This window comes from Manis pentadactyla, chromosome 8 (assembly GCF_030020395.1).
Source record: "Manis pentadactyla isolate mManPen7 chromosome 8, mManPen7.hap1, whole genome shotgun sequence".
NCBI lineage: Eukaryota > Metazoa > Chordata > Mammalia > Pholidota > Manidae > Manis > Manis pentadactyla.
This window is the reverse complement of record NC_080026.1, coordinates 139,618,369-139,739,119: the sequence shown is the minus strand read 5'-3', so window position 1 is coordinate 139,739,119 and position 120,751 is coordinate 139,618,369. Positions and strand designations below refer to the sequence as shown.

Here is a 120,751-nt window from a genome sequence, read left to right as displayed (position 1 = left end):
CTCTGAGGCCACAGTGACCAAACCAAGCTGGGCTGGGGGAGCCCTGGTGATGTGGCGGGACCACCAGGACGGACCGTCCTGGGGAGGCTGCCCGGGCCAGCACAGCTTCCTGAGAAGCCCAGTTCAAAGATAAGCCCCAAGAACACAGCTGACAACACTCCCTGGCCACCAAGAATGGACGCCAGGACGAGGCCTGAGCACCCAGTGCTGTGAGGCATGGCGCCATCCCCGACCCTTCCCTGCTTGTCTTCCTGGTGCCTGCGATCAGCCTGCCCTTAGGCAGACACCCCTGCTGGGAACCGGCCAGCCAGCACTTCTGGAAGGTTCTTGACAGCCCTGAGGGTCTGCTCTGCCTTGGAATCAGGGCTGTGGCCATGGCCGCCCCTTCTCCTGCCACCTACAGGAGGTGTGAGCTTGCCACCCCCGCTCCCATGCCTCCCCAGTGCCATGGTGCTCCCACGCCCCACTGGGGTTCCCTGGGCCCTCGGTCAGAATGTGGGAGGTGGCCTCCCTGCCGAACCCTCTCCCTCAGCATCCAGCCGACCCTCTGGCTGTCTCTGACCTGCAGGCCTGGGCTGGGGTACAGTCCCCAGGCTGCTGCCCTGACAGTGAGAGCCTCACCCCTATGCAGACCCGGCCCTGCCCCTTCCCTGACCTGGGCCCAGCAGAGGCGTCCCTGTAGGGGTCTGGAGAACCAGCTTCATAGCCAGCACAAAACCAGGGTCCGGCCGGCAGAATGCCCTAGGGGCTCGCTCATAAGGCACTCTTGGGGGAGGGCCGACGGGACAGAAAGGTCGGGGCTGTCCACACGCCAGCAGCTACAGCCCAGAGGCCTTTAATGGACCCAGTTCACACGGGGCTGGGGAAGGCATGCGGGTTCTGGCTACAGCTGCCCTCACCACGTGAAGCTGCCGCTCTCACTAGCTACAGGAATGCACGTTTGGTAATAAAAGGAATGCATCTCAGCTAAAAAGGAGCCTCAATTTCCCTGGAAATGAGCTACTAGGAAAGTGGAGGTTCAGTCCTCTGCTGGAAGCCACCCCGCGTGAGGTCCTGACGGGTCCCTGACGTCACAGTGGCTCTGCGGCAGGGCCTCCGTCCTGGGTCCGGCGAGGGGAGCAGACCGGCCGGGCCAGTGGGAGAGCTGGGGCCTTGGGTCAGGGACTCCGGCTGGGGAGGAAGAGGCAAATGCCCCAGCCTCTCGGCCCGGCTGGCTGTGGCCCCTGTCGGGCAGCGGCCCTGCCAAACGAGGCACCTAGCACCTGGGCTCCGGGCCCCCATGTCCAGCCTTGCCCTGGCAGAGAGACCTCCCCAAATTCTGCTCTCTCCTGAAGCGGGGGCTTCTCGAAACAGGACCTGGGACCCCAATAGGAGAGTATACGGGGAGGGGAAGGTAAGGCGCAGCACCTCTCAAAGTCAACAAAGGGGAAGCTAAGAGACGTGAGCGTCCCCACAGCTGCCCGCCTGGGACAGCCCAGCCCGCGCCATCCCTGCAGAGTTCTAGGACAGCGAGGTGATGTTGGAACGCCCACCAGGAGGCGCCATGATCTTCTGTGCTGTGCGTCTGGCTACGTGGTCGTCCGCCTGAGATCCTGCAGAAAAGTCGGGAGTGGGTGTGGGAGGGGCAGAAGCAGCCCGCTGTGTGCGAGGCCAGGACCGCGGAGCCGCCCGCCCCCCGCAGCCACACTACGGAGGCTCCCACCGCAGACCAGGAGACCCATGCCTGAGGTCGGCGATGGTAAGAACGGGAGGCCAGTGTTGGTGTCCAGCTAGGGACTGGAGGTCAAGGTTGACCCTCCAGGAGCCTGCCTGGGGAACGGAGCGCAGCTCCATCCTGCTTTGTGCCTTCTGTGGGGCACACCCGCCTTGCCCTCGAGACCCTGTAGTGACAGAGGGCTGTCTGTGGCTTTTAAGACGATGCTAATTTCAAAGGGGACCTGCCCTGGCCCTCTGTCCCGGCACATACCACCTCCCTGAGCAGGGGCGTGAGGGAGGACACCAAGCGGTGGGTTGACCCCTGCACGGTCCTGCTCTGGTTTGCAGGAGAACCCAGGATTCAGGGCTTCTGGAAGAATCTTGAGTCATGTAGCATGGTGGGGGGGCACAGCCAAGAGCCCCAGGGGAGGCCTGAAGCCCACGGCCTGTGCCCTGGGGCCCCCTGAGGACTCCAAAGCATCTGGGTGTCCCTGAGCACCCGTAGACCCTTCCCTACTGGCCTCACGATTTTGGCCGGCAGGGCTGGCTGGGGGCTGGGCATCCCCGCTCAGCCCTGGGCATAAGGTGACAGCCCTCACTCAGCACTGAGTCAAGGCGAGGGGCATCACGACTGTCCTGGAGCAGATGCTGCACAAGACAGGGCTTCCCTGGCCAGGCCTCGCTCCTCGGCCCCTCACAGGGCAAGGGGAAGTGCCCTTCGCCCTCTGCACACTGAGCAGCTCCCTCTGCGGGCAGGTGCGGCCAGGTGCGGGGCTGGGGGGCCTGCAGCCTCTCTGAGCTCCCCACCTGGGCACCTGCAGGACCCTGGCAATTGAGGCCCACTGGCTCCAGGGGGGCTTCCTGTCCCTCAGGATGCTGCAGCGGAGCCCCCAACCTGCCCGTGCCCCAGGCTCAACTCACCAGACAGGCTGAACCCCGACTGGTGCAGGTTGCGCACAGTGGGAATGGAACTCTTCCCAGGGCAGGACGGGCGGGCCTGGGCGCTGCCCCCTGGCTTGGCAGGCACCATCACCTCTTGGACCGGCCCGTCGTAGAGGCCGCGGGGCACTCCGTGGATCTCTGCCAGCTGCAGGGCCGAGGGGAGGCGTGAGGGAGCCGAGCCCACCCTGAAGCAGGGCGGGGCCTCCTGCCAGGACCCGGGCCTGCTCCGCTCTGTGCGCCCCCCTGCGAGGCTCAGGACGTCCGGGCTTCCCCGTGGGGGCCTCCGCCCTGTGTGTGTGGATACACACCTCCCTGTGCATGTACACACACCTCCCCACACACACATCCCTACGTGTGGGCATACACTTCCCTGCACACATACCCCCCCCATCCCTACACATGTGCATGCACACCTCCCTGCACACACGTGTGCAGACCTGCTTCCTTCACCCGAGGCTGGGTAGCTGTGCCGAGCTGGGGGCACTGCTCAGACAAGGGCAGCCCTGTGGAGAAGGCCCGCTTTTGGACTTGGAAGCCAGCCCTAACGTAGTCAGGCCTCCTCAGTACCCAGTGTCTGGTGGCCGGCAGAGCCCCTCTCCAACCCCAAGGAGGCCCTGAGAGGGAAGCCCTGAGTCCTGGCCTCCCTGACAACGGCCCCAAAGCCAGAGGCCTTTCCCAGTGGCCACAGTGGAGGGATGGTCCACAGACTGAAGCAGAACCTTCAGATGGTTTGTGCTTCCGGCTGGCACCTTCCTCTGGATCTGTGGCTTAGACAGCGGGGGGCGGGGGGCACCTGCCCATCAGATCCTGCCCTGGGGGTGGGGTCACTGTGGGGCCACTACAGGGAGACAGCAAGTGTAGGTCCGACCCCACACCCCTCACCCCGAGTGTGTGACCAGGAGCCCACGCCCTCCCTGTGCCTTGGCCGTGCCAGAGCTGGGTCTGCGATCTCAGAGCTGCCAAAGTGGTGCCTATCTGGGTGCCCGTAGGAGCCCCAGACCTCCACCCCTCAGGGCAAGTGTGGATGCCTAGTCTGGCCTGGACCCTGCCTCTCAGCCCCACCCAAACCCTGAGGGAGGGGTGGGTGTGTGGCCAAGGTCAGGCCAGAGCACAGCTGTGCCTGACAGCCCGCGGCAGTACCATGCGCCTTAGAGCTGATGCCACCTCTTCCCCTCGGAGGAGACGCGCTCCTCACTCTCAGTTCAGACAACATCCTTCCAGAAAACCGGAGGCACAGCTCGGATGAAGCAAACCAGTGTGTGCCCTAGTGTGTGCATGTGCAAGCCAGCTGGGCGTGCAGCGTGGGCCTGGGCAGACACCTGGGGCGTCCATCGGCTGCAGAGGGCAGCTTGGCAGAGGGCCGCGGGAAGGCAGCAGAGACAAGGGGGGCTTGCTGAACTCCAGTTCATAACGCTGCTGTGAAGACCACGCCCCTCACCTAGTCCCTGCACACCTGTTCCCGAGCAGCCTGGGCGGCTCTGCTGCGGTGCTGATGCTGGTTTACACAGGGAGGTGCCACCAGTGGTTTTTAATTAACCTCAGGTCCACACTTTCTATGCTGGATTATGTGGCTAATAAAAGCATGCAAAGCCACTACTACGGGCCTGGCTGCCAGGCACCCGGGTCACGCGAGGGCCCTCTCTCCTCCCCTGACTGTGGGGCAGGGGCAGGGCTGACCAGGGGAACCGGCGCTGTGCAGAGGAGGTCCCGGCCCCCGCGCCATGCCCACCCGACCCGAGCCTTACCCGGTTTCGGGCTTTTATCCTCTTGTAGACGAAGTCAGGGAACGTCTTCCGAGGGATGAAGCGGCCAGTCCCTGGGGTCACAAACATGTTCCCATCCTCCAGCACCACCCTGCCCTGACTGATGACCACCGAGGGTGCTCCTCGGCACTCGACGCCTTCCAAGATGTTGTACTCCACATTCTGGGGAGACAGGTCCGTGGGGCAGCGGCCCTGTGTGCTCCCAAGACACCCCGTGGGTTTGACCAGTGTTCCCAGAGGCCTGTCCTAGGACCTCTGACGAGGCACAGTGGACTCAGCCAGGCCAGAGCCCAGGGGGGACTGGCCGCACCCTACAGAGCCCTGTCCTGGGGCACGGTCCCTGGACAGGGCTGTGTGGATGGCCTCGCCCAGGGTTAAGCCCTCCTGTGAGGCGGGCAGGCACAGGGCACAAGGCTCCACAGCTGACATCCCGGCCACTCACCCTCAGGATGAGCAGGGCCTCTGCTCCCACCCAGAGTGCCAGTCCTGTGCTTGACCAGGGAGGCCGCCGGGGGCTCCCAGGACCCCTGCCCCATGGCACCCGACCCCAACTCAGGGACCAGGCTGCTTTTACCAGGTTGTGGCTCCTGGCAGAGATGATTTTCGTGGCCCTGGGGTTCCATATGACCAGGTCAGCATCAGAGCCCAGGGCCACTCGCCCCTTCCTTGGGTAAAGGTTGAAGATTTTGGCAGCATTCGTGCTGGTCACAGCCACAAACTGATTCTCATCCATTTTCCCTGAGGCCTGGGAACAAGGAGGCCCGGCTGAGGGGGACACGAGGCAGCACAGGCAGCGGGCAGGCCCAGAGCCGGGCCCCCAGGGCAGCGGGAATGGACAGGTCTGACCCTGTGCGCAAAAGCCTCGTCTCTTCTCACTCTGTGGGCAAATAACTGGTGAAGCCCCCAGGCTGTGGCCCTTAGAATGTGACGGTCTCCCTGCAGAGCCGGGGCCAGGGCCGGGCTCAGGAAGAGCCCAGGGCTGGAGGTGGGGGTGGGAGACGGGATGCCAGGCAGGGTGTTCCGAGGGACATGGAGTCAAAGGAACCTCAGCACCTGGGGACACGACTGACATCACAGAGGTAATTCCACAGGGACAGGGCCACCCTCCCTCCATCATGTAAGATGTCTTCCTGGTGGGACATTGGAATCAGGGAGGGCCGGGCTGCCCCCAAGCTGTGGGAGTCTCCCCTGGGTGGCAGGGAGGGGCCCCCAGCCCCACTGCCCCTCAGGGTGTGTTTGCTGGTACGGCGGCCTTCCTCTCTGGGCACCGGAGCCCCTCTGCAGCCCTGCCCCAGTGATGGCTGGTGCCCCGCGTCCTCACCACGCACTTCTCCCAGACCACAGACATGCGCTCCTCGACGCCGTTGGTGCCCTCGGGGATGAGGGTGAAGTTGTCCTTGCCGACAGCCTTCTGGGCAGTGGTGAAGGTGCAGTGGGCACTGCCAGTCACCTGGAGGTCCCCGCTAGAGCAAGCTGGGCTCAGTGGAGCCCAGAGGGGCCTGCCCTTCCTCAGCCCGCCAAGGCCCAGCCAGCTTTGCCTCCCACCCTGGCCAGCACGGCCCACGGGCTGGAGGTGTGTGAGAGGGGGGCTGGGCAGGGCTGGCACTGAGTGCAGGGGACCGGGGCAAGGACAGGGCAGTGCGGGGGCTCCAGGTGGGAGGTGCTGGCCAAGCCTCTGTGCCACGGAGGCCTGGGCTGCCAGCAGGCTGAGGCCATGGTGGGCACAGAGTACGCAAGCTGCCCTGGGCCAGCCCGAGCCGCCCCTTACCTGGACAGCAGGGAGGTGAGGTGGTCGGCAGTGGTGGGGTCCGGGCTGACGGGGGGTGATGTGACGAAGGCCGCAGCCTTGGCCCAGTTCTTGTCCCAGTAGTGGGAGCCATCTGTGCCCAGGCTGGCAGTGATGGGCTCCCCAAACACGACCACCCCTGCAACAGGCCCGGGAGGCGCCCTGCCGACCTATACGCCCCTGGGCCCTAGCAGGACGGAGGCCTCGGACTGTGCTGATGGCCCCCAACAATCCCTCCACCTCTCCACCTGGACAGCTCATCCCCCTCCCAGGGCTCCAGGCCCTGGGCAGGCATGACTGGCAGGGGCTCTGGGGGGACCTCTCCATACCTGCTCCCTCACGCCCCCCGCTGGGGCCCGCAGGCTGGAGGGAGACATGACTGGCTTGGTGCCCACCCCTGCCTGGCCATGGCCTGTCTGCACAGACCCCGGGTTCCCCTTTACCATTGCCCCCTCCAGCTGTGTTTTGAGGGCACAGGGCCCCCAGCCCTCAGGACATGCATCCCAGCTCCTAGACACATGAGGGGCCCAGCAAATTGCAATGTGTCCTCCTGGCGGGATCAGTGCGGTGAGGTTCACTAGCACCTGGGGTCAGGCTGCCCCAAACACACACACACACACACACGCTCAGAACACATTCACGCAGTCACTCAAAACACACTCATGCACTCAAATACACTCACGCTCCTGTGCAGGCTCACACGCACACCCCATGGTCATGGCATTCACATCTGTGCGCACAGGCCAGCAGCCCTGCTTTGCTCCGAGGCCCCCTCCTGAGCAGCTGCTGCTCCAACAGAGGGAGACTCCAAACCCACCAGACCTGGGTGGGGACCAGGGCCTGCCTTCCCAGCGGCTGCTGCTCAGGCCCCCAGCACCTGGCCCCAACACCAAGAGGCCGATTGGTGGCTTCCTCCCCATCAGGCCTGCCCTGCTGGGGCCTCAGGGTGGCCGGTGAGCTCCAGTCCAAGGCCATGACCGCTGGCCCCCACTGGTGCTCCCCAGGCATTGGGGTACAGGCCCCGCGCTCACCTCTGCGCTTGGCTTGGGCGACCACATCGGCTGCACCCTTGCTCATCACCTTGGTGACATACAGGGGACAGTTGGCTTGCTTGGCAACAGTCACAGCTCGATACACAGCCTCGGCCTCCACCTGGGGACAGGGACACTCAGGCCCTCCAGGGCCCTGGGGCCTTCTGGCCAGGGTGGCCTTGGGATGCCCACAGACCTCAGAGGTCCTAGGCCCAGAGGGGGTACCCACTGCAGGTGAGGAGCCCAGCCTTGGGCTTGGTGCCCATTCTCTGGGCTGAGCCACGCAGCCCCCGGGACCTGAACACGCTGCCTGCTCAGCCTCTGGTGACAGCCTTGGGGTGACCAGCGGTCATAGGGAAATGAGCCTGGCAGGGGCGCCCACTGAGTCACACCTCCCAGGTGACCCAAGTAGGGGCACAGCCCTGCCCGGCCGTGGAGCCCCAGAAAAAGGCAGCGGTCAGGGTGCAGTCGGGGCCGGGGTGCCCTGTCAGGGCACAGCTCCTACCTCCTCGGGGTGGCTGAGCACATGGCCCTCCGGGCCGGTGATGCCGAACTCCAGCAACCGCCTCTGCTCCTAAATAAACCGACGGGACACGATGCTGCATCCCGGCTGCAGCCCCAGCCCTGGGGAGCCTCAGCCTGGGTGTGAAGTCCATGGCCCAGGAGACCCTGCTCCCCGAAACGGGTCCTGACCCCCAGACCTCTCACATAAGCCTTGCTCACTAGGCAGAGTCCTGAGCCCTCGGACCCCCTGTGTGAGCCCTGGGCCCCCAGGCCGCTCAGAATCACCAACCACAGAGAACCCAGAATGGAGGAGAGGGGGCCCTGCAGGGGAGTGACTCCAGCTCCCTAACTGCAGGAGAGGGATGGGCCTGAGGGGGCCAGGGACTCACCAGAGATCCCAGGGTTCCTGACGAGGCCAAGGCAGCCCCCCAGCCCGGCCTGCCACACTGTTTCTCAGAGGGGCGCTTCTGGGGGTGTGATGGGGGCTCTGCAGTGAGGGTTGGGTGGAACGCATCTCCCAGAAGCACAGTGGCCCTTGGGGCTCTGTGCAGGGAGCTCCCCTTGTCAGGGACACAGACACCGAGTCTGTGTGGAAGGCGAGAGCAGCAGGATACCATCAACCCCCAAACCAGCCCCCCTCCACTGCCGAGGTGTCTCCCAGCACGCTCTGCCCACCGCCCTATCCTTAGCTTGACCCATGACGTTCTCCTGACGGTGTGGCCTCAGAGGCACATGCTGGCCCAAGGGCGGTGGGTGGGAACCTAGGAGCCCCGCAGGCCACACATCACCCCCTTCCTGCTGCCCTGGGGATGGGCAGAGCCCACCCTGCCCCAGGAAGTGCCCCCGTGGGTCTGGCTTGTCAGGGAGGTGGGCTGTGCATGTGGACCCTCCAGCCCACCGAGGAGCCCTGAACCTCCCAGGGGCTGCCTGGATGTGACTGGAGGGCCTGCCACTGACCCAACACCACACTCACTGGTCAGAAGGAACACAGGGTCCAGTCCCTAGAGGGGCCTCACTCCATGGCAGGGGCAGGGGGCAGGCACTGCAAAACCATCTTAGTCCCCCACAAAACGACATTACGGTTTGGGAAATTTTTTATCTGAAGTGTGATGATCACAGAAAACTCCGTGTGGTGGCCAAAAGCCCCCCAGGCTGCCCTGCCCCCCTGCTTGACCTCTGACCCTGAGCAAGCTTTTTACTGGAATCCGTTCAACATGCCCTGCTTTGGGGCTTCTGGGATTGAGTGCTCCTATGAGAGTCTGGGGCGCCCTCAGCCCCAGCCCCGCCCGCACCTCCTCCACGATGTCCCCATTCTCTGCGTGCACTTGGGCCACGGCTCCCAGGTCCCGGATGGTGCTGAAGATCTCGTACATCTGGGAAGAGAGATGTGCAGGCCGTGTGGGGCTGCGGCTCTGCCAGCAGCCCCAGCAGCTCCTGCCCACTCTGGCACCCGCCCTCACCTGGCTGTCGGTGCACTGACACCGGTCCTTGTACGCCATGAAGACCAGGAAAGAGTTCACACCTGGAGGAGAGAGGCAGGACCGGCTGACGCTCAGCCACCAGTGGTCGGATCCCCTGCGCAGCCGGGCTGGGGGAAGCCCCCTTCCCGGGTGCCTCAGCAGCTGGCACAGTGGCCCTGGGCACCGGCCTCACATATGCTCACCAGCAGGCCCGGAGTTGGCCCCAGCCGCGTTCTGGCAGCTCCTCACGCTCTGGGACCAGGAACCAATGGCTCCCCAGGGGCAAATGCAGGTGAGAACCCCACACGCCCCTCACATCCCCCACCCCCCAGCACCCCTGACAATGGAAAGGAGGGAGCCATGAGCTCTGAGCTGCCCGAGTTCTATAGGTTGTCTACAGCAGGGGGGCCGTCCAGCCCACCCCCGACCTGTGCAGCCTGAGTCACGCCCCACCAGGCCAGGCTCGCAGCACGTGCTCAGGGACACACCGTGCGTGACACAGGCAGACTTGGGGGCCTCGGCCAGGCAGGGCCCGACCAGGAGGAGAGTCCAGCTCTCCTGTTTTGGGGGCAGCCAGAGCTGTCCCACCTCCCCCAGGAATTGGGACCCGACTAGGGACACACCTGGGCCCGGAGGCAGCCCCCAGCTCCCCGCCACCCACACCCACCAGGCTCTCAGCCCCCTGCTCCTCACTTGTAGTCTCCCTGGCCTAAAAGTGCTGATGTGAGTTGCTGAGGCACATGGCAGGGAAAGTAGGTCACCCTGTGCCACAGGAGCCACCCCCCAGGTGACAACCTGCACAGGGTATCTCTGGAGGTTGCTGATCAGTGAGCAGGAAACGTCCCCAGACACAGGAGGCAGGTGGCCTTGGTCTAGACCCTTTGGAAGTAGAATGGACATTCTAATTCCAGTAACTCTTGCTCAACTTGCCCGGAGTCCCCGGCCTCCTGCTTTGGGGTCACAAGGACGCAGAGCACAGCATGGCGAGGGCCCGGGATGAGGGGCGCTTTCCCACCCAAGACCAGGGAGGCCCAGGCTCCCGCCCCCGCCCTTCCCGTGGCCCTCGCCTGGCCATGGGAGCCGCCACTCACCCTTGTCCTTGACCAGGGCCTCCAGCTCCTCCCGGGTGCCCTCGTGCCAGCGGGAGATGTCCACGTGCAGGGTGTAGTCACAGCAGGCCCCGCTGTCCGCGCGCTCCCGCCACCGCTCATAGGCCGCCAGCAGGCTCTCGCCCATGTCGGGGAACACGTGGTCCACTGTGGGGGCAGTGTGGTCAGCGGAGACCCCTACCCTGGTCAAGGGGAACCACTTGGCCTCCACGGGAAACTGGCTTCATGTTCCCGAGAGATCAGGAAGTGGGTTTAAGAAAAGCAGAGGAAAGGCCACGGGCACCTGAACTGGGGGCCGACATGGCTGTGAACCTGCCCATCGGTTCTGCCCAGAGGCATCTCCGGCCCCAGCCCTTCTCCACGCAGACCCCCAGGCTGGACGGTGGGCGAGGGCAGGAGGGGAGCACTGTTGTCTGTGGGGCTGGACCCGGGAGCCTGCCCAGAACGGTGGCTGGTTCCCTTGTGCTCAGGGATGGCCCACTTTGAACAGGCCACCCAATCCCCTGGGCAGCTGGGAGTCCCATGGCCACAGCACAGTCACCTCCCCACACGTATCAACCCTACGTCCAAGGTCCAAACACTGCTTAGCACCTCTCCTAGGCAGAAAAGCCCACCCACCCAGGGCTGTGGCAGACGCTGTCTTCTCAGCACGCCCCTCATTTGGAGTCTCTGCTCTCCCCAGCTCAGATCGCCAGACTGGACCCTATGGGAGTGGGTGCCTGTCCCGCCCTGTGGCCGTTCACAGATCCAGCCTGGGGCTTGACAGAGGCCTGTAGACTCTCCATCCTCACAGGGACACCCCACAGCTTAACTGCTGCCTTGGCACTGGCATGAGCAGGTGACATCCACGTGGAGGAGCCCTGGCCAGCCTGGGCCACCAGTGACAGCATGAGCAATAGCCTGATAGGACCCGTCCTCTCAGTCCAATGATGTGGACCGTCTTTGGTCCTTTTTGAGTAAACCACACTGCCCAAGATCCAGGCAATGGTTGAGCATCTCTGGTGACGTGCCCAGTGACCTCAGAGGGGCCCTTCCTGGTGGTGGCAGCAGTAGTAGCAGGCACAGTGTGCCTGGCACAACAAAGCAAATTAAGTGCACAACTCACTTAATCCTGGCAGCCTGCTGAGGGGTTCCTTACCCCCATTTCACAGATGAGGAGTGTGTGACTTCTGAGAGCTAACTGACTTGCTGGAAGTCACACAGCTGGAACAGGGGAGAGTACGGGTTCAACCAGGTTTGTTATACCAGGTCTGAACCAAGCAGAGATGTCTGAGCTCTGCACTGCTGTGCTGACGGCATTCAAGGCCACGAGGGGAGCAGCTGGACTTTGGGGGTCTTTTCCTGGCCCCACAAGCTTACAATGAGCAAGTTCATCTCACAGGCTGTTAAGTGGGGCTTCTCTGCTGGGCTCAGAGGTTTTTATGAGGGGGTATATGAACCGGAGCATGTTGGGATGGTTCTCATGGCTGGCACAGAGCCAGCACTGAAAAAATGTAACTCGGGGGGTTGTTGATGGATAATAGTATTTTTGTCATCTTTCTTCTAAAACCACAGCTTCCACCTTTAACTCTTCCTGACATGGACAAGAACTTCCCACAAACCAGGTTGCAGAGGTGTGAGGATTGGGACCAACATGTCTGTTTCAGGCAACACAACCCCCCTGCTTGTCCACAGCATTTGGCTTTTCCAAACCTAGTCCTTGGCTGGCTGCTAGCTTCCCAGGAAATAATAAATTACTGGGTACACATCCATTTGCGCCCATGGCATTCCACAGCTGGCCACGGCAAAGCAACTCAGAAACAGGGTTAACAAAAGAGCTGTCAAGGATGCTTAGACTGGGATATACAGGGGACGGGCTGAGGAGAACACCATCATGCGAAACTCCTTCTGTGACACCGAAGCCAGACGACCGAGGTCGGGGGCAGAGGCCGCCCCGCCTGGGGACACTCACATATCATGGTGGTCCCTCCCGCTAGGGCTGCCTTGGTCCCCTGGCAGAAGTCATCAGCTGGGGTCATGCCCAGGACGGGCATCTGCAGCCTCGTGTGCACATCAACTCCACCTGGCAGGACCATCAGGCCGTGGGCATCAATGGTTTTGATGCCCCCAGGGACGACAAGGTTTTCTCCTATTTGTCTGAAAGCAACAAAGAGAGATTTCACTGGTTATAAAGAGCCCAGGCCAGAATGTGAACAGGCTTCCTGGCAACATGGCGCAGCAGAAAGTGTGCACCTGGGCTCTTTGAGGAGAAGGACAGGGTGGCCAAGATTTAGCAGGACCACCCCCAGAGGTGGTCAGAGTAAGACTCCCCGTGCAGCAGCTCCAGGGCTCAAAATGGAGGACTTGGGCGGTGCACACTTACTGCACAGAGGCCCCCACTCGAGGGTCCCGCCCTCGAGTGTAAGCAGAGAAACTATAGGGGTGCTCAGTTCATCTTGATTAAGCACCTGCTGTGAGCCCCAGATCACCCTGAAGCTGTGGTGACACAAAGAGAAGTGGAGGCCACTGTCTTAATTTCTAGAGAGACTCTTATCCCTGAAGGCTGGGGCTGGAACTGTCTCCAATGATTTTGGACAAGAAAAAGTGTTTACATGGATTCCATCCAAAAGTAAACTCTCAGACAATGTGTGGTCAGCGTGTACCCACGTGATCCATGAAGACAGTTGAGGCAGGTACTTACTTTATCAAACCATCTTCCACATACAGATCAGCGTAAAAGGATTGGTCATCATTCACCACCTTCCCACCTTTGATCAGAAGGCGGTCACTCTATTGGAAACAAAAAACAGTATGTTTTCTCCAAGTTGAGTTACCCCAAACATACCTAAGACAACTTCTTACTCTGGATTATGATTGACACATTCAGGCATAAACTGCTCACAGAAAGAAACAGAAAGGCCTGCACCGCTGCCATCCCAACAGCAGGGCGGCCGGGGCCCAGAGGCAGCTGTGGCCCCCCGGGTGGCTCTTGCGGAACACACCCCGCGCCTCCTGTCGGCACTCTGGTGCGGCCAAAGGCCCAGGGACGGCTTTTCACTCCGCCAGGAAGTGCAGCGGTGAAATGGATCAGATGTACACACTTTATCACCTGATCCCTAAAGCCCAGGCTGGGGGAGCAGCTGACAGAGCCTGCAGTGCCCATGCCAGCCTGGGAGGCTGCCCCTCCTCTGCCACCACACTGAGAGGCTCTGGCTGGCGGCTGGGCTTCGGTCCACAGTGGCATGGCTGGGGCCTCCGTGCTGCTGGGATGTGGGGTCAGGGCAGCAGACAGGCCCCCCCCACCCCGGTCCCCGTCCCCAGGGGGCTGCCTCCAGGCGGAGGGAGACATCAATGATGACAGGTCACACAGGGCCAGCGCAGACTGTGACAGACAGAGCCCAGAGAGGGTGACCTGGCAGAGTGGGTAGGAGGAGGTGCAGCCCGCAGAGAACAGTGGAGGGAATCAGGAAGGAGCCGAGGGCGGGGTGACGCGGACAGGAGCGGACCTCACGGCCCTTCCCCTTCCCTCAACCGGGCGCCAAGGCCGAAGAGATGGGCACCTTTCCAGGGAGGCCACCTGCTGTGTGGTCACGAGGAACGCAGAGGGCTCCCGAGGTGACACGTGACTCGTTACACGTGAGCCTCATTATGTCATCTCTGGTCTTCCTGACATCTGTTTGGGATGAATTCTCAAGATCCTATTGATTAAAGGGAAAACTGCCATCCCTGCCTCCAAAAGGCCTGACAAGCCATGTCACAGGTTAAACTCAGCCGTGACACTGTCCTTAAGCAGCCTGGAGCTAAGAATGGTTTTACATTTTATATTGGTTAAAAAACATCAGAAGAATATTTCATGACTCACTCATACAAACTAAATGAAATTCGTATTTCAGTGTCCATAACTCAAGTTTTACGGGCAGTCTCGCTGTTCATTTCTGTACGGCCCCAAAGTCGGAGGCCTCTGCTGTCTGGCCCATCACAGAAGTTTGCTGACCCCTGGTCTACGGCGTGGTGCGTTCCCAGCTGCCTCGGCTTCCCCCCGGGGCCTGCTGGGGCGCACCGCCGGCTGCCCCTGGGCCCTGGACATCGCCCTGACGGGTCACCGCACCATGACCCGCTTTGCCCAGCTTCTGCAGCCGGCGCTTAGACCCCGCCTGCCATCCCCTGCGGCGTCCCCAGTTCAACGCCTGCGCCCCACCCGCAGCGGGGCACCTCACCCTCAGGCCAAAGGCAAGCCCGCCAGGAAGAGGAGGGTTCTGGGTAGGAAGAGCGCAGTGGCCTGGGTCCCGCGCTCACGCAGCCCCAGCGGGTTCCGGGCGCCGGAACCTTCCAGGGCTGGGACGGGCTGCGGGCTCCCCGGGATGAGCGTGGAGTCCCCCGGACCGGTCGCCTTCCTTCCGGCCCAGGATCACTCCCGCCCCCGGTCACCCCGGTGCCGGCCGCCGGCGGGCTTCCCGCGTTAGTCTTGAAGCGGGCGCCCTCCCGACAGGGGAGCGGAGGGGCTCCCTCCTCCCTCGGTGTCCCAGGAACCGGGCCGGCAGCCCCACAAGCCCTCCCGCCCTCCTGCTCAGGCCGAGTCCAGAGTTGGGTCTGAGACCCGCGGGCTCCCGCCCCCGCCTGCAGGGGCGGCTTTGTTTCCCGGCCGCGGGATGGACGCCCGGCTCCCGCACCGGTGCGTGTGCGGGGCGGGGGTGTCGCCCCCCGAGGGCCGGGGCCGCCGGGGTGCCGGGCGGCGCCAACTAGTAAGAGCTCGCCTCCACCGGGGTCTCCGAACCCCGGCTTCGCGGAGGGCTTCGGGGTGCCAGGGGCTCCGGGCCCCGCGGCCGGGCCGAGTTGCTTTGTCTCGGACAAAGAGCTCCCGGCGCGGTGGCGGCGCGGTCCGGGGGGCGGGGGGCCGGCGGCGCCGACAAAAGGCCGCGTCCGCCCGCCGACCCCTGGTCAGAGCGCCGCGACCCGGAGGCCTCCGCGCGGAGGGGGCACATCTGCGCTCCGATCTGAAGAGCGGCCTCTGCACCCCGCGCCTTCCTCGCGCGCAGAGCGGGTCCGGGGAAGCTGGCAGGGCCCGGGGCCCGAGCGCCCTGCTCCCCAAACGGGTCTGCGCGGCGCTCGCGGGACGCCCGGCCCTCGGCGGCGGGGGAAGGAGCTGGAAGGGAAGGGAAGGGCCGGGGCGTGCGTGGGGGCTGCAACCGGAGGGCGGGGGGCCCGGTGCGGGGCCGCGAGAAGCCGCCCCGGGAGGCGGGCACGGGGCGCGGGGTGACGCGCGGCCGGAGCGAGGCTCACCGTGATGCGGGGGATGCTCTTCTTGCCCTGGAAGGACATCCTGCTCCTCCCGCCGGCGCCGCCTCGGTCGGCCCGCGAGCCCGGCTCCGCGGGACAGGCCTCGGGGGTCCCGGCGGAGACGCGCGGAGCCCGGGCGTGTGCGTGGGGGCGCCGGGCGTCCGAGTGCGAGCGCGCCGGGACGCGCGGCTCCCGCCCCGCCCCGCCCCGGCCGCGGCCCCGCCCCTGCGCACAAGCCCCGCCCCGGCCGCGCTCAGAACCGCCCACTCCCCAGCCCCGGGCAAAATCGGCCGCCGCTGCACCGGGTCCCTGCGCCCCGGCCCCGCGTGCTGGGTGGGTGGGGGGGGGGGTGCGAAGGGCTGCGACAGGTGCTGGCCGGCGTGTGTGCGGAGTGTGCGTTCCGGGAGGGAGGGTGGGAGAAGCCCGGCAATGTCCTGCCCAGCTCGCTGCCCGCCGCCAGTTCCCTGGTGACCCGAGGCACCGAGGTCGCGGGGATTGAACCCAGGCACCCCACGCTCCGGAAGCCAGACTCCGTCGGGGAAGGTGCCTCCGACCGAAGCCGGGCTCCTCCGTCCGAACGCCGGGCTGGGATGGGGTGGGGGGACAGCCTCCTGCAAGGCTGCTCCACCGCCGGCCGCGAAGCCGGGGGCAGGAGGGCGGGCACAAGTCGGAGACACAGAGACGGAAAGAGACGGCGAGACCGAGAGACGCAGAGAGACGGCGACCCGGAGGCAGGACGCGCGAGATACCCAGAGACGGGCAGGAGCGGCGGAGCCCGCGGGCGGGGTTGCGCGGTGGCAGCGTGGAGATGCCCCAGGCCCAGACTGGCCGCGAGCGCCCAGGTGCCCTCAGAGAGGCTGGGGGCTCCGGGAAGAGGAGGAGCCCCCGGAAGGCTCCCGGCGTGGGTGTGCGGGGTTTCGGAGGGTCCGGGGCCCTCGCCCTTCAGCCACTACCTGCTGTGGGCCGGGAGCCATGCCGGGACGCTCTCGGCGACCCGCTGCGTCCTCGGGACCTTCTTGGCCGGCTTCGCCCGGCCCCTCCTGGCTGCCGCGTGCCATGTTGCGGGGCTGCCAAGCCCGAGGGTCCCGGCGGCCTCCCAGTGCGTCCAGCTGCAGCGTCTTGTTCTCAAAGGCGTCCTCCACGCAGCGGAAGACACCCTCGAGCTTGGGCCTGGCCCGGGGGCTGCCTGCACCCAGCGTCCCCAGTCGCGCGGGCAGAGGCTCTGCGGGCTGCTGCGGCCGGCGTGTGGCCATGGCGGGAGCCGGTGAGGGGCGACGGGTCCCGGAGCCTCCTGCTGCGGGGTCTGTGCGCTGCGTGTTGACGGGGCGCATCGGGGCCTGGCTCTCTCCGCCCCCCGGCCTGCCCCGCGGTCGGCGGCCGCCCGCGGGAGGGCTGGCGCTGTCCGCGCCCCGGGTGCTGAACGCGCCGGACCGGGCAGGAGGGCGTGCTTTCATCCGCCCTGGCGCACAGGAGGCGTGGGATGGGGAGCACGCACTGTCTAGCAGAACTCCGGTCTCATTTCTACGCTGCCCGGCAAGTAGGCTCTGACTCCGAAACGTTTGGCGAGTCGGGAGGGTCGGCGGGTACTCCCACGCAAGCTGCTCCTGACCTCCCTTAAGTCGAGTGCAAGGTTTTGGGGTGAGACACGGTAGAGACGCTCAGCCCGCCTGGGGTCACAGGGCGATGCTGTCACTCTGGAGTGCTCTTCAGAGATGAACTTTTAAGGAGAAGACACTCCAGCCTTGGCGATGTTGTGCAGCCAGCATTTCAAAGCCTGGGTTCAGACCGTGAGAGTCGCTGCCAGCTGCTGCGCATAGCGTGTCTGCAAAGCCGAATCACGTGCTTTCCCAGCCCCTGGGTCCACCCCTGGTTTCCACTTCCCCAGTGATCAGTAGCACCGCCTCTACTCACCTAAGTGACATTGTCTGTGGTAGAAATCTGTTGTCAAGTGTTCTAATTCACTCTCAGAAATTGTTTCTCTTTTCTAAATTATTTGTATTTTCTGGTTCTCACTTGATAAAAAGCTGCAGGAGGCCTTTCTATCTGGTGGCTGACCTCAGCTAGGTGCTGCCAGGCATCTCTGATTTCAGAGCCTGTCAGGCGATTTTCCATGATTTTAGGATGAGACTGCTGCTCAGATGCCTGGATCCTCCTCCCCGAAACCCGGGTTCCCTTTCTGGTGTGGAAAGGGGCCCTGCTGCTCCCAGAGCACGGGGGGCACAGAAGTGGCTGACACAGCTGGGAGGTCTGAGCTTTAATGCCTTGTAAAGAGGAGAACTATGCTATTCTAGGATTTAAGACAATTTTATTAAAACTGTACAGTAATTTACAAATGAGTAAAAATTCTCTGGTATATATCATAGGAATCACGATAGAAAAATATGTGTAAAATCTTGTAGTTGATCACCATACAAACCTATTTTAGGCCCATAAATACTGTTTAGCACTGAACAGAACATCACATTTTAGAATGTGGTTAGTAAGGAATTGCTTCAGACAACACAAACACTGGCTGGCATATTGCATGAGAAAACAAGCCCTAATTTCATTTTTGCATAAATGTGCAGTAAAGCTTTTTTAAAGTATACAGTAAACAAATAAATGATTTGATACATATACATACAACTTGATTTTCCTGAGCCTAAATGTAAATCCATTATTGTGTTAAAACACACAACCCAACTGAAGGTTTCAATGACAGAGTAATGGTCCACGTAGATTAACATCACAACAGCCCCAAACTCCCGCACGCCCTCGTTCCTGACTTCCAGCGTCGGTGTTCACAGGCCATGTAAGGCACTCCGGGTGTCCTGAGGGCTACAGGCCCCACGACGGCAGAGCACCTTGAGGAAGAGCCGTTGTCCTTCAGCACTGGAGCTCTGGGCCATGGGAGCGAGGTACACATGCATCCTGTGCCAACGAGGAAGCCGCACTTTACATGGATTTCTAGTTCAGACAAACGAAAACATTTGCGTTGTTTGGGGTATTGTGTACACACTGTGATTCTGTTGATAATTGTTATGCTGTACACAGGTCCATGTCTTGGTTACACAGTAAACATTTCTGGCAACATTTCAGGGTCCCACCTGTTGCTCCATCAGTGAGTGGTGCGTTTACACACAAATGTCCCCTGTTTGAAGAGTTTACATTTAGTAAAAGAGCCCACATACTTGCAAGAAATTCAATCCAATCCCCTAGTTTTGAATAAAATGTATATTCTAGAATTTAGACAATCATGTTATTTTAAAACACTTGAATTCTTCAGATGCTCACTAGACCAGCAGGAATCGGTGACAAATGCTCATATTTGCCTTTTTCTTTGGGGGGTGGGGATGGCAAAAGCCTGGTCCTGAAATGCTGGACTTTTAATCAGATGTAAAGGTGCCTATGGTACATGAGTAAAAAGTGGTTATCTAAAGAGAGGAGCTGACATCACAACCACTGCATTTTCAGGACACAGCGGGGTACGAATGCAGTTGCTACCTGGAATGTTATTCAAAAACATCCTTTGAGCCACTTCCCTTTCCTATGTGCACATCATTTACACATAAACAGTAACAATCCCGTAAGCATCGGTATGTATTTACATCCCTCTTTCCTGTGTAGCTCGCCTTGTCTTGGATCACAAAGCCATGGCTGAGTGTCTGGGGTGTGCAGGGAGGGTATACGGAGCACTCCAGGTGTGTACAACGTGCAAATCAAGATGATCCGGACAAACAGGAGGGGTGTGAACTTGGGTTTCAAATGCACAGCTTTAGCTCCTAAACAGCCACCCCACACAGCTGCTTTTCCTGAGCATGTACACATCAGGCAGGAGCTCTGTCAGAGGAGGGTGACCCATGGGTGGAGCTGGCAGCTGTGGGGTGTTCCTGAGCGCCCACATTGCACAGCCCATCAGGCTTCAACTGGGGAGTTCAGCCATAGCTCCGTGGTGGCTTTTATGAACACAAGACTATTCTTTGTCATTCGGTTCTGAGTTCAACAGAGGATCAGCCATTAGTATGAGACAAAACTATGCATGGAGGATCAAACAAGATTTCAGACTTTGGAGACAAACCCCACACCAGGCTCAGCCAGAGAGGCAGTGAGCTGACCCCAATATCTTCTGCCCAAATGACTAGGTAACCGTGGCTTTTATGACAACAGAAAGGATGGGTCCTTCTTGGACGGATGTTGATTGATAGTGCATTACCCAGCAGAGAGCCCACTTGTACTGGAGAAAAGCATGCCTGTCTGGTCCTATAAGCTCTCTCCCATTTCAACCTAGAGAATCAAGCCTGGTCAGGCCACCACTGTCGTCTCCAAGTTGAACATTTCTTCTGACACACATAAAATGAATCGGACAGTTCCAGACAGCACGGTTGTCCCTCCGCCTCCCCTCAGGAATGCAGCTTGCTGTTTTTTTATACATGTTACATTCTCACCTGCCTTCAGGTCTCACCACCCAGCACATCTACTCCTAGGTGCTTCAAAAAAGCTAAAATCCTGCATTTCACCTTCTGGTTAAGCACTTGCATGCACATACATCCCCTGTGCACATTCCACACTGAGCGTGACAGCCTGAGACCACCAAGGGTACCCGTCAACAGACACACCACCTCCAGCCCGTTAGCCAGGCTGGATTCCAGTGCCCGAGGGCCTTCCTGGGCTGTTGGCCAGAGCGCCCAGCAGAAATGGAAATCACACTTAAGAGTGGCTTCATCTGCATGCTGTTTCCTCTCTGAAAAAGAGTAAAGACAAAACCTTTATTTTAGCTGAGATGCCCGAGGCATGAGTGGGCAACACTCACGGTGGGGAAGGTCTAGAGAAACACCAGGGCAGGGGGCTGACCGAGCACAGGCTCACGCGGCAGTGGGGGCTGTGGCTCTAGCTAGTCACAATCTCATGTCTTGAGCCTCTGACCCAGGGATGCAAACAGCTTTTCCCAGGTGACCACAAGGCCACAGAGATGAGTCCATGTGCCCCATGAAGCATGTGCAGAAGTGGCTTTGGGCCTCCCTTGAAATGCCTGACCAGATGCCTTTGCTTCTAATTTCCGTTTATCCTCATTACTGAGAAACTCTTCCTTATGACCTTTTACATCCATAATGTTTGGAACAAGTAACGAAAGTGCTGATCGAATTCTTTTTGATGAGGAAAGTGAGCCTTGCCTCAGCCCTGGGGCAGCAGTGGGCTGAGAGGTGGTGAGGGGTGGAGGCCGGCCGGCCCTGGACTAGACACTCTGCAGGCTTCTGACCTCAGAGATTCTGGCCGAGGACTGTTTTGGGTTTTGGTTTGTTGACCTAACTTCTAAGTAGGAGGATATTCCCCCAAGTAGAATGAAACTAATGGCACAGAATCACACATGCTCCCATCAGCGCGCCACACAACACCCTGGAATCTCTGTGCACTTACAGCAGCACAGTGTTTTGTGCTTTTAATCTGACTCACTTCCAGGTAGGTTCTTGTCACATCACCCATTTCTAGAGGTGAAGGGACCAGCCAGGCCAGCCCTCTCCTTTTTGCAGATGGAAGAGTGGAAGCCCCAAGATGAAAAGGGGTTTGCCAAGGTCACACGTGGAGGCTGACGGGAGCCAGGGCCTGGCACCCACCCCCAACTCTCCTGCGCCCAGGCACCACCTCTCTGAATCAAGGCGATAATCACCTCGGGTTTGAACCACGCACTTGCAGATATGAACGCATATTATTGAAAAAAACGTGCAGAATTCTAAAACTTCACTCCCCCAATTGAAGGACATGACAAGGGTCTGTGGTCACTTGATCCCCTCTCCTGGACCCAACTTTGCTAATGCATTCTGTTCATTTCCACTGTCTCCAGAACTGATGACTTTCTGCCCTCATCTATGACTGTGGCACTCCACACACATGATCACACACATACAGAGGCACGCATGCACACACACAGAGGCACAGCAGTTCTGCCTCCAGGCTTCCTGAGCCCCTTCTGCCCTCAACCCCATCTCCTCTGGAGGACGTGATGCTTTCTGCCCTTCCCATTTCTGGCCACTGGCCCAACTTCGTGAATGTTCCTGCAGTCAGCCCAAGGTCTCATCCAAGTTGAAGCAGTGCAGGACACAGGACAGGCAAGTCTGTAACCATCTTGTAGGTTTGACCATGGTCTTGTGGCCCGGGGGCTCCTCAGTGCCCCACCCAGTGACTGGCCCAGAGAGGTCAGAGCCCCCCCAGCAACTCAGCCAAGAATGCCTCTGTGGGCAGGAACTGGGGTTGCTGTCTGCAGCAGGGCCTGCTTGCAAGGTTGGCCCTAGATGGCATCTGGGAACCTGGATTTTGGAACTTACCCTGGGTGATAAGACTGTGCTCATGGGCTGTCCTGGACTATTTATACAAACAATACCACTGATGGCAAACACCTGCTTCCTTCTGAGGGCCTGGCATTTTAGTGGGCAGGGGGTGCCCAGAGGGCTAACCCAAATAAAACCCTGAACTCTGAGTCCCAAAGGGAGGCAGAAACGCGATGTACATACACAGCTATAATGTGCTGCTGGGGAAGGACATGTCCTGTGCCATCCCCACGGGGGGAGAGAGTTTGGGAAACCTCATGGAGCCAGTGTATTCACTTATTTGGCTATTCATGTGGCAAATATTTATTTGAATGTGTATGAGGGCCAGGTCCCCCTTGAGTGTGTCCTGGGGGCCACAGAGAGCAAGCCAGAACACCGCTGCTGAGCAGCTCTTGCGAGAGGGGATGGTACCCTGATGGTGACGTGGGTGAGCATGGTGTGACGAGGTACCAGAGTGCGGATGAACACATGGCCGGGGTCCGTGCTGGAGGGAGGGCCCTGACCAGCTCGAGGCCCAGGGGCACAAACCATTGTCCTATGATGTGGCGATGTCCCAGTAAAGTGCACCCCAGAACCACAGCCTCACCTCTCCGTCTGGAGAGCAATTCTGGTTGTAGTGTGCACACTGGGCTGCATGAAGGGTGGGCGGCTAGGCACAGGGACAGGTGATGACCGAGGCCGTGGAGTGGCTCCTCCCACAAAAATGGGCCAGGGCCAGGCCTGAGGGCAGAGGGCGCCCACCTGGACGGCCACGAGTGGCAGTGGGGTGCTCTTGTTCGAGCATCCAGCCCGAGAGCCAGGAAGATGTCAGAGCAGCGTTAAAGCTGCAGAGGCAGGACTCCCTGCAGACACTGGCAAATGCCGTCATGCATATGCATCAGGAAATGGCATTCTGACTCCTGTCAAAATAGACCCTGAGGAACAGCCCCTGCCGTCTGTGTTTGTGTTGGGAATTCCCATCAGGATCTCGACTGCTGGGAAACACAAAGATGCTGGCAAAGAGACTGAGTGCCTTCCTGGGTCTGAGAAAGCCCACATGGATGGGAACCAACTGCATATGGTGAGTGCCGGGGGCCCCAGGCTGTGGCCTCCCTGCAGCTTCCAGAAACACCCAGGAGACAAGCAGACCCAGGTCCGCACACTGGGTGGGCCAGGGGATGTCTGGGTGGGCAAAAGCACGATTCCACAGACGCTTGGCCCGGGTGAGACCCTGCAGCCTGCATCTTTGCTCTCTGTCCCCGGACCCCCAGAGCGACCCACACAAGTATGTCCATCTACAGGGCAGTGAGAATGTGTAAGCCGTTTGTCAGGGAAACCGCAGCCAGACATCGTCCCACCACACAGAGGCAAGCGGCAACGATGGACCTGTGTGGGTTTTTCCCTGGGTAGAGGGCCCCCACCTCACCCATGCCCAGAAGGCTCCTGACTCCCTTGCCCACTGGCCAGGCCGAAGCCTCCAGAAGACCCTCCAGGCCATCCTGTCTCCGTCCACACTGCTGGTGTCACCTGGCTCTCGGGAGATGGGACTCCAGACTCAAAGCCAGCCACCTCCTCTGCAGGAAGCCAGGGCAGCCCCGAGGACCCTTGGCACCCAGCCCAGTGCCCTGGAGTGCCAGGGCAGGTGAAGTCTGGGCACCGAGGGGGGTGTTCAGGCGCAGGGCCCACACTGCCTGCTGGGAGCCCCTGGTGGCCACTACTCTGCCCCCTCCTCCAAGGAGCCAGAGCACCAGCCAGGAGCCGGCAGGACGGAGGCCCCCTGGGCAGGGAGTCCTGGGGCAGACTCTGCCAAGTGGAGAGGCTGAGGGCTGGGGATGGCCATGCCCGAGATACCCACCCAGAGAGAATGGAGGCAAGCACGGGTGGCAGGAGGCAGGGCGTGACCCGGGGAGCCAGCGTGGAGAAAGATGTCGGGGCAGGCTGGCAGGGGGGCTGCACCTCTGCTGGGAAGAGCGAGAGCATGCCAGTTCAGCAGGCTTGCTCAAAGGCAGGGGGCCAGGGGACTCGCAGGAGCACGGCCGTGGTGAAGACTGGGCACAAACTGGGTGCCTGAACCCCCACCTACACTCACTGTGCAGGGAAGCAGTTTGGTGCCAGACCCCGCCGCACTGCCCCGCACGGGGGAGCCCTGCGAGGTGCCCCTGCAGCCTCTATGGCCCCACCACTGGGCAGGCAGGTGAGGAGCTCTGCAGCTGCCCTTCCGGGGACCTCTCTGTCTCTTGCCACCAAGTGGCCCTGTGGAGCCCTGGCAGCCTTTGTGCATCCTGGCACCTGCTGCAGAGGGGTGGCACAAGGCTGCTCCAGGCTGTGTCCTGGTCCCACAGCCCCGGGGACCAGCAGGCTTAGTCCCAATGACGGGACACCTGCAGCATAGCCCCAGTCCAAACTGCTGAGCTCTTAGCAGCCCACGAGGGGCGCCTGAGGCTCTGGAGGGCATGGTAGCACCAAGCCGAGGGTGACAAGGATGCCTGGTACCACCCCAGGGACTGGGCCTCGCCCCTTCACCACCACTCAGCACAGGTGATGTAGGGCCTGTCCTCTGCCCCCCCCGGCCCCACCCCTCAGCCCCCAGCCCTGGTTACTGGAGGGGGGGATCCATTCCAGGAAGGGGTCCCACCGGGGGTCAGGGTAACGAGGTAATTCCAGAAGCTTCCAGTGCTCACAGCAGGGACGGTTGAGGCTACCAACTGCCTGGGCACGCCGGGCCCCACCATGCCCACATCAGCCCAGAAGCACCAGCACCAGGGCCAGGCTCTCCAGGTAACAGCCAGCAGCGTGTTCGGAAGCCAGCTCAGCTCATCTCTGTCCCTCCTGGTGAGAAGGCTGGCCGGCTCTCATACATGCACACACTGTCCATGCTGCACTGCGAATCCACTGCCCAGGCCCCCAGGCCTCTGCCTGCTCACACACGCCTGACCAAATGGACACACACACATGCACACGCCTGCTGCCTGCTCTCCGCTGGTTCCTGGGGCTGTTTCCTATGTGGGTCACAGCAGCTGCTCTCGCAGCCCTAGAAGGGGGTGTCCAGCTACCTTCTCTAACACCGATGTCTCTGATACTGGCATTCATATTAACGGGTTCATGGTCATGCTTGTGAAAAGACCCATTACCGCTGTAACCGAGATGGCCACATGAGAGACAGTAGCCGACTGCTGCCACTGTGAGCTACTGGCTGGAGAGAATGGGTGAGACGGCCCAGCAATGCTGGCGGGTAGGGGCGGGCGCTTCAGGCTGGTTAGTCGGTGTCTGTCTGAGAGTGTGTGCAAACCTCCCGGGACCACTGGAGAAAAGCCTCTGCTATAAGGTAAAAACAGAGGGATTGTAAACAAAGAGGGAAGCCACCCTGCTCCAAACCCGGCGGGAACTGGAAAACCGTCTGGCGGCATCTCCTAAGCTAAGCATTCGTGTTCAGATGACCCAGCCGGGCACCTGCAAGAAACTCCCACACCATGTTAGCAATGTTACGAGAAAGTTCAAGAGGCGCGGTTAGGAAAGGAGACCCAAATGTCCGTCAGAGGCGAGGTGAAATCCCACAGAGAAGTTGCAAACACGATAAATACCCACCACACACCGCACCAAGATATGGGTGACTCTCAGCACCGTGGTATTAAGGACAAATGTGTGTCCTAAATAGATGAAACATACGATGGCTTTTTAAGAAGACTTAGAAAACAATAATTATACCTTCTAGAAACTATGGGTCTGCCACAAAGCTCTATGCAGGGGCAGGTAATGGGAAGGGGTGTGAGTTAGAAGGCAGTGTACCCACAGATACCATAACAAACAAAGTAAGGAAGCAAGTCCTTCCCAGCCCAAGGGCAAGAGTGTGGTCTGCGCCAGTCTCGAGACAGACGCAATTCTGTGCACCCAGGAAACCAAGCTGAAGGAGGTCTGTGGTGAGGACCTGGTGGGGGAGGGAGCTGCCAGGCACCCACCTGCCGCCAGGGACCCTCAGGCCAGCCTATTCTGAAATGCAAATGCAGTGTGACCACTGTGGCCCTGTGCGAGAGCGGGACGGTGCACAGGCTGGTCGCCTGCCATCAGACAAGCGCACGTCTGCCCTCGGCCTCTGAGCCCCGCCTCTGACAGCTGGAGCCCAGGCTGGCAGCACCGCCCTGACGGGGCTGCTGCCCGGGGGAGCCTGCTGGAGCATCACAGGGTGCCTGGGCAGGGCCCCTTCGGCGGCATCTGGGAGCCCTGCCACCTCGCAGGCGCCCCACCCTGCTCCCAGGACAGGGGATACCCGGGAAGAGCAACCCCCCAGCTCAGCCACAGCTGCAGGGACAAGCAGCCTCAAAGAGCTCATTGTTCACACTTGGCTGAACCACCCACAGGAAACATAAACACCTCACCTTTTGTTCCTTTTTTAAAAAAGGTAAAACAATAGACACAAATTAAGAAGATTTCATTGGGTTCTGATGGGGACGTTAGAGACATTTTTAAATGGAGGCCGCTAGTCCACGTGTAGCCCTGCTCACCACCTGCGGACACGTTCTGAACAAGGGCAGTGGATCCCTGCCTTTCAGAGATGACCACACAGCCATCATGCGGGCCTGGGCCGCGGTGCGGCAGCAGCAACGGGTGCCCAGCTTAGGCGAGGGGCTGCTCCTTGGCACCCGGCGCTGCCCCGCCAAGAGCTGTGAATGTGGATGTGCTGACGGTTAGTCGCACACACCTTCAGCTTCCAGGCCATGCCGGGCAGGCCCTGGAGCCCCAGCCCTGTGCCCAGGAACCAGTGGAGACCATTTATGCTGGGCTCAGAGGATGCCGGCAAGCGGCACACTCTCTCCCTGCTTCCTCGTGTGCAGTGACACAGTCGGGGAGGACGCTTCCGCTGGGGTGGGACTTGCTTCAGCCAGGCAACAAGGATTTTAATCAAAACAAGGGGGAGTTCTTTACAATGGAGGCGGGAGGAGACAAGAGATGGATGAACCACACAGACAAAGTGTGCTTTAAACTGGCACCATATGCAAAAATTAATTCAAAATGGATCACAAAGATAAAATGTAAGACGTAAAGCCATGCTACGATTCTAGAACAAAACACAAGAGAAAATATTTGGGACTTTGAATTAGGCAAAGGTTTCTTAGGTCAAGCACCAAACACACAACCCATTTAAAAAAATGTTTATCAACTTTTTTTATCAACTAGACTCAATCAAACTTAAGAACTTCTTTTCAACAGATACTCTGTTCAAAAGACAAAAGAGAGACTTGGAGAAAAAGCTTTTGAATTATGTAGCTGATCAAAGTATATGTATCCAGAATATATACAGAAATTTTAAAACTCAGTAATAAGAAACAAGCAATCTAACTCTAAAACGGACAAAAGATTGGAACAGGCACTTCATCCAAGAAGATACATGGATAGAAAATCGCCACATGGAAAGATGTCCAACATCATAGGAGACATGCAAATTAAAACCAAAATAAAATATCGCCACATCCCTATCAGGATGGACACAAAAAAAGAACTGACCATATCAAGTGCTGACAAGGATGTGGAACAACAGGGATGCCCATATGTTGCTGGTGGGAAAGCAAAACATGCAGCCACCTTGGACAAAAGTTCCTTATAAAATTAAGTACTTGCCAATCCTAGGTATTTACCCAAGAGAAACAAAAACTTATATTTATACAAACACTTGTACATGAATATTTATAGTGGTTTTAGTCAAAGTTGCCCCAAATGGGAAACAAGCAGATGTCCTTCAACCAGAAGCTGGGTAAAGGGTAGCACATCCCTGTATCAGAAATGACTCAGGAATAAAAAGGAGCAAACCACAAAACAGGAGAGTCCTGTCACTAAGTGGGTAGAGCCAGACCCCAACTTAGGGGCTCAGAAATAGCAAAAACGACAGGAGGGAAACAGACTGGCGTTGCCAGGGTGTGGGGGTGAGGATGGGGCGACTGCAAAGGGCGGCAAGAGGGCTGTGATTGTGGCAGACACCTGTGTGTGTCAAAACCCAGAGAACTGTACATTACAAATAGTGAACTTGGCTGTGTGTGTAAATTTCTAAAAAATAAGTAGGTGTGGGAAAGCCCAAATGGACTCAACACTGTGGCAAACAAACCCCCTGGTAACTACACTGGGCAGGGGGAAGACCTAAACTTTCTAAAACAGTATTTTGTCTGCACATTAAAAGGCTGAAGATAAAAGAAACTGTATGGACGTGTACTCATTGGTGACTTTGTTTTGGAGGGTATGGGGTGAGCGAGCAGAAGCTGCTCATGGGCAAATAGGCACCCAGCACATACAGTGACAGCCAAGTCAGAAGGCAGAGGGAGGGAGGGGAGAGGCCGGGTGGACCACAGACTGTCGGCCTGGAATTGGATGTAGCTCTATGAACTCATGGTTTTATAAAGACGGTGCTAGAAATCTAGATGACAGGTAGGTAGGTAGATGGATTATCGATAGATTAGATAGATACTAGATAATAAACAGATGATAGATAGATGCAGAAATAAGCGAAGAGCCTGGGTGTGCATGCATAGCACCCAGACATGGATCTCTAAGCCTCTGCGGGGGTCTCTTGTATAATGTCACCCCAGCAGCAATGAACACACCCCTCACCCAGAGGTGCTGGTCCCTAAACACCATCCGCCAAAAGGGAGCGGAGCTCCTCAGGGGAAGAGGCTGGTTTCAGGCCTGGGGCAGGAAATTGTGAGGTGACTTTGAGCATCCTGTGATGATGCAAAGTAAAAAAGTGCTCAAAACACAGAAGGGAGCAGGTCAAAGTGACACAGGAGGAACCTGAAAGACGCTCAGTGGCATGAGCCACGGTGACTGAAGCAGGAAAATAAGTAATCAGCATTTTGGAGTCTAACCCATTGAATAAATTAAATATACACTGGTCCATACTGATTAAACAATTGGATAAATAAAGAATGAGAAAAGGGACAGGTTTCCTTTAGAGAAGAATTCTAATAAGATGGAAGGAACGTGGGGACTCGGAAACTGCCATGAGAAGGGCACAGTGATCACCGCTGCAGGGAAGAGCCGCCGGTGGTGCCCAAGTCAGCAGACCAAAGTTCAAGGAGAAAGAGGGCATCTGTGCTGGCCCGCAGCACCACCCCCCGGAGTATTTGCTAGTTACAAACAACACCTTGTCAGCAGGAGCCGGGCAGGTGCTGCCTTGACCAAGAGGCTGAGGCCAGCAGCCCGGCGGGCAGACCTGGGCTGTGGCGCATCTCACCCGACGCCCCAGCTAGGTTTACCTGCGACAGCATGGCTTGGTGCCAACTGCTTCTGCCTTTTCTCCTATTTTGCTAGCATTCAAGAGCTCTCTCCTTGGCCCCTGGGTGCCAGCAACTGGGTGGAGGGGAAAATGCAGTTCTCTGTGTGGCTCTGTGCCTGCAAACCTTCATGAGTGTCTGGTCCTGGGGCTGAGGCCACCAGGCAGCATGTCTCGGGTGGGCTGCTCCTCCCACCAGCCCGCAGCTGGGATGTGTACACGGTCCTGTCCCCGTGTGGACAGTGCCTGCTACCCTCCCCTCACCACCCCGGAGTGAGCAGCCTAGGGACAGGAGCTGGTCCGAGTCACCCTGGCACTGCAAAGGGCGGCAAGAGGGCTGTGATTGTGGCAGACACCTGTGTGTGTCAAAACCCAGAGAACTGTGACAAACAAACAGAGAGGCTCTGTCTGGACCTGGAGGTCACCAAGAGGGTGGGGGTGGGCCTGGATCCCCAGGGGCACTGTGCTGTCGGCGGACCACCCCCATGCCCACCCTCCTGCCCTAGGCCTCCTTTCTGGCCCTGGCTCCCCTCCATAGGTGACCTGCTCCTGGCCCTGGGGCACCACAGCTCTGGGGACACTGGGCAGCTTTCTGAGCCCTGGAAGGTCTACCCCGTCCCGTACTCTTCACGGCAGCCACAGAGCCACTGGCTGGCTCACCAGGAAAGGCCACCGGGAATGATGGGGATGGGGCCCAAACCACCCTGCCACCCACGGGGCCTTCTGGGCACGCTGGTCGCGCGTTCCCATCCAGCTGTGTGTGCTGTGATGTACCTTGCCACGGGGGACCTTTGAGCCAGGCTGTGACAGCAGATTGTCCTCACCAAGCAATCAGAAACACGGTGGCGGGGCATTCGGCACTTTCCAGAGCACCACACGGCTTGTGCCCGTTTGTGTAAAGGCCCAAGGGCTTCATCGCAGGTTCTCATGCAGGGTGACCCTGAGCACCAGGGACCACAGGCCTTGAAGGGGGTCTTTGGGCTGGAGCACCCCTGGGTGGCCCTGTGGTGCCTGAGGACTAGGGCGGGGCCGGGAGGGGCCCTGGCTTCTAGAGTGACCTTCCCTCCTGAAGCCTGTCCTGGGGCCCCCCAACAGCCGTCCCACTCGCCTCCTCAGGAAATGCCACCAGTCCCCCTCCGGGTAAGCGGTGGTGTGCGGCCCTCCTCCCGCTTCTGCTCGCCTTCTGCTCCCTCCCCTACAGGCAGGCACGCCCAGGGAGGGGCGGTCTGCTGTTCTGGAATGCTCCACAGCCAGCTGCGTGAGGAGCAGGCCGCTGTGTGGGGGGGCAGGCTGAGCGCTCTGGGGGGCTCCCACCATCCCACACCACAGACTGAAATAGAACCGCTCCCCGTGCCAAAGCCCCACCAGGCCCCCAGAAGCACCCTCACTCAAAGAATTCCACTTGGAAATAAATGGGAATGGGCTTTCCAGCTGCCGGACCCTGGGGCGGGTGGCCTGGCTGCTCAGCAGGCTGGGGACCTTCAGGAAGCCCCTGAGCTGGGGGTCAGATCAGAGAGATGAGTGCTCTAAAGGTACAGCGGCAGCCTTTCTGGGTTTGGAGTCCTGGGGGTAGTGGGACAGGGTGGGCAGCACAGGCCGGTGGGCCGCGGGGCTGGAGCCCAAGCTGGCAGAACAGCCACCACCCCTGGGAAGGTCCTCCCTGCGGGAGACGAGACCACCCTCCTGGCTCAGGGATGGCCCGTGGCTCACTCACCGGCGCCTCAGGGGGCCTTGGCTGGCCTGGGGGCAGTGTCCCGGGTGAGCAGGACGCCTCCCAGCTCAGCACATCCTGAACACCCCTCAGGGAGCAGAGGGCGGGCTACAGAGCCCCCACAGCCTGCAGGGAGTGACCAGCAGACTGAACCCACATCTCAGACGGAGAGCCTGGACTAAGCAGAGACAGATGAGGCAGAGCCCGACAGGCCAGGAGGAGGCGTGGCAGCCCCCCGGCAGCAGGGAGGCCCCCGTCCCCCAAGGGTGCAGCGCCTTACCTGCCCACCACCTGGCCGCCAGGCTCCCTCCTCTGGGACGCAGAACCACAGGCGCGCTGCCGTGCCCTCGCCCGGACATGGCCCCCCGAGTGTGAAGGCCAGAGCTCTGGATGGGCAGCACAGCCCCTCTCGGCATGCCTGCAGCTCTTGGCCTCCACACTGGCGTCGCTGGGTGCCTGGAGCCTCCACTGTGTCTGGGGCTATGCTGTCCGAGGTGGCCTCTGGCCTCCAGGGTCTCCAAGAAGGTGAGGCCCCTTTCTGGTGGGTCCCATCCTGCTCCTTAGTCTTCTATGGTCAGCCCCACGGTGCTCTGGCACAGCTCAGGTGGGGCAGAAGGCTGAGGGCTGACGGCACGGTACAGTGGGGCAGCCATGGTCAGTTCCATGAGTGGCAGCGTCGTGCACCAGGCAGGGCTGCGGGATGTGTGGTCCAGAAGCGCCCAGGACCCCGGTGAGGGTCACAGCGTCCTCACGGCCCACCCGAGGTGTCTTGGGGAACTGCCCTTGGGACGTCCAGAGGAACCACAGTTTCCCTGATGAAGGTCACCACCGTGGTCCAGCCTTCACTTTGCCATTCCGCAGGGTGCCTGTGCTGTTTCTGAGTCGCCCTCTGAGACAGGTGTATGGCTTGTACGGGGACCAAGCGTGAGGGTGGGCGGGCTGGGGGCTCCTGCACAGAAGCGCTCTCTGCACCTGCTCAGCAGGCACTCAGGCAGCCCTGCGACCAGGACCGGGAGGCTGCGCCCCAAGGAAGGACCCCAGGGTCCAGCAGCCAAGACCAGGCCTCCAACAGGAGGGCCCTGGCCAGAAAACTAGTCCTGATTCTGGCTCATCAGAGTGACTGTCCCCCACTCAGAGGTGCTCAGAGCCCCCCTTCTGCCTCTTCCTTAAAGGGGGGAGGTGTGCAGAGAGCAGGTCCTCCTGGGTCCTCAGGAATGAGGTGCAGTGTCTGGTCTCGCCGCCCAGCCACCTGCTGCTCTCTGGCCCGGCTGGAGGAAAGGGGTCTGGCTCCTCTGGCGGCTGGAGGGAAACAGACACAGGGCACAGGTCAGGGAGGTGGCTGAGGGGCGGGTGGCGGGGGGTAGGGGGGGTGAGCCCTGTGCTCCGGGGAGGGCCCTCTCGGGGCGCCCTCTGAAGGCGGGGCCGTGGGCCAGGCAGAACCACATGGCCACACTGCTTGGCCGCCCATCTGCTTTTGGAAGGTAGCAGTGGCCGCCAGGCCTTCGCAGTCTGACTCTGAAAGCTGCGGGGACACCCAGTTCTGTGTGACACGGCCACAGCCGTGAAGGAGCCGCGTGTCAGGGACGCTGGGCATTTCTGGCTGAATCTCCAACACAACCCCAGCTTATACTCGATGCTGCCGAAAAAGGGTGAGAAGACACGAAACGGCCTCGCCATACAGGCCCTGCTTCCTGCCAGGATGCTGCCGCGGCAGGGGACCTGGAGTTGCACACTCAGGCGTTCTGTGCACACTCGTCTCTCCTACTGGGCAGGACCCCTGGGAGGGGGATCCTCTGCTTTTTCCCTTGTGCCTTCTGACAGTGGAAGCCCCTCTGAACCTGGACCTGGGCAGAGGCCGAGGAATCTGAAGGCTGCCCCTGGCTTTGTGACTGCCCTTTGGAGCCCTGGGCACTGTCCCCCTGAGGCACCTCCTGCTCCCAGCAGCAGGCGGGCGGCACGGGGCCAGGCTGATCCCCAGGCAGCAGAGAGCCACCCTCGCCGGACAACTCCCACATCTGGATACTCACCATGTCAGAGAGCCCAGGCGAGCTATGACCACAGAATGAAAGCTAAGGAGAAAAATAAGAACAAAAATAGGAACTGAAAGGAAAGGGAGGGGAGAGAGAGAGAGAAGAGCATTGGTGGGGCGCCTGCCAGCGGCACACATGGTCACAAGCATGGTGGGTGTGGCGGCACAGGGGCAAGCAGTCGGCAAGGGTCGTGCTGGGAGGGTCCAAGGATGCCCAGGGCCCGAGGTAACCACGTGGCCACCACTGAGCGATGCACTCTGGGGGGCCTGGCACTGACCAGAGAGAGGCCAGGCTGTGGGCACAGGAGAGAAGCCACATGCCTAGTTTGTCCCCAGCACCTGTGAGGCTCTGCTGGTCTCCTTGCCTGCCCAGGACCCAACTTCCTTCTCTGGGGGTGGACTGGCCGCCTGGGCCTGTCTCTGGAGCCGATGGGGACAGCATTCAGAGGCCACTGGTGATGGTGGGAGCCTCGTGGAAAGACATTCCAGGGGCCGGGCAAACACCAGCACTTCCTGGCCATATCTGGTCTCAGCCCCATTAATAGTGATAAAGGGCAACCAGTATCCTGAAGAGATTTCACACGTGAAATCTTATTTTGGGGTAGGGGGTGGGAGGAGGGGATCAGGCCAGTGCAGACACAAGAGAGAATCTGGTGGGGGCGCAGTTGTCTAGAAGGGCAGAGCCTCAGCACCTAGGCTAGAAGAACAAGCCTCGAGTACTCGGTGCGAACAAACGCTGTCACTCTAAGATGCAAAAGGAAACATGTTCAGTTTGGGTTGGGGGAGAGACTGCGCCTGATGGGAGACTGGAGCCCCAAGAACAGGCCTCCCCATGCCTCGTGGTAGCTTTTCCACATGTTGCCTGTCTGTGGGGCAGGTGTCCCTTGTCACAGGCTGCACCCAGGTGGTTCTGGGGCTGGGCACAGGTGCCTGCTCTGTGAATTTGCAGCTCTTGTGGCCACTGCTTAGTGGGTGGTGGAAAAGTGCCCAGGGAAGGGGCAGGTTTGGTTGTGGACCAGCGGGTGGGCCCTGGGGAGGCCTGCCATGGGGAGGGACCCCTCTCTCCTCTGAGCACAGAGCCTCTGCTGGCTCTGCCTTGGGCCAGGGCTGGGACATGCAGCCCACAGGAGTCCACCCAAAGGCCAGCCTCCTGCTCGCCCTGGGAGGGACAAGGCAAGGAGGTGCATCCAACTGCTGCCTCACTCCATGCTCAGTGGGGAGCCAGGCATTTGGTGCAATCCAGCCCCCAGGCAGGACCAACCACAGGAACCTCGTCTGACTGCTGGAGATCACTGAAGCGTCCCTAAATCTCAGAAAAAGAGCTGCCCTAAAACAAGCAACCCCCCTGAGCCAGGGTTCTCTCTGGAAACACTCTGTGCACCCTGGTGTAGGAGTGTCACTCTGGACTGTCACAGTGAGTGGACAGAGCGCCCGTGACCCTATGCTCACAAAGCCAGGGGTCTAGAAAAGAGCCAGACAGCCCACCTGGACCCCAAACGAACTGCTTGCCAGCCCTGCAGTTTCCTAAACCTGAAAGTAATTGCATCAAGGACCAGAAATAAGGGATTCGCACCTGATGGCCGGCCTGCTTTCATGTGGAAAAGCCACAGTCTTTCAGGAACTTGATTTTAGGCCAACTGCTTGGTGAACTTGGAGGAACCATACGCTATAGCACAGCCGTCCCCCCAAGAGGGCCCTGATCCTGGCCCAGTGCACATGGCTGCAGCCGGGAGCTGGCTGGGGGACTCGGCACCTGTGAGGTGGCACTGCCGGGCCGCTGCAGGGGTGCGGCTCCCAGCGCCCGCCCCCGGCACCTGGTCCAGAGCTCACCCCGCCGACCTCGGACTGGGTGCCCTGCTCCTCTCCCGCGCCCGGAGGCCCTGCTGCCAGCGGCCTACCTGTGCCCCCAGGTTACCTTTTCCTCCAGTTCCTTGGCTTGCCGCCTCTGGGCTTCTAGTCTCTCTTCTAGCTCTTTGATTCTCTGCAGTGTTAAAAGGAGGAAAATCTTCAGTGACCAGAGTATTTGGGAATCAAGGAGACCAAGTGGGAAAAGGCCCTGCAGGCCTTACTCATTCCTCGGTGGACAGTCACGGACCAGGGGCCACGTGGGCACCGTGCGGGGCCAGGCGTCTCGGGCTGCCCCGTCTGCCGGACGCGGAGGAAGCCTCGGCTGGGGAGCGGAGTGGGCACATCGCCTCAGGCTCCCCTGGGGCCACAGTGGCAGAGGCCTGTCCTGTCCAGTCTGCCAGGGCCCCTCACCTCCTGTTAGTCCAGATTGGCCTGAGGTCCCAAAGTGCCCCAGAACCAGCCGGAGGTCCCAGGAGGCTGGTCGGGAGGGGCAGGGAGTCCAGCAGGAGGGTGAGCATGGAAGGGCATGGCCACGGGTGGCTTGGGCACTGGAGGGCGTGGTCACTGGGGGAGGGGTCCCTGGCGGGGCGTGGTCACTGGGGGCGTGGCCACTGGGGGGGCGCCTGACCCACCCTGCGCGTCGCGAAGCCACACCTGCGTCGCCCCCAGGCCCGCGCACCTGCTGCGCCAGCTGCAGCAGCTCCATGCGCTCCCGCAGGATCTGGGCGTCCCGCTCGCGCAGCTCGCTCATGACCTGGCGCTTCCATTGCTCCACGGCCGCCGTGAGCTCGGCGCGCTCCTCCTCCGACAGCAGCGCGGCCACCTTGGCCCCGGCCTCCTGCTGCAGCGCATCGTACAGCATGGCTTCCAGCTCCAGGATGCGCTGGGGGCGGGAGGGGCAGCGTCAGTCCCCCCTCGTCCCCAGGGGCCTGCCCCCGACGGGCCCCTGGGCGCCCCACAGGTTTCGGGGTTACACCATCTCCATGCCAGTCCACAGAGGGGCTGTGTTCCCCTGGAGCAGGTCACGCGCTGTTCCCTAGAGTGCAAACAGTCCAGGAGTAATTATTTCCAGAGCTTCATGTCCGAAAGATTTAAAAACGTGCAGAGAAACACCAGTGGCAGAATTCTCATTAACATCTGGGAAGCCGTGACCAGAGCGGGTCTGGGTGCAGCGAGCGAGCGGGCGGCGGCCCTGGGGGAGGGAACACGGGAGGGCCCCTCCTTCCCCGACAGCCTCGTCAACCCTGGGTCTGTGGGCCCGCAGCAGAGGGAAGGGGGGGCTGCAGGGGACAGAGGGGGGCACGTCCCTGACGTCACACCCCTCCCCAGCCAAAGCCAGCCGCTGTGCCACCCTCATCACTGCCTGTGGCGGGTGAATTGTGTCCCCAAAGACAAGCTATGTGAAGAAAGACGCAGGGACCGGGGCGACTTTGCCACAAGCCCAGGAGGGCCTGGAGCCCCCAGAGCGGTGGGAGGCGGGAAGGGCCCCGTCCTGGAGCCCCTGAGGAGCGGGCCGCCCCGCCTGATTTCAGACTTCCCCCCAGGCCGCGAGAGCTCCTCTCCGGCTCGGCCCCAGGCTGTGCACCCAGCCGCTGCCCTCGGGCTCCGTGGCCCCCACTCTCCCAGACGGTGAGCCCCGAGGATGCCCGCACCCACGGGTGCCTGGGGTGCGGCACATGGTTCAAGACTTCACCTCTACAGCGCCATTCGGTCCCCACGCCTTCTGTGAAGTACGGCCTGCATCAGCCCACTTCACGCATGAGGAGATGGAGGCATGGTGACGGGTCAAGGGCAGCTGGGCGGCTGGCATGGGACCCTGCTGGGGGTGGGCGTCCAGACCCTGCAAGGGTCCCAGGGCTCAGGCACCCACCCTGATAGGGAAAGATTTACAAGGACCGGGATCTCGCCCGGGTGGCTCCCCTCTGCCTCGCCCCCTCCTCAACACAAACAATAAGAAAACACTCCCTTGGTTTCCTGCTCAGCGGAGCCCTGAGCACCGGGTCCCAAGGTTCGCTCCCTAAACCCCCTCCCGCTCGCCTGCTCACTTGCTGTGCATGTGGGAATGTTATAGATACGGAAGCAGAAAGATATATATTGCTCCCTTTGCCTTTGTTTGGGGCTCAGACTTTTGGGAGATGACTCCCCTCTGAGCCCGCTGGGGTGAAATAAAGCCTCAACACTCCAAGATCTCCAAGTGCCACTTGGTTCTTCTGTCAGTGACCCAGTCCAGGTTTTTTTCAGTATTTTCCATAACAACCCCACCCCACAGAGGCTCCAACGCACAGAGGCCTGCTGCTGATCCCTGAACATGAGTGCCACCCTGCACCTCTGTGATCATACCCCTGATGCTTCCCTGCCTGGAGCTTCACAAACTCCTCTTCATCCTTCAAAGCCCACCTTTCCTGGCCTCCCTGCTCTGCCTGCAAGCCCCCCTTCCTTGGCAATCCTGCCCTTCCACTTTGTTGGTTAATTCTCCCTCCCACCAGGGCTGAGGGGTTTTGCATCCCCCACTGTGTGGTCCCAGCACAGCACCCCACTCATAAGTAGATAGCATGTGTTTACTGAGCAAACAAATAAATGAATGAAGGTAAAATACCCAGAGAGGCTTCTGATGCTTCTGAACTTTTGATATTTAACCTAATTGATGCCACTTATGGACTCAGGTAAATTTATGAAAAATTATGCCATTTATGAATCTGGTATGATGTCTCTCCCCATCTCACAGCAAGTGGGGAGCTGATGAGTGCCACCCTGGGAGCACAGTGCAGACTGGGGGTGCATCCTGGGCTTGTCAGTTCACAGAGTCGTTGAGGGGGCAGGAAGCAGCCCCGGGGTCACCAGTTCCCCCACAGGCCACCCAGCAGCCCCGGATCCCTCCCAGAGCACTCACTGCACACCACCTCACTGGGCCTGCCTCCCAGGAGGAGGCACAGAGGCAGGCTCTGCACTCCTTGCAAGAAAGGCCACAAGTCAGGGGCCATGGTGCCCAACGCAGTCTTGGGGAAGGACCTGGAGCCGCACAGACCCCACAAGAACTCCCGTGAGAAGCTGAGTGGGTGCTGGGTGGGGAGGGAAGGAAAGGGTTGGGGGGGTCTGTGGCTCCCCTCCCCTGCCTTCCAGAAATTCAATTCATGACTGACCACCATGGATCGGCATAAAACAGTATCTTTGCTCTAACTCAGCAGCCAAAATACACACCTTGGTGTAAACGCCTAAGGATTTAGTCATTTGAACACTTTTACAGCTTTTACCTCAGGGAATTTTGCTGATACAATCTTTGAAAAACCAAATTCTCAAACTACAGAACCCTATCTTCCCATCAAAAACATAACCTTTTCAGAAAAGAATGTTTCCTTTTCTTTGGGCAAAATCATTATGAAACTCCTTTTGGCTTAGCAGACATTTTAGGAAACGAAAAGAAAAACCTTTCGGACCTTACTTACATTTTGTTGTTCTTGACAGCCACACAATAAACTGTCCCCGGATGTCACAGCCAGCTCACCCTACGTCAGCTGCCACTTCTCAGAGCAAAAGGGCTTCAGGGTGTTCAAGGAAACTCCAGCATTTAAAGACAAACGGCTGCGTGTGGGCTTAGAACTGACATCACAATGGCTTCAAAAAGCCCGTGTCTGTCTGGGAGAGGCTGTCTGACCTCTGCACACAGGAGCACGAGCGGCACCTAGAAGATGGGCTCTGCGCACGGGCCTCTGCCCGGCTCCCAGGTCTGTGCCAGCTGCTCCCAAGAAAGCTGGCATCCCATGCAGGGACCATGCTTTCCCTTTCAAACCCCCAGCTGTGGCTCTTGGGCTCAAATCAAAGACGGTGTGAGACCTGGGCAGGCGCCTGAATGCCTGAGTCTCCCAGGGCAGGTGGGGCCGGTCTGCCACCTCCTGCTGGGCTCGTAAATGACAGGTGGAAAGCATAGGCTTAAAGAGCAAGTTGAGCAGACGCGGGTGGGTGGCAAGGCATGGGTCCTTGTTGGAACTGGAGGAAGGGGGCCCCCTGATAGCATCACCCAGGGAGGAGGTCTCCACAGTCATCACAGGCTGCGGGTGGAGCAGCCACGCTGCACCCCCAGGCAATGTGTTCTTTTAGCCTGTCTATTGCAGGCAGGTGGGTCTGTGTGTGTGTGCATGCGTGTGAGTGTGTGCATGTGCAAAGCCACCTCTGACATCATGTATGGTGTCCCATCTTCTCCGCACTGATGTCACATAATCAATTCCCCTTCTCGAGGAGTGTCTGGAGTGATGTCTAGTCCTGGGGGTGAGATGTCCCCTCCCTGTGCTGTCCATGTGGTCTGTGAGCACAGAGAGCACCCGAGTGGGGGCTCCAGGCTTCCTAGCTGCCCCATCTGCTGTGAGCACACCTCCCACCAGCCCCTGGGGCCCTGGATCTTGGCACGTGTTCTGGGGAGGCCCACCAGTGCTGGTACAGCTCCCTGAGACCACCCTCCTCTGCTGCCTTTTCTGTGACTGCTCCAGCAGGCATCAGGCAGCGACTGGCACCATCACCCCACAGAGGAAGCGGGGCCCTGCCCTGCCACCTGGGGCCCTGATGGGGTGACAGCAGCATCAAGCCCCTGGGTCAGAGCTGGGCAGTAACAGACAGCATTATGCCCCCTGCATACAACCTGTTCTATGACTCCAGGAGGTGGAAATTCCTACCTCCCTTTACCACAAGGGGCCAAGTCACTGGCCTCAGGCATCCCAGGGGTGGTGGTGTAAATTCCAGGGCACATGCCTGCTTTTAGCTAATTCTCAGGACGCCTCACTGGGCCACTGGACAGCTTCTCCTGAATAAGCACCATGACGCACTGACTTCAAGGATTTGCAGTCTAGGGCGAACTTAGAGGGACTGTCCTGCAAGGTGACATCAATTTACAGGTATCACTGCTTGTCAGAAAGGAAGTGTGGGCTTCCTCCTCCAGGAAGCCTCCCGGGGTATGCTCCCCAGTCCCCACTGTGCTAATCTGAAGGGCAATGAAGCAACAGAAAGGCTGAGTGAGGTTCAAATCAAAATCTCAGACCAATTTCAGTAAGGAGTGAGTCATAGTGACTGAGGGAAGTGTCCTCTCAGATCTTGGTGTTGACCCCGATGAGACACACACAGGTTTATCAGCAGGAGAAATTGTTTGCCATAGGAAGCAGATGTGCAAAGGAGGGGAACACCCTGCACTTCTCAGAATGGTTAGATGAATAAGGCAGGAGGCCCAGGAAGAGTAACGAGACAAGCATTCAACTGTGTTCAACTAATTTGTGAATGCGTTATTTTCCAACAGATTCTATTTTATCACCGTATTGCAAATGTCCATTTGAGCTCTGCTCAGGTGCCTGCAGTCACAGGGGAGCATTTGCTGGCAGGGCGGCAGGGTCTCCTTGGAGCTCACCGGCCAGAGGCCTCCGAGGGGCGGAGAGCAGAGCGGCCCACGCCACTCACACCAGGCCCGGGCTGCTCGCGGGCAGGCGCTGCCCGGGACCCGGAACAGCTCGGCCAGCTCCCGCCCACAGCCCCCGCCGGCTCGGCAGCCACGTTCCCCTCACCTTGTGAGCCTGGTCCAAGGACTGCTTCCTGTAGTCCAGCTCCTCATCCAGGTAGCCTTTCTGTTTACTAAACAGCTCCTGAAGCAAAACAGGACCCTCAGCCGCGGGCTCTGCTCCTTGCCGCCCTGCTGCGGGCCACGTGGCGCGCCACCCACCAACCTTCTCACTCTCCAGGTCAACCATCTTCTGCTGCAAGGCTGACTCTGTCTCTTCGATCTGCTGGAGCCACTGGACTCAAACAGAAAGAGCAGGAGAGCGTGATCCTCGGGCAGTCACACAGGCACCGAAGCCATCCTGCGTGCCCCCTGTTCCATGGGGACAGCCTAGCTGGGGGGCAGGGGCAGCAGACGCATCTAGAGCTCTGCAGGAGATGTGGGAGGGGTGCTGCACTCCCGCGACCCCACCCCCTGAGCCTCTAATCACCAGAACACCCTTTCTTTTTCCCGCTGCTGGCCTACTGGGCAGGTGATGCCTGTGGGATGGGACCAGAAGCAGGCTGGCAGCCCTGGGAGCAGGGAAGCTGGGGAGTGGGGAGCCCCAGTGAGCAGAATGGCCCCCAGAAGAGGGTCCTGGCAGGGAGAACAGAATGCACCACATCGAGCAGTCTCTGGGGGTAAACCGAGGCAGAGCTGGCCCTGGGGCAAAGGCCAGCTGAACCTGCCATTCGCAAACATGCGTGATGGGTGCTGTCTGACCTGCGCATGCACTGAACCTCCCAAGGACGACGCGATCAGCGGCCCCACCCAAGCTCCTGGCAGCCCACCACCACCACCAGCTCGCCTGCACAGCTGCCCTCACCTTTTCAGCCAACGTCAGCACGGTCCTGGCTTGTATGACAACCACTTGCTCCTCATTGGTGAGATTCTGCACCCAAAAGCAGAGTACACACATAGTCAGGGGTAGTGCCCTCTGGGGCAGCTGGGCTGACGGTGGGTATGTGGTGGGGCTGATGACAGAGCCAGAGCTGGGCTCACAGCTAAGGGTCACTTTTACTAAGATGCCCTCCCAGGAGTCTTGGGCACCTCTTTGTTTTGACCCTTGGACTGGGTGCATGCTCCATGTTGCCCCTCTGTCCTGTCACTGCTGGGACCCCGACATTCTAGGTTAGCCTGCTGGCAGAACAGGGGAAGGCAGTGCAGCGAGGGGGCTGGCAGCAAGGAATGCCTGCCCACTGCACCTGCCTGCATCTTTGTGTAAAGGCAGCTTTCTGCATCTGGAGTCTCAATTATTAGTAATTTAAAAACCACTTGTGTATGTAGAGCAGAGATCCAGTATTGGTGGCTATGACGTGGTCCCCATCCCTCCTGTTTTTGCCTTTTCCTGCGTGTTTTGCTCCTGCCCGGACAAGGAGCCCACGTGGGTGGTCCTTCCGGACAGGGTAAGTCTGACGTTGGGCTGATGTGCATCCTCAGAGGATGTGAGCACTTCACTCCCTGGGACCCTGGCCGCCCGCCCCGTCAGCACAGGTGGGAGCTGGGCTGCCCCACTGCCGGCCCCGATCTGTGGGACACCCAGAGGTGGGGCATGGGGAGAAGAGACTGGAGCAGGGAGGAGGCCCAGACCCCAGAACGTCCCTGACCAGGGTCAGGCCACTCAGAAAGCCCTGTCTGTGCCTCTCTCCCTCGGGCGGGTGAGCTCCCCCAGGCCAACGGTCTCTTGCAGCCGCACAGGCAGGGGCGATGACCGGCTGCTGTTGGGCAGAGGCAGGCTATGTCCCTGGGGGGCTGCAGCCCTGACTCTGAGTGGCACTAGGGCCAGGTGGGTGTCCCCAAACCCTGCTGCTCCTGGGAAACTGGCCAGGCTGCTCTTGCTGCTCTCCTCTTAGGGCAGGGCTGGCCCAATGGGGGGGACAGGGAGGGGGTCAGGCTGAGCAAGTGGCTTCAGGGGGACGGAGAGAACCTCCTGGGGTGTGGTTGGACCAGGCTGAAGGATCTGCAACGTCCCACTTGGTGATCAGCCTGACTGGGGTCCTCTTAGGCCCTCCAGGAGTTGACTGCATCCCAGGGCCCCAGCCTCAGCAATCTGCCATCTGCTCCGCCCTCACCGCCTGTGCTCCAGCGAGCCGTCCTGACCCTGGTGGCCTGTGCCTCAGCAGCTCAGGAGTAACGGTGATGGCGCTGCCTGGGAGGGGTGGTGGGGGTCCAGTAGGCACCCCCCAGCTTCTGACCCACTCCCAGGGCCCTGACCTGGAGGACACTGAGGTCTGGGGTTCAGGTGCCCGTGCGGCCAGTTTGGAGGCGCACCTTCCTGGGGTGTCTGGGCACAGCGGTCAGAGCACTGGCACAGCCTGGTTGTGGGGGTGATGGGCTGGCTGTCCCGTCACCTGCCTCACAAGCTGCAGCTGAGATGGAGCACAGGGTCTGGGCGCCGGGCACATGCAGCAGGGAGCTGCTCCCTGCCTTTGCTGCTCATTGCTTCCCAAGTGAAGGGCAGGCAGGAGAGAGGTGATTCCCATCAGCACAGCCCTGCACGCCTCACAGCTGCTGGGAAAACAACTGGCTCTGAGCATGTGTGAGTGAGAGGGTGTGTGAGTGAGAAACAGTGTGTGTGTGAGAAGGTATGTGTGTGAGAACGTGTGTGTGAGGATGTGCGTGTGAGGTGTATGTGCGTGACTGAGGTATGTATGTGTGAGAAGGTGAGTGTGTGTGGCAGTGTGTGTGTGAGCGAGGTGTGTGTGCACGCATGTGCTTGTTTTTTTCCTCCACCTATTTTGTGAAGTGCACTGATTCGACTGAGCACCTTGCTCCTTCTGGAGAGTAGTAGCCAGGACTGGGGTCAAGGGGCCTTCGGACCGCCTGTGGCCTGTGCACCTGTCAGCACACCTGCAGGGGAAGGTCTGGGCTGTGGGAGGGGCCGCCCTCCCACACAGGTGGGAAGTTCACGGGCAAAGGGCCTTCCAGATGCAGGATGATGGATGGAGGGCGGGTGGCAGACTGATGGATGAGGGATGGTGGAGGGAGGTGGGGGAGGGGTGTGGTCACTGCCCACTCAGTGGTTCGTATTCTTTGGCAAAGTTTCCTGTAGAAATTGGAACTCTGCCCTAAAGGAGATCTGCAGATTATTTATAGGCTCTGCCCTTCCCTCAAAACCAAGGAAGGGGGAACCCCTAAGGGTCTGGGGTGTCTAAGGTGCTCCAAGGAACTTCAGCCCCTCCCCACCATGGGCATGAGGGGGATGAGAGGGACCCCGACGCAGACCTCGTGGCTGGAAGTACCGACGCTGGAGGGAGCAGGCATGCCCGGGGCTCCCCCCGCAGGGCAGAGGCCCCGGGCCCACGCTCGCAGGCACCAGGCGCCACCCACACTCAGAACAACGGGAGGAAGGGACGGCGGCTTCTCCGCGATGCCAGGGGACTGTCCCAAGCGGCTCTGATGGTGGGGCAGGGCGGGACCCACGGTGGACGAGCGGCCCGAGGAGGCATGCACAGGTCGGGGCAGCGACGTACACTTACGGCGTTGTCCCCCAGGATGTCCAGCTTCTTCATCAGCTCTGTGACCGGGATGTCCTGCAGGCGAGACAAGGGGCGTGCTGGGGGGCGAGCACCGGCCCGGCCCGGTGGGGGCCACGTGGGGCGGACTTGGGCGGCGACTTACTGTCACGCCTTCGGCCTCGCAGCACGCTTGGAGGGGGCTCTTCCCGTCCGCGAAGGGGGCGCGGTGGAGGTTGATGGCGGGGGACTTCCTCTCCCTCTCCTAGGACACAGGCACAGGCTGGGGCGGGGCATCGCTCTCTCTCTCTCTCTCTCTCTCTCTCACACACACACACAGCAGCCACGCGGCCATCTGGTGCCCCAGGGGAGAGAAGGCAGGACCCTGAGGGGCAGCTCCATCTGGACTCAACCTACGTCCTCAGTGGGCAAGTGGGGACCCCGCTCCCCACACCTCAGGTGGGCAGGACAAGGGAAAGGCAAAAACAGGTGCAGAAAAGCCCAAGCAAAGCAAAGGCATAAAAGGCAGGTCATTCCTATGCACCAGGGTCATGACCTTGTCCCCAGGCAGCCTGAAGTTTGCCAGGATGGAAAGGAGGCCCAGAGCAGTGCTGGGGCAGCCAGCAAGGTGGACATCGGTCGGATGGCTTCCGCCCTCTCAGGTGGACCACACCTCCCAGCCCTGCCCTGAGGACCGGCTCTGTGTCCAGCTGGACCCTCCCCTGGGAGCCTTGCTCTCTGCCCTCCCCTAGGGGGCCAAGGTCACAGCACAGGGCGTGGGTCCCCAACAGCAGAGCACAGATACAGAAGGGCTCCCGGTCTCTGTGCGGCTGGCAGCTGTCCCCACGCAGGGGCTTATATGAGCAAGAAGCAGATGCCCGCCAGGCCGACGAGGCAGTCGGGCGTGTCCCCCTGCAGCACCGGGACAGCCTGGCGGGCACCATCTCACCCAGCCCCAGGGGTCTGGAAGCAGACTCGGGTGGGTGCCTTTGTTCTGACTTTGCTGCGGCCTCCGCAGTGGGGCTGGGGGACTCACGCTCACTGCGTAGCTGGCCCAGCCCCTCAGACAGAAGCCCCCTTTCCAGCTCTGCCTCGTGGGACCGTGTGCAGGACCTGGGCCAGGAGGCTGAGGGTGGCTGGCCCCACACCAGCTCCGGGCCCCTGCCGGCCGCCGCCTGGGGCCCCCCCCACGCCTCCCCGCCCTGCACGCCGGGCACCTGCCCGGGCCGCCCGCGCACCTCCAGCTCCAGGATGCGGAACTCCAGCAGCTCGTTCTGGTCTCTCGCATCCTGGGCCTCATGCTTCAGTCGAGCCTCTTCTGTCTCCATTTGTTTGATCTGTAAGATGACAGGCAGATGGAACACCAGAGGTCGTGTGAGGTAAACCCCCAAATTCCCGACGGCTGCTGGCTGACTGGGCCAGATCCCCACTCCAGCCTGCCTCCGGACGGATCCACCCTAGTGAGACGGTGGCCGTCTCCGCTCTCCAGATCAGGGTGGGGAGGCAGGGCTGGCGCAGCAAGCAGGGGCCGTGGAGCCGGGGAAGGAGGCTGGTGCCGGGCCCTGCCGTCTGAGCGGAAGGGGCCCACGAGGGCAGAGAGGGTCAGATGTCACCGTGGCCAGCACAGGGCTCCCTGGAGGCAGGACTGGCCCAGAGTCTGAGGGTTCGTAGTGGTCTGATGGAGGCTGTGCACCGCGGCTGCCTGGCCACCCTCCAGAAGGACTCACTAACTGAGACGCTATTCAAATGAATCAGCAACACGAAGCCCTGTGTGTGAGGCCCACGCCTGCCAGAAGTAATGGAGCCGTGGTGCATGGCCTCAGTGGCCTGTGAGCATAGGAAAATGCACTAGGAGGGAGACCCCTGTGGACACGCAGCTTGGCCCATGCCCCTGAACTGAATCTGGGGACCAAGGGGCCCGCTCTGATATGGGTGGGGGCGAGATGGACCCGGGAGCAGCAGCGTCCTCCGAGTGAGCAGAGGCAGTTGGGAGCTGGGTCTTCCCAGTGCCATGTGTTGCACTGCACAGCTGGGGCCACTGGGAGGCACCTGTGCGTGCCACTATCACCAAAGAGCACAGGCTTTAAGTGTGCACACAGGCATCTTTATGTGTGTGTGAGCATGTGTATGCACACAAGTGTTTAAATGTTTGTGCATGCACACGAGTGTTTGAGTGAAGAAAGTGCTTAAATATGTGTGAGGCACTTACCTGTACACACAGTGCCTGTGTACACATGAGTGTTTTGTGCACACACAAGCATTTATGTGTGTGAGTGTTATGTGTACAGGTGAGCATTTGTGTGCATATGAGTATTTTAGTGTGCGTGTAGTGTTGACATGTGTGTGATTTAAGCATGCATGTGTGTTTATGTGTATATATTCATGTTTAAATATGCATGTGGATGTTTACATGTACACACAGAATTTGTGTGAACACGAGTGTGTACATGTACCCAAGGTCACCATGCAGACAGCGGTCCTGACTTGCAATCTGTGTGAAGGGTCCCAGGAGGCCTGGAGGTGTTGCTCACCATTTAAGATGTGAATGGCGCCCGAAGCATAGCCCCATGCAGGCCATGCCGTGAAGCGTGGGCTGGTTACTGAGGGGGCACGACTAGCCTGTGGCTGAGGGGCTGGACTGGAGGCTGAGGGTCCCATGGAGGCTTGTTGTGGCAGGCACCTGAGGCTGTGGGCACGTGGCTGGCCTGGCTCCTCTCTAGAAGGGCTGTGCTGGCTGAGGGAGGCATGGCCTTCCCTGCCTGTCCTCTGCCCACAGACGAGGCCAGCTGCTGGTGGGGAAGGGCCCCCAGGGGCACCTTCACCGAGGCATGATGACAGGGCTCCAGAGTGGGCTGTGCAGCCCCAGCGGCTTTTCTGCCTCTGGACATGGAGTCGTGCTCACCTTCTGCCTCATTCTACGCAAACTATTTCTGCAGTTCTAGGGCTCTACCCCACCCGGGATGCTCCCAGAGTGCCCAGAGTCACCTGCAGCCTGAAGTCGTCAGTGCTGTGAGTCCCCTTAGTGTGGCCCAGAGAAAGGGCTGCCCCAGGGGAGGTGGTAGTGGGGGAGACATCCCGAATGGACAGCCCCCGAGGGACAAGGGAACGTGGGGTGGCTCCTGGCAGACGCCCGGCCACCAACGAGAACAGCCCAGCTGTGTGCTGGGTTTCCTGACCCAGCCTACATCAGTTAAAATCTCCCTGCCAGCAAATCCCCTGCTGGGGAGTGAGGGCCACACAGACAGCAGCATTTTGGGGCCTCCTAAAAGCCCCAAAGTTGTGTGGAAGCCAGGAGAGCCCACAGCTGGGCCCATGGTCAGGCGACACTGGTTAAGTCAGAAACGTACTCACAGGTGCTTGGTGGTGATACACCGAGGCCCAGCCTCCTGGGGGCTCTCAGTGATCTCTTCCCAGGGAGCCAATGGCTTTAAAATGACCATTGTTACGAGAAGCAGTCCCCGGGTCAACAAGGCTTCGGAATGGGGTGATTCCAGTGGTTTTTGAAAGTGCAGCTTTTCAAAGTCCTTCTAACCGTCACCACCCACTGAACCATCTGCACAAAACGTGGTGGAGAAGCAGCCGCGGACGCAGGGCTTTCCCAGACCCCAGGAGGACCTGGGCCGCCCCTGGGACAGAGAAGCACAGCAGGACCATGGGCCAAGGGGACCTCTGCTGGAGCCCAGCCCGCCCAGGCCCCTGGACCCCCACACTGCCGCTCGGGGCGCACCTTTTCTACCAGCTCTTGATTTCTTCGATACAGGGCTTGCTTCTCTTCGATCCACTTCATATCCTGGAAGACGGAATTGAAATGGAAAAATAGATGCCCTGCAGGATCAAAGCTAGAGCCAATGTGTAAGTCACACTTCAACAGAGCAGGAGGACTGACTCCACACGACTCCACACCCAGCTTCCAGATAACCCCTGAGAATAGTTTGTGCCGCGCAGCTAATGGGAACCCAGGATCGCCCTGTGTCCTTGGAGGGTCCTGGGCAGAGCTGGAGGAGGCAGCCCTGCTTCAGAAGGACCCACAGAAGCCCACGAGGTATGAGGCACGTGGTCCCAAGTGGATGTCACAGGTCCAGGGAACCCTGGCACGGAGCCAGCAAGAGCCTGGGGTCTCAGGCAGGCAGGGAGCGGATGGTCGCTCAGGAAGTGTCCTGTCCACTCCACACTCGGGACATGCGGGCAGAGGCAGGCGTCTGTGCTCTGGGGAGAGATGTGTGGGCCCTCCCGCCAGCCCTCCGCTCCATCCCGAAGCCCTGTACCCGACTGAGCCAGGAGTCGGGGGCTTCGTCCCAAGTTTCTTCTTGGCAAAGTCATTGGCCACCTTCCTTCAAGTCTGTAAGATTTGTTCTTCAAATGAAAGGAAGCTCCTCCTCCTGCTGGTCCTCCTGCTCCACCTGCTCCCCGCTTCCAGACAAGCCCGTCACAGGCTTTGCTCTCTGGCTTAAACACTGGCTACACAAGATGGGGCTCAGGAATGTCACTCACAAAGTTCAGGGTCCATGAAGGCAGCGCCCAGAACAGCTCCTGGGTGCCATTCCCACAGGGCTGAGAGCCTGGTGGGCCTGGGGGATGCGGTGGGCGGGCTGGGGCGCAAGTAGTCCTGTGTATTTCAGGCAAACCCACAGCCCCATAGCACTGACCTCTGGGCTCCCGAGGGTGTCAGACACAGGCCCTGGGGGCCGCTCAGGCCCTCTTCTGGCCCGTCCATCCAGCCATGCCCCCAGTGGTGAGCACATGGAGGACTCTGTGGGTCTGCACTGGCCATGGAGGGGAGCCAGGCGCTCCAGGCAGACCCTCCTGACTCTATGTAAACGTCCACTGGTTTGTCTTGGGTCTGCCTGCAGCTGCACCAGCCAGGAGGTTGGGGTGCCCAGGCCTCGTGGCCACTGGGGATGGATGCCTTACCCCAGGGTTTGAAGAACCCAGAGGTGATGGCTGGTGGTCAGAGGGGCGAGGGAACTGACTGACAAGCCCCAGGGACCTGAATCCTGCCCTGAGGCAAGGGACTGACTGGACTGACCCAGATCGGGTCCAGTGGTCGGGCAGCTGTGGAATTCCTTTAGATCCACACCCTGCCACTTTCTGAGTTTTTACTGAGGTAGGACACACAGTGAGGTGTGCCTAGGTGCCAGTCTTCAGTGTGAGCCAAGCACAGACCCACAGAGCACCCCCTTCATCCCGGGAGACCTGCAGCCCCAAGGGCCACACCCCTAGGGACCCTCCGTGGGTGACAGACTGCCGGCCCTCACTGCAGCTCCCTGGGACCCCAGGCCACGCACCCACCTGCCCCTGCTCGGCCAGGGCCTTCTCCAGGTCGTCCATGCGCGTCTGCGCCCTCTGCACTTCTACTTGGAGCTGCTCACGGGTCTGTGGGGCGGGAGGAGAGACACATCAAATTTTCTCTAAAAGCCGGACACGCCCATGTGATGCGATCTTCAGAGGACTCTCGGCCTCTTGGCTCAGCGGACGGAGGAGTGGCCGTTCCCTGCTTGGCAAGGAGCTCTCTGCATGCCAGGGAGGACTCTGAGGCTTATCTGAGGCAAGGGACACGACTCAGATTACACAGGATGATCCTTTGGTTCCTTGTGAGCAATTATTGTGAGCAATTCCCTGTTTTTAGGATGAACAACTGATGAGGATGATTGAGTCCCATTGGGTCTGACCAGAGGGGGTTTATTTTGGCCTCTTGGAGGGACAGTGACAGCGACAAATGCAGATGGGCTTGAGTGACTTGTCCTGACACACTTGCACACACACACCTGCACACACCCAATGCACACACTGACCCCCCCACACCCCACACACGCACTCACACCTCCCACACGCCTGCACACACCCACAGACACACCCCACACACCTGCATACTCCCTGCACACACCTACCACACACCCAACACACACACCGATCCCCTGCACACACTCACACACACTGACGCCCCCCACACACACCTGCACACTCCACAAACACCTGCAAGCACTCCATGCACAACTACACACATCATCACGCCTACCTGTGCAGACCCCACACACACCTGCACACCCCCCACCTTGAAGACACCCCTCTGACAGCCGGGTCACTTCCCCCTTTCCTCACCTCTCACTTTCCCTTAGTGCTCCCCGAAGGGCCTGTTTCTGTTCAGCAGACCAGCCCTCAGGGCCCGGCTGTGTACCTGGGCCACTTCCAGGGGGTCCCAGCCACCCTCCCTGAGCCACTTTGCTCTCCTGGGGTCCAAGCCACAGGGCACTTTACCCGATGGTGCTCCCACTCCCCTGGGAACAGTGCTCAGAGCAAACGGATGAGGGCGTGTGGGCCAGACTCAGGGTCTGGGGCCTCTTGCCTCGAGGAGGGCAGGGCACACCCAGCCTGGCCCAGGACCCCTCTTGGGGTCCCATCAGTGGGCCTGGCTCTCCCTGTATTCTCTGCCCCGATGGGCTCTTCTCCCTGAGGGGCCAGCAGGGAGGGCTCTCCGCCAGCTCACCCTGAGTTCTGACAGGAGTGAGGCCTAGGCTTTGCTGACACTGTCCCCTGTCCCCAGGGGCCACGCTCCACCAGCCAGGCTGTCACAGAGCCGTTTGGCAATGTGCTCTTGCCCCCCAGTGGCTGGAGGAGCACAGCCAACTCCCAGGCCCCAGGAAAGCCCTACTCTCCCTGGGGACGTGGCCTGTCTCCCTGTGGCGGATGCTGCCTATCTCCCGTAGCTGCTCCTGCTGGGAGCCGGGCGCGGGGCTCAGGGTAGGGCAGGGCGCACCCGGGCTCTGCAGCCCAGTGGCCAGGAGGAGGCACCCGTCAGCCTGCGTCCCGCCCAGTGGGAGAGATGTGAGCACCGGTCCCAGGCGTCCAGGGAGGCAGGGACAGGAGGGCCACTGGCTTCTCAGCAGGGCCTGCCTGGCAAGGCACAGGGTGAAAGCGGGCATGGCGTTCAAGCTCAGCGTTTGCTGGATGAGTGAATCATCTCAGCGGGCTTCGTATCTTGAGCTCCTCTGCTGATCCTCATCTCTGAGCCTCGGGTCTGGAAGAGCTTCCCCAGGGCACCGCTGGCAGGTTTGTAAGGAAGGTGACTTCACCTTATAGGTGCTGCAGGCCCCATGCCCACCAGTCACGCCCCCAGGGACAAAAGGGGTCTCTGGAGCACCATCACTGGTGCCAGCGCCTGGCGCTGCTCTGGCAGGTCACACCCACGGCAGACAGCCTTCCCTAACACGGGTCCTTAATCCTGGGGAGCTTCCCTGGGTGACTGTGGGGCAGAAGGGCCTGGCCCCGGGAGGTGACGCAATGGGAGCGCCCCTGCCCAGCCCTGGCCAAGTGGGCAGAGCCCAGCGGGAGCTGGAACCCGGTGGAGTAGAAGTCAGTTAGACCTTAACTTCTCGCTCTGCGTCCAGCGTCCCTCCGACCTGCTCCTGCAGCAAAGCGTAGGCTCTCTGCAGGGCCTGGTACTCCATGGTGAGCTGTCGGAACCTCAGCTCCGTCTCCTCCTTGGCCACACCCTGCAGAGGCACCCGAGACACAGCTTGAGTGCTCTGGCCTCTTGGGGACCCCGAGGCATGAGCCCAGAGCTGGGCCCCACCTGCCATCCAGGCAGCCCCAACCTGGGAGCCTCCATTCCTGGCTCCCCGAGGCTCTGCCCGACGCGTCAGGGGAGGAGAGCTGGGCGTTGTGGAGGCGTAAAGCTGCGAGGGAAAGGGAATGCATTTCCTCCCCGCCCACACGGGATGGACTGCCCCCCACAGTGCCCCCCAGATGCCTCCTTCTGGCTGCAGCCACGTCTGCTGCCGCAGGAGGGGGTGAGGCTGCACTGCCTTCTGGGGGGCCCGCTGAACCCTGGGGGTGTGCTGCTCAGAGGACAGGCCACGGGTCTGGGGTGGTCGGGTGGCCATGAGACTGGGCCCAGGAACCCTAGCCTGGCCCCAGCTCCCCTGCCCCCACCCTGCTCCCGAGGTGCGCCGGTGGCCGCTGTGTATGGTGTGTTAGACCTCTGGGCGGGTCCATGGCCATGGGGCCAACTGCCGGGACCTGCCACCCACCAGGACTTGCCATCTGCCAGGACCTGCCAGGTGGGGCCCCACGGCCTTAGTCCCCCAGGGCTGCTCCGGGCCTGTCAGGGGTGGGCCTCCTCCGTTCCCTGGCCCTCAGCCACCAGGGCCTGGCCAGTCTGCCCGGCCCCATCGCCAGGCACAGGCTTCCCACCTGGGGGCTCAGAAGCTGCCTGATGTGAAGGTGGGTCCTTCTAGGAGGACTGGGGGGCAGGATGCCCTGTCATGCTTTTATCCAAAACAAAGCTGCCCCCCCACAGCCTCAGCCCTGGGTGCCCTCCCCGACCGTGACACTGGCCCTGCCCCCGGGCACTGTGGCGCCCCTGCCCCGCCCTGCCCACGCCTGTCCAGAAGCTGCTGCGGGAGGTTACCTCCTCCAGGTCATCATCAGGGGTGCATGGGGTCCGGTCTGTCCTGTCGGTTTGGTAAGAGAGGGAAGAGCCATCGGATTCCAGGGACGCCTCTTCATCATACCCAAAGAAGGTCTCCACAACCACTGGCTTCGGACCAGAAGGAGCCATGTCAGCCCAGACCCAGGCCCGGCCTCCTCCTCGCCACCCCACGCCTGCCATCCATCCATTTGTGGCCGCGGCTCCTGGCCTCTTACCCCAACTCACCTGTCTCCCCCCGTCCTGTCTCACACAGGTCCCTTGGGAATATTTCCAAAATCTCCTTTATAAGAATCATTTATCAGAACAGACTGTGCTGCCGAGAAATTAGCCCAGGTCTTCAAATTCCCTACGGGCACAGATGTGCTGTGTGGGGCCTGTGTGGGGCCGGTGGACCCAACACTGCAGCTGTGGCTGGGGCGCTGTGACGGCCGGCAGGCCCTCAAGGGCACAGGCCAGCGGTCCTGGGGCCGGTGCCCCGCAGACACGTGGAACTTAACCTCCTCTGTGGGGCAGCAGGGAGGCCAGTGTCCTGCGGCCCGCCTGTTATTGCCATGATACGTCTTCCCTTGGAAATTTCAAGGAATTGAGGCTGGAGTTTTAAATTTAGAATTATAAATGGAATATTCACTTTGGGTCTTGTTTTGGCTATCTCACAGTAACAGTTTTTAGAAATAGTCAACTTATCTTCTTTTCACCTCCAGATAAAGAGGTTCTTTCCTGTTAAGGGCTTTTTAACGTACATGTTTAATGTGCGTCTACATCAACATTGCCTCCTTTACCTTGGGGAGTTTCGCCATTTTCTTTCTTTGTTTCCGATATCTTAAAAGCTTATCATGCTCCTGCAAACACCAGCGAAAGGGAGTCTTTGAGTCGCGAAACAGCTCTGTCAGTTTAGGATTTCTGTGTTGCTGTCTGAATGGACCTGCAGCGCCGCTTCAAGCTTGGAGTGATGTCCCTCCCATCGTGAATGCCCAGAGCCCCTCAGCCTACTCGGGGCAGCCTGCTGGGAAGGTGTGGAGGGCTCATCTCTTCTGTTCAGGCTGGAATGGGCCACCACCCGGTCGGTGGCTCTCAGCCTCCAACACCCAATTCTCCAGCAGTTTCTTTCTCACCCCGTGGCTGGGGAGCTGCTGGGGGAGGGGGAGGGGGATTTGAGCAGCACACGCAGAAATGGGAATTCCAGAAGGACCAATGGCCCAGCCCCTCTCCATACTCGCTGAGCAGATGTCTGCAGAGATGGCATCCACACGTGGGTGGGAACGAACCCCCCTGGACATGGCAGGTGCCCAGGGACCCGTTTGCCCTGGGGAGGTATGCAGCATTTCTGGGGCCCTGGGAGGAAGCCAGCCACACCTAGTTGCTGGTCCCTGTGGTTGGGGAAGAATCCTCTGACTGGGGAGGGAGCCCAGGGAGGGGGGCAGTCTGCACGGTGAACAGAGCTGGGCGCTGGCTCCTGAAGGATCACCTAAGGCCATCTGGAGCGCGTGCCTGTTCCCTGGCATCTATCTGACCCTACCGGATGGCATTCTCAGCCGCCACAGCAAAGCCTTTGGGCAGGGAGCATGGTAGTCATGGTGTTGGCATGGCTCTCCTGTCTGGACTGGAGCGAGCTGGTAGTAGAGGGGTCTTGGAGACGGCTGCTCAAGACAGGGTGTCAGCATGAGGAGAGAGGACCGAGGGGTACTTACTAACACGCTCTTCACGTAGCCAGCAGTTTCGAGGGTCTGGGAAAGAGAGCGGCCAGTTAGGGGATGGAGAGCAAGACCTTGCTCCCGCAGGGGCCCCAGAGCGCTGCCCCGGACCCCTGCCACCCCCAGCCACAGAACTGCGTCCTCTCCCCACTGCCTGGAGGGGCAGGTCTTACTTGGCCCTAATGGTCCTCCCTCCTCCTTAAGCTGATCCCCAAGGTGAACCTGTGGAAGCCAAGGGCCAGTCCCTCACCTCCAGAAAACTGAGATCATGTGAACTTGTAATCGACAGATCTCCCCCTTTTCCTACCCCCCATAAATTCTTACTGTGGGGCTGACAGTCACAGTCACGGTATCACTGAACCAGTCAAGGGCCCAGACCACAGGCGCAGTCTGGGGAAGGCTGTGGGTGTGACCTGTGGGCCAGCAGCCAGCGGGCAGGGCCGAGGAGCGAGGAGGGGTCAGGGGGTGCCCCGGGGCCTGGGCACCTTAGAGAGCTCGTCGATGAGGCTCTGCTGCTCCACGATTTGAACTTTCAAGAAGTCAACTTCTCTTTCATCTTGACTTTGATCCAGGTCGTTTAAGGAACTGGGTCTCCGTATGATCCCGGCCCTTTGTCTCTGCAAAACCAGCCAGACCCCACAAAGGGTGGAGTGAGTTGCTTGGATGGGCGACAGGGAGCTGGGGGTGCCCTCACTCGGCCTGCATATGCCTGTGCAGCCCTTACACTGGTCGCCCCTTGGCTGCGGGTCAAGGGGCCCCCGTGCGGGCCTTGGAGCAGCTGGCTGCAGAGTCAGGGGAAACCCAGGCCTTGGATCCCCAAGGCCAGGGTGGGGCTGTGTAGCCTGTACCTGGCGTATATGGGGATAGCCCTGCACCCAAAGACAAGACTGTGTGAACTACATGGGCCATTTCACACCCCGCCAACTCTTCCAAACTCAGAGTGTGGAAAGAATAGGATTTCTGCAGGTCTGCCCCCCACCTCTGCCTCAGACCCCACAGTGCTGAATTTCCCCCAGCTGAACTCCTCTCATGACCTCTGGGGCCTGTGGGCCAGAAGGAACACACAGGCAGCCGGTCAATGCCCCCACACCCCGCTCAGTGGCTGTGGCAGGAGCAGGGCCTTCCCAGCTGCACGCGCTGTGCCCGAGCCCGGCCTGTGGCCCAGCCTGTGGCTGTACCCGAGGGTCCACTACCTTTGCCCAGCCTTCTTAGCGTCGGAAGACGACTTGTCCAAGCTCCTGATGTCAGAGTGGGGGTGTGGCCTGCCAGGCTAGTGGCCTCCTTGCCTGTTCTGCACCCACGCTGTCCCCCTGGGCAGGCGCCCACAACCCCCTCCCCTCGGTGCTCAGAGCCTGGTCTAAGGCTCTCTCCCAGGAGGAGCCGGCCTGCGTCACCTCCCCAAGGTAATGAAGCCCTGCCCTGGGGCCTTGCCATCAAACTGCGTGTCTCAGAAGCAGGGGGTGCTGCTGGCTACTCGTGAGGTGGGGGCACATCCTGCCAGCTGATGGCCTTCCAGGGCCCCTTACCATTTCTATGTTTTCCTGGGTGACAAATTTTAACTTGTTTTCCATTCGACGTAAAGTGTGGGACAGATCCTCATTTTTCCGAGTAAGGCGTTTGTTTTTATCCAGCAATGGCTTGTACTGACTTTCAGCTTCCCTTAAACGCTTTAACTGCAAGACAAAATGATTACACAGTGTGATTGTTTCAAAGTGTGACACGACTGACAGTCCCCACACAGAGGGGGCAGACTGACCAGAAGGGGCCTCGGCTGCAGTGGAGGGTGGGAGCAGTTTGGGGGCCGATGCTCTATTTTGCCAATAAGAGCCACAATAGACTCACCTGGCCCGCTGGACCCCTTGGGGCACCCAGTGGGTGGCACAGGTCACCTGGGAACTTCAATGGCTTTAAGGACTAATGCAATGTCTCCCCTGAGGCATGAGGTCCTCACATGTGCCAGATAATGTGCAGAACTGAGGACAGTTTTGCTCAGTAATATGCACAGGGGTCAGCGCCACAGTCCCACACCTCTTCCCCCACAAGCCCTGCTGCTGGTTGCTAATAAAGTTTTATTGGAAACAGCCAAGAGGCCCGGGTGCAAGCCCAGCCCTTGTCACCCTCACAACGCCTTTCCACAGGGAGTTTTGGAAGTGGCCGCTGCAGCCCCTCTGCCCCGCGCGCCATGCCCCAGCCTCCGGCTGCTCACCAGCTCATTCCTTTCTTCCGACAGCAACGCATTTCGGTCCTCCAGCTTCCGAATGATCGCACTTAGCTCAGCGATTTTTAGTTGGAAGCGCCGAGCATCCTTCTCATCCAACTGCTGTTCCTAAAACAAATTCAACTGCAAGTAACTGTCCACAGACACAGACATCAAAACCGTTGCAAATCCCAGCACACCCTGGACACAAACACTTCTGGGTCATGATTGCCCATGATTCCGAGTGGCTTGGGGCCAGGGTGGGACTCCTAGGGTCCCTGAGGACCGTGGGCACTGCTAACCACATGACAGGGACAGAACAAAGGGCAGAGATATCCAGGAGTGTGCAATATGGAGGCGAGCGTGTGCATATGCAGGCACACGGGCACATGGGTGCAGTGACGCCGAGAAAACCTCAGAACCCAGGTCCCTGCTTTCCCGGGGCCCCTGCCGGCTGCGCCTTTTGGGAAGGGGTCTGCCCTGCGCCATAGGCAGGGATGTAGTTTTACTAGTATTACATGATGAGCACAGGAAAAGCTATTCAACCTAAACTTTCAAAAGTTGGTTTCCTAAAGAAGAGTGTGCCCTCAAATTGAGTTTCTAAAAGGCCACTTGTGGAATTACTGGAACTTCATTCAAAAATCAGTAACAACATTTGATCCAGTTTCAGAATCTCTCTGGGGTTAATGCAATCTATCTAGTGCCAGAGCAGGAGCTGGGGTTATATCAGTAAAGCCCTTTACAGTAAGATTATAAAAAGTCATTTTCTGTCCTTGAGATGTCATTGTCCTAGGCCTGGCTCCAATCACACATGGTTTCATCCTCAAAAAAAATATGTGCCCAGGAGGGACTGAGGAATGGTTCCTCATTCAGCAGGTGCAGGAGAGGCTAGGGAGCAGGTCTAGAAGGACCCCAGCAAGGGTCCATGGAATTCAGGTCCCCCCAGATTTCCCAGGGGCAGCCATGAGGCAATGGATGACGATGGTGGCGCGGCCCCATGGCTGCTGGCTGCCCCTGCGCCATCCTGGCCCAAGGAGGGGCAGAAAAGTGGCACAGTCATGTGAAAAGTGGAGGGGGGCAACTGGTGATGTGAGTGGCAGAAAGCACTGGGCAAGGGTCAAGCCAGAGATGCCGGTGAGCAGGGAGAACGAGCCTTCTTGGCTGGCAGGCAAGGCCTGTGCATGGAGAGGGAAGCGGCCCAACCTTGTCCCCTGCGAGCCCAGGGCAGGAGGGTGGGCACGTGAAGGCCAGAGCTATGCCACGTCAGCAAGCAAGGAGGGAGACAGTCTGTGCACCCTTTCCACCAGGTCGGTCAAGCCAAGGGGCCAGGGTCCTACTGGCAGGCTGCAGACATGGTTGTTGTCCCCAGGGCAGGGGGGTTCTAGCTCTGGGCTCAGTGTGGGCTCTGGACTCCCGGGAGCTGCCCATGCAGGGCCACACAGCTGTGTGCTGTGCTGTGACTCTGGGTTGACCGGGCGAAGCATGGGGGTGCTTACAGGGCTTCCCGAGAGGTCTGAGGCGTCTCCTGCACCGCTTGCATAAGGAAGTTCCCGTCTGGGGCTGCCCAGGTGCCGATCAGCCTCTTTGACCTGGGACAGCTGCTCATCTAAAGCCTCTTTCTGGAGCTGCAGTCTCTGAGCATGCCCGGCTTGAACCCCTAACTCTCTCTCCAGCACGAAGACTGCTCTGTCTTTAAATTTTATCTCCTCCATCTACAAGGAGAACAGAACACGATCACACACGCAAGCAGGGTACAGATCTGCAGTCACCATAGAAACAGGTGGAGTGACACTTGTGAGCAAGCGTCAGGGGGTCTCCCCTGTGGCAGCCCTGCCCACGGCTCGGGCTCTGAGACGGGAGCAAGGCGGGTGGCCCTGTTCCACGCTGGGCGGCAGCCAGGCTCCCCCATCAGGCTTCCAGCCTGGCCTCTGGCCCAGTGGGCTCTGGCCAGGCTGGTGCTGCTGAAGACTCCGTCTGGGACTCCAAGCCCCATTCCCAGCCTCCCTTGTGCTGTCCTGCAGGGCTCCTAGGTGGCCAAGGGGACTGGCCCTGTCAGGCAGGGCCCAGAAAGACCACCTCCAGCTCCTGCTGGGCAGAGGGGGATGCCCTGAGCTCCCCAAATCTGTCAGCAGGGGGAGCTGACGAGCAGGAGCTGTGAAAGCAGAGAAGGAGAAGCCTGGGGCCCGCAGCCTCTTTGCTCTCCGAGGGGCACCTGGCCTAGGAAGGGCTGGAACCAACACTGACCCTCTGCAGCTGCTCCTCCTTGCTCCCAGCTGTGCAGAGAGGGGTGCTGCCCTCCTGTTTGCAGGTAAACCCCAATTTTAATTAATCTTGCTTCAAGCTAAGGCTGGGGCGGGGGGCTGTGCCCCCAGAAAATCAGGCTTCTGGCTGGAGGGCAGGAAAACCCATGGGTCTGACTCACCTGGGCCTCTGTCGGCTGCCTGGCCAGCTGGGGTCTGCAGCCCTCCCCACTGTCCCTAAAGTGTTCAACCTCCTGACAGCTGCACTCAACCCTTCTGGGCAAAGCTGCCATTTGCCTCTGAGCCCTTCATCAGGGCTGCCATGGGTGCACCCTTGGCCACAGGGTGGCCACTACCCTTAGAGAGGGAGGCAGAACAGGCCCTCTGCTGTCAGTCTTCAGAAGATTTGGGCGCTGTGGGCATCACTGCAAACAGAGCTTATCAAGGGGACTTGGTTTGAAGACCATTTTTCAAATAACAGAGCAGAACCGGGTGTCCTGATGCTCACTTGTTGCTGAAGGTTAAAAGAAGCTAATAAATTGGCTGTCTGCTGAAGCCCGCTGGAAAGCAGCGCTGAAATATCTAATTAGCCCAGATTGTGGTAAACTGAACAGAATAAAAGAAATCCTCAATTGCTAAATTCCCAGGTACTCAAGCACAGGGTTGCAGAAAGGGGCAACAGAGTCAGTGGGAACACAGAGGCCAGTGAAGAGAAGGTCAGACTGATAAGCACTATATTCTGGCCTAGCATTTACACTCTTACAACAGAAACAGCGTTTTTTCTTTCATCAGGAAACAAGAAAATAAGATCTGCATGCAGATCCCGTAAATCAGCTTTTCAAGCTGGTGGTTCTGGCCAAAGGACAGACCTCTCTGACACGTCTCCCCTGTGAGCCACTGATGTGGCCACGTGAGCTGGACCATGCAAGCTCGGAGCTTCACGGCCCCTGCGAAGGAAAACTGGGGAGAGTTGCTTCCATGCAGGGCAGGTCTGCTTGTGTGAGGACGGGAAACTCAGTGGTGGTGTCTCCGGGGGTCCTAAGGCCAAGGGTCTCCTTTGCATCGGAGGTGTCAAGAGTTTTCAGCCAAATGCAGGCTCTCGCCTTTCCGACCCATTTACGGAGAGCAGGCACACGCGTGGCGCAGATGCCCTGCTGAGATGGAGAAAAGGCCTTGCTAGGCATGTGAGGTCCCCACCTGGTGACAGGAGCTGTTTCCAGCTTGGGGCACATGTCCAACCGTGATGTCCAGCCAGGCCGGGGAAGCTGAGGGACAGCAAGGGGTTCAGGGGCTGCTGCCTGCCTCCCTGCAGGAGTAGGTGCACAAGGCGTCCAACGGGCCCCTCCCAGGCTTGAGGCTCTGAACCATGGCCCTGGCCTCTGGCTGCCAGCTCCCCTTTTTCCTCCCTGGGGACTATGGGGCCGGGGGTCAGGGCTCCATCCCGTCTTATGTCATTGCCCACACCCACACCCACACTGACACCAACTTCAGCAGGGTGGGGCAGCCCCCTTGAGAGCCCAGGAAGGGGGCTTTCAAAGGGTGAAATTGGGGAGTGAATCTGCGTGAGTGGTTACCCTGCGGCCACCTTCTCTCGCCTGGGCCACTGCGGTGGCTTCTAAGTGGCCTCCCTGTGTCCACACCTATGCCAGCCACAGCCTGCTCACCTTCCAGCCAGTCACCTTCTAAACCGAGAATCAGGCCTCATGACTCCTGTGGTGAAAGCCCTCCAAGGGCGTCGAAGTCCTTATGGGAGCCTGTTAGCTTCCATGGCCCCACCCTTGCCTGTCCCTGCCCACGAGCTGCCCCGGCCTGCCCCGGCCCCTGCCCCCACACTCCCAGGTAAAGGTGTATGGAAACCCCAGGGAAGGGGTCTATGGGAGGTGCTGAGGCCGAGAAGATGCCCTGCACACACCCAGACTCCCCCCACCAAGCACAGAGCACGCTCAGTGCCCTGACTGGCATGTCTAGGCGGAGCCTGGGAACCTGAGTTTCACAGGTGCCCCAGCTGACTGCAAAGTAACCACCGACCCACAGAGCCAAGGTCGTCCTGTGACAGATGTGCCCAAGATGCCCATCACAGTGCCATCAGCAGCCCTGTGTGTCTGTTCCCTGGTGGCATCTTCCTGGTGGAACCTGGCAGAGAACTTGCTCAGTCAGTCCTCAGGGCCCTGCTTGCCCTGCGTGGGTGCATGGCCTAGGGTGGGTGTGGGCATGGCGTGGGGCATGGTGTGGGCGTGGCTAAGGCAGAGTTGTGGTGTGGGTGTAGCAGAGGGTGGGTACAGGCATGGGCATGGGTATGGGTGTATCGAGGGCGTGGGCGTGCCGTGGGCCCGGCGTGGGGGCGTGCCAGGACCTCTCCCCAGGGAGCAGACAACCAAGGGTTTGGCAGCTTTGCACAAAAGGAAGCATTGCCGAGGGGCCACAGGCCCGGGTTCTGACAGAGCTGCCCTGCATCTGAGAACGTGGCTTCTGGAAACAAACCCACGCAGGTTCTGCAAGGCTCCAGCGCAGGCAGGGCCCTGCCGCAGCTCACCCGAAGCAACTCCCTCCACGAAGAGGGGCCGGAGGACAGGCAGGGCCGCCGCCTCCCTGCACCCCCCGCAGTCTCCTGGGACCTCCCAGGGGCCCACTGGATGGCACGGAGGCCGAACACGACGCGTCACAGGTTTTCTGAGGAAGCTGGGCTGGTTCTGCCTGTACCACTTGGGTCTTACGACTCTAGTAACAGTCCGAGCTTCAGTCTGCCCGGGGCACTGGAGCTGGCAGCAGCTGAGCCCCAGGGGCGCCCTCCCAGACCCCACCACGGGGAGCAGCAGTCCTGCGGCCCCTCGCGCCCAGCCCAGCCCTCACCAAGCCTTCTCCTGCCCTTCACTTTGACTTGGGTGAGAATCTGGCCAGGATCCAGCCCCCGGACACAGCTTCTCCATGGACACGGTCCCAGCTATGTCAGCCCTGGAGCCCCTGAGGCCCCGGGCTCCGCCTCTGTAAGGTCAGGGGCACCATGCAGCGGAATTCCCAGGGCCTAAAGGCAGCGGGGCTGGGCACACTGGGAGGCACTGGCCCTGAGGTCACCTTCTGAAATGCCCCCCGGGGAGTACTGACATGTGCCCTCAGGTGCCCGGGTCAAGGTAGGGCACCACTGGGCTGCAGACAGCCTGCTCTCGACCCTGGAGAGAAGCCACTGTGCCCTCTCCTGCTGTGGCTGTCCATGGGGGTGCCTGCTGGTGGCCATGCACATGTCCCTCCCCCACGTGACTTCGCTCTGAGACCCCTGTGACCCTACCAGGTGCCACACCTCCAGCCGGCCTCCAGGGTCCTTGGGCCAAGACAGGGACTTGGTGTCACAGTCCCCTCTGCCTGTTCGTTCTGCTCCTGCCAAGCTCCGCCCTGCTGGGCAGCCCCTCAGCCTCCCAACCCCCAGGGCCTGCTCAGGCGCCCGCTGGGCTCTGAGGCGGCCACAGATGGCCATGCCCCCAGCTCAGCACCCTGCAGGCCACGCTCCAGGTGGAAGGGCTGGGACATGAGGGTGCTGGCCAGCCTTGGAGTCAGCAAGTGGCTGAGGGAGTGCCTCCGGCTCTGGGCCACTTTGGGGATTGCCCTGTTCTTTGCAAAGTGGCCACCACTTGTTGAAACCCATTCCCTCCCTGCCTCTCTCCCACCCTCTCAAAGGGCTGGCCAGCACCCTGAGCCCCTACTGACCATGCTGGGGCCTCCGGGGCCCTGCCTCCCTGCTGAGCCTGCCCCTCTCAGACCGGCCCCCACGTGCTGTGGCTGGGCCACCTCCGGACCGCCTCTCCCACCCTCCCCTCTGCCCCAGGCCTGCTCCCGCACACATTCTCAGCAACGTCCGTCCCCACCATCTCCAGAAATGCCCCTGAGCCCCTGCACCAGCCAAGGCAGCCCCTCCTCCTGGCTGGACAGCAGGCTCAGGCGCAGCCTCCCTGCCCGCCAGGCCTTCCAGGACACGCTGCCTCGCAGGTTCGCTTCACCTCCGCTGTGTCTGCCCATGCGTAGCTGGGCCTGGGGTGTTGCCCCTAGGATGTTCTCTCATGTGCTAGAGCCCCAAATGAAGACTTAGGAGATGTGGGGGCCTCCATCAGCTAAGCAAGAGGGCCCCACTGGGGTCAGGCTGTGGAGAGAAAGGGCTCTGGGCAGGGGGCCTGTGGCCTGGCTGCTGGGCTCATGGGTGGTGAGGACCAGGCTCCCAGGTGACAGGGGCTGGCCCACAGGTGACAGGGGCTGGCTCTGTCACTGTACCAATTATCTTGGAGCACCTCCTGCATGCTGGGCACAGGGCTAAGCGTTTCAATTGTGTTTTTCATTATTTCACTTAAATTGCACAAAAACAGAACATTATGTCATACATTACATATTATATGATATGGTTGGGAGCACCGGCTGAGGAGGCCTGAGGGATGCCTCGGCCAAGGCCAGCAGAGGAGAGCACACGGCAGCCGCTGTTGGGACCAGCCTCCAGCAGAGGCCCTGAAGAGGGGCGGGTGACGCGCCTGGGTGGACCCCTGGCGAATCCCTCCCTTCTGCACTGAGGCACAGAGTCCTTGGACAATTGGCAGGGGGCTCAGGAGGGTCCTTTTGCTCATCAGGCCAGTAGGTCTTCAAGCACTGAAATGATGAAGAGATTCCCCAAACGGATTATGGATTCTATAGGGGTAACTCGAGGAAGACTGAAATAAGCAAGAAGAGATTTCTGGCTTCCTTTCTAGGAATGTGGGGGCTGCTGAGGTCTGTCTAACCCCCCAAGGCATGTGCCTTTGTCTCTGACTGGGCTACTTTATGATTCTCTGGAGAGAGACATTTACCCGGAGAAAATTTGCTGTGCACAGATGTACAAATGATTCCTGCTCATGGCGTCACGAATGACCTTAGCCGGGTAGGGACATCCGTCTCCTTGGGGCGAACCCTCACTGGGTTGGTTGCGGCATTTTACTTGTTTCCCCATTAATTAAGGAGAGAAATAAAAATTTGGACACAGTCCTTGCACACTGTATAAGAGTTGTGATTACTCCCCGTTAAAACAGCCTGGCCGTCACTCCAGGGCAGATTCCAGCAGGTTTCATTTAAGAAAAATGATTCTGAGTTTTATGTGGAGGTCCGAAGGGCCAAGAAGAGCCAAGTTATTCTTAAAGAAGAACAAAGCAGGAGAGGATTGCTCCTCCGGAAATCAAGACTTATGCTGGGGGTAGAGAGACCACACCAGGCGGGCCTAAGAGGCCCAGACAGGGCGTGGGTCCGAAAGCCCGCTCAGGCAAGAAGACTGGATGGATGCCACAGGAGAATACCTGATATGTAACACAGAAGAATGATTAATATATGGTGCAAAAGAATGCTTAATGTATAAAATGATATGTGACATAGAGTAGTTAATAAATGATATAGAGGAAAAATTTATATATGACAGAGGTGGTGCTGTGGTTGGGGGCAAAGATTTTTTTTTTAGTAAAGATGCTAGGACAGTTGTATAGCCACATGGGAAAGAAAAACTGGGTCTCTACAGCACACACACACACACACACACACACACACACACACACACATGCACACAGTGCACCTGGTGCAAGAACACACAAGTAAGAGACAAAACTATGAAGTCTTAAAACAATAATGCTTCACGGCTTCAGAATAAAAGAATTTCTTACACAAGGAACAATAAGCACCGACCCTCCAGGAAAAGATGAACAAGATAGATCACTTTAGAATTCAAAACTTTACTCACAAAGTGATGCACCAAGCATACAAAAAGGTACCAGAGTGGGGAAAGACACTTGTGTTTTCATTACACGTTTTAGAACCAGCCTGTCCGTGCCTGCAGAAAAGCCTCCTGGGGCTTTGATCAGCATCATATTAATTTGGGGAGAATGGCCCCCTTAACAATACTGAGCCTTCCCACCCGTGAGTGTGGAACTTCTCTATTTTCATCTCTATTTCCCTTAGCAAGGCGATATAGTTTTCAGAGTACCAGTCCTGCATTTATTTTGTTAAATTTATTCCGAAGCTTTTTATTCTTTATATGCCATTATGAGTGAAATTTTAAAATATTTCATTTTCGATTGTCTGTTGCTAGTATGTAAAAATACGACTGATTCTGCATATTGATCTCATATCCTGAAACCTTGCTGAACTCTTCCAAAAGTTCTAGGACTTCCTGTGTGACCTCCTTAGGGTTTTCTATGCACACTCACATCACCTGCGAAAAGGGCAGTTTTAAATCTTCCTTTCCGGTCTGAGGCCTTTAATTCTTTGGCCTTATAGCTCGGACTCAAATTCCTCAGTGGGGAATGATTAAAAAAGATGGAAGGAAAAAGGTCCCCAACAAAGTGGCAGAATTTCTTCCATTGCATCTTAAAGTAAGGCCCACTCCACATATATGTGCGCGCGCACACACACACACACACACACACACACACACACACACACACACACACTCCTGGCCTCCTGTCAGTTTTCCTGCAGAACAAAATTGGGAGGAAATCCTCCAACACAAGAGACAGCAGCCAGACAAATAAAAAGCAAAGAACTCTAGTAACGTGGCCAATGAAAGGAACCCAAGAAACCTTTCTGAAGAAGCCAATGCAATTATTATCCTCAGAGAAATGAGATGATGTTACACTAAGAGGAGAATGACAGAACATTCTTACATCAGAGAACTAACGTTTTTGAGACTCAAATGTATGATGGCAGAAATAAAAATAAAACAGAAAAGCTGGAAGAGAGAGTGGAGAGCATTTCCTAGAAAGTAGAAAGAAAAGCCAAGGTAGGAGAGAAAAACAAAAACAGAACAATTGCAAAGGCCCAACATCTGATTGCCAGGAGCTCTGGAAGGAAGTGAGGGAAGAAAATGACTCAGAAACCACAGAACACAGTTCAGAAAGGCTCCTGACTGCCTGGGGCGCAGGCTGAGCAAGTGCCCACGTCACAGGCGAGACGTCCTCATGGGGGGCCTGTAGGTCGGGGAGGCAGATGGCCGTACAAAGGATCAGTAGTCAGAACAGCAACTGTGGAGGTGAGAAGACAATGCAGAAACACCTTCAAATTCCTGATGGAAATGTTTTCCAGCCTGTGATTCAAGCCCAGTTAAAACATCCAGGGTGAGGTAGGAATGAAAATTTCATACACACACAAAGTCTCCCAAAATTCATTTTCCGTCCTCTGTTCGAGAGTGTGTTCTACCCAATGAGAAATTTACATCCAAAAAGAGGAAGACATGAGGGGGTGAGCCTGGGAAGGGCCAGGATGAGGATGAAAACACCCCTCAGGTGGACGCAGGTGGAAGATTACTCCAGGAAGGTGTCTCAAAAAAGGGTGGACAGAGTCCTTAACATTCGTGACTATACTGAGAGGAGATGTACCCTTCCGTTGGAAATTTGGGATGAATCAGTGGTTGACATTTAGAAAAATATGCAGATGGAAAAATTAATTCCAGGGAAATCAGGTGTGAACAAGGAAAACGATATAGTGGCGGTCCCTCTGAGTCTTTTGTGAACATTTACACCTCAGCAGTCATGCGTGTAGTCAATGCTCCCTGCACCCATGATGGAGTCCCCAGGATCCTGTGAGACCCTCTCCTGTTGCCCCCGGATGGGCCCCCTCCCAGGCTCTGGTTGGGCTTGGCCAGCAGGAGCATGAGATCAAGAGACGGGGGTGGGAGGCCTGCGGGTTTGCTCCAGAGGCTCCAGCTGGGCTGGGGGCTGGCAGAGGCCGAGGTACCCCCAGCCCCACTCCTGTCCTGTGGCCTTGGGCTCCCGGGGCTCTGCCCCTGCCTCAGTGGACTGCCCCTCCCTCCGGCGTCCTCAGTACCTCTTCCAGGTGCACCATCTGTCCCCGTTGAGACTTGACCAAAATGATTGCGGGGTGGGCAGTAGGGGTGCAGGAGGAGGGCCGGTGGGGAGGGAGAGGAGGGCATTAAATGGAGAAGTCAGGTAGAAGTTTAAGCACGTGTTTGAGAATTTGGAACAAGACCCAGAAGAACAAGCTAGAAGCGCTGTGGTGGTTGCCTCTGGGGGGTCCGAGTCAGGGCTGAGGGGTCCCGGGCACCTGCCACCTTTGTGCCGAGCTTTAAGTTAAGGAGGTAGGGCTGCCCACCCCCACCGCCAGCACCAGATCTCATCAAGATGGTGCTGACCGCCCTTCACCTTCCCACAGCAGGCTGGCCAGCAGCGTCCCTCCCTTTCCGGAGAAGGAGGAGGGGAGGCCGCGTCCTGTCACAGAAGGAACCCCAGTCCTTATAAGTGGGGTCTTGGCCAGGTCATCGGTGGCTCAGAGTGTGGGGGAGTGTGGAACCGGGGACTGTCTGGGAAGGAGGGCAGCCCGTGGGCTGGGAACGCCGGGGCCTGGGCCCAGAGGCACATCTGTATCTGCTCCCAGCACTCGTGGACCCCTCTGGGCTGGGGGTGCAGAGAGCAGCTGGCCCCTCTGGGGAGCTCCACACGGTGGTGCGGCCGGAGGCGATCTTTGGGATGCCAAGGCCCAGGGTAGCAGGGAGAGGAGCCCGGGTGCCCTCATGTGGGTTGGAAAGACTGGGGCACGCCATGAGGGGCCCTGGGGCCCCGAGTGTGGCCTGCTGGAAGGCCAGGGGGCCCCCTGAAGCACAAGGCAGGGACCTTGGGCTCTGGGGGGCAGCTCTGTTTTCCCCAGATGTGAAGGAGGTCCAGGACCCCTGACTAGGAGAATCAGGTGCGACACTTCATGATCCCCAAATGTTCTCCAACTTCCGAGCCCTGGGCTCTGGGACACCGGCTCTAGGGGTCCTGCCACAGGACACCTGGTCTCTGGAGCCCCTAGGATGCCACAGATGAGGCTGCCAAGAACCGTCCTGCCCTGGAGAGGCAGCCGCTTCCCCTGGGGCAGCCTGAGAGCCATGCCTCCCCAGACGGCCTCGGGGGCCCGGCCATCGCACCGTGGGCCCCCAGTCTCCCCTCTCCGTACCCAATGAGCGTAACAGACTGGGTGAGCCCTCTACTCGTGCCATCAAAACTCCCACCCCTGCGGGCTTCCAGCCTGACCTGAGGCCCTGAGAAGGGGGCCTCTCAGAAACCCTTTTGGAGGAAGAGGGGGTGCCCACTTGCAGATGTCTGTCCTGGCCCACGCCAGCGGCGAAGCAAAGCTGTTGAGGCAGGGGGCAGGGGGCGCCGGGCACACACTGCAGGAGCTGACCTCTGTGCGTGCTCAGGGGCCCGGCATCGGGAGCCCTCGGAGCCGACCGTGCTGGCACTGCGCACCAGGCCCAGCGCCGCCCGCGCCCTCCCACGTCCCCCCGCGCCCCAGCCTGCGGATCCCGCACCCGCGCCCGCGTACCAGCCTGCGGATCTCGCGCTCGCAGTCCTTCTTGATGCGGGAGATCTCCTCCTGGTGCAGGTGGTACACGCTCCTGATCTCGGCGGCCTTGATCCTGTCGGCCTGGATCACGACGGTCAGCGCCTCCTCCACCTGCCGCTTGGCCCCCCTGAGCTCGGAGATCTCCTGCTGCATCTTGACCTTCTCCACCTCGAAGCCCCTCTTGGCCTCCTCCTTGGCCTCGGACAGCAGCACCGTCTTGGGTCTGTCGGCCGCGCCGTCGCGCAGGGCGTGCAGCAGCGCCTGCAGCCGCTGGTTCTCGTTGTCCTTGATCCTGATGACGCGCAGCAGCTCGGCCTCGTGCTGCCGCAGCAGCGTCTCGCGCACGGCCTGCAGCTCCTTCATCTTCTCCTCGTGCAGCTTCGCCTTGAGCTCCGTGAGCAGCGCGGCGCCCTTGTGCTGCTCGTGGTCCCGCACCTGCTTCAGCTCCTGGCTCCTCTCCCTCTCGGCCCGGCCCGCCTGGAAGACACGAGCAGACGCGCGTGCTCAGACCAGCTCTGCAGCAGGGGCTTGGGAACGGGTGTGCGTGTGCGGACATGGGGTCACCTTCCCCTGGAGAACATCCTAAATGCAGGTGGAAAGCGGAACCCAGGCTTACTGCCGGGAAGCATGAATAGGCGCTGCAGGGAGACCGTGTGGCGGCCAGCTGCCCCGGGGAGTGGGGTCACAGGCTCGGCCCACGGACTCTGCCTTCCCAGGAGGAGCTGAGCTGAGGGGGACAGCCGGGGGCCTGTAAGTCCACTCTGCCTTTGCAGGGTCAGGGCTCCCCCCCGCTCAGCCCTGTGAGGAGAGAATGGGGCGGGCTCCTGCCCTCCAGCCCAAACAATGGGTTTCCCATTTGACATTCTTGGCAAATGGGGAACCAGTCTAAGCATCTAGTGTCTAGATTTTTGGAAACACTCAAAATACTCTTGTTTTCATCTAAGGCCCTGACCCTGGCTAAATGACCACACCGCCCACCATCCAGCACCGTGTCGGGCTCAGAATCTATTTATGGGAGGAACGAATGGCTGGAACCCAGATCTGCCCTGTAGACGGCAATCAGAAGCCCGTGGCATGCACACCCTGGCTCCTGCCCCACACAACCTCATCTCCTCGCCTCCCGCCACGCCGCTGAGCTGGCTGGGAACGCGTGCTCGGGCCAAGGCTCAGGGGGTCCTCATCACCTGGCTGCCCACCTACGGCTGCCCTTTCCACACTGCCGTCTGGCTTCTGACACCTCGACCGAAGCTCCCCCCTGGAGGCCGAGCTGCTGGGTGCCGGGGGCTGGCCGGCACAGGCCGCCTCGCCGGGCCCTCACGCTGTCAGGCCCCTGGCTGGGCTCAGCCTCTGGACCTCTGCAGCCCTGGGACCACCAGGGGAGAGTGATGGGGGTGTCACAGCTCCAGCATTTTGCTGAGGGGCCGGGAACTCTGTTTCCAGCTGCAGCTTCTGTTGGAAGGTGGTCCCCTTCTTGAGCCCTGCCCTGGTCCCTACAGACACAGGCTCAAGACTGCATTCCTGTCCTTGCTGCCCAGGTAGATGCCCTGCCTGTTTACAGGAAACGTGGAGTTGCCTGCTGCCTGCATCTGCAGATGGTCTCTCCCAGGCCACCTGGATGCCATCTGCTTCTTGCCAGGACCCTAGAAATGCAGCCCCTTGACCCACAGCTGCCCCTGAGGTCCTCACTCCCGGTGCACGGCACCCCGTGAGAGGACACTGTCTCAGCTACCCTCCCAAACCACACACAAACCCTGCCACCCACACCTCCAGAATGGCCAGTCTGTGCACTGTGCTTGGCCAGCACTGCCTCCCAAATCCCCACCTGCAGTTCTCCACGGGGCGTTGCCCTGGAAGCCTGTGTGACCTCTGCTCCCTCCTGTGTGCATTTAGAATGAAAGCAGAGCATCTGGGCCCATCTACATGCCCTCGTGCCACCCCGGGGTCACAGCCCTCCCTCCAGGGGACCCTCCTGCCACAGCCACTTTGTGCTCTTCCCCAGAGGTGTATGAGCTCCGACGCCACACACACTGGGTGCCCTGCCTCCCAGCCCCCATTCCCTCTGCCCAGCCAGAGCCCCCTCAGGCCTCCTCAGGGCCGCTCTCCCAGGCACCTGCCAGCGGCCCCTGCACACCGGGTGTCAGGCACTCCCATGCCCTGTGGCACACAGACCTGCCACACTGCGTCCTTCCTTCCTGGTGTTCATTGACAGTGCTTATCTGTCCACCCCTCTATAAACTAGTGCCTCCATCCCTGCCAGAGCAGGTGTCCCTGGGAGGAGACAGCCTGTCCACTGTTGTTTCCCTTTCTGATGGACATGTGGCCCTGACTCACTCAGCCGGAGCTCCCAACAGGCGGCCTCCTGTCCACTGGAGTTCTAACCCACCCTCCCTCTCGCCCAGGGAGAGTGAGCAGCAGTCCAGCTGCTGGGGATTCTGCTCAGAGGACTGGACGAATATTGCTAAAAGCTTAGAGCAGACACATTTATTCATCTTCCATTTAAGATGATTCTCCCTTTTTTCCAGGTTGAGTTCAAGACAGTGAAAAGCAAGACTTTTGATGGTGTTCTCTGTCACACGGCGGGTGGCAATTAGGAATCTCTACGGAAAGGGGTCCCCTCTGGTGCCATTTCAGAGCACATGGCTGGTGGGGGGGTGCGCTGCTGTCCCCCCGGGGGTGTGGGCGCTGAGGGCAGGGGGCGCAGGAGGTCCTGCTGGGTGCGGCGGAGTGGAACTTCCAGCTGCATCTGCACATCGGGAGCCCAGCTCACGTTCCCTCTTAATAGATGACAATGACGTCACCGTCATGAAAACCTGGGTGGAAATCAGCTGAGAAAAGAGAAATGCTGCGGCACGTATTGCACAGATGTTTTTGAGCAGCGGGGAGGGGGGAGAGTAGAGGAGAAAAAATGATAAGCAGATAGTTCAAGGTTCGAGCGGGTGTAATCGTGCCTGTGAGCTGAGCCGTTGGGAGGGACAGTGGACGCCTGCCTCCTGGTGGCCGTTGGAGCTGACCTCACAGGCGGTGGCCTGGGGAACAGCACCCGAGGCGGAGCGCCGCCCCGCCCACCCCGGCTGCCCGCCTCACCCGCGGGAGGGAGGGGTCTGGCGGCTGAGTAAGGAACAGGAAGACGCGTGGCCCTCCTGGGGGACACTCCTGGGCCCCAGAGAACCAGGCTGGCCTTGCGCACTGCAGTTCTGAGCCAAACGCCGCACAGTACAGAAACGAACAGCGTGGCTGCGTCCTGACACAACTTCACCTGTGGCCATTGAATCTGAGTCTCATACAATCATCATGTGTCACAAATATGACTGTTCTTGGTTTAACCAGGTCAGGTAACTTGGAGGGTTAGCAACTGGCCCCAAATACTCCCCTCTGACCAGCCTCCCAGGAGAGTCCTGCTCCGAGCAGGAAGAGGAATTATCACAGCGTGGGGAGCCCAGGACTTGATCCCCCAGGAGTGAATCCTGCCCAGGCATGTGTCCCAGAGGCTCCTGGGGGAGACGATGGGGGAGGGCAGAGAGGCCAGCTGGGCCTGACCCTTGGGGGCACGTCCTGTGGCCAGCATCCCCTCCACCCAGAGGCCCCGCACCCACTAGCACAAGCCCAGCCTCCCCACAGGCTGCCAGACCCCCAGGTGCCAGATGCAGGGGTGCCATTTCTGGTCTAGTCCCTGGCCCCACCATCCCCATGCGCCTGCCCAGATTTGGTTTCTTATAAATAACAGGGCCTGGCTGTTCCCTTCTTCATGCAGAGGGCCGTGCTGGGCCCACAGTGTCCGATCTGCTGTGCCCCTGGGAGTTTCCCTGTGATGGCGCCACTGGACGAGTTCCCAGGGCCCAGGTGCTAAGAAGCAGGGCTGTTCCCACGCAGCCTGGACTTGGGGCCACACGCCAGGCTGTTGGGGGGCACCCTGCCACCCCTCACAGAGCTGTCTGTCCTCCCTGCTGCCTGAGAGCCCCCAGGCCCAGCTGGGTGGGCACTCCTGAAGAACCCTGGCCACATCCCGCTTGGGTGACCCCGGGGCCCAGGGAGGTGGGAGCGAGGCAGGGGTGTGGGGGGCCCACCTTGCTTTTTTCCTGCTGCAGTTCTATCTGGATGTCAGTGAGCTTGGCCCGCAGCTCCTCATTGGCGGCCTGCAGCGCGGCAAGGACCTCCGCCTTGTCCCCCTTGCCTCGGCCACCCATGCCCTTCTTGGCCATGGTGGGGCGCCCCGCAGGCCACTGTCTGGGCTGGGCTGTCTACGCCAAGCTCGGCAGGTGTCGCCTCCCTGCGGCTCCGCTACATCTTCTCACCTGTGGAGGAAGCACAGCTGGGTGAGTGGACCGCACCCCGCCAGCACTGGGAGCTGGGGCTGGGTGGGTGGGGGCTAGTCTCTCTCCCGGCCTAAGGGCGACCACACTGTGTCACTGGCCCTCAGCTGCAGAAGCTGGTGCCCTCCATACACGTCCCCATGCCCAGCACACAACAAACGCTCAATACATGTTTATTCTTTGTCTTTCTGGAACTAGAGAGCTGGGGCCCCAACGTTAAGGCCGGAATTTCACAAGAAGCTTTTATACACATACAGGCCACCGTGTGACGGTCTGACGGCAACGGGGGGTGTGAACCGGGAACTTCTCAGGCTGGCCTGTTGGGGGGCACCCTGCCACCCCTCGAGAGCTGTCTGTCCTCCCCACTGCCCTGCAGTGGAGGTCAGGCCTGGGTCCTCCAGGGACCCGCGAGCCCCACCGGAGGACAGGCATGCAGTGTGACTGAGGCCCCGCCCTGGGCCGCTCTTTGTCTCCCAGTCCCGAGTGCTGGCCCCCTGCAGCCCCCCTCAGCCGGGGACTGTGTTCCATTCCTGCGTGTCCCAGCTCCCAGCACCCCATGTGGCCGGTGGGAGAGCCACCAGCTGCGCAGGTCAGGTGGGGCCCGGGTTAGGAAGCAGGAGGCGGGCTCCCCAGTGCCACCTGGGGGACCCTGTGCCTCAGCCTCATCTCCTCCACCAAAGGGATTCCAGAGCACCCTGTTCCCCAAGGCCTCCATCCCATACTTTACATGCCCAGGAGCCTCGTCCACAGATGTGACCCAAGCCACAGAGGCACCCCGTGCCCCCAGGTAGCTGCCCCAGCTGACAGGCCTGAGAAGGTGCCTCTCCAACCTGGACATCAGGTCAGAGCCCAGCTTTCAAAGTGTGCAGAGGGGCTGGAGGGGCCGGACCGCAGGCTGGGCATCATCACTTTCAGGGGAAACGCTCGGGCCGAGTCCTCAGGGCCTTTCCCCTCCTCCTGACACTGAGTGGGGAGGAAGCTGCAGAATGGGGGGGGCAGTGGGGGGCACCAGGAGGCTGCCACGTGGTCGGGCTGGGGTGGAGAGCGAGCAGGGAGTCTGGGAGGGCGGCTGCCTTTCAAGGATGAGGAACAGCAAAAACAGGAGAGAAGACCCCAGAAAATGGTTTGCAGAACACCAGCAACGGACCACCCTCGGCGGCGGCAGCTACTGAGCTGATCTGAACGGCTCGGCCCTGAGTACAGGCCGCAGGCGGCGGGAGCTCGATGCCCAGGCGGCTGACCCCCCCTCGCCTCCCTGCTCGTGAACACCCAGGGAGGTGGAGAACGCACCCGCAATGACGCTGTCCCTTTCTCTCCCATGTCCACAGGCAGCCTGCTGGGGACCGTGGGCCCTGCCCTCTGCACCCTGGGGCCTCTGGCTCCTGCTCCTAAGGGCAGAGCCACTGGCTCTGGCTCATGCTGTGCCTGCCAAGCCCCGTCCACGCGCCCTCTCAGAGTCTCCCCTTGGCTTGTGGTGAGGGTGCCGGGCGTTTGGGAAAAGGGAAATAAAACATGGCCGACGGGAGGGCTGTCTTCTACCCACTGCTGCTCTTGGAAATGGATGCAACGGCTTTAGGAGAATTGTTTCAAGGGTCCTGGATGCTAACATACGCTGGCCCCACAGCCCAGCTCACCGGCTAGTTCGTGGCATCTGACAGTTACTTTTTGGATGGGCTCATTGATGTCCAGTGGTAGGTTTCCATCGAGGGAGGGGCCTAGGTGGGGCAGGGACCAGGAAGCAGGCAGCTCTGAGACTCATTTAAGCGCCTTTACATTGTGCTGTTGACGGAAGCAATCTGCATGGCCGTGCAGGCAGCTTCGGTATTTGCTGCACCGAGCCAGACCCCATCTCAGATCTAAGTGCCATGAACCTACTCAGGAGCCCCGGATGCATGGGAGAAGGGACAAGATTGCGCTCAAGTCCTTTTCCAGCAAACCCAGTGCCAACTGAGGTGGGTCTGCACCTCGCATGCGTCCGTGGGTGTCGTTCAATTAACAGATCCAGAGCACGGTCTGCCCACCTTTGCTTTGGGGTCCCTGAGGAGGTAATAAACCTGAGCAGAAGAGCTTCCTTCCGACCTCCCTGTGGGAGCTGCTTTACATCCGGAGGGTTTGGAGAACAAGACAAAGCCCTGTGGTCAGTAATGTGCCCCATGGGTCTCAGTCACTGGTAAACCTGTGTCACTGAGGAGGCAGATGATGGCAGGGCCACTTCAAGGGTGGTGGGCTCCAGGGAGCAGCGCATGGGGTCTGGATGCCTGTAGGGTCTGCAGGGGAGGCAGGGGGCTTGGGCGAGGGATGGAAGGAGTGTGGGCTGGCTGGCTCTCATCATCAACCTTGGGAACAGCCCTGGCCTGCCTCTGAGACAAGCACGCTGGGCCGTCCCCAAAGGTTGGGTCTGCCATTCAACACTGGGTCACAATGTGCACGCTTTGTGGGGACGGCTGGAGACAGGAGCAGCCACGGGGCACAGAGCACCCAGCCTACTGGACTGGACCCTGGAGAGCTGGCATGGAGGTCAGGTTCATGCACCTGCCCATTTATGCGCCCTGAGCGACCCACACGTTTTCTCCTGTCCTGATTTTGGAACGGGAACCGGAGCCCGCAGCTCTTAGGAACCAGGGTGGTGGCCCCTGTCCTCCCCCTGCATGAGCCAGCCCCTTGGGACCTGGGGCAGCTGTGCCTGCACTGACCCCAAGGAGGGCAGGCTGTTCAGCAGGCAGCTTTTAGGGTCAGTGGTAGGCCCGGGGAGGCCACACACAGCCCCTGTCAAAGTGGGACTTTTCCGGCAGGCCTTCAGCTCAGTGACCCTGAGTCCTTGTTCCTTGTCCACCGCATTGAATCTGGCACATCCCCCTTTTTATTGAGAGGCGGGTCCTGCGACTGGAGGCTGGCACCCTGGCTCGCCTGTGATGCATGAAAACCAGGCCTCCCCGAAGCGGCATGACTTACTTTTCCATAAGCACTTGTGACCATTGTCACTTCACAGGCAGGTGTGTGAAGGGGTCGGGTGGTTCTGCACCTGCCCTGGGAGTGCCTGGAGGAGCACAGAACCACCCCCAGGACGCTGACGTCCAAACTGCTCCACGGGGACCCCCGGTGCCCTGTATCCCCCCACGCCCCACTGCCATCCCCTCCTTGCCCCTGGCAACCATGGATCCTCATGCTCACTCTGCAGCACAGACACCACAGCTGTTTAATGGCCATCCCCAAAAAGACATCTGGGTGGCTTCTAGTTTTTGGCTATTATGAATAACACAGTTATAAACATTCATGGACAGGTTGTTGTGTCAATGTAAGTTTTTGTTTCTCTGATATGAATGCCTAGAAGTGAAATTTCTGGGTCAAACTGTAGTTGAGTGTTTCGTTATTTAAGAAACTGTCAGACTGCTTTCAGGAAGGCTGTGCTAATGCTGAGGGGTCGCTTCTCTGCGTCCGTGCCAGCGTTTGGTGCTGTCGCTATTTTGTGTTTTCGCCGCTTTGATAGGCACATATCTCGTGGTGTTCCGTGAAGCTTCCCTGTGGCTAGTGACACGGCTCCTCCCCTGCTCATGTGCCTCGCATGCATCCTCTGCCCATGGCTGAAGAGCGCGGGCTTTTCTGAGGGCTGCTTCCGTCTGTACCTGTGCGGTTCCTGAGCCGCCAGCTTCTTCAGCTCCATCTCTGGGATGTGTGAGTTCAGACCAAAGCCCGCTCGCTTGCTGCCGTGTCCTCTGACGTCTCGGGGTCCCCTGCCAGCCTGCTTTCCTCGCCCACCTGTTGGAGCCTTCCTGTGTTTGTTTCGGATCCGACATCCGGTTTTATTACATGAATGGGAGTTTCAGGGGAAAGTGTGTCCACCCCACCCTCCTGGAGGCAGAAGTCCTGCTGCAACTTCCTGATCAAAGAAACTCTTACACTTATTTTTCCAGTATTTCATTTAAATCACAGTGCGATTTAAAATCTGCCAGCTCGCTTCTCAGGATAGAAGGGGGACTTACGTTCAGTGATTAGTAGCCATCCCCGTTTGAGGACAGGGCCACCACCTCCAGGACTTGCCTGAAGGGCCGTCCTGGGGGAAGACAGATTCTGTATAAGCCACTGTGTGGTTCCGAGTGCCTGATTTAGTCCAGGAAGGAAGGCTTAGGTCACATTAATACCGAGATGTCCCTTTTGAGATGCAAGAATTGGCAGCAGCTATGACTTTTAAAGGACTGTAAGTGTTTCCAGGTGGGAGCATTTTGACACCAACAGAACTAAAATTCTGGCCAAAAGGATTCCAGGTTTATGCACAGCTTTGCTTCTGCTGAGCCAGTCACCTGACCCATCATGGTCTAAAACTGAAGCCATGTAGCAACCAGATTTCCAGCACAGGAAAGGATCTTGGGGACGCCAGCCAAACCCCTGGTTCTTCAGATGAGGAAACCAGAGCCCAGACGGAGTGCGGCCCCCAGGCGTGCAGCCCTGCCTCTGGCCCAACCTGGCCTCCCCGCGGCAGGCGGCCCACTGCTGCCAGGTTCTCCCAGCCGGTGAAAGCCGAGCTTGCAAGTCTCAGGATCAGGGAGGGCGCTCGGAAGGGCACTGCTCGGGGCGCCGGCAGCCTAGACCCCAGCAGCCCTGTGTCTGTCTAAGCTTTAACAGAAGCCTCAACCTTCAAACTCTTTCCAAATGACTCAGCTGTGCCCCAGAACGGAGCTCAGCGGTGTTGAAAGGAATGGGAGAAAATTAGCCCCAACACCGTAAAATTCATAGTCTCTGGCATCCAATCAGAAATCACCAGGCTGTCAATTGTTTCTTGATAAAAGTAGGAAAAAAATTTACCAGGCATGCAAAGTAGGGAAACGGGGCTCATAATGAGGAGGAAAAAAAAAAAAACAATCAATGGGAATAAAGCGTGATGCAGACCCAGAACTACAGAGGAGGCGATAAAGCAGCTGGTGTCGGTGAGATGGATGCGGTCAGGGAGGCGGAGGAAGCAGGGCGCGTTAGGAGGAGACACGGAAACCTTTCAGAAGATCTAAGCCAATGATCTGGAGGTTAAAATACATCTGCAGCAAGGAACACACGGGGTGGTATCGACATCAGAATGACACACTGCAGGAGAAAGACTTAGCGAACCTGACGCGGAGTGCAGAATCACCTAAAATAAGACAGATTTGAAACCCACTGTCATCTATTTTAAAAATATGTCAGCAACCTCTTCAAGAAGTTTTACATTATTCCTTCTTTTTGAAATTCTACCAACCCACGGAATGAGGTGATACGTATCCCCCAATGCGGAATTACTGTTTTTCTTGAAGGCCCTTAATCGATCATCCTGTCACATCTTTACACATAATAAAATGTATATAAATGGAAATTTAATTGTGTGGCACTGTGACTTTAGGACTGGGGTTATAAAACTGTCTCTAGATTGAGTTATCATTGCAATTACGGCTATAGAACTGGTTCAAATAGCACAACTATATTACAAATTCTGATAAATTGTTAAATATAAAAAGTAAAATTGTGTTAGAAACACATCTCTAGATAGGCTGGGCCAGGGGGCTGCTGGTTAAGTAAAGGCTTCACCTTCTCCTGTGTTCACGCCCCGGCGGCCCCTCCGGGGATGAAGCGCCAGGAGGCGTCCCGCCGGGAGCAGGCGGGAAGTGGCGCCTCAACCAGGTCAGTTTTCGGACAGCATTTCTGGGGCTGGCGATCATTTCTGGTTTCTGGAGGGCCTGATGAGAGCCGACCCCGGGCACACGCCTCACTGCTCGGGGACCACCGCAGGGCCTAAGTAACTGGCCTTCAGGGTGAGTGTCTTACGTCACGGCCCACAATACAGGCACCGCGGGCAGAAGGAAAACCCGCTGCCTGCCCTGGTCCCTTCTGGGCAGAGGACTGCCCTGGGGCTGGGCAGCGGGACCCGGCAGGAGGCACGTCCCCAGCTGCTGTGTTTTTATGCCACCCTCGGGGCAACCCTGGACAGCCCCAGAAAGGGTGCCCAGAGACTCCAGAAGCCCCGGCCGGCTACCCACAAGGGGAAGGCCAGGCCCCTGAACAGGGGTCAGGGCTGCAAGGAGCTAGAGAGGGATCCTGGGTGAGCTCTCCTGAGCCCCCTCCTGGAGCTGGGAGTCCGCGTGACTGGCAGAACTGGCCTCTGTGATGTGGGGGTCCTTGTTTGCAAGGAATGGCCACTCCTGGGGGACCTGGTGGGCCCGAGGGCCGACCTGCAATGCTCAGTCACCCAGGAGCTTCGGCTCCGCCTTGTCGTCAGAACCTGGGGGCACTGCCCCTGAGCCAGGCTTACCCCTGAAACCCAGGCCAGGGGATGGCACCTCAGCATAGGTGGCATCTGGTTCTTGTCACACTGGCTTATTACATTCATTGCCTCCATATAGAAAGATTTTAAATTAAATGCTTTACAAAAACTCCACCTTTGTATTCATTCACAGCTTCTCTGGCTCTAAATCCTGATGCGGGGCTCAAAGCACGACATTTGGGGTGTGCCCCCCCCGAGGATGGTGGCTGTGGTCTGGGGTTGCCGCTCAGCTCAGGACCCCTCAGGACGCCTTCGCTGAGAATGGGACTCAGCCGAGGCCAAGACCACAGGGACCCGAGCAGGGCAGACCTAACTCAGAGGAAGAGCCGCAGGGACTAGGGAGGTTCAGGCCGTTTCTTCTCATCCTCCTGGTGGAAATGCATAAAACACAGTCACTCTAAATGAGTGACCAGATAGATGACAGATGGCTGGGTAGACAGCTGACAGAGGGACGGACAGACAAATGATAGTAGAGAGGTGGACAGACAGGCGGACAAAGGCAGCCTTCTTGTCCCCCCAAATCACAGCGATCCTTCCAGGTCTCCTGCAAGTTGAACGAAGGTCTGGGTGGGGGTGGGGGTGCGGTTACAGCAGCACGTCGTGAGCATGTGACACTGAGGAGCGAGTCTGCCCGTGTGTTCTTGTCTCTGTGCTGCTCCCTGCACGCCAGGAGAGGCCGCCCTGCCCATTGGGGCCCCTGGGAAGCTTGCAGTCAGCTCACCAAAACCAGGAACAAAAGCAGGAGGCTTGCTGATCCCAGCGGCCGGTCCTGAACAGGGGGTGGGAACACAGGGCCAAGAGCCAGCAGGGTGGCCTGGGGGCAGGGGAACCTGCACGGCCAGCTGCCAGGCCCTGGGGGGCTCTCAACTGAAGACGGGGAATGAGGACAAGGCCGAGCGCAGTCCGCGCACCACGCCGATGCTCAGCGGCAGCGTGTCCTCACCTGATTTGTGATATAGGGACACACGGTGCACGAGGGGGATGCTTTCCCACTAACGGAGCTGAGTTACCCGGACGTCCACAGGAGAAATACCTTGCCTCCCGCCTCACAGCACAGGCAGAAAACCATTTCCCAGTGGTTGCATTTATAAATGTGAAATGCAGTCCTCTAAAGGGAGCCTAGAGGATCCTCATGGCCTTGGAAATGGACACAGAAAATATGACCTGCCAGGGGTGTGTGGCTGACTGGACTTCATGGAACTGTCACTGGTCAAAGGACAAGGGAAGTAAAGGCCAGCCATGGGGCCAGGGAGGCCGTCTGGACACACATCTCATGAGGACTGTGTCCAGACATGTCAGAACTATAAACCACCCAGTGGGAAACGGGCAGAAGAGCTGAGCAGGCGCCTCACATGGGACGAGCAGCTGCCGTGACTCAGGATGGCACCATGGTTACGCAATAGCAGGCCATGAGGCCTCTCCACTCTGTGCAGCCAGGCTGCTGTGCCCCCGTGGCTGGGCAGCAATCACATCCTGCAGCTGGTGACCTTGCCAGCCTCGTGGTCCACAGCCAGGGCCCCACTGAAGCCTTGCTCAGACCCCCAGGGTCCCTTCTGTGCAGCCCTCACCCTGGTCCTGGCCCCATGCCTTGCTAGCCACTTCTGTCTGGGGCTCCTGTCCAGCTCTGCGCTCGGCCTCACTGCACCATGGCCTGAAGTGGAATTCAGAGGCCCTTTGTTCATGGAAGACGTTTCAGAAGTGGTGTGCTGCACACATAATTTAGGGGAAATGCTGTAAGGTTGGTAATGCGTGTTCTGTCAGGAGTGGAAAGAAACAGTGTAGGTGTCTACTTGAGAGGGGCTCGTTTATAGCGCGCTGGGGGTGACTGAAGGCGGGAACTGGGGAAGGGCCAGAGGACATCAGCAAAAGGCGGGGTGGGCTGATCCCAGCCCTGAGCTCTGGCTGTGTCGGTGTGGATGCAGGGTGGCTCTGCCCTGAATCGGCAAGGGCTTCACTCGGGAAATGGCTCTGTAGGGAAACAGGAAAGCTGCTCAGGAAACACCTAAAGGCACCCAGTTGATATGCGGAGCCTGCTACTGGCTCTTGGAGCCCACTCCTGGGAACCGCATCCCGGCAGGGACAGTGAGGTGGGGACAGCGAGGTGGGGACAGCGCTGGGAAGATGAGCTGCCCCTGTGAGAGCTCAGCAAGTGGGAGTGTCTCCTGCCGGCTGCTGTAAGTGACCTGCTGTTTGCTTGGAAGGTCCTGGAACTTCCTGCCCTTAGCATGGCTCCCCTTTTCAGAATTTATCCCATTCAGTTTGATTCTGTCTATCTTGATTAACCAATATCTATTGCATATCCATCAGTTAAAAATACTTATAAAGTGCTTTTCTTAGTGAGATTTTTGTGGAAAGTTAACATTGTTACTGCAAATCTGAAACTTTCAGCTCTCTGTCATTTTATCCTGGAAACAATTTAATTAGAGCATGTTTTTAAAATAGAAGATGTCTTAGAAATAGGCTTGCTCCGTCCAGTGGGGCAAGCTGTGCTGGCTTGGGGAAGAGGGCCAGGGGTCACGCCAGGGACACGCAGCGTGGTGGGCAGACATGAAGTGCCTGGTACTGTCGCATCCTGATCCGGAATCCACGACTACATCACGTCACATGACAAAAGGGATTCTGCAAACGTGACAGACTGAGGGCCCTGGGATGGGGACAGGACCCTGACCGTCCCTGTGGTCCAGTCTAACTGCATGAGTCCAGCAAGACAGGCTTTCCAGCTGAGAAGGACCCGGCCCGCCCAGAGGGGGAGGAAGGCAGCCCCGGCCGGGAGGAGCAGAGCCTGGCGATCAGACAGCCTTCAGGCCGCACGACGCGAGGACACCGGGAAGGCGGGCAGTCACCCAGCCACAAGGAGCGCCATTCCCTGACCACCCAGAGACCAAGGAAACACAGCAGCCTCCAGAGGGGATGGCCTGCCCTGCTCTGATTCTCGCCTGCCCGGCATCCTGCTGGAGAGACAGGACAACCAGCTGGGGTCATCGTCCACCGCGGGATCTGTGGCCATGCATTTTGTCAGTGACAGAAAATGGGCAGAGATGACAGCATAACACGGGAAACAGCTCTGGGGAGGGGCCTGCCCCACGGGAGTGCCCACCTGTGAACCAGCGGTGCAGGCCTCAGCCACCCAGTGGGGTGTCCCTACGGGGCCACAGGTGCGGGGGCAGGTGGCGGGCTGGGCCGGGCCCTGGGGAGGGGGCCACCTCCTCCTGCGCCTTCCCGGGCCACAGGCTCCTGCCCCACTGGATGCAGGACTCGGTGGGCCGGACGGCCAGAACGCCAGCCTCTGATGGGCAGCTGGGCTGGCGCGGTGACTTGGTGGCCTGTGGTTAAACCTCAGTCCCTAAGGCCCAGTGGTTAGGGTGGCAGCAGAAAATGGACCTGCTCTGTCACCCTCTGAGATGCTTGGACTGAGGTGCCCAGAAATGGGTTTGGAGAAAGGTGGCAAGTTTACTTTAATGGAAAAATAGTTTCACTAGTCTAAATCATGTAATGTTGCTAAACAGAAAAAGACCCAATCACGTGGATGGCTAGATGATGGAGAAAGAGTCCACAGTTCAGAATCGGATGCTATATTACATGCAAGACTAGAAAACATTATAGCCAATGGTAAGGAGCAGAATATTACTCATAAACATTGGGAATACTGCCTTTCTGACATAAAGTTCTAAATGGATTAAGAGAATTAAGGGTGAGAAATCAAAGCATTAAAACTAGCAGGGGAAAGAAAAATGAGCATTTCTTAAACCTCTGGAGAGAGAGGCCTTTCTAGGCTCAAAGAAGATGAAAGGAAAAAAATCAATAGATCCAACACATTAAATAAAATATCACGTCTCTTTATTCCAAATGTCATGCAATTAAGGAGCTAGAAATAATTCGAAACAATATTTGCAGTAAATACAATAAAAAAGTTAATGCCTTTACTATATTAGGAGATTGTGAAATTACTAATAAAACACGAAGGGCTCTCAGGGTCTGTGGGTAACTAATGAGGTCATTTACTAACAAGGGGAAAAGAGTGATTTCACAATCATGAGGAAATCTCTTCTGCGTAAGACGTAGAAATCATAAGGGAATGTCCCTCCCATTCAGAAAATGAGAAAAGATTCACATAATCTACAAAATCATGTCTGTCCTGAGCCCATTAATGAGCTGAGGTCCTGAGGCCACTAAACAAGGGGGCCACACTCCAGATGGTGATCAGTGTGGGGCAGGCAGGCACATGAGCTGGTCGGCCTGCAGCAGAACCGGGGGCACGGTCGGGTGGGGATCAGCGTGAAACCCGGGAGCCCAGGCCCTCCCCATTCCCGCCGCAGGAGCTGGGGAAAGAGCCCTGCCTCCCGGTGAGAGCACAAGCCCAGAGGCCTGCCTGCAGGAGGAGGGAGGCCACCAGGCTCAGCATCCACTGGGACAGGGCAGAGTTGCCGCGGAGGAGCAGGCGGGTACTCCGGGGGCCAGCCCCCAAGTGCAGGCACAAACGCCTTGTCTAATTCAGAGCTGGACTGGAAGGATTGAGACCCCTGTCCCCAAAACAGGTCTCACACTGAATAACCAGCAGCAATGGTCTATTATGGGTGAGGGGCTGGGGCGCAGAAGGAGACTTCTGGGTGCAGGTGCGCTGGGAGGGGGCAGGAACCCAACAAACGCTGCAGGATCCCAGGCTCACTGAGCACAGCATATTGGCAGCCCACCTCTGGGGGAACCAGAACCCGTGGGGGACTGGGGTGGCGACAGAAACAGCAAAGCCCCAACCCAGTTCAGCCACCGCCGGGATCGATGCAGACTCACACACCAACATGAGAAGAGGTGTGCTCACTTTTGCGCGGGAATGTTGTTTTCCTCGGCCTCTACTGCTCTTCTACAGAGTCTGACATGCAATGAAAAATTTGAGACAGAAAAAAGCATGGAAAACTGCCCACTGTCAGCAAAGAAAGCAACTGAATGAACTAGATCCAGAGATGCTGAGCCGTGTCTACCGGACAGAGCGGTGAGGCCACTATGGCCAACATGCTTAAGGGCCCGGTGGGAAAGGTGCGCCTCACAGAGGAAGAGATGGAGCCCTGGAGCGGAGGCACAGGGGCCACACAAAGGCTCAAAAGGGGACATCAGAAATGACAAACGTGGTGTCAGAGGTGAAGAACCGCTTGTCTCATCAGAGGAGATGACACAGCTCAGGAAAGACTCAGTGATTGTGAAAACAGGTCAATAGAAATTAGCCAATATGAATCCAAGAAAGAAAGAAAAGAGAGCAGAATTTTAGTGTCAGCAATACCGAGCTGCCTAACACAGGGGCAAGTGGAGTCCCCGAGGAGAGAGAGAGAGTGGGGAGAAGGGATGCATGAAGAAAAAAAATGACAGAATGGTTCAAAATGAATGAAACACAACAAACCACAGATTCAAGGAGTTTAGGGATCTTCAAACGAGAAAACACCCAGACATAACATAGCCAAACTAACGAACACCAAGGGAAAGAGAAGCCAGGACAGGAGCCGGGGTGGGTGGGCGGCACGTCCCTCGGACGGGTGCAGGCTGGGGGTGAGGAGGGGTGGCCGGAGTGCATGGCGCTGGAGGGTCACAACAAGCATGGGAAGCCGGTCGGGCCAGAATTCCAGGCTCAGCAAAAATGACTTCAAAGATGAAGGCGTTACCACCTCATACCCATTAGAATGGCTACTACAAAAATGTTTAATAATTTTTTTTTAAAAAACAGAAAATGATAAGTGAAAATGTAGGTAAGTTGGAGCCCGTGTGCACTCATGGTGGGCATGTACGGCGCTGCAGCTGCCTTGGAAAACAGCCAGCCATTCCTCGGTTCGACATGGTTACCCTGTGACCTGGCAGCGCCACCCCTAGGTATATATATATATATACCCAAGAGAAAAAAAAAGAAAATGTCCACACAAAGTCCAAGGCAGCATTACTTACAACAGCCAAAAAGTGGAGACAACCTGATGAGCTGACACATGGATGAATAAAAACATGGCAGAGCCACATGGTGGGCAATTATTCGGCAATAAAAGGACTGAAGCTCTGGCCCGTGATCCAACATGATGTCCCTTGAAGATGTGACGCTAAGGGAAGGAAGGTCAATTCTGTATGATTCCATTTACATGAAGGGTCCAGAATACGCAGCTACGTGGAGAGAGAAAGTAGATTCATGGCTGCGGTGGGCTGGGGACAAGGGGGGTGGGGAGTGGCTGCTAAAGGTATAGGGTTTCTTGTTGCCGTGACAGAAATGTTCTAAATTTGTAGTGACAGTTGCATAGCTCTGTGAATATACTAAAACCTTGTGAATTCACACTTTAGGTGGGTGACTGACATATTAATAAAGTTGCTACCTAAAAAAGATTTAAATGTGAAGGAGAAATAAACTCTTTCAGAAAAACAGAAGTTGAGAGGATTTATCACCAGCAGATCTGCAGCACAAAAAAACAGTAAAGGACGTTCTTGAGGCAGCAGGGATGTTACCAGGTGGGACACTGGTCTACAGAGAGAAACTAAAAATAGCCAAAATGCTAAAAATGAGGGTGTATATGTGAAAGACCCATCTTATTTTCAATCCCTTTAAAATATAACATTCTTCAAAGCAAACCTAGTAACAATGCCTTGCACTGTACAACATGTATAGAAGTAAAATATCTGAAAATAATGGGAAGAAATGAGAAAGGGCAAGGGAAAGAGAAGGTCATTAATTATATATGAATTAGCATAATATCAAGGACTGTGATAAGCTAAAGATGATATTGAAACCCCTAAAACAAGCACCAGACATTAAAAAAGAAGTGTAATGAAGAAGCCAACAGCGGAGGTAAACTAGGACCATGAAAATCACTTAATCCCAAAGGAGGCAAGAAAAGGGAAATAACGAAGAGGTCATACACACAGAAAATCAAGAGCAGAAAACTAGATTTAAATCCAACCATGTCACTAAATATTAAATGCAAATGGACTGAACACACAATTTAAGGTAGACATTTTCAGATAAGATTTTTTGAAAAGACAAATACCAACTTTACATAATCTACAAGAAAGTCTCTAAATATAAAGGCATAGGTCAGTTAAAGGTAAAGTAACAGAAGTTATATCAAGCAAACTCCAGTTAAAAGTAAGCTGAAGTAATTGTATTAATGTTAAAACATGCAGATTTCAGAGCAAGAAACATTACTAAGGATTAAGAGGGACATTACATAATGATAAAGAAGCCTATGTATCAAGAAGATGTAGCAATCCTAAATATTCATGCATCAAACAACAGAGCTTCAAAAATACATAAAACCAATAGAAATGCAAACAGAAAAAGGAATATTCACAATTATAACTGGAGACTTCAAAACTCACCTCTTCAAGAGATAAAATAAGTGTGCAAAAATTGGTTAAGTATATAAAAGATTTCCGTTACTACCAACCAATTTGACACAGTGAACGTTTGTAGGATACATCACCCACTAGCAGCAGAATGGATAGTATTTTCAAGTGCACATAAAACATCCATCAAGACAGATCACATGCTATGCAAAAAAATAAATCTTATCAAAGTTAAAAGAACTGAAATGATTCTAAGTATGTTCTCTGGCAAAAAAAAAAATTAAACTAGAAATATATAGTAGATATAAAAAAATTAAATATTTGGAAATTTAAAAAGCACTTCTAAATAACCCACAGGTAAAAGAAGAGATTATAAGGAAATTAGAAAACTATTTTAAACTCAATGAAAATAAAAGCACAGTATACCAGAATTTGTGGGACACAACTAAAGTGGTATGGGGAGGAAAACTTATGATAATAAATACTTGCACTGGCAAACAAGGCCTCCAGTCACGACCTAATCACAGCCTAAGCTCCCATCTTAAAACACAGGACAGAGAAGAAGTAAATGCAAAGTAGGCAGCATAGAAATAGGAAAGATGTTAGTAGAAATCAATAAATTTGAAAACAAAACCAGTAAGAGAAATCAATGAAACTAAAAAATGGTGCTTTGAACATACCAATAATATTGAGAAACCTATGGAAAGATTGATTAGGAAAAAAAAAAGAAAAGACCTATTACCAGTATCAGGAATCATGGAGGGAAATCACTAAATATCCTACAGACAGATAACATAAGAGAAATGGTCAAATTCCTTGAAAGATACACACTAATAAAGCTCCCTCATAACTTGAGTAGCCTTTCATCCATTAAAGAAATTGAACTGGCGGCAAAAACCTTCCAAGAAAGAAAATCCTAGGCACAGACGCGCGCACTGCTGAATTCTACGGGGCCCACAGGGCACAGCTGACAACACACCTACATTAACCCCTCCAGAAGCACAGAGGAGAGGTGAACACTTGCCAGTTCTTCACAAGACTGACATTATTCTGATACCAAAACTAGACAATGATATTACAAGAAAAGAATAGCCCTCATTAAGATGGATGCAAAGGACCTAACAAAGCCAGCCACTCTATTCAGCAATACACAGAAAGGACAACAGAATGCGATCAAATGGGGAATACATAAGGAATGCAAAACTGGTTTAATATTTTTAAAAATGAGTCCATTTAATTCACTGTATTATATAGTGAAAAGAACAAACACAATTGTCTCAAAAGATGCAGCAAAGTCTTCTGACAGAAATAAAAACTCTAGGAATGAAAGGAAGCTCCCCAACCTGATGAGGGGCATCTACAAAAACAAAAACAAAAACCTTTGTAGCTGATGTCACACTTAACAGTGAAAGTGCTTTTCCCCTAAGATAGGGGAACAATGCAGAACACCTATTCTCCCTACTTCTACTCAATACTGAACAAGAAAAAGAAGTAAAAGACATACCAAATGGAAATAGATAAATCATTCTTATTCACATGTGACTTGATCTTCTATATAGAAAATCCCAAAGAATCTGTCTAGAACACGGAAGTAAGGGTAGCAAGTTAACAGAATAAAAGGTCAAAAGTGAAAAATCAATTATATTTATCAGTTATATTTCCATGTACTAGCAACAAATTACTCTGTTTCAAAACAGTTTTTACAATTTTACAATACACCAAAATAATATGAAATACCTAGGACTAAATCTAACAAAGTATTTACAATATTTGTACACTTAGAGCCACAAGAAATCCATGAGAGAAACGACCTAAACAAACGGAGAGATATACCGTGTTCATGGATCATGAAACTCAGTAGTTAGGATGTTAATTTTCTGCAAATTGAAACATAGATTAAATGCAATCCCAATTAAAATCCTGATTGGCCTTTTTTTTGTAGAAACTGACAAGCTGTTTCTAAAATAGATAACGGAAAAAGCAATTTAAGATAATAATCAAGATGGAGCTGGAAATCACTGCCTGACTTTCAGCTTACAAAGAATCTACAGTAATCAAGACAGTCTGGTATTGGGGTAAGGATACAGATCAATGGAGCAGAATAGAAAATAGAACATGTATTATCCGCTCAGTTGATATTTAACAAGGGGCCCAAGAAAATTCATTGGAGAAAAGATGACCTTTTGAACAAATGGTGCTGGAGCAATTAGGCCTCTGTGTGTGCCAAGGACCTCGCGGCTCAGTCCACGGGTCACACGTGGCAAGGAATGATCTGCAGAATCTGAGAGGCAACGGAGCAGCTGAGAAGCACCTACAAACGGAGAGCTGCTCGGAGGGGCGGGTCTGGGTGGGGACCTGGAGTGGATGAAACCACCGCGGCCTCCTTGCCGCCCAGCCGCGCTCCGGGTCTGGCAGGTGCAGAGCGTGCAGGAGGCTGGGGCCCCACAGCCCTGTGTCCCGTCGCGCCTGTGTGGCGCGCAGTGGAGGCGGAACAAAGTGGGGGGGAGGCCCTGGGTGAAGACCCAATACCTACCACCAGCCCCTCAGCCCACCCCACCCACCTCTTTATTCCCTTTGCTAAATGCCACCAAAGGTCCTTCTGGCCTGGGGTTCTCTCTTCTTTCCTCCCTGAGAGCAGAGGTGGTACAAGCCACGTTTGCTTTTTAATAAAACTCTGAAGGACATGCCCGCCAGCCACGGGGAGTCTGTGAGGCACTCAGAGATGAACGTCAGCCTCAAACACGTGGACCTTTTCGAACAAAGAGTCCAGGTGCTGACTCGTCCTGATTAAGTTCATTTCCAAACATCCAGGAGCCTCCTAAAGGTTTGTCTGGGGGGCTGGGGTGTAGACGGTGTTGATGAGAGTCGGAACCCTTCATCCTGAGTGGGACACAGTCACCAGCTCGGAATCCATCCCTCCCCGAGGCTGGGCCTGGCTTCCCTCTGAGGCCAGCTCTTCCTGAGCCCAGTCCACGGCTCGCTGGTGGGGTCTCCTGCGACACCCCGTGCGGACTGTGTCCACCTGGAAGGTGATGCCACGGGCATGTGCTGGCGTAATTTCCTGAGGTGTTAGGGGCACAGGTGAGACTAGTCACACAAGAGGGCCTCCAGGAAGGCTGCAGGGGGAATGGACGCGGCCCGCTGGGGAGCACACCTGTCGGTAAGTGGAGGCTGCTGCTGGCATGCGGGCCCAGGCGGCCAGGGCTGGATGTGGGCAGTGAGCACCTCTGGTCTGGGGCCCTGGAGCCCATTCACCCGCCTGAAGCTCACCTTGGGGGCTGGACCAGCAGGGCTGTGTTTCCGAGACAGGCAACATGTGCCCGTGAAATTCACAGGGGAAGATGGGTGACATTTTCACGGGGCCACACTGTTCCTGCTGCGCAGGTCCTGGCCTTCAACCCCTGTACCAAAGAGGGCTGTTTGCGGCCTGAACGGAAAACTGTCATCGCCACCCACCCGCACCTGCCAACGGAGGCGCGAGGAGGGCAGCAGGAGGCGGTCTCTGCCGGGGGTGCTCCCAGCTCACGCAGCCCGGCAGGCCCGCCACCAGGCCCCGGCGCTCGCCGACAGCAGCTGGCCCCACGCCCGCAGGGCTGCAGTGGCGGCCCCTCGCCCTCTGAGCCCCCGGCGTTGCAAGCACACCCCGCTGTCTGGTGAGATCCTACTGTCGGGTAGGGTCTTACAGGGCAGGCCTTCCATGGGCTGCCTGCTCAGCAACACCAGCCACCACACACTCTTAACAGGTGCCCCTCAAATCATCACCCAATCGCGGAAAAGAAAACGGATACGAGTTGTGCGCGCCGCGCACACCCAGCCATCTCCGCAGCCCCGGGAGTGGGTGTGCTGTCATCTGCAAGATACTGTTTGTCTGCTGCTCAAATCCCAGGGAGCCTCTGGCCTGAAGGGAGTGGGCCCAGCCCTCCTTCCAGTGCACAGAGCATGCATAGGAAAGAAGTTTCAGCACCTTCCTCTGTGATATTCTCTACGGATTTAAGCTCACATGTTCCCCGCAGGATGCACGATGCGCGGAGGGCTGACCTCTCTGGCGCACGGCCCCCCTCAGGAGCCAGGCGGCATTTCACTACCGATCTGTTCAGAGGCGTGTATCTAGCAAGGAGACTCCGAAATGCCCGACTGTGATCTCGGCTGTGGATGGGAACAGCTTTCTCTGTGCTGTCACTGCCCCCCCCCCCCACTCATGAACCAGCTGCAGAACGCAAGGCAGGGGCCGGTGTTTCATCTGGCGCCTGCTGGCGCGTCTCAGAGCCCCTCTCTTCACATCTCAGCAAACGGCAATATCAGATCCCCTTGCGTTGTTTCCACCACAGCCATGCCGGCCCCAGTCAAGCACCGGTTTTCTCTGGACAACCAGAGAAACTGAGGCAGGAGGCAAGAATGACCACTTCTTTCACAGAAAAGTGGTGGGAATCAGTGAAGAAGCAGCTGTTTCCTAAGAACACGAGAGCAGAAGGAGGTGGCCTAAGAAGTGTGGTCAAGGGGCAAATTGTCCTTCTTGATTAAGTTTCAGAAAAACACCACCCAAGCACAGGGCAGGTAGGGGCTGAGGCTGGGGCCACACAGGTGTGCAGGTGCTAAAATGGAAGTGAGGCCCAGCCAGGACTGGGGGCGGGGCCTGTGCACACAGCGCTCACCACGCCCGGGCTGAGTGAGGTCACAGCCTGGCTCCCCACCCGTGGCTGCCATGGAAACAAGCTCTGGCTTTGCCGATGTGATAAAAAAAACTCCGTGTTTAAGAGGAGAAACCTCCTGGCCTGAAGGAAGGGGGCCCAGCCCTCCTTCCAGTGCACACAGAGCATGAATAGGGAAGACGTTTCAGCACCTCGCTCTGTGATATTCTCTACAGATTTAAGCTGACATGTTCCCCCAGGCTGTTAGCTTTCTAGCTGCATATGCATGCACGCTAAATACGGAAGCGAGTTCAATAGCTCAGACCTGTGCAGAAAGACCTCAGCCCACAATGAAACAGCAGAGCCCCTGCAGCGTCCAGAACAGAAGCACCCGCGTCTCCGGCACTTACAGTTGTCTGTCCTCACCGCGTCTCATCCTGCCCGGCTCTCCCAAGACGCAGGCCTGTGTGTGCGACCAGTCACAGGCTTCTATGACTCAGCAAGGCTTCCAGCTTTCCTGTTTCAGATGGAATTTACCACGCTGTAACTACCTCCAGGGGGAGGCACCATCCCCTGGCGTTCCTCAGCAGAAGCCTATAGCAGGATCACTACGCTCCCGAAGGAGGAGGAGGCCGTGTAAATGCTGCACACAGACAGGTGCTCCCGGTAACGCCAGGAGGCTCCACTGGGAGCCTGCACAGACCACCAGGGGTGGGGAGGGAGCTGCTGCTCTGCCCACTGGGAAAGGCACAGCCCTGGGGATGAGGTCCAGAAAGCTGCTCTGCTCTGTGTTCACAGGAGGGATCCTGGGCCCAGGGCCGGTGCGACCACAGCCTCACAGGACCAGACAGGTGAGGGGCAGGCAGTGTGGGTGACTCTGCCCACGGGCTTTCCCAGCTCTGCCTCAGGAGCGTGTGCTGGTCCGCTTTGCCTTAGAGGATCCCCTCTGGACTTTGTCACTAAAGACCAATAGTATGAGCAAACTTCCACTCCAAAGAACATCTTTTATTTGAAATGGTGAGACATAGAAGGGGTTGGTATCCATGAAAATGCAGAAATGAATCCAGCAGATAAGACCAGGGATTGCTGAGCACATGAGCCCCTGGCAGAAACTCCAGCTGGACCCTCAAACTTCCTGAGAACCAAACTAACTCAGTTCGCCTTTTGGGAAATGCAGCCGCCTCCAGGCTTCCGGGCTGGAGGCACTAGAATCCAGCTGGTCCTATTCAATCAGGGAAACAGTCAGGGCCTGATGCAGGTGGCCTGGCCTGCCCGGCCTTGCCCAGGACATAAACTGCAGCTGTCCCAGAGTCTGGAAGTGTGCAGGGGACACAGCTCCTGGCCCTGGTCCTCCCCAGAGGGTCATGCAACCCCTGCTCCCAGCCAGCTCTGCCCTAGGCACCTAGGTCTATACCCACCCCTGCCCAGTCCCATCTCTTCCCACTGGACTCAAATGTTCAAATTCCACCCAATACCAGAGCAGCGGGCATCCTTCTGACATGACCCACAGAGTAAATGCCAATAATAACAAAATATGACAAAACATTAATGATTGTGGAACCTTAGCTTTGGTGATACTTGCTGTTCATCCAGTTCTGGTTAATGCTCACTAATTAAAACCAATTACCAAGCTGACTAATTACGACCATTTCTATGCCTTTGACAAGATGCTACTGATGCTGCTGAGGACCTCTCCCGATCGGTACTCTCCAGGCCCTGACATGCTCTGCTCACTCGACAGTCACGAAAAGTCCATGGACGGCCTATTACCACTGTGTCCACGTTCCAGGGGAGGAACCTGAGGCCCCGGGAGGATGGGCAGTCTGCACCCACTCTCACAGTGGACAGGCACTGCGGCCAGAGGCACCCACCGAGCAGACACCATCAGGCCCTACAACAGGAACACACTCATGCTGTGGGTCTGTCAAGGCCCCAGCACCTGTCTCAGAGGGTGGCCACTCTCTGGGTCAGAGAGACACAGCAGCTGGTGGCCTCTGCAGGCAACTAACTGTAACTCAGCAATTCAACTTCTAGAAATTTATCCTAAGGAAATGATGTAATGATGGTACTTTTGTAGAGATTTACTTAACAAATACTCTCATCACACTTCCTCTGTGCCAGGCACTGTGCCAGGAACTTCAAACATAACTCATTTAGGGAGGATTACAGCAATGTTGCTGATAATGTAACAGCGAACGATTGAAAGAGTCCTAAATGTCCAACAGCAGAGAGACAGTTTACATAAGGACAGACCTCACGCTACAGGAACACAACGGCAGCATTTAAAAGTACCTTACATCCATACGTACTGACATAGATATAATCAACATATTAAGGATTTTTTAAAGCCAACTATAAAAGAAGAGTATAGTGTGATCGCATTTATATTTTTCAACATGCAAAAGAATGAAGTTGGGCCCTTACCTAACACACTACATGAAATTAACTCAAAATAGATCAGGATCTAAAGGTAAGACCTGAAACAATAAAACTCTTAGAATGAAAGAGGACAAAAATCTTCACAACATTGGACTTGGCAATGATTTCTTTGATATGACACCAAAGGCCCAGGTAACAAGAGAAAAACAGACAAAATGGGCTTCATGAGGAGAAGGCTTAAACATGGTGGCATGAGAGGTGAGACATAAATCTCCCCAAACCACACATAATATGAAAATATAGCAAATACATCTAATCCTGAAAGAGTAACAGGAAAGAATGCTGTGGTAGACTGCCTATTCCTGCAGAAAACAGCAGACTTCAAGGAAAAGGGTCAAGTACCAAAGCCGTTATCCAGAGGGACCCCAGCCCTTCCCCCACCCCAGCTCACCAGAGGGAGGAAGAGAAACGGAACAGGGAGGGGATGGAGGCCTAGGACTGCTGAACACCCAGCCCTGGAGATCTGCTCTGGGAGCACAAACCTGCATTACATGGTGCTCTGGAGATTAGTGGGGTTGGAAAGCTAAGACAGGAGGAAGACTTGGAGACACTGAGATTCCAGCTGCTTGTAGAAAACTTGTACCCACAACTGGCCACTCTGGGACAAAAGAAAGGCGGGCACTCTCAGAGACTTCCTAACAGCGAGAGGGCTGCTAAAGGGGCAAAGATTGCACAGAGCTTGCTGCTCAGGAGAAAGGACAGGTGGACAAAATTGTCCAGGTGCACTCGGCCCAGCAGGTTGGGAGCTCTCAGGAGCTTCAGGTGCTCCATCCTCCTGGCTGGCTGTGCAGCTACAAGGCCCCCCACTATATGCAGCCTGCTTCACCTTCCTCCCAGTCAGCACCAGCTCGCAAACTGGCTGCACCAGCTATTGCGCCAGGCCAGCCAGAGGGCGGCACCACCCACAGCAGCTACAAGCACAAAGCATAGAGGCTTCTCCCTGTACACTCGGTCCACTGGCCCTGGCAGTGGAGGCAGGCACTGAAGCAAGGAAACAGGAAAGAGCTCTTTCCTCCCAACAGGCACCAGCGTCACTCACCTACAACCCCTGCCATTGCTCCAGGGGCTGAGCAGCTCCAGAAAGTAGAGCTTCTGGGCACTAGAAGGTGCCACCTACAAATATAAAACGTCAAAGGAACCTGGTTCAAACCAAAATCCCACAAACACCAGAAAGAGGACCAAGTGAAACTGAACTCATCAATCTTCCTGAAAGAGATTTTAAAATAAAAATCATAAACCTGCTCATGGAGTTACAGAAAAATATTTAAGAACTCAGGGAGGAATTCAAAAATGAGATACAAACATTGAAGAATACAGTATCTGAAATGAAACATACAATGGAGGGATTTAAAAGCAGAATAGATGAAGTAGAGGAGATGGTAAATGAAATAGAAATTAGAGAAAAGGAATACAAAGAAGCTGAGGCACAGAGAGAAAAAAGGATTTCTAGGAATGAAAGAATGTTGAGAGAACTGTGTTATCAATCCAAATGGAACAATATTTGCATTATAGGGGTACTAGAAGAAGAAGAAGAGAGAAAAAGGGATAGAAAGTGTCTTTGAGGAGGTAATTGCTGAAAACTTCCCCATTCTGGGGAAGGAGACAGTCTCTCAGGCCATGGAGGTGCACAGATCGCACAACACAAGGGACCCAAGGAAGACAACACCAAGACATATAACAATGAAAATGGCAAAGATCAAGGATAAGGACAGAGTATTAAAAGCAGCCAGAGAGAAAAAAGATCACATACAAAGGAAAACCATTCAGGCTATCATCAGACTTCTCAACAGAAACCTTACAGGCCAGAAGGGAGTGGCATGATGTATTTAATGCAATGAAGCAGAAGGACCTGGAACCAAAAATACTCTATCCAGCAAGATTATCATTTAAATTTGAAGGAGAGGTTAAATACTTTCCAGATAAGCAAAAGCTGAGAGAATTTACCTCCCATCAACCATCTCTATAGTGTTTTTTGGAGAGACTGCTATGATGGAAGTCTTCCTAAGGCTAAATAGCTGTCACCAGAGAAAATAAAACCACAGTAAAGAAAGTAAACCAATTAATTACTAGACAGATGCAAAATCAAATCAACTACCCCCAAAGTCAGTCAAGGGATAGACATAAAGTACAGAATATGATACCTAATACATAAAGAATTGAGAAGGAAGAAAAAGGAGGGAAAAAAAAGAACCTTTAGATTGTGTTTGTAACAGCATACTAAGTGAGTTAAGTTGGACTGTTAAATAGTAAGGAAGTTACCCTTTGACCTTTGGTAACCACGAATCTAAAGCCTGCAATGGCAATAAGTACACACCTATTGATAATCACCCTAAATGTAAATGGTCTGATTGGACCAATCAAAAGACATAGAGCCACTGAAAGGAAAAAAAAAAACAGACCCATCTATATGCTGCCTACAACAGACTCACTTCAAACCCAAAGACACGCACAGACTAAAAGTGAAGGGATGGAAAAAGATATTTCATGCAACTAATGGGGAGAAAAAAGCTCAGTACTTGTATCAGACAAAATAGACTTCAAAACAAAGATAGTAACAAGAGACAAAGAAGGACATTACATAATGATAAAGGGGTCAGTCCACCAAGAGGATATAACCATTATAAATATTTATGCACCCAACCATAGGAGCATCCACATATATGAAACAAACACTAACAGTATTAAAGGGGGAAACAGAATTCATTTTAGTAGACTTCAACACACCACTCACTCCAAAGGATAGAGCTACCAGACAGAAAAAAGTAAGGAGACACAGGCACTGAACAACACACTAGAACAGATGGATCTAACAAACATCTATAGAACACTCCACCCAAAAGCAGCAGGATACACATTCTTCTCAAGTGCACATGGAACATTTTCAAGAACAGATCATATACTAGGCCACAAAAAGAGCCTCAGTAAATTCAAAACTACTGAAATTGCACCAACCAGCTTCTTAGACTACAAAGGTATGAAACTAGAAATAAATTATGCAAGAAAATAAAAAAGCCCACAAACACATGGAGGCTTAACAACATGCTAAATAACCAATGGATCAATGACCAAATAAAAACAGAGATCAAGCAATATATGGAGACAAATGACAACAGTAACTCAACGCCACAAAAAAAAAATCTGTGGGATGCAGCAAAGGCTGTGCTAAGAGGGAAGTATACTGCAATACAGGCCTACCTCAGGAAAGAAGAACAATCCCATATGAACAGTCTAAACTCACAACTAATGAAACTAAAAAAAGAAGAACAAATGAGGCCCAAAGTCAGTAGAAGGAGGGACATAATAAAGATTAGAGTAGAAATAAATAAAATCAAGAAGAATAAAACAATAGAAAGAATCACTGAAAACAGGAGCTGGTTTTTCAAGAAAATAAACAAAATAGATAAACTCCTAGCCATACTCATCAAGAAAAAAAGAGCCTACACACATAAACAGAATCAGAAATGAGAAAGGAAAAACCACTATGGACCCCACAGAAATACAAACAATTATGAGAGAACACTATGAAAAATCATATGCTAACAAATTGGAAAACCTAGAAGAAATGGAAACTTTCTAGAAAAATACAACCTTCCAAGGCTGACCCAGGAAGAAACAGAAGATCTGAACTGAGCAATTACCAGCAACGAAATTGAACTGGTAATCAAAAACCTACCTAAGAACAAAACTCCTGGACCGGATGGCTTCACCGCTGAATTTTATCAAACATTTAGTGAAGACCTAATATCCACCCTCCTTAAAGTTTTCCAAAAAATGGAACAGGAGGGAGTACTTCCAAACTCATTCTATGAGGCCAACATCACTCTAATACCAAAACCAGGAAAAGACACCACAAAAAAGAAAATTACAGACCAATATCTCTGATGAACATAGATACAAAAATACTCAACAAAATATTAGCAAATCGAATTCAAAAATACATCAAAAAGATCATCCATCTTGATCAAGTAGGATTTATTCCATGGATGCGAGGATGGTACAATATTCAAAAATCCATCAACATCATCCACCACATCAACAAAAGGAAGGGCAAAAACCACACGATCATCTCCATAGATGCTGAAAAAGTATTCAATAAAACTCAACATCTATTCATGATAAAAACTCTCAACAAAATGGGTATAGAGGGCAAGTACCTCAACATAATAAAGGCCATATATGACAAACCCACAGCCAACATTTACTTAAAGTGAGAAGCTGAAAGATTTTCCTTTAAGATCAAGAACAAGACAGGGATGCCCACTCTCCTCACTTTTATTCAACATAGTTCTGGAGGTCCTCACCACGGCAATCAGACAACACAAAGAAATAAAAGGCATCCAGATTGGTAAGGGAGAAGTCAAACTTCCACTGTTTGCAGATGACATAATATTGTACATAAAAAAACCTAAAGAATACACCTTAAATCTACTAGAACCAATAACTGAATTCAGCAAAGTTTCAGGATACAAAATCAATGCACAGAAATCTGTTGCATTCCTATACCCTAATGATGAACTAGCAGAAAGAGAAATCAGGAAAACAATTCCATTCACAATTGCATCAAAAATAATAAAATACCTAGGAATAAACCTAATTAAGGAAGTGAAAGACCTATACCCTGAAAACTGTAAGACACTCATAAGAGAAATTAAAGAAGATACCAATAAATGGAAATCTATTCCATGCTCATGGATAGGAAGAATTAATATTGTCAAAATGGCCATCCTCCCTAAAGCGATCTACAGATTCAATGCAATCCTTACCAAAATACCAAGGGCATTCTTCAACAAACTAGAGCAAATAGTTCTAAAATTCATATGGAACCACAAAAGACCCCGAATAGCCAAGGCAATCCTGAGAAGGAAGAATAAAGTGGGGGGATTACACTCCCCAACTTCAAGCTCTACTACAAAGTCACAGTATCAGGGCAATTTGGTACTGGCACAAGAACAGACCCATAGATCAATGGAACAGACTAGAGAGCCCAGATAACAAGCATATATGGTCAATTAATATACAATAAAGGAGCCATGGATATACAATGGGGAAATGACAGCTCTTCAACAACTGGTGTTGGCAAAACTGGACAGCTACATGTAAGAGAATGAAACTGGATTATTATCTAACTCCATGCACAAAAGTAAACTAGAACTTTTTCCTGAATGCAACTCCTCGGGCAAGGGAAACAAAAGCAAAAATGAACAAATGGGACTATATGAAGTTAAAAAGCTTCTGTACAGCAAAGGACATCATCAGTAGAACAAAAAGACATCCTACAGTATGGGAGAATATATTTATAAATGACATATCTGACAAGGGCTTAACATCCAATATATATAAAGAATTCACACACCTCAACACCCAAAAAGCAAATAACTTAATTAAAAAATTCGGTTGGAGGATATGAACAGACAATTCTCCAAAGAAGAAATTCAGATGGCCAACAGGCACATGAAAAGATGCTCCACATTGCTAATTATCAGGGAAATGCAAATTAAAACCACAGTGAGATATCACTTCACACCAGTTAGAATGGCCAACATAGAAAAGACTGGGAAAAACAAATGCTGGCAAGGATGCAGAGAAAGGGGAACCCTCCTACACTACTGGTGGGAATGTAAGCTAGTTCAACCATTGTGGAAAGCAATATGGAGGTTCCTCAAAAAAACTAAAAATAGAAATACCAATTTACCCAAAGAAAGCAAGATCTCAGATTCAAAAAGACATATGCACCCCCAGGTTTGTTGCAGCACTATTTACAATAGCTAAGATATGGAAGCAACGTAAGTGCCCATCAGTAGATGAATGGATAAAGAAGATGTGGAGCATATGCACAATGGAATATTATTCAGCCATAAGAAAACGAATCCTACCGTTTGCAACAACATGGATGGAGCTAGAGGGTATTATGCTCAGTGAAATAAGCCAGGCGGAGAAAGACAAGTACCAAATGATTTCCCTCATCTGTGGAGTATAACAATGAAGCAAAACTGAAGGAACAAAACAGCAGAAGACTCACAGAACCCAAGAAGGGACTAGCAGTTACCAAATGGGAGGTGGCTGGGAGGGAGGGAGAGGGAATTGAGGGGTATTATGACTAGTACACATGGTGTAGTGGGGGTCACGGGGAAGACAGTGTACCACAGAAAAGACAAGTAGTGACTCTGGCATCTTACTACATTGATGGACAGTGACTTCAATGGGGTATGGGGGGACTTGATAATAGGGGTAAATGTAGTGACCACAGTGTTTTTCATGTGAAACCTTCATAAGTATGTATATTAGTGATACCTTAATAAAAAATATGCTAACCTAAAAAAAAGGGCTTCATGAAAACTTTAAATCTTGCTTATCAAAAGACTATCCGCACAGTAAAAAAGGCAACCCACAGAACGGGAGAAAATGTTTGTAAATCATATGTCCGATAAGGGATTAAAATCCTGAATATATAGAGAACTCCTAAAACTCAACAACCTGATTAAAAAACGGGAAAGGGCTTGAATAGATATTCCCCAAGAAGTGAGCAAAAAGCACATGAAAATGTGCTCCACATGGCTGACCATTCAGGAAGTGCACGTAGAGCTTCAGCGGGGCCACCTCAGTCAGAAGGCGCTGCCCTCAAACAGAAAACAAGAAGGGTTGGTGCGGACGCCAAGAATCCGGAACCCTGAGCACAGCTAGGGATGTAAAATAGTGCGGCCACTGTGAAGGTAGCACGGTGGCTCCTCAAAACGCTCAATGAAGAACTAGCACGTGACCAGCAGGCCACTCCTGGGAATACACCCAAAGGCCTGGAAGCAGGGCCTCCAAGAGCTGTGTGCCCACCGACTGGCACAGCCGCTTATCACGACAGTAAGACACCATCGCAGCCAGGGCGCCCACAGACAGTAAGTGGATAAGCGAATTGTGTTTACAGGTTACAGTATTATTCAGGGCCCACAGTCCCAGGTTTCCACTGTCTTCCCTGGGCCCTAGGTCAGCCCCCTCTCCCTCCCCTGTGAAATGAGCTGGGCCCGCCCTGCCTTCTGGGGGGAGGTGCTCAGGCTGAATCCCTTGGCCATCTTGCCAGCCATACCATCACTTTTTAAACAGCTGCACTACCTGGACACAAAGAGCCTTTAAAAATATCAGCTCCCCAGTTCCTCTCTGGTTCTCCAAGGTGAAGCAGCCTGCTTCTGGAAATCTAAACTCCTGTGGGTGCACATGGCCAGTGAGAGTGGATGGGCAGGGTGGTCCCCCAGGGCCATCCTCCCCCAAGCCACAGCTCTGGCTTCCCTTGGCTCTGCCCCACCCCAGACCTGCAGCTGCACTCCCAGCTTCAGCAGTCCTGGAGGTCAGCTTGTGGAGGGGCTGGCCTCCAGCCCTAAGGATGGGGTGCCTCTGAGCCCCTGCACGTGACGGGCACAGCCAGCCGGAGCCCACCACCTCTTCCCCAGGAGGCCGGCCTGATCGCCCTCAGGCACCTGCAGATGCCATGTAAAACACTGTCCACTGAGAAATATGCAACTTTGTGTTTGCAAGGGCCCTCTTGACAATCCAACCCTCAAAAACACAGCCTCTCTCCAGGAAGATTTTTGGCAAATCTCAGTTCATAACAAAGACTTCTGACATGCAGCCCCAAGTCTGGGGGACAGATGTGTCCTGGTGTGCACGGAGTCCAGACCACCGTAGGCGCTTCGCCTCAACCACCCACACTGGCTGATGACGCAGTCCCGGGGCAGGCAGCCCCTGCGGCCTTCCAGAGGGAGGCTCACTGTGGGAACGGCTTCTCCCCATGCCTGCAGCTGAGCTTAGCAAAAGCCCAAGAACGTCCCACCATGGGAACTGCGGCAAAGCCACGACAAGGCAGTGAGCCCGTCCGCGGGGGCGCAGGCGCGCGCGGTGGTCCAGGACCAGCAGAGAGCTGTGGTCCAGAGCCCGGGCGGTGAGCCTCTCCCACGCTGAGTGAGCCTGCCGCGTGACACCTCCGGGCCACTGGTGCGGGAAGGGCCTGCGGAGGGGGGGTGCACGCCCCGAGAGGAGGCGCCGTGTCTGGAGCAGGAAGGGCAGCTCGTCTGTAGTCACGCCCAACAGGCGCCGGAGCCAAGTCCACTCACAGCGGTGCCCTCCGTCAGGATCAGACCAGCTCTCCAGCGGCCTGGGGCACCCCCTGCTCACGTGTGGTTAGCCTTTCCACGCGCACGTCCCCTCAGGGCCAGCACCACGGGAGGAAGAGGCTTTGCTGGCCTCACCGGGCCAAGTGTGCCCTCTGTCTGTCCCCCTGCACATGCTGGTAGGTCCCCCGGGGAGGCAGAGGCTCTGCTGGCCTCGGCCTTGCTACTCTCCTCCCTCTGGAGGCCATTCACCCGTGCACACCGGGGGCCCCCACACAGCTGAGCCCGCTCGGCAGGGAGACAGCCTGCACGTGGGTGGGTTCTAGAGCCCCTGAGCACCCCAACCTCAGAATCAACCCCTCGGCACCCAGTGCATTCCACAGATGCTACCCCATCGCTCCCCAGATGAAACAGTCTTGCCCTGAAAGGTATGCCCACCTGCGGCAGCAGCTGAGGCCTGGCCGGCCCTCGGCCCTGGCACCGGGGACGCCGTAGCTCCCACCACCAGCACCTGCAGACACGGGAGCCGGCCTCAGCCTCAGGTGCTGAGCGGCGAGCGCGTGGCCGGGTTGTGGCTGAGGCTGGCCCTCTGTGGGGACGCCCTCTCCCTGCGGTGTGTGCCCGCGCCCGTGTGCTTGGCACTCACTGGCCTACGTGATCCCAGAGCCACCGAATTCACCACACTCGCACTAGGTAGAGTGTGGAGGGTGGCTGCCCATGGCTGAACCCGAGGTAAGGCCCTTTCACGGGGTAGAAACAAGTTGCAGCTGGGCACGGGGCCTGCCCGACAGGAGGCCTGGGCAGCACTGCCTGGGGGCTGTGGGGGAGGCCCCTGCTTGGCCGGCCTGAGCCCTTCCAAGCGGGCGCCCTGCTTGTCTCACCAGGTCCTGACCTGAGTCTGCCGGGAAGTGGCCACGCTGTCCTGCCCTGTGTCCCTCCGTCCGTCTTCCAGCTCGCTCCAGCAGGCTCACACATGGCAGCCGGCCGCTGACAGCCTCCCTCCCTCCTTCCTGTGCTTGCTCACCATGCCCATTTCTGTGCCCTCGGATCCCGTCCTAGAATATGTGCCCTGCACGCAGGCCAGCACCTCCGGTCTGCCTTGGGGCCCAGGCTGGGAGAGGTGGTCCCGGGAGTGGGCGTGGAGAGCGGCCTCAGGGAGGGAATCTGGGACCAGAAAGGGGAATCCGGGTGGGGTTCTGGGACCCCGCTGGGGCTCTGGAAGTGCGTCGCCCATGCTCCAGCAGCTGTGGAAGCGGGGTGCTGTCGCCCTGGGATGGATCAGGACATGGGGCGGGGCGGTGGGAGCAGCAGGGTCGTGTCACACCCGCGTTGTGCGGTTGACAGTCTCCTGTAACAGCCCTGGGACTGTGCACAGTGCAACTGGCAGCTCAGGTGGACAGCTTCCAGCCTCGGGCACACCCTTGAAGGACCAACGCCTCAGGGCGGCCGGTGCGAGGGCTCATCCTGTCCTGTCCACACAGGCAGCGGGGCAGGCATCGCCGTGAAGGCGGAAGGACCTTCTCTGGGGCTGACTGCACAGCCTTAAGAGGCCTTGGTGTCAAGGTCAGAACGCTGGGAGGAGGTGAGGCCCTGACCCGGGTGGGGACATGTGTGGAGACCCCGGGCTGGGAGAAGCCGCTTCCCCGCCTGTCAGAGGACACCTGCTGTTTCTCAGACTGGCTCCTGCCCCCATGACGTCAGACCCACAGCCACAGGGAGCCTGCATGGAAGTGTGGGCCTCGAGCAGGAGCCCAGGCCTCCAGAAGGCGGGCATGCAGAGTGGACATCCTGGGGCCCAGGGCCCTGTTGGACCCAGAGGCCAGGCCCTTCCACAGGAGGGGTGCTGGGGAGGTCCACTTAGGCCATCCCCATGGAGGCAGGAGACCTGCTGTGAACCAGCTCCCAGGATCCCTGGTGACGCCAGGATTCCAGGTGGCAGAGGCTGCCGTGTGGGGCCTCCCACCCACCCACCCTGCCCCTGGTAGGGGCTGGTGACATGAGTGTGGCCTGATGAGTGTAACCAAAAGATGCCCGAGAGCTGGTGCTGGGAAGTCTGATGCCACCTGCAGACCCCACTTCTTCACCCCTAGAGGTTCCCAGGCGAGTCGGACCGGGGCCCCTGAGCAGGGAGAGCTGGTGCCTTTGAAGGGTTCCACCCCCACAGGGACGCAGAATAAATGCCCAACCCCTAGGCCTGCAGCCACCTGCACAGAGATGGTGCCAGGGCGGGACCGGTGGACCCGAGTGCCACCCTGGACCCCGGGGAGCCTGCAGGGGAGGGAGAGGTCCCCTGCACACATGCTGCCCCCTGTAGGGCACCCCTCCCCCTCTCATCCGGGGCCCCAGTCCTGTGCCAGCCATGCTGGGGCTCCCCCACTTTTCAGAAGAGAAACCTGGGCTGGGAGAGGTTTGGAGCCGCAGTGGGCGGGGGCTTCTGGCCCGGAGCAGACTGCAGTGGACGGGCCGCCAGGACCAGAGGCAGTGTCACCTGCCCTGCACATGAATGCGACACTTAACAGGTGATTGGATTACGTGTCTGCCCTGGAGACCAAGGCAGGGCAGCTCCAATTCCAAGGCTCAGAGGGTGGGACCCCCGGGCCCCTCGCCCTCCCAGGGGCCCAGCGACACAGTGGGTACCAGGGAGGGGCCAGTGGGAGAGAAAATAAGGGGCAGCTGGTGAGTTCCCACTGACCAAGCTCCCAAATTCAGAATTTTAAGATGAGGAACAATGAGAAAGTGACGTGAGTGTTAATCAAGCTCCCGGCGAGGCGGCAGCACAGGCCCCAGCAGCTCCCCAGGCCCTTGCCTCGGCCTCCCCCCAGTCACCCCCTCATCTGACGTCGCCCTGGCCAAAGGCCTTTTGGTGAAGCCTGCTTAATTTCCTCCCAAATGCTGACAGAAGAAAACATTGAATTTTAATTGATTCATGCTATTTCTCAAGCCAGTTGCCCTGAGCTGTGGTTCTCAAGGCGAGCTACCCATGTGCGCTGGGCCATGTGTGAGCCAGTTTTGTTATTGATAAGCCACCCACCCCTTGCTGTCCACCTCCCACGGAGAGTCCAGCTTCCAATCGCTGTTCTGGCTCCTGGGGAAATGATGAACACAGACCCCAGCGGTCAGAGAACCTGCCCAAAGAGCCAGCCGAGGCCTTCCAACAGGCCCACGGGCTCCAGGGGCCTTCCTCGTGGGAGCGAGGGGCAGGGCCCGCAGAGCCGGAGAAAAGCTCAGGACCAGGCCTGGCTCTGGAGGCTGGAGCAGCCCCCAGTCCATGAGAACAGCCCCCAGTCCATGGGAATGGCCCCCGAGTCCACGGGAACGGCCCCCAGTTCACGGGAACGGCCCCTGAGTCCATGGGAACAGCCCCCCAGTCCACGGGAACAGCACCCAGTCCCATGAGAACGGCCCCCAGTCTGTGGGAATCTATCTGTAGTATCTCCTCTTTCTCGGTTCTGTGCTGACTTCAAGTCACTGACGACGCCTTAGCCTGGACCTAGTGGGGGCCCCACCTTAATCTACCCCACCAGCCAGCCTGCCCCCCGCCGACTTCTGGCCTGGCTTTCAGTGGCTGCCCTGCAGGAACCGGGCCGTCTGTTGGAGGGGGCTCTGGTCTGGACGTGAGTGTGCCGCACACCCTGCCTGCCCTGTCCAGCCTGTAGCTCATCTGCCCTCATGGCTGCCCAGACCCCGGCCTCTGGCAGGGCCACCCATGCTGGTCTGCACCCATGGGTGAGTGGTGTGAGAAACACTAACCCGGGAGCTCTTTCCCAAGTTCGTCCACAGACAGGGCTATTTGGTGGCTCTGATACACACACCCTTTTCTCAAATTCTCAGTAAGCAGAAGTCATGGGAGAGAGAGAGGGTATCCAGGCCTTTCCAGGCAGGTGCCCACCATTAGCTGATCGTCCCTGAGGCTAGTTTCCATGGCTTGGCTGGCAGCGGCACGAGGCTTTGGGATCCGACGGTGTTTTATAATGTGGATGCTTTGTTCTACGTTCTCTTCCAAGGGCACAAACCCCCATGGACCCCCCTGGTCATTACAAAGATGAACTTGGACCCAGAGCAAGGTGGCCTCACATTCATGGCCTTTCAGCTCCAGCTCTCTCTGCCCCACAGCCCCACGCAGGGTGCAAACTGGCATCCCTGAGCCCTCTCTGATACTCCAGGGATGCCGGAAGGAGCTGGGGGCCCTTCCCCAGGTCGGTGCGTGGGGTAGGTCAGACGACTCACCCCCAGCACGAGAAACCAAGATGAGAAGGTCTGACCCGGACCGAGAGTGAGAAGTGGGGCACTGCCGGGCCAAGTGGCACTGCCTGGGGGGGGCTGGCCAGGACCTCGCAAGGGGCACTCTGCTCCTTAGCCCCTCGGGGGCAGGAGGCAGGAGAAAGCCCGGGGCAGGCTCCGGCGGGGAGCTGTACCAGTGACCTCCCCACTGTGAGTCGGGGGAAGTGCCGACCCCTCAGGCTGTCCCAGAGCTACACCCCAGCTCTGCGGGCTGCATGTGGAGCAGGCTGCCTTGGTGGGCAATGGGGGGCCACAGCCCCGAGGAGCAGTGACGGCAGCAGGTGTCCCGGTGGAAGTGGGGGCCCCAGGCTGAGCGCTGGCTTGCAAGTGCTCCCACTCGGGCACCCCGCTGCCTGGCAGGACCAGGTGTGACCCTTTCTGGAGAAGGGCGCATTTGCCTGAGACCTCAGAGAAGTCCCACAAATGTTCCCGGACGGTGACCAGCCCGCACCTACCGGCAGCCAGGGAAGCCACGGAACAGGCAAGGAGCAAGCGCGAGTCTGGAAGCAGAGCAGGCCACACGAGCCCCAGTCACGGCGTCAGCAGACAGGGCTTTCCAGGGGACACGTCTTCCTGTTCCTAAGTAGACTTCATTCGCAGAGCAGTTTTAGGTCACAGCAAAATCATGCTGGAAGCTCAGCGTTCCCATCCACCCCACCCACTGTGCATAATCTCGCCTACTTTTTTAAAGAAGGAAGTTTGATGTTTGAACATAACTTCATGAAGTAAAGAACTTAGAAAGTGATATGCCAAACCTGAATAGAGGCACACCTTTAGAAAAACAGATATAGCAACTGAAATTACAACATGGAGGACCCTTTGGCAGCAAATGGGACAGACACGAGGCAACTGGAAAGTAATTCTGGAAACTGGAAAGAAGGAACACCTAGAATTGAGCACAAAGAGACAAAAAAGAACACACACCAGAGAGCCACGGGGAGCAGACAGGACAAGATCTGAAGGAAAACAAGGGAGAAACTTAGAAGCAAAATTTGAAGATGAAGTGGTTGCAGATTCTCTGGGATTGATGGACGACAGTCTAAAGATTATAATAAGCCACAACGACCTAGACACGTCATGAGACTTGAGGGAAAGAAACAAGGAGAAAGAGGAAATAAAATCTGCCAGAGGACAGAGGCTTGTGTTTGCAGACGGGACAGACAGGCCATCAGCTACGTCCTCAGCAGAACGGCAGGATCAGGCATTGGACACGCTTTCAAAAAATACCTGCCAAACAAGAATTCTATCCCTGGTAAAGATATTTGGCACCTTCATTCTTGAAAGAAAGAATTTTTCAGGCCAAAAAAAAACCACAGAGAGAGAATGGTGCCGGTCAAAACACGGTGCCAGCACTTCAGGAAGCGACATGGGGGCATCCTGCAGGGGACGGTGCCACACAGACGCCTGAGAGGCAAGAAGAAAGGCAAAGTGTGGAACTCGGAACACGCAGGTGGCCGTGAGAAGCTGACAACAATTCTAGTGGCGTCATAAACAGGGTAGAAGTAAAATGACAGCACAAAACCTGAGCTAGGAGGGGGAGGAAGGTCCGCAGGGAGGCGGGAGGCCAGGAGGCCAGGAGGACAGAGATGGAGGCCCTGTTCCTCCAGAGCCACCGAGGAGGAGGGGACGACACGAGGGCCGAGCTCCCATTTAGACCCACGGCCCCAGGAGACCCCCCCCCGCCACAGACCTGCACCCACCTGCTTCCGCAGGCTCGCTGGGTGCCCAGGAAAGCAGGCCCAGACTGACCAATGTGGAGACACACTCGGCGAAATGACTGGATTGCAAAGCTACAGATGGAACGGAATCCTCAAGGCCTCTGGCAAAAAGGTGGACGGCTCCACGGTGTGGAAAGAATGAGGCTGGCGTCCGACTTTTGAAAACAAGGAAGCCAGGAAACCATGGGGAAACAAACAAAATCAATGAGAGAAAAAAACACAAACCAAAAATTTTAGAACCAGTGCAGCCTGAACATCCTGTGATTCCAGAAAGTAAGAAAATGCTTACAAAAATTTAAATGAATTCATTAGCTAATTTTTATAACAAAGAAAAACGGGGCTTATGAAAGAAAGGACACAGCAGCCGAACTGAAGCTGTCCCAAAAGCCCGACACCAGGACAGTTTGCTGAGCAAAATAATTATTGTTACTGCTGGATCTTAAGCCGTGGGGTTAAACGATTATCCGGGTGTCTGTCCTGATGTCCATAAATAATTGATGAGTGAGTGAGAAGCCACGGCTTCTGCTGTCTGTGGAGTTCCTGTGAGCAGTGTGATGGGAAGAAGGCACCTGAGGTGCACAGCCAGTAGCATTGCAGGAATGACCTGGGCACAGCACCCAGGTGCCAGCATTCCCCATAACAGGGTCAGAAATGGGTTTGCACAGCCTCCACGTCCCTCCCGAGACAGCGGAGGCCGGCACTTTACAGTGGAGCGGCCCAGCGGCCACAGCCTGACCCAAGCGACTGAGGCCAGCATCACCAATAAGGTGGACACAGACGACTCCCGGTACAGCTCACAGAGAAGGGTCTGTGCTGCCAGGACTTCCTGCCCAAAATTCACAAGCAGGTCCCAATCCTGAGCAAACAGCTGATAGATCAAACAGACGTGCACTTTACAAAGCAGCTCATCAGTGTCCCCTGAGCACCAGCCTCCCAGAGACAAGGCTGAGGAACTGTTGCAGATTGCGGGACACCAAGGAGCCCTACACAACTCGGGGCCTGGGTGGGCCCTGGGGCACCAGAGGCGTCAGTGGAGGAGGGGTGAATCAGCTCCGCACTGGGGGTGGGTGGTCTTGCTCCGATGTTAATGCCCTGGTCTTGATAATGCACTGCGGCTACATAACCGGTTAACTCTAGGGAAACCTGGTGAGGGCTAGAGAGAACTCTTTACTATTCTTGCAACTTTTCTGGAAGTCTAAAATTAGTTTAAAATAAAGCTTTTTAAAAATAAACTCATATAAAGGGACTCAATTAATCATTAGGGAAATGCAGATCAAAACCACGATGAGACATACCCTCACCCACATCAGGATGGCTGCTATAGACACATAAAACAGAAAAAGAAAAGAACAATTGTTGGGGGTGTGAAGATGCTGGAGCCCCGTGCGCTGTTGGGGGGATGTAAAATGGTGCAGCTACTATTTAAAGCATAAGTCAGCCCCTCAGAATACCAAAGACAGAACCACCAGGGGCCGAGCAATGCCACTTCCGGGTGTGCATCCAAAGGAAATGAAAGCAGGATTCCAAGAGAGATGTGCACCTCGTGTTCACAGCAGAGTCATTCACAGTGGCCGAGAGGAGGGAGCAGCCTGGGCACCCCTCACAGAGGCACAGGTACGTACGGTGGAATGACACTTAGCATTAACAGGGAAGGACATTCTGACACCTGCTACATCATGGGCCAACCTTGAGGACATCATGCTGAAGGAAATAAGCCAGACAGAGAGAGACAAACTGTGTGGCTCCACTGGCCAAGGGCCCTGCAGTAGCCGCATTCATAGACCAGGACATAGAATGGCCATGGGCAGGAAGGGGAGTGTTTAATGGGGACCGAGTTTCCATGTTGCAGGGTGAGAAAGCTATGGAGCAGGTGGTGACAATGGCTGCACAGTGGTATAAACATGCTGATGCCCCTGAGCTGTGCACTCAAAGTGGTTCAAACGGTAAAGTTTATGTTGTTTTACAGAAACAGCAAAAGCCAACCCCATGAGCTGACCTCTGCCCTGCACACGTGCGTCCCAGGCTCTGAGGGTCAAGTCCACTCCAGCGCCTGGCCCCCGGCCCCTCCCTGCCCTCCAGCCTTGCTGCTCTGCTCCTCCGTACCCCTCCACACCCTTGGCCAGCTGGGTCCTGGCCACCTTCTCTGGTCTCCCCAGCCAGATTAGAGGCCATGTGGCAGGCTCCCGGGGGATGGAGAAACTCCATGGTGGCCCTGTCACAGCAGAAACTTTACACATGCAGGATGGCCAAAGGCATGTCTGTTTGGTCACTGGCCCTCGCAGAGAGCAGGGCACCTATCCCAGTGAGGTTCACGATGCTGGCCCAGAAGAGGTAACTGGCAAACGTCTGCTGAGGGAATAAAATCCGCTCTCAGCAAGCCACCAGCAGGGTCACAAGGGGACAGTGCTGACAGCTGCACGGGGTCCCACGGCCCCCTGGGCACCATGAACATCCTCGGGAACCAGCATCTAGGTTCAGCCTCCAGCCCATGAGCATCTTTCTCTGGGTCCCCAGGCAGGTCCCACTGTTGGCCCCATGCTGGGTGACTGAGCATGCTTACCTCCTCGCCTGCCTCGAAAGCCCAGGAGGCCCATGCTGGCCACCCTCTCCTGAGATGAGGGGCACACGTAGGGAGCAGGATAAGGGGGGAGCGCACCTCATCTTTCCAAAAGAAAAAACTCGATTTGATTTCACTCCTGGCTCAGCTGCAGTTCCTTATTCTCCTGCTAGGATCTTAATTCTACAGGGACCGGCACGAATTGCATGAGAACCGCTCTCTGAAGTCCTGCCCTTGCAGAGGCCTCTGGGAGCTCCCTTCCCCCAGAACAGGCCAATTACAGTGGGTGCCCCTGCCCTCTGAGCCCTCCTGTCACCTGCCTGGCTGGCCAGGTGGAAACACACCACCTTCCACCTGCCTCAGGAACTTGGCTGCCTTCGCATGTCTGCCCTGGAGCCTCCAGACATCGTGGAGACCTTGAGGCTGCGTGGGATTCTTGTGTAAAGAAGTGTTTGGGGCAACAAAACCCAGCCCTGTCCTCCTGGATTGCCTGCCTGCTCTCTGCTGTTTGCACCAAGGACCCCAAACTAGAAAAGCTTGGATTAGAAGCAGCAGGTCAGCAGGATACCTCTTCAAGATAGAAAAGGTACAATCCAAAGGATTTGTACAGTATAATAAAAATGCAAAAGAAAGATACCAAAAACCTAAGATATCTTGACTGGCAGAGGGACAAAACGCAGCCACGTTAAGAAATAAACGATAGCAAAGCTCGTCAAGGAGGAAAGGCCATTGTTTCTAGGACCCGCTAAGGGAAGCTGACAAGGGGCAGCTCCTCACAGCCTGGTTTCATTCATCATTTCTAATATCGTGATGATCAGTGTGAATCACAGCTGCAGGGGAATGATCAGACCGGAAGGCAAGAGGCGCACCTGGTGCTCAACCCTCTGGTCTTTAAAGCGAGGGAAGCCCACTGCAGGCTCCCAGCTTGCCACCCTCTCCCCACGTGGCACTTGCTCTTTTCGTTCATGGCTTGAGGGCCTGGGTTCAGTGCCCTGGCCAGAATGGGAGGGAGGGCACACTGGGGACACAGCCTGGACTCGCCACAAAGGGGAGAGAAGAGGGCAGGAGACACAAACCAGGGCCAGAAAGCGGTCCAAACCTCAGCAGACCACATCGGGCTTTGAAAGCCATGTGATACAGTGAGGCGCACTCCGCTCTGACGGCCACGGCCAGGCTCGCAGCCTGCCCCGCGCGCAGCTACGTGGTCCAGGACTCACTGCGCCCCCGGCCCCCTCCTACCACACCAAGCTTCTGCGGGGTTCGCATCTCCGCCTCAGGGTGACACCTGCACAGACACTGTCTGAGGGCGTGGAAGCACCAGGGCCTCGATGGAGCTGAGAGCCCAGCACCCCTTGGACCAGCCGAGTCCCCGGGGGAGACACTGGCCTGTGTGTGCCTCAGGCACCCCTGGTGCGGGAAACACAGCTCTTGCTGGGTCCACCTGTTCCCACCCTGGGACAGCTGCCCCAAGTCCTGCTGCCCCAACCCTGCACAGGGATCCTGCCTGGGTGTCCCCGATGGGGCTGTGCCCCACCCTCTCCTGCCTCTCGCAGGCCATGCCTTCCCTCGCCTTCCCACGGACAGCCAGGTGCCTGTCTGCAGTGCAGCCTTGATCCCAACACGCCCTTGACACTTGGGGACATGTGCACGCTATTTTGTCTGACCTACAGTAAAGCCCTAAAATAAAATGGGCTAAGAGAGTCCATCAGGGGTTGCTCCTGATGGCAAAGGATTAAATTCAACACAAATGCCTAATTATAAGAGACTCATTAAGGAAACGGCTGATGACCCTACAGATCATCTTTACATTGATTTTTGAAAATGCTCACAATATGACATATAAAGTGATTATAGTATTATCAAAACTATGTGTGTTGAGGGATGTTTTCCACTGGTGCTGGTCAAGAGGTCAGTGGGCACCAGGGGTGTCTAGTTGTGGAGGGACAGCATGGTCTTGGGGAGCTTGGGCCACAGGCCAGGGGGCTTCCACAACAAGAGCCGGTCCTCACAGCTGCAGGGCTGAGTGCCCAGCTCAGGGTGCAGCGAGGCAGGGTTCAGATGAGTGCCTCTGCCTGTGCCCGGCTGCGAGCTATGGCCTAAGAGCTCTCCTCTTACAGGGGCGTCAGCCCCATCAAGGCTGCCTTATGACCACCACTGACCCTAACCACCTCGAAAAGGCCTGCCTCCAGATACTATCACATTGGGGGTCGGAGCTTTTCCACATATGAATTTGGGGGGATGCAGACACTCAGTCCACACAGTGCCTGACCGCGCAGGAGCACCCTCTGCAGGCTTTAATCACAGGTACTACCGACTGGATGGCGCTTTCTGCAATTTTAGAATTTCCTTCGTAATCAGAAAGTGAAGGCTGGTGCAGAGAGCCCCGGTGCTCCTCAGTGTGACGGTGGGGACTGGGGCGCGGGTGGTCTGCACACCTGAGAGGGCCCCTTGCTTTCGACATCGGGTCTCCATGGCCCAGGCTGGAGGCCGAGGGAGGAGGTCAGGGAGTAGGGTCAGCGCTAGAGGGAGTGGGGGTCCCGAGGTGGCTGGCCTGGAGAGCACAGCGTGGTGCCGACTGCAGGGCCTCTTGCAGGCGGATCAGCTGGGGAAGTGTGACCCTGTTCTGAGCTCACGCAGGAGGCAACCTTTAGCAGAAGGTCTCGGCAGGGTGCTGAGGACAAGGCCTTGCCAGTCCGTGCTGGACACGGCACAGCTGCACCACCCGAGACATGTGGTTGAGGCCACTGTGTTGGGAGGAGGGTGGCGGGGCAGGGCTGGGGACACAGGCTGCAGCAGAGGCCCACGAGTCCCTGGCCTCCCACCAAGAGGCACAGACCCTAATTGCTGGTTTCAAGGCTTGAGCTAAGGCCCTTCCCTTCCACAGGCCTCAGGATCCTCCCTTCTAGATGATTCTCCATGATACAGTCGTTGCCTGCCCGGACGCTCCGTGAGGGTGAGGCCCTAGCCCGGTTCCCAGGGAGCCGCCACCTCGGCCCGCCTCGAGGTTCCCCAGGAGCTTCCCAGGCCTGCCCTGCAGGTGACCCCTTGCCAGGTGGAGAAGTCAGAACAGCGCCGGCACGGAGCAGGGGCCGGGGAACGGGCGGCTGTTTTTCATCATTAGACCCTCCTCACCTTTTCCTTCATAAGCTTTTCCTTGCACTGTCATTGGTCACAACCTCCCGGATCTTGCCAAGTAGCATGCAGGCAAATTTGTGGTGCTGCAACCCCAGACCCTGGGACTTGTTCACCCTGACGCCACCAACCGCCGCCAGGAAAGGCAGCCCCTGGGCGCTGGCTCCCAGGAGAGGCCGGCTGCGGCGCCGTGCCTGTGGCTGTGGGCATCTGAACTGACCCCCACGTGTCCGAGCCCTCTCTCCTTCGGAACTTGGTTCTCAGCGGGTGTCATCAGCACTGATAATAAACGCCAGGCCACACCTGTGTTAATATGTTCGCTACAAATGAAGTCCTGAAACAAGAATGAGCTTATACAGTGATACACTGTGTGCTTGAAAAGCCTGTTTAAAACTGGAAATATCTTCTGTCAGCCCCCAACTGAAATGCCTGATTGTAAAAGTTCCTCTTTCCAATTATCTTCCCTTTGGGAGAAGGCAGGCAGTCCAGGTAAGGAGTGAGGTGCTAGGCTGCTGGTCCCGCCCGGTTAGCGGGAAGGACCCCAGCGGTTCTGTCCGGCCACAGAGCAGCCCCTGGCCCAGGCCGGCCTGGGCGCGCCCCGTGGGTCCCGGGCCCGGAAGCCAAAGACAGACGCCGCCGGGCCAGGTACTTCCCCTGACCGCACACCAGCGCCCTGCGGTCACACCCTGGGGTCCCTCTAGGGGTATTTTTGTTCCTTAACACACAGGCTTACAAGGTGGTAAGCAGAGGCCTGGGAGCCACGAACGCCTGGGCGCAGAGCCGCCCCCAGCAAGGCGGTGCGGGCCCTGCTTGTCCCTCCTTACCCCTCGGCGGGAGCCTCCCCACACGCCCGCAGCCCGGGCGGAGGCTCCATCGGCCGTCACCGCGCTCTTCCGCGCAGACGAGCTGGAGACCCCTGACCCACTCCGTCACCGCGGGGGCACGAGAGTGACAGGCAGCCCGGGGCGCCCCAGGAAGGAACCGCTGAACCCCAGCTGCCGCCGGGGTGGTCAAGGGGCAGGCGACGGGGCGGGCCTCCTTTCTGACCCCCGACCCCATCAAACCTGCATTGTGCGCCTCTGACAGCTATGTCGCTACCCGCGGAAATGGGAACGAGTGAGATTTTAAAAGGAGACACACACACACACACACACACACACACCCCACACCCTCCGGAGCCGCGCCTGCCCTGGGCAGCTCCGTCGGCCACGCGGAAGCCCCGAGTGGCTCGGACGCCTGCGCCAGCACCAGCCCACCCCCAGGGCCGGCGCCCAGCCGGCGTCCCCGCCTGTGCACTTGCCATCGGCCCCCAGGCGTTCCCAGGAAATGGCAGCGACGGAGAAGGATGCGGCCGGCCCGCGGGGGGAGGCCTGGAGAAGCGGGGAGGACCCCCGCCAGGGCAGGGGGCCGCGGGACCCCGGCCACCGGGACGTCACCCCGCCGCCCCCGACCACACCCAGGCCACCTTCAGGCAACCCCTGCCCGCCCGCGAGCCACCTCCGGTCCCCCTCTGGCCTGCCCGCGGGTCACCCTCAGGCCAACTGCCCCCGCGGGCGGGGCCGAGCGGGCGCTGCCTCCCCACCACCCCGCGGCGCTGGGAGGCCGGGCGGGCGGCGGAGCGCAGCATGGTGCCAGGCGCGGCGGAGCGCGGAGGCCCGGGGGCGGCGCTTAGGGCCGGGGGCCGGGGGCCGGGGGCCGGGGCCGGGCGGCTCTCACCGAGGCTCCCGGCAGCGGCGTCCAAGGACCCCTCGGCCATTGCAGCGGTGCTGCGCGGGCGGGCGGCGCGCGTCACCGCGGGCGGGCGCCCCAAAGCCAGGCCCTCCCCGAGCGCCCCGCTGCCGGGCCGCGCGGCCCCGACACCCCCAGCCCACCTCTAGTTCTCTCCGCGCGTCTGACTCTTCAGCAGCCGGTCCGCAGTCTATTAGGGTCAGGAAACGACGTCGCTGAAAATAACCCCGGCTGCGCGGAGCGCGGTGCGCGAAGGAGAGGCAGCCCGGAGCCGAGCCGGCCCTGCCCTCCGCCGCCGCCGCCGCCGCTGCCGCTCACCCGCGCGCAAGCCCGAGTCACTCACCACGCTTCGCGGTGCGGATCAGCGGCCATGCAGCGTCGCGGGGCCGGTGCACGTGTGTTTCAGGCGTTAGTTCTCGGCTTCCCATCTCCAAATGCTGCCTTCCACCGCCGAGGAGGCAGAATTGCGCTTTGGAGCCTGGCATGGAACCAATCACACCCGTGCTCGTGGTTACATCCACAATCCCAGCGTTGAGCAGGGCCTCTGGGGCCCGTGGGCATGTGCAGTCCAGCTCCAGGGTACATGCTCAGGTCGCTCCGTCTGTAAAGCGCCCACCCCTTGGATGCTGGGGAGTGAGCAAGTTAATGTCAGTGGGGAAGGCGAATACTGTGCTGTGAAAACCTGCACTCTGGGAATCGCCCCTTAGGGGTACATTCCTGCCCCGGGTTTACACCAGGACTTGCACTCCAGCAGATCCCAACCTTTTGGGCATGGAGAGCCAATGTTTTTGCAGGTGGATCACTAAGGATGATGGAGAGAGGGGCCACACCCACTTTTCTGCCTTCTTCCTGGACCTGAGCAGTCTGGCCTCAGGAAACCAGTACCCATTACTGATTGGTGGCTGAGAACACGTCTGACAGCACAGCGCTCAGTCTTGGAGGGCTGTTTCCCACCGGCCTCTATGCTGCCTTTAGTGGGCCAGCCAACATTCCCTGCTGTCTGGCTGGGAGACCCAGTGGGACCTGTAAGTCCCCAGATGCCAGCCCCTCACTGCACCTCTTGGGGTCCCGGTCAGAGGCGGTGTGGGCAGGTCAGCATGAAGGTAAGAAAGCACCGAGTGGGTCTGTGATGGGGTTCCTGGCGGAAGCCTGGTGGGCAAGCATGGAAAAACCACCCCCAGAATAATCATCTACCCCAGCGAGTCCACCGGACTTGGTCTCCCACCAGAAGCCGGCTGCTCCCCTGGGTGCGTCATGGGTCTCAGCCTCTGAGGGATTAGTGCTTGGGGGGCAGGACACAGCTCGGCCTTGGTGGGAGAGATGAGTGTTGACCCCTGGACCGCCACCCACCCACCACTCTTTAATGGGCTTTTTGAGCAAAGACCGGGGTGGCTGGGAAGCAGCTGGCAGACATCTGGGAACGGGTCCCCTTCCTCACTGGCCTGGGGAGAAGCATTTGGTGAGTATGCACAAGGGACCCAGGCATGATCACATCCGAGCCCCCTCCAGGGGGCCTGTCCCCAGGCCTCCCTAACCCGGACCCTCTAAACCTGTTCCTTCTAAGGGCCTGGCCACCAGTATAGATGAACATCTCAGTCAACTCTCTTTCCAAGTGCAGCAGATGCAAATACACTGCTTGCAGTTGCTGCTGGGAGGATGTGCCTCCCCCCACCGCCCTCCAGGGCCAGTTCCTGCAGGGCTGCGATGGTCTTGGTCCTCCTCCAGCCAGTACCAGCATGACACATGGGATCACCTGGGCCCCAGGCTCCAATTCTTAGCCATCAGCCAGCTTGTCTTAGGGAATGTGCATAACACCGCAAGTGCAAGTGGGGAGCCGGGAGTGCAGCATGTGCAGGTGCATCGGAGGGAAGGCCACCTGCTCAGGCAGCCTGGGTGTCTAGCATATGCTTGAGAACAGCGCTGCATTAGCTGCCTGGGTGCTGTAACAACATCCCACAGCCTGGAGGCTTAAACAACAAAAACCACTTTTCTCCCAGTTCTGGAGGCACCCCTGCAGCCTGCACCCCAGCCCCCATGTGCCCACCGCCCCTCCTCAAGCTTTACCTCCACCCATCTCTCAGCAGGTGTCGCCCCTTCCCACCCCATCCTTTCTCTTCCCCCGCATCCAACCTGCACCCAAGCCTCAGCCCCCTGGACCATGTGTGTGGCCAACACCCCACCCAGTGCCGATCCCACGTGCTCCCTTCCAGCCCATTTCCTCCCCAGCAGTGAATCCTGTCCACTGCACAGACCACAGGCTTTCAGACCTCCTGAACCCCCTCTTGTCTCCTCCTCTGTCTGACCGGTCACAAACCCTGTCAGCTCTCTCTTAAAACAACTGTACCTGCAGATCTGCCCCGAAAGAGGGATGGAAAGATGCACGGAGAGAGGGACCGACCGACGGAGGGAGAGACACATGAGGAGATGGCTGAGGGATGGGCAGATGAAGAAATGGATGAAGCTATACTTAACTGCATTCAGTTTCTTAGAAATGGAGGCACTGTTTTGAGATCAGGTTCTTGGAGAGAAACACCCCCTCTGGAAGTCAGGTAACCAGACGTGTTCCCAGAGGCGGCTGAACCCCCAGCAAGCAGCTTGGCCGGCTCTGTAGCCTGGACCTGCTGTCATAACCCATCCTGCCACATCCCTGAGCACCGCTGAGGATCCACTCCACTCCTGAGTTCCTGAACTCGGCAACAGCACCTCAGGGTGCTTAGGAGTGAAGCCCAGGAGCTGCATCACCCAGGCTCGGACTAGCCTTCCCCAAGACACTCCCCGTGGGGTTCCGGAGTCCTCGTCTGTAAAATGCAGACAACTGTGTACACGGAGAGATGCAGAAACATGCACACAGCACCTGCTGTCACACAGGCAACACCACACCTCTGGCGTAAAAATCAGGCCCGAGTAACAGACCCATGCAGCCTCTTGCTACAGATGGGGTGCTTGCAGCCCCCTCCCAAATAGGTTGACACCCTATTCCCCAGTGTGATGGCATTGTGGACAGGGACTTAGGGCTGTCACCAGGGTCAGATGAGGCCACCAGGGCGGCCCCATGCTGGGATTAGTGTCCTGATAAGAGTCAGAGAACTTGCTCCCTGTCTCTCTCTCTCCGCCATGTAAGCGAGCCATCAGCAGCCCGGAAGCAGGCCCCCGCCAGAACCTGATTGGGCTCCAGAACCATAAGAAATTAAGTGTTTGCTGCCTAAGGCGCCCAGCCAAGGAGGCTGTAGCAGCCTGAGCTGACCAGAGCGCCACTTCTGCTGTCCCAGACATGTGCCTTTCACCCAACCCAGCCACCAAGCACTTGGGGACACGTGCCATGGGCCGTGCCTGGGTGCTGCCGTGCGTCTGCCTGAGGGACCCCCGACCATGGGCCTCCTGACCCACTTTACTCACTCCTCAGGCCTGGCTCACACACCAAGAACACAGCCACGTCTGGAAACTCCATGCTGGCTCATGTGACACCCCATGTGTACAAGTGTGCAGACTGTACACACAGTATGTAAACACAGTGCAACTCTCTGCTCACCCTGCAATTGCAATTTCACTCCCATGACCCGTCTGGCCAGACCATAGCCTGTCCAGGGGTTGGGTTTTATTTGCATTTGAGTCCTCCCTTCGCCAAAGCCGGACCTCAGCTGTAGAGTGCCTAGTAAACACTGCATGCTCCACAAGATGTGCTGAGCCTCCCCTGCGGGATGGACTTGGGCACCCTTCCTTCTCCCTGAGAGGCAAGGCTCAGTACCTAAAGAAATTCTGCATTTTGCCTCACTCATTTCTCCCCTAACCTTTTGAGATGGCAAGTCCCAGACATACAGGAGAGTTGGAAGAACTGCATGTGAGCACGCCTATGTGCACCACGCGGACTCTACGCTTACTGTATTGCGATCTTTGCTTTACCCCTGTCCCCCCAGCCCTCCAACAGCCTAACTTACTTTCTGATGTACTTCAGAGGAAGCTGCAGACCTCAGCACTTGTCCTCCCTGAGCAATGCAACGTGCTTGTGCGTCACTGGCATTCAGTATTTGTCTCCGGCTTCTTTCCCAGGCCGGAGAGGTGAAGTTGAGGTTCAGTGAGAGGCACAGATATGAGGTGAGTTTTACCAAAGGTACACGTCTGCGTAGCCCAAACCTGTCAGGACAAAGAACACGACCACCTCCCCAGTGTCCCCAGCCTTCCCAGTCAGTCCCACCCACACTCTCAGGGGCAACCACCCTTCTGATATTTTTCACTATAGATTAAACGTGGTCTGGAAGTTCATGTCAGTGAACCATTCAGTGGTGACTCGTGTAAGGCTTCCAGACCAATGCGTACCAGTAGTTCGTTCCCTTTTGCTGCTGGACATTATCGTGTAGCATGAATTTTCCAAGCGTTCTTCTAGTCTCCTGCTGAGGGCCAGCAGCCTCCCCAGTTTGGGTCCACAGTGAATAAAGCTGCCAGGATGAGCACACTACACACAGCTCCCCGCCTGGGTGCGCTCAGGTCTGTGGGCCCTGGACAGCTGTGAGCCAGTGGACAGAAACCAGGTTTTCTGGTGTGTGTGTTGGGGTGGTGCCTTGGAGGAGGCCTTCCTGCACAGGCCCCACATCACTGCCATTTCTGGGACAGACCTTAGGAAGAGAGGCCACACGAAGCATCAAGGAGCATGTCAGAGGACAGACCTGGGTTACCAACAGGCTGGCTGTCCGAAGGGCCACCACCAGTGTCCCACATGTGGAGGGTTTCCTCCCTGGCAGGAGGGCCACACAGGACAGGATGAGGGGTGAAGGCCAGGGGAGGGGGAACAAAGCCCTCTGGCACCTCGGGCCCGGCCCACGTTGCCAATGGACTCCAGCCAGAGCTGAGATGCACTGTGCTCCCATGAGGGCCTCACAGAGTGACTCCCACGGAGGGGTCCTGTGGGGGGAGATGGGTGGAGGGTGGCCACGGAGGGGTCCTGGGAGGCATATGGCCTGAGCAGGCACCTCTGCTGTCTTTCCTTCTGCCTTCCCTTGTGCAAATCCACACAAAGCAGCGGCGGGCAGCCACGGCCCCACAGCCTGGGTGCCCCCCCCAACTCTAGGTCAGGAGAGGTGTCCCAGCACTGACGGGGTCTAGCTGCTCCCCAAGTGCCAAGGAGCACACAGCGCGGGACAAACCTGATCCTCAGACTGGCAGTCAAGGTCTGTGGGATGCCTGGCGGCACACAGAGAGGAATCCATCCTACCCAGTCCTCAGCCCATTTGAGAAACGCAGATGCAAGTGGAAATGCGCAGGTGCCTGGTGAGCTACAGAGCTGCGAGTGCTCTGGGCTCAGAGGAGAGCTGGGACCGGCAAGGGGACGCACAAGGGCTCAGGCATGGGGACACGCCCGGGACGTGCCTGGGACTGGTGTGGAGTCATGTACGGGGACGCACCTGGGACGTGCATGGGCTCATGCGGGCTGACGTGCCAGAGGCGTGCCTGGGACGTGCGTGGGGCCATGTGTGGGGACGCGCCCGGGACGCTTTTGGGACGTGTGTGGAGTTATGTCTGGGGACACGCCCGGGACTTGCATGCAGACGTGCATGGTCTCAGGTGTGGGGACGCACCCGGGACGCGCCCAGGACTTGCTTGAGGACGTGTGTGCGGACACACCCAACACGCACATGGGACATGCATGAGGTCATGTGGCGATGCACCCAGGGCACTCTTGGGACGTGCGTGGGGGGCAGATGTGCTCAAGACGTGCATGGGGCCAGTACCTGAGCGCGCAGGGAAGAGGCCAAGGGAGAGCAAGGGGCGGAGAGCAGGGGTCCCAGCAGGGAAAGCTGGCTGGTGGGCAGGATCTGGGCACTCCCCGTCTGGGCTGAGCTGATTGCAGCTGCATACACTTCGGGGGAGGCAGCTCTCCAGCCCCAGAGGCCAACCGCCCACCCTGCTGCCGCCCCCCTACTCCCAGCACAGGCGGCCCAGGTGTGTGGCCTCCTCAGGTTAGCAGGCAGAGCGGGAGCCTGTGCAGGAGCATCTACCCAGGAGGTCAGCAATGAGACCAGGCCCTGCACGTGCCCACCCAGCCCCAGCCCCAGGAATGGGAGCAAGGCCAGAAACTGGGCTAGCGGGACCCCCCCTCAGAAGTGGACACTGAGCTCCCTCCACCGCCAACCTCTGCCCCTCCCTTGGTGGCCGGCAGTGCGTCCCCTGGGGGAGCGTTTGAGGAAGGGCAGGTGCAGCCGAAAGCAGGGGCACCTTAGGCCTTGGGGTCAGGGCAGAGGGGAGGCAGCGCGGAGTCGGCGCGCCTCCTGGGTGAGCAGGGCCCCTTCAGGAGCTGCTGGACCCGGGGTGGGAGGCCTGGAGCTCTCTGTGTCTGCTGGGGCAGCGGCTGCCGGGGAAGGACCGCTGTCCTGGGAATATGCAGGGGGTGTGGCCTGTGAGGACCGGACCAGTGAAGGTTGTCCCCTGCGCGTGACAGTCCTGTGCATGGAGGCACCTGCCGGTCGTGCCGGACACGGGGCCTTCCCTCCGGGTCTGAGCCCACGATGTGAGCAAAAGGAAGCTGCGAGAGCTCTCGTGTTGGCTAACCACCTCACCAGCTATCTCATCAGACACCTTATCAGACACCTGAGGCCCGGAACCCCACAAAGAAGCCAGCTGAGGCGGAGCAATCTCCCCAGAGCTTTCCTTGTGCTGAGGCTGCTGCAGCCAAGGGGCCTCTTCAAGCACTTGTCTTTTTTTTTGGTATCGTTAATGCACTATTACTTGAACAACACTGTGGTTACTAGACTCCCCCCAT

At 57.4% G+C, this 120,751-nt stretch overlaps 2 protein-coding genes across 33 annotated transcripts; both read right to left on the bottom strand.

Moving 5' to 3' along the window:
* Positions 1-819: 819 nt before the first annotated feature.
* On the bottom strand, positions 820-15,730 carry DPYSL4 (dihydropyrimidinase like 4). 2 transcript variants are annotated; one of them, XM_036923676.2, is made up of 14 exons: positions 15,550-15,730; positions 12,971-13,059; positions 12,242-12,426; positions 10,273-10,437; positions 9,182-9,243; positions 9,014-9,094; positions 7,723-7,791; positions 7,218-7,338; positions 6,169-6,325; positions 5,722-5,863; positions 4,975-5,145; positions 4,383-4,562; positions 2,617-2,782; positions 820-1,592 (listed from the first exon to the last, which is right to left on the bottom strand). In XM_036923676.2, exons 1-14 carry the CDS (start codon positions 15,586-15,588, stop codon positions 1,501-1,503), a joined length of 1,719 nt encoding a protein of 572 aa, XP_036779571.2. In that variant the 5' UTR covers positions 15,589-15,730; the 3' UTR covers positions 820-1,500. The 2 variants fall into 2 exon arrangements, with proteins under 2 accessions (XP_036779571.2, XP_057362510.1); XM_057506527.1 differs by lacking the exons at positions 10,273-10,437; positions 12,242-12,426; positions 12,971-13,059; positions 15,550-15,730 and adding an exon at positions 9,849-10,107 and having other exon boundaries at positions 5,722-5,967.
* Positions 15,731-17,831: 2,101 nt separating this feature from the next.
* Positions 17,832-118,043, bottom strand: JAKMIP3 (Janus kinase and microtubule interacting protein 3). Of its 31 annotated transcripts, none has more exons than XM_057506495.1 (25): positions 117,936-118,043; positions 114,344-114,626; positions 71,591-71,818; positions 67,506-68,003; positions 57,450-57,665; positions 55,963-56,082; positions 55,283-55,429; positions 54,242-54,373; positions 53,754-53,789; positions 52,845-52,904; positions 52,045-52,173; positions 50,999-51,127; positions 48,927-49,010; positions 47,365-47,427; positions 44,876-44,974; positions 43,804-43,902; positions 43,656-43,715; positions 41,009-41,074; positions 40,370-40,438; positions 40,211-40,288; positions 35,350-35,553; positions 34,738-34,803; positions 32,821-32,862; positions 31,074-32,092; positions 17,832-20,266 (listed from the first exon to the last, which is right to left on the bottom strand). In XM_057506495.1, exons 3-24 carry the CDS (start codon positions 71,723-71,725, stop codon positions 31,925-31,927), a joined length of 2,700 nt encoding a protein of 899 aa, XP_057362478.1. In that variant the 5' UTR covers positions 71,726-71,818; positions 114,344-114,626; positions 117,936-118,043; the 3' UTR covers positions 17,832-20,266; positions 31,074-31,924. The 31 variants fall into 31 exon arrangements, with proteins under 31 accessions (XP_057362478.1, XP_057362480.1, XP_057362486.1 ...); XM_057506497.1 differs by lacking the exons at positions 114,344-114,626; positions 117,936-118,043 and adding exons at positions 90,463-90,569; positions 114,144-114,299; XM_057506503.1 differs by lacking the exon at positions 117,936-118,043 and having other exon boundaries at positions 51,005-51,127; positions 114,344-115,262.
* Between the last annotated feature and the right edge of the window lie 2,708 nt (positions 118,044-120,751).

Excerpts from the sequence above, each read along its gene's own strand:
- DPYSL4 (XM_036923676.2), bottom strand. The coding sequence starts at position 15,588 with ATGTCCTTCCAGGGCAAGAAGAGCATCCCCCGCATCACG. Across the intron at positions 10,438-12,241 it reads GGGAGGGACCACCATGATAT|TGGACCACGTGTTCCCCGAC; the intron begins GTGAGTGTCCCC and ends CTGCCCCCACAG. Across the intron at positions 9,244-10,272 it reads GGCCCTGGTCAAGGACAAGG|GTGTGAACTCTTTCCTGGTC; the intron begins GTGAGTGGCGGC and ends TCTCTCCTCCAG.
- JAKMIP3 (XM_057506495.1), bottom strand. The coding sequence starts at position 71,725 with ATGGCCAAGAAGGGCATGGGTGGCCGAGGCAAGGGGGACAAGGCGGAG. Across the intron at positions 52,905-53,753 it reads GCTACGTGAAGAGCGTGTTA|GAGCATGATAAGCTTTTAAG; the intron begins GTAAGTACCCCT and ends TGGTGTTTGCAG. Across the intron at positions 35,554-40,210 it reads CCTTGGACCAGGCTCACAAG|CGCATCCTGGAGCTGGAAGC; the intron begins GTGAGGGGAACG and ends TCCCGCCCCCAG.